General features: G+C 43.3%; 7 protein-coding genes across 11 annotated transcripts; 6 read left to right on the plus strand and 1 right to left on the minus strand.

Moving 5' to 3' along the window:
• The first annotated feature begins 3030 nt into the window (after positions 1-3030).
• Positions 3031-6870, plus strand: foxj1b (forkhead box J1b). Its single transcript, XM_036955995.1, has 2 exons — positions 3031-3951; positions 4758-6870. The coding sequence occupies exons 1-2, from the start codon at positions 3361-3363 to the stop codon at positions 5613-5615; spliced, it is 1449 nt and encodes a 482-aa protein (XP_036811890.1). The 5' UTR covers positions 3031-3360; the 3' UTR covers positions 5616-6870.
• Positions 6871-32528: 25658 nt separating this feature from the next.
• On the minus strand, positions 32529-79493 carry rhbdf1b (rhomboid 5 homolog 1b (Drosophila)). Of its 5 annotated transcripts, none has more exons than XM_036955998.1 (18): positions 79115-79493; positions 61315-61467; positions 59756-59895; positions 59335-59481; positions 44757-44988; positions 44089-44295; positions 42341-42469; positions 42018-42187; positions 41525-41782; positions 40871-40982; positions 40634-40708; positions 38744-38905; positions 38523-38623; positions 38340-38414; positions 36742-36918; positions 34815-34968; positions 34342-34565; positions 32529-33927 (listed from the first exon to the last, which is right to left on the minus strand). In XM_036955998.1, the coding sequence occupies exons 2-18, from the start codon at positions 61429-61431 to the stop codon at positions 33732-33734; spliced, it is 2676 nt and encodes an 891-aa protein (XP_036811893.1). In that variant the 5' UTR covers positions 61432-61467; positions 79115-79493; the 3' UTR covers positions 32529-33731. The 5 variants fall into 5 exon arrangements, with proteins under 5 accessions (XP_036811893.1, XP_036811891.1, XP_036811892.1 ...); XM_036955996.1 differs by having other exon boundaries at positions 38256-38414; positions 79115-79487; XM_036955997.1 differs by lacking the exon at positions 79115-79493 and adding an exon at positions 66885-66979 and having other exon boundaries at positions 38256-38414.
• Positions 79494-103239: 23746 nt separating this feature from the next.
• zgc:163057 (Hemoglobin subunit alpha-D) lies at positions 103240-104671 on the plus strand. The gene is given in 3 exon segments (NM_001160522.2): positions 103240-103569; positions 103951-104155; positions 104450-104671. Coding segments are annotated over 3 exon segments (426 nt in total). The 5' UTR covers positions 103240-103477; the 3' UTR covers positions 104579-104671.
• An 8846-nt stretch (positions 104672-113517) lies between these two features.
• LOC110499167 (hemoglobin subunit beta-2) lies at positions 113518-114383 on the plus strand. The gene is made up of 3 exons (XM_021576119.1): positions 113518-113723; positions 113840-114062; positions 114164-114383. The coding sequence occupies exons 1-3, from the start codon at positions 113632-113634 to the stop codon at positions 114290-114292; spliced, it is 444 nt and encodes a 147-aa protein (XP_021431794.1). The 5' UTR covers positions 113518-113631; the 3' UTR covers positions 114293-114383.
• A 1949-nt stretch (positions 114384-116332) lies between these two features.
• Positions 116333-117204, plus strand: LOC110499592 (hemoglobin subunit alpha-1-like). The gene is made up of 2 exons (XM_036955556.1): positions 116333-116537; positions 116825-117204. The coding sequence occupies exons 1-2, from the start codon at positions 116443-116445 to the stop codon at positions 117033-117035; spliced, it is 306 nt and encodes a 101-aa protein (XP_036811451.1). The 5' UTR covers positions 116333-116442; the 3' UTR covers positions 117036-117204.
• A 7402-nt stretch (positions 117205-124606) lies between these two features.
• Positions 124607-125458, plus strand: LOC118942010 (hemoglobin subunit alpha-1-like). The gene is made up of 2 exons (XM_036955557.1): positions 124607-124787; positions 125075-125458. The coding sequence occupies exons 1-2, from the start codon at positions 124693-124695 to the stop codon at positions 125283-125285; spliced, it is 306 nt and encodes a 101-aa protein (XP_036811452.1). The 5' UTR covers positions 124607-124692; the 3' UTR covers positions 125286-125458.
• A 7435-nt stretch (positions 125459-132893) lies between these two features.
• On the plus strand, positions 132894-133745 carry LOC110499593 (hemoglobin subunit alpha-1-like). The gene is made up of 2 exons (XM_021576722.2): positions 132894-133074; positions 133362-133745. The coding sequence occupies exons 1-2, from the start codon at positions 132980-132982 to the stop codon at positions 133570-133572; spliced, it is 306 nt and encodes a 101-aa protein (XP_021432397.2). The 5' UTR covers positions 132894-132979; the 3' UTR covers positions 133573-133745.
• Positions 133746-141698: the final 7953 nt, after the last annotated feature.

A 141698-nucleotide genomic window follows, 5' to 3' on the forward strand; every position in this document is an offset into this window, starting at 1 on the left:
TGAAACCTTGAACATAGACTGCTGACACCCTGTGGAAACCATAGGAATTGCATCCAGGGAGCTAAATTTCAATATGACCTTTCTCTTGAATTTATAAAAGGTTGGTCTCAAAAACAATAATTCTGGTTGGTTTTTCTTTGGATTTTCTCCTACCATATCTATTGTGTTATATTCTCCTACATTATTTGAACATTTCTACAAACTTCAAAGTGTTTTCTTTCCATTGGTACCAATTATATACATATCCTGGCTTCAGGGCCTGAGCTACAGGCAGTTTACTTTGGGCACGTCATTCAGACAGCAAGTGGAGAAAAAAGGGGCCTAGCCCTAAAGAAGCAAGGCTAAATTTAGATCAAGACATTATTACTGAGGAGCTATCAGATGCTATGGGTTCCCTCCAAAATGGAAAGGCATTGGGATTAGATTGGTTACCTATAGAATTCTATAGGCAATTCTCTGAGTGGTTGATGCCTCTTTTTCTTCCTATGATCAAGGTCTGTCTAGAGTAAAAAACAGCTTTACATGTTGCAGCTATTACTTTACTGAAACAATAAAGATTAAGATCATACATTGGGCTCCTCCCATAGACCAGTCACTTTTCTGTTGATTATAAATTGATTGCTAAAATATTAACTCTGCGCCTACCGTCACATACACACAGACCAAACTGGTTTTCTGCAGGGTCGTCTCTCGTCTGTTCATTTAAGTATATTTTAATTTAAGTCTTTCTTTTTCATGCTAATGATCTTAAGACCCCAAATGTTGCAGTGTCCCTTGAAGCTGAAAAAGCATTTGAGAGTGGAATGGAATTACCTTATGTCTGTATGGTCAAGGTTTAATTTTGATCCAATTTTTATCTCATGGATTCAAAATCTTTATAATTCACCAATGGCAGTACTGTAGTAAAAAAAAACACCCCCCCCCCCCCCCTTCCTGTTGTCTCAAGGGACAAGGCAAGGCTGTCTGGCCAGTGCAGGACTTTTTGCTATGGTCATAGAACCCCTTGCCACCATGTTTAGAGCACATGACCAAATTAAATGAATTACAATTGGAAAAGAATACCATATTGCATCATTATATGCAAATGATGTCTTTCTCTATCTCCAAGACCCCTCATACTAAATTCCAGTCCTCCTGTCATTGCTTGAAGAGTTTGGTAAACTATCTTATTACAAAGCCAATTGTTCCAAGACAGATATTATGTGTAAATCTACCTTCAACCCCAAACCTTTACAAGACCAATTCAAATGGAAATGGTCCTTGATGTATACCCATATACGGTCTGATATACCACAGATTTCAGTCAATTGATTATAAACTGGGTAGTTCAAACCCTGAATGCTGATTGGTTGACAGCCGTGGTATATCGGACCATATACCGTGGGTATGACAAAACATTTATTTTTACTGCTCTAATTATTTTGGTAACCAGTCTACAATAGCAATTAGGCACCTAATGGTTTGTGGTATATAGCCAACATATCACATCTAAGGGCTGTATTCAGGCCTCCGCGTTGTACTGTGCATAAAAACAGCCCTTAGCCATGGTATACTGGCCATTTACCACAACCCTTCAAGCTTTATTGCTTAATCAAATCCTCTGTTCTCATCGAACTGATTAATGAAAATGTTCATATTTGAAGATGGCAAAAAGGCCAGTCTCTTTGGCACATGACATGGAGTACAGGGGGTGGATTAGCTAAAGAGACTGGTACCCAGGGTAACTAACTGCCCTCCATTTTTGAAGACGTTTATTTTCATTGTTAGAGAGGCCACTTGAGTATCTGGTTAATGTCAAGGATAATCTGTCATCACACACGAACACATTTCAGTTATCTCAATTTGCCCATTCGTTGGGGATTACATGTTTACTGTTACCTTGTATTTATATTATCTTTCTTTCTCTCTCCATTGTTGGGAAGGGCTGTAAGTAGGCTAAGCACTTCCCTTTAGTTTACCTGTTGTTTACAAAGCAGGTAACAAATAACATTTGAATTGTACAACTTGAGTCATTTTGGATTTTATTTCAAAACCATTATGTTGTTTGAAGACCAATATTCATGCCATGTAAATTAAATTAAACTAAACAAAAACAATTCATATTCCTATGCTTTATTATAGTTTGATGCACTTGTGTAGGAATTTCTTCTCATATTTCCCTCTGCAGTTGAATGGAGCTATTTGATAGTTTACAGTAAATAAGGGGTTAGTTATTAAATGTGGACTAAATGTATGGAATATTGAGGGTAAAGTGCAGTGCAAGCGCGGGACATGTGGCGCGGCGTTTCAGCGCTCCACGGGAGGACTGTCGCGCCAAATCGCTCTCAACGGGTTATGGATGACGTTTGGGGTCGGGACAACAATAGCCTTTAGGAAAGAAGAACGAGATGGCCAAGTGTTGTTGATTTTGTGGTATTTTTTGTATTCCGAGATTTAACCTAAAAGGGGCAATAATCAATTTAAACTACAAGAAAGCGTTTTCCCCGCCCCTGTTTCGGTAAAAAGCTTGGGCAGAGAAATGAAACCACTCTCAAATTCATAGACAGAGCTATGGATGCAAGGACTGACCATCCATGATATCACAATTATAGTTTTAACCATGTTTTGGGGCTATATAGTGTTTGTTAACATTTACTTTGTTTACCAATATTGGAGTAAAACAAGCTTATATTTCTGGTTCCGAGGGGCTACTACAGTTGAACTAAGCTCATGAGGCATGTATGTATATCATTTTAGAATCCATTGGTAGGCCTACATATCATTTATACGTCCAGAAATTGATATAACAACTTCAGATGATTTCCCCCTTTAACATAGGCTAGCCTACTGTGGATATAATTATTCGTATGCTACATCAATTCCGAGGTTGAATATGCAGTTCAGCGCGCTCCTCATATCCCCATGAACGTCAGCAGTGTCTGACAAGCCAAGTGAAACCTGGAGAGAAAGGAACCAGCCAATCAGAGACGTCCAATACGTTTAAAGGGCTTGTGGGCAGTCTCTCCACCTTTTATTATGAGCATCCAAAAACCTTCCAGCACCCAGACTTTTTCATGTATCATTCCGTAAAGCAACTGGCCGGGAATTAAATAATTAGGATTATGCCAAAACGACTGAAATGGATGAAATAATCTGATGGATTTTTAAATGAACAGCTGGATCCTACTTTGGTGAGCCTTCCCCCTCTACTCTTGTTGCGCAGAGGATAGTGCTTCGCTGAAGTCCTTTGGGAATAGAGCACAGGGACGGATCGACAGACGGTTGCAACAGGTGCAAACTGTTCCCGAGCATCATCGCATTGAACAGTCCTACAAAATTTTCACATTTTTGCGGGTGACGGTTTCGTGCGTCACGCTCAGAATGCCTGTCCTGATGAGTCCGGAGATCGCCTCCAAGTTTAAGGAGAAATGTCTGAAATTACAGCCGGAGAACCAGGACACCGCAGCCGGGTCAGTGCACCTGGACGACAGCCTGACCAGCCTCCACTGGCTTCAGAACTTCTCCATCCTCAGCACTAACTCAGAAAGATCCACCGGCACCGGCTCCGGTTGCCCCTCACAGCACCTGGTCTCCTACCACCAGCGCCTGTACCCCCCGGGCACCGACTCCCCGTCTAGCCCTCCAGCAGGGGACACGGCCGCTACCGGGATGCCTCTCTGCCTCGGGAGCCCCGTTACCTCTGGCAGTAACTCCACCGACGCGCGTTTGCTGAATTATCCACACCACCAAACCACAACCTACCCTCACCTCAACCACCACATCACGCAGATCATCCCACCAGAGGAGATTGACTTTAAAACGAACCCCAAAGTCAAACCGCCTTATTCCTATGCCTCTCTCATCTGTATGGCCATGCAGGCCAGCAAGAAGCCCAAGGTGACTCTTTCCACCATCTATAACTGGATCACAGACAACTTCTGCTACTACAGACATGCTGAGCCCAGCTGGCAGGTAAATGACCCGGCTCTCCTCTGTCTCTCTATTATTGATTAGCTAAATGGTGACAGGGAGAGAAGAGAGGGGGAGAAGGGGGAGCAGAAGGTTTGCCACATGCATATTAAACCTGTTGTTTGTTTGTAAGAATATTAATGCACTTATACAACATACATTTAAAACCCATTTATCCTATTATTTCTCATAATCATCTAGTCTAACAGTAACTTACACTGTATTCTATTATGTATGACACAGCTTGACTAGCCTAGTCATATTCATTTTCATTTACATTTCAAATCACAGAACATCTCTGCAATTTCTACCCTCCAAGAAATCTCTGTCAGGCTTCTTTCTCAGGGGGCCAAGCACAAGTGCTATACTGCTCCAGGGATGTGTGTGTGTGTGTGTGTGTGTGTGTGTGTGTGTGTGTGTGTGTGTGTGTGTGTGTCTGTGTGTGTGTGTGTGTGTGTGTGTGTGTGTGTGTGTGTGTGTGTGTGTGTGTGTGTGTGTGTGTGTGTGTGTGTGTGTGTGTGTGTGTGTGTGTGTGTGTGTGTTAATGAGGATCCCTGTGAGAGCTCCCTTGGCAGCCAAGCACGGCTGATCATGTTTGAACTGCACAGAACTCTACACTAGAAAGCCTCATTAGGTGCATTTGCTTTCCTACACAAACAACAACAATACCTCCTCCGCCTCTACCTTCAATGCCTTTCTCTTTCTACCTCTCTCTATTTGACACACACACCATTCATACATTATATTAAATTAAATACACATTTAACATGGATTTAACATATTTGTTTCTTCTCCCCTCGCCCTCTCAGAACTCTATCCGCCATAACCTCTCGCTCAACAAGTGCTTCATGAAAGTTCCGCGGCAGAAGGATGAACCAGGGAAAGGAGGCTTCTGGCAGATCGACCCTCAGTACGCTGACATGTTCGTCAACGGAGTCTTCAAGAGAAGGAGAATGTCCTCCAGCCACTACAACACCCACAGGCAGAGCAAGCTCCTACACAACCAGGAAACTGGCTACCACAGAGCCACTCAGCAGGGCCAAGATGGCTACCACTACCAAGGAGCTGGAGCCGGCAACAAGCGTAAACAACCTTCTCCAAGGCAAAACAGCAAGATGGCGGGGACACCCAAATCCCCACTGTTAGCCACAGAGGCCCACAGTGCAGATGTAGTTCTGAGGGGAGACTTTGACCTTGCATCTGTGTTTGACGATGTCCTCAGTGGAAACTGCAGTACATTCGAAGACCTGGACATCAACACTGCTCTGAGCTCCCTGGGCTGCGAGCTGGATCTGACCCTGCAGGAGAAGCACTCTGTTGGGCTGGGGAGGTGGTGTGGAGAGGGGGACAACCAGACCCAGAACCAGACCCAGACCCATGACTCTTATGGCTACATGGAGCTGAGTGGCTCAGTGGGATGTAATAGTAGTAACATAGGGAACCTTTACATTCAACAACAGCAGCTGAACCAGGATCAGTTGTTACAGACCCACCTGCACCAGTTTGAGGAGGTGACTCTGTTCCCAGAGCAGCAGGAGGTGCACCCCTGGGAGGAGATGAAGGAGGACGTGCAGGCCATCCCTCAGACTCTGGATCAGGGCTTTGGTCTGTGTGAAGGATTCTTCTCAGAGATACAACCCTGGGAGAGGGCTGAGGCCTACCTGTGACAAACCAACCACTGTTGAACCAATGCTTACGCCACCCCTTAGCCAAGGGATTCAGGCCCTAGCCACGACTTCCTTATAGTAAATGCTGGGACAGGGGATTCAGAAGACTGCTGGTCATTCATGTCCTGTCCATGCAGTTCCTTCAGACTATGGTTAAAGACTGGGTTGTTGTGGTTTGAAGGAGCATGTTGTATTTGTTTCACAAGACAATGAAACACTATTGGGCTTACCTTCTGCTATGTGCTCCACACTCCAAACAGATATGCACTCTATTGGCTTGTGGGGCAGACCTACATACAGATGACTATTTTTCTACATTAGCCTCATGAAATCTTATATACATAAAATGTATTTTTTTCTTGTTTGTTTTTTTGCATTATGTTTTTGAGAGATCTATGCTGTATGTTTATGACTTTATGAAGATCTATACTTCTGGTTTGATCGCTGACTAGGGAAGTCAATGAAGTCAAATGCAGTACTTAGTGTTGGGTCATAGTCAAACCTATTGATCCAATTTCAATGTGTTTTTCAAGTAATCAATTGAATATATATATATATATATATCGATTAGAGTCTACGATAAGAGCCTAGATGGCCATGTGTCGTGTGTCATAGGCTATGGCAAAGCAGAAAGAGGGACGGAAATGAACTGAAATGCCTCAATCAGAATACCCAAGCATATGCACTTTGAGTGACAACAGGTATGTTTGAGGATATAAAATATTTCTGCTGTGCATCAGAATGCTATTTTCCCTTGTTCCATAAAACATGCAATGTCACAGATTCAGCGTGCACACACCATCATTTGACAGCAACACCACAGCCTTCGTAGGCACTGACGGTTTTGTTCAAGTTTTCCATTTTTCTGCCAATCTTACATTTGATTGAACTCTATTAATGACTCTGTTCAGGATATACTGAGGAAATCTGAATTCTCTCACTGGGTGATTGGCTTCCATTTTGTGATAATGATTACTGATTTTTGATTGATTACGTCAAACCACGATAAATATATAAATTAACAACAATGGACTGTTTTTTTGAAAGGATGATTAATTTAAAATGGTATGTTGTTTGGGAAAACGGATGAACCAATGAAAAGGCTTGTGCTCTAGAAAGGTTTGATTTTTTTTGAGTCAATGGTGAAGATCAGATCAACCTTTATACAATGTCTTCAATGTCATTCTGTTGTTTTTATTTGTACTCTTATAAGTTGTTAAAAATGCAATCATGCCTCAATGCAATAAATGTTGTCAATTTAGATGTTTTATCTCATTCGTTTGCCATATTGCATGTGAAAGTCAAAGATGCAATCCATTGGTCAATAAGGGTCAAGAACAGCTTGTTCATAAATGAGAAGATACAGAATATCTCATTCTTGGTCAGGCCCAGACTAGCCTGGTCTCTCAGAATTGCAACATCACATTGAACAAATACCTATAACTCTGTGAGGTCTCTGCCAGTATCGTAGGTCGATGTGATCTGGCCAGGATCAGTGCTAGGCTAGGTTATGAGCTGGTGAATAGAGGTTGAACAGGAAGGAGCATTATGTACAGGTGGAAAGTTTATAGAATATAATGTGAAAGGAAACCTTGCTCTCTCAGTTCAGATGCTAAACATAGAAATCTCTTGCAGTTGGAGCATGACGAAAGGCATATGGGTTATTTTCTATTTCCAGTTGTCTAATTTTGCTGTATTCTTTCATTTGAAAGGTTAATGTTTCTCAGCAGTTATGTCGATCAAGTCTATATCCAGAGAACATTCTCTCAAACCAGGTTGGTTTGAACTAAGAGCAACAGTTTTCAAGGATTTTATGTCTGCGCCACACACACACGGTTTCTCCCTTCAAATCTCTTTTTAATTGAAAAAGGCAAAAAAGGGGAGAAAAATGTGGATTATCCAATCCCATTGGTTCTCCCTCCCTGCAGTTGGAGTTCAGGAGTAAAGATCTTTTGGGATCAGCCAAATAACTCAGATTCCTAGAAACAGCAGGGACTGTGCAAAGAGACAGAATCGTGAGGTTACGTGATTTCACAATTTCCTGAGAGCTGATGATAACTATGCTATATCAGTTACACACCAGCCTGTACCAGTTATTATGTTCCAGTCTCCCAGGAGTCCTGCTTATTCTAATGATAATGATGATGGTGGTGGTGAGGGTGTGTGTGTGCCTTGATGTGTGTCTATGTGTATGTATGTGTGTGTGTGGGGGGGTTTGTAAATGTGTGTGTGTGTGAGGTTTAAATATTGGCCCCCATGTTTGAATAGATAACCTTATCTCTATGGAGGCAGGATTCTGCAGCTCTATTCACCCTGGCTCTGAGACCAGCGCTGCCCAGCACGCGGACGCTGTGACTGCAAGACCAGGAACAAGACTCGCCTGTCACAGTGGGCTAATGCTACGCTACTTTATAGCTTCTCTGGCACTGTGTGTGTGTGTGTGTGTGTGTGTGTGTGTGTGTGTGTGTGTGTGTGTGTGTGTGTGTGTGTGTGTGTGTGTGTGTGTGTGTGTGTGTGTGTGTGTGTGTGTGTGTGTGTGTGTGTGTGTTTTTATAGCCCCGACTGGCAATCCATGGACAAACCCTGATTAGCGGGCTGCATACAGACCCCCCTAACACATACAGGACAGGAGGAGGGAATTTGAAAAGTGGAGGGGAGTGGCTAAGATAGGAAATACACCTCAACGATCTTTCTAATAGGTTTATGTTTATGTATGACATGTAAATTAGGTTCCATTTGACAATATTAGCTCTTTTCATCCATGTGCTTTGCTGTGTTCCTGTGATACAATGATTTACATTATGAAAGACCGTGCACGTACAAGGTCGTTGTGTCCAAAATTGTAGTCCGAGTGTGTGTGTGTGTGTGTGTGTGTGTGTGTGTGTGTGTGTGTGCGTGCATGCGTGCGTGTGTGTGTGCCTACATGTCTACGTGTGTCCATGTGTCTGTCTGTCCAGAACACATTACATGTTAAAGCTCTCAGCAGGCTGTGTTGAATGGGGTTTAGGGATGTTATTGTTAAGCTAAACCCAAAAGCTTTCCTGAAGCAATGAACCCTTCTGTCTATGTGACTATGATTAACAAGGGCTGTGTCTCATAACTTCTTCTTTGGTCAAAGACGACAACCACCCATTCTAAATCGACCCCTAGCTATTCTAGGCACCTGAACTAAAGCATATAGACGATGGAAGCAAAATGGTGAAAAAAACACCAACTAGTATAATAGGGGTCAAGGTGAAACTATTAACACACTATTAACACTATTAACACATTATGAATATACCTATGAAATACTTTCAGGTATCAAGTGCCTAGCAGTTAGGGACTGGGGGTCGATTTGGAATTTGGTGCCACCATTGAACCACTGTATAGTAGTAGTTATGGGGTTATCTATATGCTGCAGAACCGAGAGCTTGAAATGGGAAACAGAGACATGACATTTATTTTCATGAATCTCATGAATAGCTTATAGTGCTCGCTCATTGTAGAAGATCCTCTCTGTCTATCAAATTGTGTAAAGTATCAGTCCAGTCAGGTCTCATAACTGGCCTCTAGTCTGATGAGGTAGTGCAATGGACTGTGGTGTATGATGGAGTTGGTATATGCCATAGTGATGTGTGCATTGGTGGTTTGTGTTTTTTGAGTGTGTGAACTGGTGTTCGCTCAGGAAAAATTGCCACTATTTTCCAGGGAGTCCCCCGGACTGTTTTCCAGAGGGTATTGGTGTGTGTTGCCACTGCCCATGTCAGTGAAAGGCATTCCTTTCTGTTCCCTGTGGTCACTATGATCTTTGGGTACTATGGGACTAAACTGGCTGCTCAGGGGAGAGAAGGGAGGGGGGCCTATGAGACTACAGGCTGCTGGCTTTAGAGAGGAGGCCAGCCAGAGGCCAGCATGTCTGGGGTGGGTAAACTGGGCACAGACGTGGGGGACAAGAGGGACCAGAGGGACTCAGTCCTCCTGGACCTCTGCCACACACACTGCCCCATGCCAAACACACACACTGCCCCATGCCAAGCAGCAGAGCAGAGAACAAGTCTGTGCCCAGACTGTCCCGTATTGTGTCTGCTGTATAGTTTCTTCGTTCTCCACTCCTCAGACATACATCTCCTGGGAGGTTTTCTCTCGCTCGTTGTCCCTCTGGAATTCAGATTCTCAATCTATTCACGGAATGAACTCTGCACTACAAAACTACCAAAGCAACCAACATTCTAAATGAAGGAATAATGTAATACTAAACAGGTAGACCACGAGAACGGATGTAGATGGGCTTTGACTGGAGAGTGTAGCAGTAGCAGACGGGTCAAATCGCCTTTCTTGAGACACTTCTTTTGGCTTTTCACAGAGATACACTGTCAATCATGGTTAGATTGTCATGATGGAGATCGTCATGGTGGAGACTGTCATAGTGGAGACTGTCATAGTAGAGATTGCCATAGTGGAGATTGTCATAGTGGAGAAAGTCATGGTGGAGAAAGTCATGGTGGATATTATCAAGACAATGAAATGAATGCTTGTATAATACTTCTTGAGACTCTTGCAACAACAACAACAAATTCAGTAGAATGTGTGTATGTGTGGGGCTCCCGAGTGGCGCAGCGGTCTAAGGCACTGCATCTCAGTGTAAGAGGCGTCACTGCAGTCCCTGGTTCATATCCAGGCTGCATCACATCTGGCTGTGATTGGGACTCCCATAGGGTGGTGTACAATTGGCCCAGCGTTGTCAGGGGTCGGCCGTCATTCTAAGTAAGAATTTGTTCTTAAATGACTTGCCTAGTTCAATAAAGGTTCAATGTGTGTGCCTGTATTTCTATATACCAACTGTGTTATCCTCTTGAAGGCCCTACACTGAGCCTCTCTCTCCCTGCCATCCACACACACTCCATTCTCTCTCTCAGACTATATACACTGCCTAGGGCTCTTATTTGATTGGCTGGGCTTTGCTTTGTCAAGCCTGGCATCTGGCACACCATGAGAGCTACGGTACACCTTATACTGGGCTCTGCCTACGCACACACATACACATCGCAGGCATGTAACACACATACATACACAATCCATCCCCACCATCATCATCAGTAGCATAAGCAGCGCTGCTAACAAAAAACAGGCCAGTCTAAATCATTTACATCTCTCTGACCCTGATCATGACCTCTATGATCTCACTCCATTGTTGGGAAAGCACCTCTGATTACATAAGGGTGACTGTGTGGTGTGTAACTCTATCTGTCAGGCCTTAGTTAAACTAATCCCCTGCTGGTTAAATATGCATGAACTGACTGGTCACCTGTGTGGGGTGTGATTAGGCCATTATGCCAAACATCAGGTGTCGTCCCTCAACTTGCCTTATAGTGACCACATCAACATGGTCATGGTAGAAGATGTTTTTGAAGAGCTTGTTTGCAGGACTATGGTTTTATGATGACAAACCTGGCTGAGCTGAATTAGATGAGTAAGCTATGACAGGTAGAGCCTGCCTGAGAGAGCACACACAGACACTCATGCACACACACACATTATGTACAAACACACACACGCACGGACACACACACGCATGCACAGACACACACGCACACACACACACACACACACACACACACACACACACACACACACACACACACACACACACACACACACACACACACACACACACACACACACACACACACACACACACACACAAGGGGTTAATTAAAACTGATTGGGTCTTGTGGGACCAAACCTACCCCTGACAGGTAAGGTATCAGTCTCACATGTACTATTGTGTGTGTGCCTGGGTGTGTGTGTGTGTCTGTGTGTGCACATATGTGTAAGCTAAGCAGTGCCTCCCCCTCCCCAAGTGCAGTGCTTCTCAGTGAGACAGGCATGAAGCTGCAGGGAGGCAGGAATTGGTTCCAGAGTGTTCCAGTGTTCCAGAGTGTAGGCCTAATCAGCAGTCGTGCATTAGCATTCTGAAGTGACTCTGAAGAGCATGGTGCACCTCTCTGGATCCTTCTGGGACTGCTGGGGGTAAAGACACAGCATCTAGAGCCCACGAGCACTACATTAGGCCTATCACTCTGCATAAACGCAGACAGGAAGACATACAGAAACACACACACACACACAGACATGAGATGCACACACACGCGTACCCACACATACACAACAAGCGAAATCCATACAGACAAGCAAATTAAGAGCATTGTCTTTTACTGTCTGTGCCAACATAATGGTGTGTTCATATTAGCATGTTATGTTCTGCTCTGTCACAGGCTGGTTAGAGCTACGTGCTGTTTGTTCATGTCAGCTAAGCAAAGCAATGTTCTATAGCAGCAGCATGGCAGGGCCAGGGGACAGCCACTAACACTACACACCTCCCTGTGCTCTGCCAGCAGGCTAGAACAGTCAAATTGGCCCCTAAAGAACAGACAGAGCCATGGTAGAGATCTCCACCGAGGCTGGATGGGAACGCAAGAGAGAGGAGAGCGAGAGAAACAGGGGGGAGAGAGAGGGGGTGAGGAGCCGTAAGAGCTTGTTCGATGAGCAGGGGGAGAGGGATAGGAGAGAGAGAGGAGAGAGATAATGAGATACGAGAGAAGAGATAGAGAAGAGAGAGTGGGAAAAGAGAAAAATATGTTTTGTTGTCACATACACCGGAAGCACATACAGAGGTGCAGTGAAATGTGTTGTTTTACAGGGTCAGCTAATTGTACGGCACCCCACTGTAGCAAATTAGGAGAACCCCCCCCCCCTCAGAAAAATAAAATAACATTTAATTGTATTTTTCTTATAGGAACTCAGCCTGGCTTTAATTACTTTTGAAAGTTTTAATAGTAGAATGCACAAGGTACCATTTTGATTTTGGGTAGTGCAACATCAGTTCCTCTTGTCATGTCAGTCATTGCATACATTAGAGAGCTATTTATAACTTGTCAGAAATGTTCAGATCAAGTAGCCCATGACAGCTAATTTTTGATTTTATTTAGTTGTTTTTTTTTAGGTACAACAAAGATATTGTTGTAATTTTTTAGTCACTGAAATATTACATGAATACACATTAGACATGGCAAAATGTATACTGCAAAAAAATGTTCCTTGCACCCCATGACAAAATGTGTAGAATTGCAGGACATAAGCTTTAAACCTGCTCAATTTTCTCCACCAACAAGAAGGGCGTGAACAGACGTGGCGCAAACATGATTTTTCCCAATACTGGAAGTGGGGCCAGAGTGAAAAATAACCCTTGATCTATAGGACTCCAAAATGACTTTATTCTGATTCAGTATCAAAGACTCCTGTGGTAGTCCAGTCTTTTTGTCAATCTCACAGTGAGTGTCCCTGAGTTTACGCTGACAAAAATAAAAAGCAATGTGTGTGTGTGTGTGTGTGTGTGTCTGTGTGTCTGTGTGTCTGTGTGTGTGTGTGTGTGTGTGTGTGTGTGTGTGTGTGTGTGTGTGTGTGTGTGTGTGTGTGTGTGTGTGTGTGTGTCTGTGTGTGTGTGTCTGTGTGTCTGTGTGTGTGTGTGGTGAGGTGTGGTGTGTGTCTCTCGCTCTCTCTTCCTAGTCCCACTCTTGTATCTCTCTGCCATTTGGATCCACACATTCTCCCATTCAGGCGAAGAGAAGAGAAGAAATAGAAAATGAGATCAAAAGAGAGGAGAGACAAGTGTTTTCTCCCTAATGCCAGACCTGGGCCAGACCCGGGCCAACTCTGCTGTCATAGGGAGCTTATTATGCTAGACCACAGACACCCTGGGTGACACTGCCAATCAACCCAGGCAAACAGAGGAGAGAAGAGTGGGAGGGAGGAGAGATGAGAGCAGAGGAGGGAGGGCATGTGTTTGTTAAGTGCATGTAGTCTGTGGCTTTGTGGGCAATCAATGCTACCTTACTGGACTGTGTGAAAGGATCCTGCTGAACGGGCGTAACTGCGTTTGTGTGTGTGTCCAGTTTGGCCAGTAGGGCTGTGTTTTCGGTGCAGACATGTACCATTGATTTGGTCCCTTTCTGTGTATCAGTGATTGGTCCAGTGCACATTGGGGTGAGGGGTGTGAATTCATTAGCGGTGGTAATTACAGGATCCCTCTCTACAGTAATAATGTGTCATTAAACCCCCTCAGCCTCCCACATTGCCAATTAAGATCAGGGGAAGAGGTTAAATACCAACCCACAACCTACGAACTGTGTGTATTCGTGCATGTGTGTGGTGTGTGTGGTGTGTGTGTGTGTGTGTGTGTGTGTGTGTGTGTGTGTGTGTGTGTGTGTGTGTGTGTGTGTGTGTGTGTGTGTGTGTGTGTTCGTGTCATTGAAGACTCCTCAGAGGAGGAAGGGGAGGACAATCCTCCTCATGGAATTTCATTTTTTATTTAAATAGTGTAACATTAAAAAAGTAATCATAAAACTATACTAAGCATATTCACATGTCACCAAATAATTGATTAAAACAAACTGTGTTGCGATGGTCTACAGTAGCCTCAACAGCACTCTGTAGGGTAGCACCAGGGTGTAGCTGGAGAACAGCCAGTTTCTGAGTACATTGACTTTGACACAAAACCTAGGAGGCTCGTGGTTCTCACCCCCTTCCATAGAAATAAAATAAAATCCAATCAAATGTTATTGGTCACATACACATGGTTAGCAGATGTTAATGTGAGTGTAGTGAAATGCTTGTGCTTCTAGTTCTGACAGTGCAGTAATATCTAACAATTCCCCAACAACTACCTAATGCACACAAATCTAAAAGGGTGAATGAGAATATGTACATATAAGTATATGGATGAGCGATGGCCGAGCGGCATAGGCAAGGTGCAATAGATGGTATAAATGCAGTATATACATGTGGTGTAAGATATGCAAACATTATTAAAGTGCCGTTATTTAGTGGCATTGTATAAAGTAACTAGTGATCTGTTTATTAAAGTGGCCAGTGATTGGGTCTCAATGTTGGCAGCAGCCTCTCTGAGTTAGTAATTGCTGTTTAGCAGTCTGATGGCCTTGAGATAGAAGCTGTTTTTCAATATCTCGGTCCCAGCTTTGATGCACCTGTACTGACCTCGCCTTCTGGATGATAGCGGTGTGAACAGGCGGGTGGTTGATGTCCTAGACACAACATCCAGAGGACGTCCTCCAACCTATCAGAGCTCTTGCAGCATGAACTGACATGTTGTCCACCCAATCAGAGAATGAATCAATCAGAGAATGAATCCAGTACTCATCTACAACTAGCCAGCACTGCAGTGCATAAAATATGGTGAGTAGTTGACTCAAAGAGAGAGAAAGACAATAGTTGAACAGTTTTTAACAAATTAATTTATTCCGAAATGAAGGAGAAGCAAGAGAGAGAGATATATTTTGTTGCATTTTTATTTAACTAGCAAATGCAGCTAGCTAGTTTAGCCTAGTCAAACACCGGGCTCAAACATAGAGGGATGCTATGTTAGCTAGCTGACTATGGCTATCCAACACTGGAACTCTTCCAAGTCAAGGTAAGTTTTGTTCATTTATTTCCTCCGGGGCCCGCCGGAGTAACTGCTAAAGTGCTTGCTGCTGACTGTATACTGTACTGCATGATCGTAGTTTACTAACACATTAGTTCTAGTAGCTATGATGACTATGACGTTAATATGGTGACAACGATGAAGGCTGTGTGTAGTGGCTAGCGGTTATGATATGAAGGTTTGGCTTGGAAAGTTTTTGTTCACCTGGTCACAGAAAGCTGATGTGTTTTGCACTGAAGTCCACATGCAAAGGAAAAGGTGAGAGGAGAGAGCATAGATGCGAGAAGGAATACAACAATCAAAGGGATCATGCTTTTTGTATGTGGCAGTATGAAAGTGAACTGTGCTTGCATATGATCAGGGGTGTATTAATTATGTTGAACAACTTTTCTTAAACGGAAGCAAACGGAACAAAACGGGGATAAACATACCTTAATTTGTGCAATAGAAATGTTCATTTGCAACTGTTGGACTAATGATTACACCCTAGATCACCTAGATGCAGGCAAGAGTGGACTAATGATTACACCCCAGATCAGCTAGATGCAGGCAAGAGTGGACTAATGATTACACCCCAGATCAGCTAGATGCAGGCAAGAGTGGACTAATGATTACACCCCAGATCAGCTAGATGCAGGCAAGAGAGGACTAATGATTACACCCCAGATCAGCTAGATGCAGGCAAGAGAGGACTACTGATTACACCCCAGATCAGCTAGATGCAGGCAAGAGTGGACTAATGATTACACCCCAGATCAGCTAGATGCAGGCAAGAGTGGACTAATGATTACACCCCAGATCAGCTAGATGCAGGCAAGAGAGGACTAATGATTACACCCCAGATCAGCTAGATGCAGGCAAGAGTGGACTACTGATTACACCCCAGATCAGCTAGATGCAGGCAAGAGTGGACTAATGATTACACCCCAGATCAGCTAGATGCAGGCAAGAGTGGACTAATGATTACACCCCAGATCAGCTAGATGCAGGCAAGAGTGGAATAATGATTACACCCCAGATCAGCTAGATGCAGGCAAGAGTGGACTAATGATTACACCCCAGATCAGCTAGATGCAGGCAAGAGTGGACTAATGATTACACCCCAGATCAGCTAGATGCAGGCAAGAGTGGACTAATGATTACACCCCAGATCAGCTAGATGCAGGCAAGATTGTGCAAGGCGTTATTGAATGTGTCTCTGTCACCTTGATTACTCAAATGTCTCTCGACCTGTGCACCTACGTTGTAAACTTTCATTCATAGGTTGTTGCAACCTCATGATGGGTATAGGGAAAATTAGAGAGGCCTAGACCTATCGATGATACTTTGAGCTGGGTGAATGGAATATCATCCAATATGCTGTAATATAAATAAGACCATGCTCATTAAAAATAATCTTCATCCCTCATCTGAAACGATACCGACCATCACTGGTGTGTGTGTGTCCCAACTAAACTACCCCAAAGTCAGGGCTGTGTTTGAATAGACATTTGATCTCTCATTCGGGCTTATGTCACAATGACAAATGTCAAGCTTTTACTTGATGAAAAGCTGAAATGAAATAGACAATAAACTTGACAAAAATGGTCACATTATGATCCATGAGATGCATACAGTATGTGACCTATAGCATTTCAATTATTTACGAGAGGGTAGAGGATACAAAGAGACTACTGGTGTCATCTGGAAATGTTAGGGGATCATAAAAGTTCACACTTGTGATTTGCGTTTCTATCCATATTCCTATTTTTGGACACTGTGCTCTTTATTTGACTTTGGATGAATAAACAGGATATAATGTCCGTGACTCAAAATCCAACAGCAAATGATGAATATTCAAAAGGCTGTAGACAAAGGATTTCATTTTCAGAATATGAAGTATATGTTCAGAGTACATAGATTGAAGGACATCTCCTAGGAGCTACCGCTTTGTCTAGCAAACCGAGCGGATAAGACACAACCTCCTTTTAAATCCACACGATATACACTGAGTGTACAGGACATTGAATTCATGCCAATACTTGACATTGTTGGACATAAAAGTGTGTGTGTGCTTCTGTGCCTTCATGCGTGTGAGTGATCACTGTGTGTTTGTGTGACTACCAGTAAAACAAGAAGAGATGCCAAACACACAAGGTGGTCTTCCAAAGACCCTTACAGCCCTGAGAGACAAAGAACAAGCAAATAAAGGGATACAAGAGAGGAGAGAAAAGAAAGGCTACAGGGATGAAAAGAGAGAAAGGTCATGTCAAGGTCATGTCAGTGAGCCTTGAATCTGACTTCTAGTAAACATGTCAAATCAAATCAAATTTGATTGGTCGCATACACATATTCTTCAGATGTCGCAGGTGCAGCAAAATGCTTTTTATTTTTAGCTCCAACAGTGCACTAATTCCTAACAATACAAAACAATACACACAAATCCCACAAATTTAAAGAAAGAAATGAAGAAATATCAGAACAAGCAATGTCAGAGTCCACATGTATGTGTGTGTCGAGGGTTGGGGTCACCAGATGACCCCACAGTGTGTGCCGGGGAAGAGCAGGACACTGGTGATAATGTATTTCTTATTGCGTTGAAGTAGTACTGAGAGAAACGGCGGACAGGAAGAGTCTGTTTCCTCTTACCCTCTCAGTGCTGTGAGTACACACCAGGGGAGAACGACTGCCCCCTCTCATTTAGGCCACAGAAGTTCAAGGCCGACAACGGTACTGCGGGCGTTGTTAGCAGAAAAAGGATCCCTCATTATATTGAATGGAAAAATGGCAGAAGACAATCATGGTACCAATAATTTATTCTAATATACCAGATGTATGTCCTTGAACGGATTTATAAAAAAATTGCACACAGAAGAAGTTATAAGGATAATTTAGTTGCTAATGGCAGCCTGCAGTACCCAGTTGGTATTCAACTTTAGTTCCTCAATGAGAGTGGGCAGCACTGAGCTAGCCTGCAACGTCACTTTCAGGATTAGCTCAAAATGCGCATGTTATGTCTCCATGAGATGCCATCTTAACTGACTTCATTTGGTTTCAATGCAATATTGAGTCTTCGCATAGGAATGAATGGTGTCATGTGATCGATGGCTTTGTCCATTCATACATACAATCATCCGTACACACAGGCCCGCTACGCTACCCTCAACCCCACATACACAAACTTTTACTGATTATCTCACAAAAGTCAAGCTTCTCTGAGGGGTTTAAAGTGGAACTGACAGTATTTTAACTACTTTGCAGGCAAAAAGACAATCCTAATATCAATCAAAAATATCAACTTTTCAGTATATGCTTCAAAACCAACTTCATAAGAGGTTTCAGATTCAGATTCAGAGATTCAGAGATGTAGATTCAGAAAATGTTGTCTTGTCATTTTTTTAAAAAGTCCTCCGAAACATGACCCGCCAAACCGCACTTCTTAACTCCCGCCCGCTTAACCTGGAAGCCAGTTGCACCAATGTGTCTGAGGAAACACCATTCACCTGACGACCGAGGTCAGCCTGCAGGCACTCGGCCCACCACAAGGAGTACTAGCGCGAGATGAGCCAAGAAAAGCCCCTCTGGCCAAACCCTCCACTAACCCGAACGACGCTGGGCCAATTGTGCGCCGCCCTATAGGACTCCCGATCACGGCCAGTTGTGATATCGATCACGGCCAGTCGTGAACAAACCAGGGTCTGTAGTGAAGCCTCTCCTCTAGCGCTGGGATCCAGTGCCTTAGACCGCTGCGCCACTCGGGAGCGCCTAGCTTCGGTGGCTACAGCTAGAGATGCAGGTGTCATTTGGTTACCTAGCAGGAAATGTGAATCGCTGAGGAAACACAATTCAGCCTGCAGGCGCCCGGTCTTAACGTCAACAGTGAAGAGGCGACTCCAGGATGCTGGCCTTCTAGGCAGAGTGTTCTTTTGCCCATCTTAATCATTTATTTTTATTGGCCAGTCTGAGATATGGATTTTTCTTTGCAACTCTGCCTAGAAGGCCAGCATCCCGGAGTCGCCTCTTCACTGTTGACGTTGAGACTGGTGTTTTGCGGGTACTATTTAATGAAGCTGCCAGTTGAGGACTTGTGAGGTGTCTGTTTCTCAAACTAGACACTCTAATGTACTTGTCCTCTTGCTCAGTTGTGCACCGGGGCCTCCCACTCCTCTTTCTATTCTGGTTAGAGCCAGTTTGCGCTGTTCTGTGAAGGGAGTAGTACACAGCATGGTATGAGGTCTTCAGTTTCTTGGCAGTTTCTCACATGAAATAGCCTTCATTTCTCAGAACAAGAATAGACTGACGAGTTTCAGAAGATAGGTCTTTGTTTCTAGCCATTTTGAGCCTGTAATTGAACCCACAAATGCTGATGCTCCAGATACTCAACTAGTCTAAAGAAGGCCAGTTTTATTGCTTCTTTAATCAGGACAACAGTTTTCAGCTGTGCTGACATAATTGCAAAAGGTTTTTTAAATTATAAATTAGCCTTTTAAAATGATAAACGTTGATTAGCTAACACAACGTGCCATTGGAACACAGGAGTGATGGTTGCTGATAATGGGCCTCTGTACACCTATGTATTGTATATCCCATAAAAAAATCTGCTGTTTCCAGCTACAATAGTCATTTACAACATTAACAATGTTTGCACTGTATTTCTGATCAATTCGATGTTATTTTAATGGACAAAAATGTGCTTTTCTTTCATAAACAAGGACATTTCTAAGTGACGCCAAACATTTGAACGGCAGTGTATGTCAGATACTTTCAAATATGCATGATGAAGGTAACTGAGGTGCTATTGGAGTTTGCTATTTTTGAACTATTCCATTGGTTCCATTGCACTGGGCAGAACTAACCAAGCACAGCTCAAGTATCTGAAAGTATTTTTACGTTATGCATTTCACCCAGGTTTGGTAGATATATAATGACTATGACGTGGGGTTTGTGTACTTGCTCTGATAATGCATGACTAGGGAAACATTATCCTAGCTAGCGCTGCCACCGTCCTTCAACTCTGACAGGGTTTGTGACATCACCAAGGCAAGCTCAGGCTTGCTCAGCCAGCCCTCCCAAGGTCTGAGGCATGAGGACACAAACACACACACACAGACTCCTCTAATCACAGACAGACCCTGTCGATGCCCGGCGACAAAATTACAACTTGCTTGATTTGGATGGAGTGTGGCTCTTCAGACTAAGCAATCATGTATTGCCTCCATCAGCTACTAAAGAGGTCTAAACTCTCAAACCAGTCTGACTGACCTCCAAAACCCCACCAAGGAGTCACTTCTAACCCCTTTGTCTCAACTCCCCCACACAACTCAACATTATACTGTATTCACGTTTCCCATTCATGCCATTAGCATTAGCACACTGAGTCAGTACCCTAGTGGTGAGAGAGAGAGAGAGAGAGAGAGAGACCAACAACATTGGACACTCTATGGAACAAAAAGCCTTCACTATATTATCCTGGAATATCCAAGGCCTGAGGTCATCTGCCTTTGGCCTAAAGAGCAGAAACCCGGACTTCACCAAAGAAATCGGTAATACAGACATTGTCATCCTGCAAGAAACCTGGTATAGAGGAGACGGACCCACTGGTTGCGCTCTAGGTTACAGAGAGCTGGTAGTCCCATCCACCAAACTACCAGGTGTGAAACAGGGAAGGGACTCAGGGGGTATGCTAATTTGGTATAGAGCAGACCTAACTCACTCCATTAAATTAATCAAAACAGGAACATTTTACATTTGGCTAGAAATTCAAAAGGAAATTATCCTAACAGAGAAAAATGTCCTCCTGTGTGCTACCTATATCCCCCCACTAGAATCCCCATATTTTAATGAAGACAGCTTCTCCATCCTGGAGGGGGATATCAATCATTTCCAGGCCCAGGGACATGTACTAGTCTGTGGCGACCTAAATGCCAGAACCGGACAAGAACCTGACACCCTCAGCACACAGGGGGACAAACACCTGCCTGGAGGTGACAGCATTCCCTCCCACATATGCCCCCCTAGGCACAACTATGACAACATAACCAACAAAAACGGGTCACAACTCCTGCAGCTCTGTCGCACGCTGGGTATGTACATAGTCAACGGTAGGCTTCGAGGGGACTCCTATGGTAGGTACACCTATAGCTCATCTCTTGGCAGTAGTACTGTAGACTACTTTATCACTGACCTCAACCCAGAGTCTCTCAGAGTGTTCACAGTCAGCCCACTGACACCCCTATCAGACCACAGCAAAATCACAGTCTACTTAAACAGAGCAATAATCAATCATGAGGCATCAAAGCCAAAGGAACTGAGTAACATTAAGAAATGCTATAGATGGAAGGAATGCAGTTTGGAAACCTACCAAAAAACAATTAGGCAACAACAAATTCAATCCCTTTTAGACAATTTCCTGGGTAAAACGTTCCGCTGTAATAGTGAAGGTGTAAACTTGGCAGTAGAAAATCTTAACAGTATATTTGACCTCTCAGTTTCCCTATCAAATCTAAAAATCTCAAATAGAAAACCGAAGAAAATTAACAATAATGACAAATGGTTTGATGAAGAATGCAAAAATCTAAGAAAGAAATTGAGAAACCTGTCCAACCAAAAACATAGAGACCCGGAAAACCTGAGTCTACGCCTTCACTATGGTGAATCACTAAAACAATACAGAAATACACTACGGAAAAAGAAGGAACAGCATGTCAGAAATCAGCTCAATGCAATTGAAGAATCCATAGACTCTAACCACTTCTGGGAAAATTCGAAAACACTAAACAAACAACAACAACAAGAATTATCTATCCAAAATGGAGATGTATGGGTAAACCACTTCTCCAATATTTTTGGCTCTATAACAAAGAATAAAGAGCAAAAACATATACATGATCAAATACAGATCTTAGAATCATCTATTAAAGACTACCAGAACCCACTGGATTCTCCAATTACATTGAATGAGTTACAGGACAAAATAAAAACCCTCCAACCCAAAAAGGCCTGTGGTGTTGATGGTATCCTCAATGAAATGATCAAATATACAGACAACAAATTCCAATTGGCTATACTAAAACTCTTTAACATCATACTTAGCTCTGGCATCTTCCCCAATATTTGGAACCAAGGACTGATCACCCTAATCCATAAAAGTGGAGACAAATTTGACCCCAATAACTACCGTGGAATATGTGTCAACAGTAACCTTGGGAAAATCCTCTGCATTATTATTAACAGCAGACTCGTACATTTCCTCAATGAAAACAATGTACTGAGCAAATGTCAAATTGGCTTTTTACCAAATTACCGTACAACAGACCATGTATTCACCCTGCACACCCTAATTGACAACCAAACAAACCAAAACAAAGGCAAAGTCTTCTCATGCTTTGTTAATTTCAAAAAAGCCTTCGACTCAATCTGGCATGAGGGTCTGCTATACAAACTGATGGAAAGTGGTGTTGGGGGTAAAACATACGACATTATAAAATCCATGTACACAAACAACAAGTGTGCGGTTAAAATTGGCAAAAAACACACACATTTCTTCACACAGGGTCGTGGGGTTAGACAGGGATGCAGCTTAAGCCCCACCCTCTTCAACATATATATCAACGAATTGGCGCGGGCACTAGAAAAGTCTGCAGCACCCGGCCTCCCCCTGCTAGAATCCGAAGTCAAATGTCTGCTGTTTGCTGATGATCTGGTGCTTCTGTCACCAACCAAGGAGGGCCTACAGCAGCACCTAGATCTTATGCACAGATTCTGTCAGACCTGGGCCCTGACAGTAAATCTCAGTAAGACCAAAATAATGGTGTTCCAAAAAAGGTCCAGTCACCAGGACCACAAATACAAATTCCATCTAGACACTGTTGCCCTAGAGCACACAAAAAACTATACAGACCTTGGCCTAAACATCAGCGCCACAGGTAACTTCCACAAAGCTGCGAACGATCTGAGAGACAAGGCAAAAAGGGCATTCTATGCCATCAAAAGAAACATAAATTTCAACGTACCAATTAGGATTTGGCTAAAAATACTTGAATCAGTCATAGAGCCCATTGCCCTTTATGGTTGTGAGGTCTGGGGTCCGCTCACCAACCAAGACTTCACAAAATGGGACAAACACCAAATTGAGACTCTGCACGCAGAATTCTGCAAAAATATCCTCCGTGTACAACGTAGAACACCAAATAATGCATGCAGAGCAGAATTAGGCCGATACCCACTAATTATCAAAATCCAGAAAAGAGCCGTTAAATTCTACAACCACCTAAAAGGAAGTGATTCACAAAACTTCCATAACAAAGCCATCACCTACAGAGAGATGAACCTGGAGAAGAGTCCCCTAAGCAAGCTGGTCCTGGGGCTCTGTTCACAAACACAAACACACCCTACAGAGCCCCAGGACAACAGCACAATTAGACCCAACCAAATCATGAGAAAACAAAAAGATAATTACTTGACACATTGGAAAGAATTAACAAAAAAACAGAGCAAACTAGAATGCTATTTGGCCCTAAACAGAGAGTACACAGCGGCAGAATACCTGACCACTGTGACTGACCCAAAATTAAGGAAAGCTTTGACTATGTACAGACTCAGTGAGCATAGCCTTGCTATTGAGAAAGGCCGCCGTAGGCAGACATGGCTCTCAAGAGAAGACAGGCTATGTGCTCACTGCCCACAAAGTGAGGTGGAAACTGAGCTGCACTTCCTAACCTCCTGCCCAATGTATGACCATATTAGAGAGACATATTTCCCTCAGATTACACAGATCCACAAAGAATTCGAAAACAAATCCAAATTTGAAAAACTCCCATATCTACTGGGTGAAATTCCACAGTGTGCCATCACAGCAGCAAGATTTGTGACCTGTTGCCACGAGAAAAGGGCAACCAGTGAAGAACACACACCATTGTAAATACAACCCATATTTATGCTTATTTATTTTATCTTGTGTCCTTTAACCATTTGTACATTGTTAAAACACTGTATATATATATAATATGACATTTGTAATGTCTTTACTGTTTTGAAACCTCTGTATGTGTAATGTTTACTGTTAATTTTTGTTGTTTTTCACTTTATATATTCACTTTGTATGTTGTCTACCTCACTTGCTTTGGCAATGTTAACACATGTTTCCCATGCCAATAAAGCCCTTGAATTGAATTGAATTGAATTGAGAGAGAGAGAGAGAGAGAGAGAGAGAGAGAGAGAGAGAGAGAGAGAGAGAGAGAGAGAGAGAGAGAGAGAGAGAGAGAGAGAGAGAGAGATTCTAACGTAACCATTATTCACTTCAGACAAAGAAATCTGTTGGCAGATTTGAAAAGATAGGAAAGGTTGTCTGAAACCTGATGCATGGCGGAACTGCAACTACAACAGTCCTAGTTACTCAGTACCAAAACCAGTTGTTTTCCCAATGGTTATAATACCGAAACTAAGTACAACAATTGGAACAACATTGCACCATACGTGGCAATTTCTTCTTCCATTGTCTATTTCAAATTTAACTCTGCACAATTGCAGTCCAACAGCTTTCCTGTCCATTCAAGAGTGCACCTTCCGCACAGTCAGCACATAAAACCAATAGCAGCACCATCCTGTCCCAAACCGTCCCGGTCCTCCATTTTACATCCACCAGACACAACAAGCGTGGTCTGAATCTTTACTATGGGGCCCTATACATTCAACCCAGACATCCACCACCCCTTTACAGCTCACAATGGATTGGCCCAGTGAATGAAGCTGCCAGGAGCCCACAGCGGCCTGGGCTATAGCTGGGTAGAGGGTCTCCCCGGGCGGCCATTGTGATGGTAAGTGAGGCCTGAATGGAATGGGGACGAGCAGGACACATATAAAACAGAGGAAATATAAAGGGTAAGAGAAGAGCGGGAGGTGAGACAACAAACAACCACCGCAGAGATAGATCGGATAGAACACAGAGTCCCCTTGACCTAATAACAAGGGTTCTGTTCTTGTGGTTTTGGGGGTTAGGGAAGTGATCTTGGTTGGGTGGCAGGTAGCCTAGCAGTTAGAGAGTTGGGCCAGTCATTGAATTGTTGCTGGTTCAAATACCTGAGCTGAACAATCTGTCCATGTGGCCTTGAGAAAGACCCTGCAAAACAACACATTTCACTGCACCCCATCCGGTGTATGTGACATTAAAAAACCATCTTGAGGTAAATACAGGTTTATTGATTGATTTTATTTCCCAGTTAAAAAAAAACACGTTTTTAAAATGTATGCACAGTTTTAAAAACATGACAGGTATATCACAAAAAAGTCAGATTTATTTCCATTGTGGTCCCTATTACAATGTTTTGGACGGTTTGTGTAAAAAAAGAGACAGAAAGAGTGTGCCTGCTCTTTTAGCTGCACTGAAAGGACAAAGACAGTGAGACAAAGACAATAAACACAAGGCTTGTCAAGGCATCAGGAAGTAAAGGGTTGAAACCGGCTCTATAATCCTCAACCGTTAAGGTTCCAAACACATGTCATTTTCTTAACCCATTTAATGACTTAATAACAGCATAGGTTTCAAGCATCATGCTAGCTAGTCTTGGATGTTAGCCTGAGAGAAGTTACTGGAGAGACGAGTAATACAACGTAAACTGATGATATAAAATGTAAAATTGTTTAAGCACAGGCCATTGTCTCCTGTAGTTCATATTGCCTTTATAATGTTAGCAAAATATCAAAAAGTGACTGAATGTTTGAAAATTATACATGACATCATTAGAATTATGCCTTAATTAATTGACTTGATGGATCAGCTTCTGACAAACTTTTATCAACAGGTTAGTGGTTAAAAATATATATCTTTATGACAGTGGAGGCTTCTCTGAGGAGGAAGGGGAGGACTGTCCTTCTCAGTGAATTTCATACAAATTAAAACATTAAAAAAGTTATCCTTTTTGGATAAAACTATACTAAATATAATCACACGTCACCAAATAATTTATTATAACACACTATTTTGCAAAGAAGGTCTACAGTAGCCTCAACAGCACTATGTTTGTTAGCACCATGGTGTAGCCGGAGGACAGCTAGCTTCCGTCCTCTGAGTACATTGACTTCAATACAAAACTTAGTTCTCACTAGGTTCTCACCATCGTTCTCACCCACTTCTGTAGATTTACACAGTAATTATGACAACTTCCGGAGGACGTCCTCCAACCTATCAGAGCTCTTGCAGCATGAACTGACATGCTGTCCACCCAATCAAAGGTTCAGATAATTAATCGACTACAGAAAGCATAAGCTAGCTAGCACTGCAGTGCATAAAATGAGGTGAGTAGCTGACTCAAAGAGAGAGAAAGAAAATAGTTGAACAGTTTTTAACAAATTAATTTCTTCCTAAATGAAGCAGAAATAGAGAGAGAGATTTCTTTGTTTTTCTACTTTCAGTGGTGGGGACTGGCTGATCCTGGCCTTCCACATTCAATATAGTGATGTAGGGTGATTTTCCACAGTTCAAAAGATTTTGAGAGAAATAATAATAATATGAGCATTCATCCAAATCTACAGCAGCTTTCCTGCGTGTGTGCACCCGTTCGTGTATGCGTGCCTGCATAAATGTGAATGCATGTGTTTGTGTGTTTGTTCTGTTCCCAGTGCTGAGTCAGAAGGGGACAATATATTAAGCCTGACCAGGGATACGGACCGCTCCTCAGTCCAGGCAGATCTCTACCTGCCCTGTTCACTGATGGTTTTACACAGGACACATAATATAACAATTGGGTGCCTGCTTCTTCACAACTATTGACCCAACACACAGTACAGTCAGTGGAACACAGCCCAGGTGGACAAGACGTTCTAGTTCTTTAGAACAGGAGCTCAAGTGGACATTCCATTCTGGAGTGACGTCATACACCATGATGGATGGAAATATTTCTACTTCCTCTAACCGGGTTAAACAGAGATGTGCTGAATCATCTGTGTGTTTGAAAGGATGTGAATACATTACTACACTGATTCCCTCTCTTCTCCTCGCCTCTGCTCTCATCTTTTGAAAATAAACTATTAGATAAATAAGGTCCGCTGTACTCTCTGACCTTACCCATAATGCATCTGTCCTATAAAGGGCACCCAAATCCCTCTCTGTGTGTGTGATTGGAAACAGAGGACCAGAGAGAAGGGGCTTAGGGGATCAGGGCCAAGGCCGGGGGGGACATCTGTAGGGTTGCTGGGGGACACAGGGACTTGGCAGGACGGGTTCTGGAGCTGACAGGTGAGGGGTGAAGGAAAGGAGGGGGACAGCAGGACAGGAGGGTGTTTTTTGAATGTGCACCCTTTTAAGAGCAGATGTAGATTCTTAGTACACACACTCTCCTCTCCGTGTGTCTCCTCTCTGCCAGAGGGAAGGGGGACAGTCAGTCACACAAGAACAACAAACCGAGAAAAGAGAACCAGTATGGATACGCTTAGCTCAGTGTTGTCTTAGTGCTTAAACTCCCTCCTCTCTCTCTTCCAGGGGGAAGTAGGCCAGTCAGTCACAGCCCAGGTGGCAGATAGGCCAAGTGTGATTCAGGCTATTATTATTCACAATAATACTGGGTCATTGGAGGGGGTGGAGGTGGGCTCAGACAGGTGCACTGTGGACCCTCTACCACCCCCCTCACCTCCCACCCCTCTCACCTGGGCTAAGAGCCTGGGGGCCTGGTGTGTGTGTGTGTGTCTGTGTGTGTGTGTTGCTCCAGGCACAATGAAGAGAGAGAGCCTGTCAGTGACCACCTGCTGAGCAGCTGTCAGGGTCCAGTTTCAGGGTCGGCTTTCCAGCCAGGGAGGCAGTAGCACACCCACCTACCTACCTGCCTGCCCATATATCCATCTATCTATTCATTTATCAATCCATCCATTTATCCATCCCTTCATCCATCCATGTCTTTTCACGCTTGCTACGGTAGGTTAGTTTAACCCTAACCTTAAACTGAATGAAAATATATGTTGTTCTTGAATAAAAGCTGAACAGTTGAGGTCAATTTATTTCTTCCACCACTAAATGGTTGGCAAATATCATCATGAATCTAATGTTCTTTCCAGAATAATGTCACTGCATGTTTAATTCTCTGTTGATCACCTGCATTCTTACAATATGCCACAAAGATCAAATCAGGCAAAGTTATGTTTGGAACGTTGACATGGTTAAAAGGTGGATACTGTTGAAATTCAGTTTTATCTCCTAAATTGTAGCAATTTGACTAAATTATCATGCAGAGACTTGATTGTAGAATTTTTGCGAAGTAGTTCTGATTGCATCGATTTCCCAATAACCTTAATGAATCGATATAGCCAAAGTTGTGCTTTCTAGTATAACAAGAGTTTACTGGGCAATGGGCACCAGTGGGTGGAGAGACTAGCCGGTGTGACAAACAGGGAAAGACCGTTTCTGATTGCAGTAAATGTCTTCCGCAGGTTATTTCATTGATACAGTTTCAATTCATTCAGCAGGTCAAGTTCAAATTAGAACATTGACATGGATAAAAAGAGATACAGTTCAAATTCCCTTTCATAAGAGATCAAATATTTACTTTATTTGTCTATACGGGACGGAAATGTATTTTCAATCCCTCCGATATGCACACACACACACAATAAGTTAGAGAGGCTGGAGCAGTTGCAATTGTAGCAGTTTAACTAAATGAACTACCCATACAATGGTTCGCTAAGTCCCAACAACTTGAGTCCAAATTGAGTCCAAAGTCCCTAACGTTTGAGTCAGTCCTATAGAGTCCCAAGTCCCTAGTGTTTGAGTCAGAGTCCTATAGAGTCCCAAGTAGAGTCGCGAGTCCCTTGATAGGCTAAAAGCTGCGGTCTAGCAATCTTTGAAGTTCCATTTAATAATGTGGAAAGCTAGCTGACTTACGGTGCTGAACATTAGTAGGGATAGCTAGCTAATACAGTAGCTACTGCAGTGAATTGAGCAAGGGAGAAAGATTTGCTGACAACATCAAGTCTGAGTTCTGGACTCAAGTACTACAACACTGCATTGCACAACCTGATGTAAGACAATGGCTTAGGATTGGAAAGACAGAAATAACATTTTCACAATGGTTATTCTATGGAAGGCGGGATTAATAACGTAGGTGGCAGGTAGCCTAGTGGTTAGAGCGTTGGACTAGTAACCAGCAGGTAGCCTAGTGGTTAGAGTGTTGGACTAGTAACCAGCAGGTAGCCTAGTGGTTAGAGCGTTGGACTAGTAACCAGCAGGTAGCCTAGTGGTTAGAGCGTTGGACTAGTAACCAGCAGGTAGCCTAGTGGTTAGAGCGTTGGACTAGTAACCAGCAGGTAGCCTAGTGGTTAGAGCGTTGGACTAGTAACCAGCAGGTAGCCTAGTGGTTAGAGCGTTGGACTAGTAACCAGCAGGTAGCCTAGTGGTTAGAGCGTTGGACTAGTAACCAGCAGGTAGCCTAGTGGTTAGAGCGTTGGACTAGTAACCAGCAGGTAGCCTAGTGCTTAGAGCGTTGGACTAGTAACCAGCAGGTAGCCTAGTGGTTAGAGCGTTGGACTAGTAACCAGCAGGTAGCCTAGTGGTTAGAGCGTTGGACTAGTAACCAACAGGTAGCCTAGTGGTTAGAGCGTTGGACTAGTAACCAACAGGTAGCCTAGTGGTTAGAGCGTTGTACTAGTAACCAACAGGTAGCCTAGTGGTTAGAGCGTTGGACTAGTAACCAGCAGGTAGCCTAGTGGTTAGAGCGTTGGACTAGTAACCAGCAGGTAGCCTAGTGGTTAGAGCGTTGGACTAGTAACCAACAGGTAGCCTAGTGGTTAGATCGTTGGACTAGTAACCAGCAGGTAGCCTAGTGGTTAGAGCGTTGGACTAGTAACCAGCAAGTAGCCTAGTGGTTAGAGCGTTGGACTAGTAACCAGCAGGTAGCCTAGTGGTTAGAGCGTTGGACTAGTAACCAGCAGGTAGCCTAGTGGTTAGAGTGTTGGACTAGTAACCAGCAGGTAGCCTAGTGGTTAGATCGTTGGACTAGTAACCAGCAGGTAGCCTAGTGGTTAGAGCATTGGACTAGTAACCAGCAAGTAGCCTAGTGGTTAGAGCGTTGGACTAGTAACCAGCAGGTAGCCTAGTGGTTAGAGCGTTGGACTAGTAACCAGCAGGTAGCCTAGTGCTTAGAGCGTTGGACTAGTAACCAGCAGGTAGCCTAGTGGTTAGAGCGTTGGACTAGTAACCAGCAGGTAGCCTAGTGGTTAGAGCGTTGGACTAGTAACCAACAGGTAGCCTAGTGGTTAGAGCGTTGGACTAGTAACCAACAGGTAGCCTAGTGGTTAGAGCGTTGTACTAGTAACCAACAGGTAGCCTAGTGGTTAGAGCGTTGGACTAGTAACCAGCAGGTAGCCTAGTGGTTAGAGCGTTGGACTAGTAACCAGCAGGTAGCCTAGTGGTTAGAGCGTTGGACTAGTAACCAACAGGTAGCCTAGTGGTTAGATCGTTGGACTAGTAACCAGCAGGTAGCCTAGTGGTTAGAGCGTTGGACTAGTAACCAGCAAGTAGCCTAGTGGTTAGAGCGTTGGACTAGTAACCAGCAGGTAGCCTAGTGGTTAGAGCGTTGGACTAGTAACCAGCAGGTAGCCTAGTGGTTAGAGTGTTGGACTAGTAACCAGCAGGTAGCCTAGTGGTTAGATCGTTGGACTAGTAACCAGCAGGTAGCCTAGTGGTTAGAGCGTTGGACTAGTAACCAGCAAGTAGCCTAGTGGTTAGAGCGTTGGACTAGTAACCAGCAGGTAGCCTAGTGGTTAGAGCGTTGGACTAGTAACCAGCAGGTAGCCTAGTGGTTAGAGTGTTGGACTAGTAACCAGCAGGTAGCCTAGTGGTTAGAGCGTTGTACTAGTAACCAGCAGGTAGCCTAGTGGTTAGAGCGTTGGACTAGTAACCAGCAGGTAGCCTAGTGGTTAGAGCGTTGGACTAGTAACCAGCAGGTAGCCTAGTGGTTAGAGCGTTGGACTAGTAACCAGCAGGTAGCCTAGTGGTTAGAGCGCTGGACTAGTAATCTGAAAGGTTGCAAGATCAAATCCTCGAGCTGACAAATCTGTCCTTCTGAACGAGGCAGTTAACCCACTGTTCCTAGGCCATCATTGAAAATAATAATTTGTTCTTAAATGACTTGCCTAGTTAAATTAAAGTGGGTATGTATTGTAAAGGGTGACCAATGACTAAAGTCCAAATAAGACACAGAAAATGAATAAAACATTTACTTAACTAGAGTGGATAGAGTGAGAGAAAGAGGTAAAAAGGCTAGACAGCATGTCCCCTTCTCTTTGATCCATATGACCCAGTGCAGTTTGCTAATCAGACAGAGGTCATCTAGTCGGCTGATGTGGAGAGGGAAAGGAAGGGGTATTGCCCACTTAAAATCAAATTAGCATCTCCATAGGGCCATGGATGGAGGAGAGGAAGGGGATGGTGGGGAGGATAGGATGGGAAGAGAGAGGCTGGGTGAGTTTAACAGCACTGTGTGCCCGCCTCAGCTGTTCAGCTGTCTTAGAGAGAGAATGGGAGAAAAACAAAGAGAGCGAGAGAGACGTTTTTAGGGGGAGAGGTATACGGTAGAAAATGCATTCAGTTGAGAGGAGAAAGTGAGCCTAAACTAGTCCCATCTAAAAGGGCTGGATGGGTGAAAGTAGTATGGCATTCAGTCTACAGGCAGAGAAGCATCTGTAAGGTGGGATTCATGGAATAGCTCCTAAACATACTACCTAGCTATTATACCTTGGCTGCAAATAAGGGTTTGTCATATTCAGCTTTCTATCGACAGGAGGCTTGAGTGGAGTCGACGCACTGATTAACTTTGAATTACAGACTCAGTGTGTGTGTGTGTGTGTGTGTGTGTGTGTAAGGGCTGGTGACTCAAGGAGAGGGGGGTGGAAGAGAGAATTAGTCAACGGCAAAAGAGAGAGGACTTGAAGTGCACCATAAATTACAGACTGTGTGTGTGTGTGTGTGTGTGTGTGTGTGTGTGTGTGTGTGTGTGTGTGCGTGGGAAGAGGCTGGCGACTCAAGGAGAGGCAGAGAGAATTAGTCAGCGACAAAAGCAATGTCTTGAAGTGCACCATTAAGAGTTGTGTGGGATAAACATATCACATTTAAATCACGAGGCCAGAGCCACGGAACAACATAGGTCTGTAGTCGACATTAGCCTACAAATCCCCTAGCAGAGACAATGTGGATAACACAGAGTACTAGAAATGTTTCTATGCACTCAATGTGTGCATTATATATCTTACTTTAAGAGCCATTCAGACTAAGTTTGTTTAAGGGTATATGAGGACATCAGACATGCATCTTGTGTATGTTACATGTTCCTGATGGCAGCCATTTACTCAAAGCAACTCTGCCATCTACTGGGGGAAGCAAGCATGTGCAACAAGGCATAAGACAGTTTCAGATCCCTCACACACACACACATTCACACAACAGAAATAAATTGGACACACAGACAGAAAGCGTCAGTTTGTGTTGCTGTATTGGCAGGTACAGATAAGCAGGTAGCTAAAACGCTACCCTCCAAACACTCACCACCACTTAGACAGCAGTACACATGTTAACCTACAAGTGTTTTGTCTAGTGTAATATAGGGCACACATGACACACTATTCCCTATATAGTTCACTGTACAGAGCAGTGGTTACCCAAGGGGGGGGTGAGGGGTCGGCAGCCCCCCCCCCAAACAAAAAACACTTGTAATTTGTAATAGTTGAATGCAAAAGGTGCATTTTCGATATTGGGTAGTGCATCATTAGTTTCTCTTGTCATGTCAGTCATTGCATACATTAGAGAGCTATTTCTAACCTATTTATAACTAACCCATGTCAGCTAATGTTTTTTAGCCCATAGATTTTGTTGTAATTTTTTAGTTACTCAAATATCACATGAATACACATTAGGCTCTGCAAAATGTCTATAATTGCAGGAAATAAGCGTTTACAACTCTCTGCCAACAAGAGGGGTGTGAACACTTGGTGTCATGAACAATGCTTGTGCCATTGTGAGATGTTCTCCAACGCTGGAAGGGGGCCTGAGTGAAAAAGTTTGGGAACCTCTGGTATAGAGAATAGTGTGCCATTTGAGACTTGGACCTAGATATGGCAGTAATAACCAAGGCACCAGAGGCAGTCATCGTACAGTACTACAGGAATCCCTTTTCTTTCCTGTGAGATAGTTCCCTGTCTGAGGTCATCCAATAAACCAATACAACTTTTCGTCAGCTTTATGACGTGTGTAGAAAAATACAAAACAAAATCCCTCCACAGCTGTATGTGGTCTGACGGCCACAAGGTGGTGCTGTTGTGTCTGTTTTTAATAAGAGCAGCGGCAAGGCAACAGTCACATTTAACCCCCCCTTCTGTCTTTAAGTCTTTATGCTTTGAAAGTGACAGGTCACTCGCTAGCAATGTCCATATAAACAAAATCAAATGGAGACAGATCAACAGTTATTAAGATCAACAGTTATTTTTCCAAGATTGGCAATCTTCACATCCAATGTCCTGAATACTACAACAAATATGGCCGCCGGTCTGGTCCATGCCGTGACGTTGCTTAGAGTCTTGTTCACCAGCCGACCCTTTTGTCCTGCTATCCTGGCGCGTGAGGCTATAGTTCTTTGAGATTGTCCATTCTAGTCATTGCAATTGTACAGTCAAAGGCCTGGTCAGTGGAGGTGGGCGTTGAGGTCGTACTTGTCACAGAACTTGTCAGTGAGGGGAATACAGGTGAGGTACTCACACCACTCACACTTGACCGGGTGTATGTAGAACAGTACAGCCAGTCCTGAGAAGAGACCCAGGAACACCAACAGGAACACACAGATCTGGACACGCTTACGGTACATGTCCGAACGGCCAAAACTGGAAATAATAAGGAGAATAAGATCATAAAATCAATATTAGTGTTTTAAGTGTATTAAAGGGTATAGCATAACCTTGAGGACATATTTAATTTCAATGTAATTATAAAATATATACAAATTTTACCCAAAGTAACTTAAAGTTACAGTAAAACCTAATATATTCAGGTATATGAGGCCGCAAACCCAGAACCACCTGAGCCATTTACATCTGAGCCATTTAGATCTGAGCCATTTACATCTGAGCCATTTACATCTGAGCCATTTAGATCTGAGCCATTTAGATCTGAGCCATTTACATCTGAGCCATTTACATCTGAGCCACATTATTATTATTTTTTTAAGTAGTTCAAAGCGCTTTACATTACATACACAAAAAATCCCCCAAATATTACTAAATCAAACCAGCTCTCACCTGATGTATGGCAGAAAGGCGAAGGAGAGGAAGAGTCCAGAGATGAATCCGGAGATGTGGGCGAAGTTGTCTATCCAGGGCAGCATGCCAAAGGAGAAGAGAAAGATGACGACACACAACAGCTTGGTGAAAGCCCTCCACGGACGCTCCAGGATCTGCCAGCTCTGGAACAGCTCAACAAAGAGACAGGCCAGGATACCAAACTGAGAGCCAGCTGGACCCACCTGGGGAGGAAGGGGGAGAGGGAGCAGGAGAACAGAAAGAGAGACACACACATTGTGTCATATTGGCAGTTAAATACTTGGCCTCCTGCCACCTAAGGGACAGCCAGTGGAATGACAACAAAACAAAATAAATGACATTTGAGATTCTTGTTTAGTATGGCTTCATAGCATCATAAACAAACATATATCCCATAATTACACCAGTGATATCACTAGACCTATATGATCAGTGAATCTACAGTACTGTACCTCTGCTCTGTAGGGTAGGAAGATGGCGCTGGCCAGGTTGCCAGTGATGCCAGAGACGATGTAGATGATAGAGATCCTCAGCCAGCCGGCCAGCTTCTCTAAGTCCCTCAGGATGGTCATCTGGAAGAGCACCGACACCAGGCAGTGCAGGATCCTACAGGGATACAAATGAGCAAATAAATAAAGACATGGAGAGTCTCAGCAGGTTACAAACAACATTATTTTCCAATAGGGTCTGGCTCCAGCAGATGCATTTTCACGATACAGACACTGTGAGACATACAACATGAGACAGGAGGTTGGTGCCAGAGACGATGGTGCGTTACCGCCCCCAACAGCACGGGTGGTGAAATGACATGTATAATTAGAAGCTACCGAGCCTAGCTAGTATGTACTCACTAGCTGCACAAGTAACAGTGGTTAACAGAGCTAGTGTGTCGACTGGTATGTGTGAAGCACACTAACGCCCTGGAACAAAGCTGACTCGCAATACACAAGACAAACAAACGTCTACAGGTTGCGCATTCACAGAACATTTGAGACGCAAAAATACGATTTTCTGCCCAAATACAGTAGCTTCCTAATTTATTCATGATGTTTGACACATCATGCAGGACATTGTGCAGGACAAAGTTTAAACATATTGAACACAACTTGTCTAATACCATTTACTATTTTACATATATACAGTACCAGTCAAAAGTTTGGACATACCTACTCATTCAAGAGTTTTTCTTTATTTGTACAAAGAAAAACCCTGGAATGAGTAGATGTGTCCAAACTTTTTACTGGTATTATATATATCTTAGTTCCCCCCCCCCCTTTTTTTAAACTTTAAAAACAAACTCACACACAAACAATGACTACATCTCATCTGCCCAGACCCGCATGCTTACACCCCAATCGCTAGTGCCTGCATTATTGTTTGCCACTTGGCCTTAAATTTTACCACGGTCGCTCATGCTATTTCAATAATAAATAATTGTATTTTTCCATTGTGTCAATGATGGCGGATTGATTGACTTCCAAGTATTTAGTATACGTTTTTTCAAGATGAGTGATGAGAAGAGAATCATCCAGCTCACCAGGTATCTCACTACACCCCCATATTCCATGTCTTCAAATATGCAGACAAACGGATCAAAAGTAAGTTTACATTGTAGTACTTCCTGTAATACAGCCAACTTTCTAGCCCCGCCCACAACTTCCAGACTTTATAGCATTCCCAGAAAGCATGGATTATTGAGTCATTATTAGTTTTACACTTGAGACATCGACTCTGAAATGTGTGAATTTTATCTCTTGTATAATAAATGCTATGCATTCGTTTATACTGGATTGAGCATACGTTTTTTGTCATTTCTTTAATTATGCTCCAACTTTCCCTCCATCTTGTGACAACATCAGTTCTTTTGAAAAAAACATTCTAAGAGATTGTCATTTGGATATGCTCTACGCAAGGTTTTGTATATCTTTCCTATCAAATGAACATACCTTTCTGACTCAAATAAGATTCCCACAATGTTGCTCTGATGTCTTAAAGATTTAAAACTGACATTTTGTGATATGTAACTTTTAAGTTGGATGTATTTGAAACGATCTATACTGGTCAGTCCAAAATGACTTTTTTAATTCTGTCATGGAAATAAATGTATTTCCTGTTACCAAGTCATTTACGGATTCTATGCCTTTAGTTTTCCATGTGGACCAATTTATCTGGTAATTTCTGAAAAGCTATCCAAGGATTGTTCCATAGGGTTGTGTTTTTAGGGAGTCATATTGGTTCTTGTAGAATACGTTTCATTTTCTTCCATATTGTTGTAGTGTTCTTAACTATGAAGTTGTTAAATGTTCTTAGTTTAACCCTTTAAAAATAGACACATAAAAATATTCTAATGAATATTCTTTACAGAGAAACACTACTCACCCTGCATGGAGGAATAGAGAGAGCCAGAGTCTGTAGAACTGGTCTGGGATCTCGGGGTTGAGGAAAGGAAGCAGGCCACACACATCATCCATACAGGCCACCTGGGAGCAGAGAGTAGCGTCCTCGTGGAAGTAGCCCTTCATAAAGTCACAGTACTCTCTGGACGTGATCTCACACCTGAATAGTGAACACACAAGACAAGCCATTACAACATCAACTACCTATGTCTGTGAAGACTCAGGGAACTGAACAGCATAAAGTACAGGCTCCTCAGCAACACACTTTCAAAACATAGTTCATTGTTTCATATAACAGGGATCATGAACTAGATATTTTCTTGAGCGGATGCTCAGGAGGCCAGAACATAATTACAAATCATTTATAGACCGCAGATTGACCACAAGAAGCCCAAACAGATGACTAAAACATAATCACTATATAATCACATATACAGCTTTGGAAAAAATTATCCTCACAGTGGGTGCGAGACCTGGAGAGGCCTACAAGCCACAGTGTCTCGCACCCACTGTGAAATTTGGTGGAGGATCGGTGATGATCTGGGGGTTCTTCAGCAAGGCTGGAATCGGACAGATTTGTCTTTGTGAAGGACACATGAATCAAGCCACATACAAGGTTGTCCTGGAAGAGAACTTGCTTCCTTCTGCTCTGACAATGTTCCCCAACTCTGAGGATTGGTTTTTCAAGCAGGAGAATGCTCCATGCCACACAGCCAGGTCAATCAAGGTGTGGATGGATGACCATCAAATCAAGACCCTGTCATGGCCTGCCCAATCTCCAGACCTGAACCCCATTGAAAACCTCTGGAATGTGATTAAGAGGAAGATGGATGGTCACACGCCATCAAACAAAGCCTAGCTGCTTGAATGTTTGCACCAGGAGTGGCATAAAGTCACCCAACATCAATGTGAAAGACTGGTGTAGAGCATGCCAAGACGCATGAAAGCTGTGATTGAAAATCAGGGTTATTCCTCCAAATATTGATTTCTGAACTCTTCCTAAGTTAAAACATTAGTATTGTGTTGTTTAGAAATGAATACGAACGTATTCTGGCAACACGGTCTGGCAACACTGCATATTTTTTTGTTATTTTGACCAGTTGCAAATAAATGCTCTAAATTACAATATTTTTATTTGGAATTTGGGAGAAATATTGTCAGTAGTTTACAGAATAAATTATTTTTTAATTTTTTTTACCTAAACAAATACGTATAAATAGTAAAATCAGAGAAACGGATACTTTTGCAGTGGTCTCTTAATTTTTTCTAGAGCTGTATCTTTATATTATGCGTAAAAATACTTTGGAATAGATTTCCAAAATGTTAATCACTTGGAGCTGATTTTCCAACCCTTTTCCTGTATTTTATGTCCAACAATAATTATTAAAAAAAAAGTTTATTTTTTTTCAAATCAGAATAATTGAGGGGCCTGTTGAGGAAACTCATATAGTATTCACCACTACCGTGCAGTTTGTGGAGGGTACTGTCTGTCCTCACCTCCCTTTGGTCCCAATGCAGCATGGCCGTCCGGTGATGGCACAGTCTATGTGGGGGAGGTTAGTGTGGTTGCCTGGGTTGTACCTGGTACACACTGGCCACTTGGTGATGTCATCAGGCCACTCATGAGGCGACACAGAGGCTGGCTCCAGGCATATTCTGAAAAGAGAGGAACAGAGGAAAGAACATATAATGTATAGAGGGAAGAGGAGATAAAGAAGAAGAGAGGGAGATGGATGAAGAGGAGAGAGAGAAGCAGTTTATTACCTGGGGTCCTGGTGGCAGACTGAGCCGTGCTGACGGACCTTCCCCTCCAGGAGAGGAGCACTGGGGTGATGAGGCCACTTCACCCACACTGCTAGAGTAGACTGGAGAGGGAGAACAGGAGGAGAGAGAGACAGGGGTGAATTGCTGCAGATTGTAGGATATATAATATAATATATAATATAATATGACTGTAACAGTAGTGGAACACCAGGGTAACTCACAGAGCACTCCTCCTGTGAGGTCTGAAGACAGCCGGAGCGGTCGTTCCTCACACAGCAGGCTGACTCCCGCTCTCTTCCTCTCTTCTCCTGGATCAGGTCATGGACCTGCTGGTCCTGACGCATGCAGGGGGAGAACTTAGCCCCCAGGTGGATTAGCGCCTCCTGCAGGTCAGGGGGAGGGTGTACAGTCAGAACACAGACAAGGGGCTCTATTTTCGGCTGGCGCTACGGCAGCACAAGTGCCAAACGCAAGTTCGTTTTGACATTACAGCATGTAAAAACAGATACTCCGGCATTTTGCACCACATGCGCCAGGTTCAGCAATTTACCTGTCTCATATCAATTTACCTGTCTCATATCAATTTACCTGTCTCATATCAATTTACCTGTCTAATATCAATTTACCTGTCTAATATCAATTTACCTGTCTAATATCAATTTACCTATCTAATATCAATTTACCTGTCTAATATCAATTTACCTATCTAATATCAATTTACCTGTCTAATATCAATTTACCTGTCTAATATCAATTTACCTGTCTAATATCAATTTACCTGTCTAATATCAATTTACCTGTCTAATATCAATTTACCTATCTAATATCAATTTACCTGTCTAATATCAATTTACCTGTCTAATATCAATTTACCTGTCTAATATCAATTTACCTGTCTAATATCAATTTACCTGTCTAATATCAATTTACCTATCTAATATCAGCTAGCTTGCGCTGAGGTAGGAATATTTGTGGTATGTCCTTGAAAACAAGCGCAAAAGCAGGGGTTGGAATCAATTCAGGGAACAGAACTGAAACAGAAAAGGAACAGAATCAGAACCGGGAACAAAAGTGATCTATACTTTTCCGGGAAACAGAACCATTATTTTAAAAGCATGGGAACCGGTTAATAACATTATTTAACGTTGCAGGCATTTTTTTTTTTGTCCCACAAAAAGCGCAACAACACAGCTATGCAAAGCCCTCCCTCTGTCTCTCAGAAACTTCTTCCAGTGTCTGCCTGCCAGCAGAAAATCTTTGTCAGAGTGCGTGCGTGTTTAGGCTACCTGCCCCTCCCCTCTGAAGCATAGGCTCCTGTAGCCTACTGACATTACAAGCATGATTCAGAATTCTGGTGCCGGTCTGCACACACAAGCTTGTTAGGTCCAACATTAAGCCATTTCTCTGAAGATCAAAGACATTCAAAGTTCCTCCATAGAAGCTGCACCTCCGTAGGTATAATTCTGTGGGCCTAATTCAGATAATGCATGTCAAAACAAGATCCCCAGTGCTTCAAGCCAAACGTCCTTCTCCACCCTCTCTTGCTCTCTCCCCACCCGTAAAATTTTAGTCGCATCTCATGCCCTACACTTTTCTTTCCATCACACATGTAACTATAGACTGCCTGCTCCATAGCAAGCTGCTCTATCCGTACTGATTGGTGAAGTAAATCTGGTCGGAACAGTGGAAAGAACCCCCAGAAAATAATGGTTCTGTTCAAAAAGTATTTTGCTTCCAACCCCTGGAGCGCATATCGAGAGATGTAAGACCAACGAAAAGCAGGTATTAACGGTAACGCGGTTGGTAATGGCATGGATTTTGTGAGCGAAAGCGCAGCCCATCCAGCTGTGACACACAGTTCCCTTATGCTCATGGAACAAGAACGGAGATGTGCTTTTTGTGCCGGAAACCCTCCGTATTAATAAACATCTTAAGCACCAAAGTTGTATTAAAAGATGAAGTTTGGGAGCAGCATAACAGAGAGTTATGCTACCAGCGCTATGACTTACCATCGGGTACGGTTTTTTCAAATACAACACAGAGTCTCATAGCTGACATATCGGTTTAAATGATCAAATGAAGTCCGTTAGCCGAAAAAAAGTTACACTTACAGAATTTGGTCCCACCCAGAAGTTTTCTTGTTGCACAAACTTGACATTTTCATAAACACCTTTATTTCTCAATACCTAAAGAGAGACAAGGGAGAAGCCAGACGTCTTTACGAAGTGACATGCAAAGAATAACACATTGACGCAACGGATCACGTATCACATTGTAGCAAAGACTATACAACCATCACTGTAACATTCATAACGCAAACTACGTTATATAACAGTCACTGTACTGACCGAGTCGACGGTCTCGTGCTGGGAGAAGCCCACAGGGGCGATGCCGTAGAGACAAACAGTCAGGATGGTGATTAACAGGTGGACAAATGTGATCCAGTAGGTAAAGAAAGGCCTGCGCACACACACACACAGAGAGAGAGACAGACACACACACAATATCAAAACGGTATATCACATAGTACAGCAGCTTGCCTCGTCTGTTAGAAAAACTATCTCAGTATGTCAGCGTGGACTTCACACGGACAACAGCTGCATCCACTAGGATAGGAGTTAGTAATGTATGACAACAACTGTGTAAACCATTGTTTCCCACATGGTGTGCTGGGACTCGACCATCTGTTACTGAGTCACACAGTCCTGGTTTGTTTATTAATCTAGAGGCCAGGCCAGTCACAAAAATTAGGTGCTTTCTATTATCCGTGATGACTCATACTGTATCTTATCTGGGGCAACCTCAGACACAGCTCCGACCTCCACTACAGATGTGGCTGAGCTCTTCTCCTGTAGTGTGGTTAAATCTTAGACATGTTTGATGTTACAGTGCGACTATGTGACCATGCCAGAGTTTAAGTCAAATGCATAGCAATGTAGCAAGTTCAGAATTCCACATTGAAATGAAAGAATCTGAAAATCTTCATTGACAATAAAGTGTACCTGTGGTCGTCCATGTCCTCTATCTGCTGCTGGACGAAGCTGTCGATGCGTTTGCGGTAGGTTCTGTTAGTGAGCCGTCCCACCATCCCTAGGCCGTAGGGCCTCTTCTCCTTGGCGAAGAGCTTCTTGACGGGCACTGTGATCCGCTGGCCCCGTCGCTGCCCACTCACACTCACCACCTCCTGGCGCAGACGCACCTTGGGCTGGACCTGAGACAGTCCAGGTTCTTTACCTTTACGCCAGCCCCGCTCCAGGGGCCTGTGGAGTTGAGTGGGAGATAGAGAGAGAGAGAGGGAGAGCGAGAGACGGAGAGCGAGAGACGGAGAGCGAGAGAGAGAGATAGAGAGGGAGAGCGAGAGACGGAGAGCGAGAGAGAGAGAGAGAGAGAGAGAGAGAGAGAGAGAGAGAGAGAGAGGGAGAGATGTGTGTTAAGTGAAACTGGCTACAGTAGCAGCAACAACTTGCGTGTGTGATGTCTGTGTGTTCCACGCACAGCATCAGGTGACTCCTCTCCAGTTCGTTCTTGTCCAAGGCGCCACCTGTGAGGTCACTCTCATCCACTGCTGTGTTAGACTCCTCCTCTTTAATGGCGGCCTCAGACGGAGAATCAAACACATCGTCTGCATAGGTAGACAGCTCCTCATCTCCTCTCCTCAGACCATCCTGCATGGAGGAGGAGAAGGAGGAGAAGGAGCAGGAGGAGGAGGAGGAGCAGGAGGAGGAGGAGAAGGAAAAGAGATGAAGAGGGACAGGAGGAACTGTGCGAGTATGCTATCTGTGCGTGAATGTGTGATGGGATGTGTGTGTGTTACTCACTCTAGCAAAGAAGGAGGTGTCCAGCTCGTCAGGGAAGTCCACTGTGTCGTCCTCCAGGAAACTCACTGGCATGAAGCTCCGCCTGCGACACCGCCGGGCAGCGCCCTCCCTCTCTCTCACCGTACGGCCCTGACACACACCATCATCATCGTCATCATCATCACTGTCATCATCATCACTGTCATCATCATCACGTTGTCATCATCATCACCGTCGTTGTAACCGCTAATAAATACTCTCTGATGCACATTTATTGGATGATATTACATTACTGTTGTGTTTGACAATGAGACCATGACGGGTCAATTCCATTTCAATTCCGTCAGTTCAAGAAGGGAATTCAATTTCAAATAGAAATGGAATTGACCCCAACCCGGGATCAAAAACACATCCGGTAAACAGCATCCCCAAAGCCCCAGACCAGTGTCCTCTCTGACTCCTGACAACCATCTGTGGCCAGTGGCCATGATGATTATGATGCTTTGACCTCTTGAGGCGGGATTAGCCCTGCAGCGTTCAATGTTTCAGTTCCAGAATACACAGTATTCTACTGGCTAACAGAACAGACACACAGCTGAGCATTCTGACTGGAGGACGGGACTGACAGCAGGGTTATCCTAATGCCATCTGTTAATGTATATGTCCCAAATTGCACCCTATTCCCTATTTAGTGCACAACTTTCAACCAAGGTAACCTATTCCCTATTTAGTGCACTACTTTTAACCAGGGCACCCTATTCCCTATTTAGTGCCAGGGCCCTGGTCAAAAGTAGTGCACTAAATAATAGGGAATAGGGTGCCATTTGGGATGCAAACATTGTCTCCCTCCCCAGCCAAGTCATCTACCTATGTGCCCCCCACCACCCTGCCTGACACCACAGGACAGGAGAGAGGAACAGCCTCTGTACTGTACTGTTACACCAAAGTCTAATCCTACAATACAAGCCTGAGCTCAACTTTTACATAACACTGACATTGGTAATCGTCCTATACGATATAAACATACACATACTCTGTGTGTTTGTGCTTGTGTGTGTGTGCGTGTGCGTTTGTGTGTCCATAAGCAGGCAACAGTAAACTGGGGTTGTGTGATTAAGTCTCTCAATAACCATTTTGGGCAAAGAGATCAATGCCTAGAACAAACAACGCAATCCAGTAGGGTTCTGCTGTGTTTAGTTGCGTTTTATTGTGCCACCATTAACAAAGACACAGAGCAGAAACTGTTCAATGACCAGAGTCATATCAGACAGACAGCATCTAAGAGGTACTGACACTACAGAGACTAAGGTGTTTGCATACTTGGCTTGAGATAGTAAATATGTGTCAAGGTGACTCCCAATGATGCATTTAGTTAGATCAAAGCAGTGTCTGTTACTAGAACTGTTTTATCTCAGCTGCTGGAGTATCGGGGATGATTCATCAACAGTACAGTGGTAAACATGCGGGAAACACATCTGCTCCCTGCACACACACACACACACACACACACACACACACACACACACACACACACACACACACTCTGATCTTCATGCACACACACTCACACAAACACACACACAAACACTCTGATCCTCATGCACACACACACACACACACACACACACACACACACACACACACACACACACACACACACACAAACACAAACACACACACAAACACTCTGATCCTCATGCACACACACACACAAACATACACACACACACACTCTGATCCTCACTGTTGACAATGTCTTTGCGACACACCTTAACCAGCGCTGCGGCGGCCTTGAAGCTCATGACGGCGACCGACTCTCGCTTGCGTCGCCGCGGTAACCTGTTGAGTGCGGAGCGTGAGCTGGAAAAGGAGCAGAGAGAGGCGGCACCAGGGGTGATGGGGGTCTGGGGTACGCTGTAACCATCTACCTCCTCCACCATGCGGAATGCACGGCCCCGCGCCAGGGGGTCCACAATCTACACACACAGAGGCAGACACTGTAATGTCCCATGGGCTTGTAAACACCACGGAGCCAAGAATATCCTTTTAGGTTATTTGGTGGTGAACTCACTTGAATAGTTACAACAATGGGGCTCTGCTAAGAGGCTACATGACAGGTCAAGTTCACGGTCATATCAATACACAGGTTACCATAGTGATGGACCTCTAATAGTTGCATTACTCCATGTATTAATACACTCATCAGCTTACATCACAGAAACAAAAACCACAAACAAGCAAAATGTCAATTCTGATATCTATTTGGAATTGTATTGAATAACATCATTGTTCCCAAGGGAGAGACATAGGATTGACATTGGGTAAAAAAAACACAACACATGACATATGCACATATGTATGGCAAGAGACAGAGAAAGAGAGAGATATACAGAGAGTCTAGGAATGTATAGTATGTCTGTGGGCGGCTCTGCCCTACCCGCTGCATGGCATAGGGGTGGTGGGGGTGGTGGTGGTGTGGGGGGAGGTAGAGGGGTGGTGGGGTCTCAGTGCTGGTCAGAGACAGGTTGTCCTGGCTGGACAGCTCCATCTCCCTCATCACCTGGGCCTTGAGGCGGCCGTAGCGCAGGTTGCAGTGCTGCAGGCTCTTCCTCCTCCATCGCTGGGTGCTGTCGTTTTCCTTACTGACCCCGAACCAGTCTGCCGTGCCCCTGAGGGGACAGAGACGGAGATTAGGTCAGGGTGAATCTCAGTTCACTATTGTCCTTGGTAGTAATAGTTGGTAGAAAAAGTTCCAATTTAATTCAAAGAGAAATGGCACGAAACAAACAGGCAGTATTCGGGCTGAGTGTGGGCTCTTTTCTTTGCAGAGAGTGCACAGAAAAGACAGAAACAGATGACAATGACATAGATTAAACAGCCCAGGCAACGTAGTAGGTTTGTAGTTTATTTGTATATGGAGTGTGGCCATTTGATGTCACCATGTGAGTGTGTTTCCCTACTCCTCTCTCCTCAGCTCCACCATTTCAAACCCTACCCCAGTGTAAAGCCTGAGATATTTAGTGACCAGGCCAGGGCATTAGTGTTGTGCGTCACCACTCAGTCAAACAATGACAGAGCACAGCAGGATTACATCACTTCCACTCACACAGAGTGGAAGTCAACTCCAGCTGCAAAATAGGTGCCTTACAGTACCAATGACATGACACTTACACAAAAACATGCTCAGACACACACAATACAGCCCCAATGCATGCACACACACGCATGTACGCAAACACACACACACACACACACACACACACACACACACATCAAACCAAGTGACAAAAAGGACCTGGGAGAATAAAGTCTAAAGATAAGCCCTCTTTCCTCTTTTAGTGGATATATGTATTAGTAGTGTCTGTATTAGTAGTGTCTGTATTAGTAGTGTCTGTATTAGTGTGAGTGTCTGTATTAGTAGTGTCTGTATTAGTAGTGTGTATTAGTGTGAGTGTCTGTATTAGTAGTGTATGTATTAGGAGTGTCTGTATTAGTAGTGTCTGTATTAGTAGTGTCTGTATTAGGAGTGTGTATTAGTGGGAATGTCTGTATTAGGAGTGTCTGTATTAGTAGTGTCTGTATTAGTGTGAGTGAGTGTGTGTGTGTGTGTGTGTGTGTGTGTGTGTATTAGTAGTGTCTGTATTAGGAGTGTCTGTGTTAGTAGTCTCTGTATTAGTAGGGTGTATTAGTGTGAGTGTCTGTATTAGTAGTGTCTGTATTAGGAGTGTCTGTATTGGTAGTGTCTGTATTAGTGTGAGTGTCTGTATTAGTAGTGTCTGTATTAGGAGTGTCTGTATTAGTAGTGTCTGTATTAGGAGTGTCTGTATTAGTGTGAGTGTCTGTATTAGTAGTGTCTGTATTAGTGTGTGTCTGTATTAGTAGTGTCTGTATTAGGAGTGTGTATTAGTGTGAGTGTCTGTATTAGTAGTGTCTGTATTAGTAGTGTCTGTATTAGTGTGAGTGTCTGTATTAGTGTGAGTGAGTGTGTGTGTGTGTGTGTGTGTGTGTGTGTGTGTGTGTGTGTGTGTGTGTGTGTATTAGTAGTGTCTGTATTAGGAGTGTCTGTGTTAGTAGTCTCTGTATTAGTAGGGAGTATTAGTGTGAGTGTCTGTATTAGTAGTGTCTGTATTAGTAGTGTCTGTATTAGTAGTGTCTGTATTAGTGTGAGTGACTGTATTAGTAGTGTCTGTATTAGGAGTGTCTGTGTTAGTAGTCTCTGTATTAGTAGGGTGTATTAGTGTGAGTGTCTGTATTAGTAGTGTCTGTATTAGGAGTGTCTGTATTGGTAGTGTCTGTATTAGTGTGAGTGTCTGTATTAGTAGTGTCTGTATTAGGAGTGTCTGTATTAGTAGTGTCTGTATTAGTAGTGTCTGTATTAGTGTGAGTGTGTGTATTAGTAGTGTCTGTATTAGGAGTGTCTGTGTTAGTAGTCTCTGTATTAGTAGGGTGTATTAGTGTGAGTGTCTGTATTAGTAGTGTCTGTATTAGGAGTGTCTGTATTGGTAGTGTCTGTATTAGTGTGAGTGTCTGTATTAGTAGTGTCTGTATTAGGAGTGTCTGTATTAGTAGTGTCTGTATTAGGAGTGTCTGTATTAGTGTGAGTGTCTGTATTAGTAGTGTCTGTATTAGTGTGTGTCTGTATTAGTAGTGTCTGTATTAGGAGTGTGTATTAGTGTGAGTGTCTGTATTAGTAGTGTCTGTATTAGTAGTGTCTGTATTAGTGTGAGTGTCTGTATTAGTGTGAGTGAGTGTGTGTGTGTGTGTGTGTGTGTGTGTGTGTGTGTGTGTGTGTGTGTGTGTGTATTAGTAGTGTCTGTATTAGGAGTGTCTGTGTTAGTAGTCTCTGTATTAGTAGGGAGTATTAGTGTGAGTGTCTGTATTAGTAGTGTTTGTATTAGGAGTGTCTGTATTAGTAGTGTCTGTATTACTATGAGTGTCTGTATTAGTAGTGTCTGTATTAGTGTGAGTGTCTGTATTAGTGTGTGTCTGTATTACAGTTTTTTACAACCACTTCGGCACTAATTTCAGAACCTTGATGTCATTTTTCAAAACTCTAGACACAAAACTCACAACCAATGATTAAAATGCACATTTTTCAAAACTCTTAATACTTCTTCCAATTGCTTGGATACAATACACATAAAGCTAAGATCATTTGTTCATTGAACTAAAATCACCTGTTCAAAATGACACAACTTGACATCAAAGTATTACCATTTCAAAATGCAATTCACACATTACATCTGAGATGACTGTCTACTCATTTCATTACAATGATCTCACTATCAATTGATACAACTGTTCAAAATGATAAGTAACTGTTGCATTACTCTTAATGCAGTTTTATGGAAACTGACAAACAATATTCCATGTTTAGATCATGAAAGTTTCAGGATAACGAGATCCATTGACACCAATTACCATTTAACATGAACCAATTGGTCTACATTATCTATGGATGTAATATTTCATCATCATTCTTTATCAGACACTGTTTCTATGGTCTCATGTACCACTTTTCCAGACCATGTTTTCAGATTTGACATTACTGTACACTCAACGGCCACTTTATTAGGTACACCTATCTAGTACTGTGTAGGACCCCCTTTTGCCTCCACAAAATCCTGAATTATAATTTAAGAGATGCCATTCTGCACATCACTGTTTTAAACAGCTGTTATTTGACCATTTGTGGCCTTTCTGTTAGCTTGAATGAGTCTGGACATTTTCCTCTGACCCCTCTCATTAACAAGGTGTTTTTGCCCACAGAACTGCCGCCCACTGAATGTGTTTTGTTTATCGCACCATTCTCTGTAAACTCTAGAGATTGTAGTGCGTAAAAATCCCAGGAGGGCAGCTGTTTCTGAGATGCTGGAATCACCATGTTTGGCATCAACAATCATACCACGGTCAAAGTTGCTTAGATTACTCATCTTGTCTGTTCTAATGTTTGGTTGAACAACATCTAAAGCTCTCTAATCTATATACTCTATATATTGAGTTGCAGGCAGCCACATGATTCGCTGTTCGGATGTAACCGTCCTTGATGAGCTAAATCAGGTCTGTAGAGCTGATGGTATGACCTATGTCATTGTGTGGGATAATGTCAGGTTCCACCATGCTCAAATGGTGCAAGCATGGTTTCAGGCCCAACCACAATTTATCACCCTGTACTTACCCCCATACTCTCCTTTCCTTAACCCGATTGAGGAATTTTTCTCCACATGGAGGTGGAAGGTACAGTGGGGCAAAAAAGTATTTAGTCAGCCACCAATTGTGCAAGTTCTCCCACTTAAAAAAATGAGAGAGGCCTGTAATTTTCATCATAGGTACACTTCAACTATGACAGACAAAATGAGGGAAAAAAATCCAGAAAATCACATTGTAGGATTTTTTATGAATTTATATGTAAATTATGTTGGAAAATAAGTATTTGATCACCTACAAACAAGCAAGATTTCTGGCTCTCACAGACCTGTAACTTCTTCTTTAAGAGGCTCCTCTGTCCTCCACTCGTTACCTGTATTAATGGCACCTGTTTGAACTTGTTATCAGTATGAAAGACACCTGTCCACAACCTCAAACAGTCACACTCCAAACTCCACTATGGTCAAGACCAAAGAGCTGTCAAAGGACACCAGAAACAAAATTGTAGACCTGCACCAGGCTGGGAAGACTGAATCTGCAATAGGTAAGCAGCTTGGTTTGAAGAAATCAACTGTGGGAGCAATTATTAGGAAATGGAAGACATACAAGACCACTGATAATCTCCCTCGATCTGGGGCAAGATCTCACCCCCTGGGGTCAAAATGATCACAAGAAAAACAAAAATCCCAGAACCACACCTAGTGAATGACCTGCAGAGAGCTGGGACCAAGTAAAACACTACGCCGCCAGGGACTCAAATCCTGCAGTGCCAGACGTGTCCCCCTGCTTAAGCCAGTACATGTCCAGGGCAATCTGAAGTTTGCTAGAGAGCATTTGGATGATCCAGAAGAAGATTGGGAGAATGTCATATGGTCAGATGAAACCAAAATATAACTTTTTGGTAAAAACTCAACTAGTCGTGTTTGGAGGACAAAGAATGCTTAGTTGCATCCAAAGAACACCATACCTACTGTGAAGCATGGGGGTGGAAACATCATGCTTTGGGGCTGTTTTTCTGCAAAGGGACCAGGACTACTGATCCGTGTAAAGGAAAGAATGAATGGGGCCATGTATCTTGAGATTTTGAGTGAAAACCTCCTTCCATCAGCAAGGGCATTGAAGATGAAATGTGGCTGGGTCTTTCAGCATGACAATGATACCAAACACAGCGCCCGGGCAACGAAGGAGTGGCTTCGTAAGAAGCATTTCAAGGTCCTGGAGTGGCCTAGCCAGTCTCCAGATCTCAACCCCATAGAAAGTCTTTGGAGGGAGTTGAAAGTCTGTGTTGCCCAGCAACAGCCTCAAAACATCACTGCTCTAGAGGAGATATGCATGGAGGAATGGGCCAAAATACCAGCAACAGTGTGTGAAGACATACAGAAAACGCTTGACCTCTGTCATTGCCAACAAAGGGTATATAACAAAGTATTGAGATAAACTTTTGTTATTGACCAAATACTTATTTTCCACCATAATTTGCAAATAAATTCATTAAAAATCCTACAATGTGATTTTCAGGATTTTTTTTCTAATTTTGTCTGTCATAGTTGAAGTGTACCTATGATGAAAATTACAGGCCTCTCTCATCTTTTTAAGTGGGAGAACTTGCACAATTGGTGGCTGACTAAATACTTTTTTGCCCCACTGTATATGATAGGCGCCCTCACGAACAAGCCACCCTTCTCCAGGCCATGGATGATGCATGCAATGACATCACGGCAGACCAGTGTCATGCCTGGATTCGCCCGAAGATTCTTCCCAAGATGTTTGGCTAATGAAAACATCCATTGTGATGTGGATGAGAACCTATGGCCAAATCCACAAGACAGAGTTGAGGGAAATATAGAAGTACGGTAATCAATCCTTTGTTTTGCTTTTAACAGCAAGCCAGATGAGGAACACTGCAGTTGACGTTTTACTGTAGTTTTTTTCTTTTTTTGTAGCTACTATTATTTTTGCTTTGATTCAAAGAAACCTATGTTGTGATTTTATTGTATTTCATCAATGAATTTCATATTTTGTTCAATGATTCCACTGTGTCTGTAGTATTCTCTCTACTAGTCCTTTTACAGTGATGTATTTACGTGTAGTAGCATAACGAAACATGTATCACATATTTTGTACTACAATATTTAATGATTGTACGAACAACTACACACTGAAACTATCGGTATCTTGTGTGTGGGTGATCTAAATGAATGTTCCTATGGTATTTCGTGATAAATTAGTTATTTGAACCAATGATTCTGCAAGTGCAAGGTTTCTTTAAAGATATGAATGTACAATGCAATGTTTTGAACATTGGACAGCTTGTGTTACAAGTGATGACCGTTTTGAGTTTTGTGTCTAGAGTTTTGAAAAATGACCACAAGGTTCTGAAATTAGTGCCAAAGTGACTGTAAAAAAATGTAGTATTAGTGTGTGTGTGTGTGAGTGTATGCATTAGTCATTAGTGTGTGTGTGTGTGTGTGTGTGTGTGTTTATGTATGCATTAGTATTAGTGTGTGTGTGAGTGTATGCATTAGTATTAGTGTGTGTGTGAGTGTATGCATTAGTATTAGTGTGTGTTTGTGTGAGTGTGTGAGTGTATGCATTAGTATTAGTGTGTGTGTGAGTGTATGCATTAGTATTAGTGTGTGTGTGAGTGTGTGAGTGTGTGCATTAGTGTTAGTGTGAGTGTGAGTGTATGCATTAGTATTAGTGTGTGTGTGTGTGTGTGTGTGTGTGTGTGTGTGTGCATTATACTGCATGTGTATGTCTTCCCCTAGTGACCCTCTGTATATGTAGGAGTGTCTCAGAGTGTGTAAATCAGGAGAAGAAGTGTTCTGTGAAGGATGCGGGTCAGAGGGTAGAGGAGTGTTTACAGTAGAGGACATTCAGTAATAACACAGTCTCCATCATTAGAGAGAAACCAGCCAGCTGGGGAAGCCTTTTAAGGCTGCGCACCGTCAGGGGAGAGAGGGAGGGAGATTCCTCCCAGGAGGGAGTAATGTTTTAAGAGGGGTCACAGGTTTAGGTTGGGAGCAATGTTCCCTCAAATTATTTTAGGCACTGAGCAAATTTCAGGTCTGCTGAGTGCAAACTTGAACATTGTGAAAATTCTGTGCAACTTCTGGCACGCACTGAGGCTGTACCCGCTTTAAATTACAATTGAACAGTGTTCAAGTAGGCTAATGTGGCTGTTTGATCATTATGTAGGCCTGCCAGAGTGGCCTACCATCATCCCATAACATTTTAACATTCAGCCTACAGTAGCAGCCAATGTGTGGTGTTCAATGTAGGCCTGCATGCAGAGCATGACATTAACCTGTTTATCCCACTTGGCCTTCAGACAAGGAGGTGACTGAAAATTTGTTGTGTTGTTTGATGCAAGAAAGCACTCTACAACATAAAATGCATCATTATTGGCTGGCTATTGGCTACTTAGCTTATTCAATCCTGTCTCAAAATACAACACTGCCCCTTTAAGACAAAAGAAAAGCTCTTACTATTCAAAGATGGCTAGAAATGCACACATTTTGTGCTCTTGTAGGAAGCAACCACTCCCCCATTGCTAACTACAAATTATCTATAACTGGGCTAATAGCTCAGTAACTAGCAAAGGATATGAAGAAATGTGCACACGTGGCTACATGCAGCTCTCGCTTTGATCTCAAACAATCTACTCATGACTGTTCATGCTGTAAAAACAGTCCAGTTCAAAGTGAATGGCACAGATCCAAATATGGTAATGACCATTTGCATATAGGCCTACTGCAGCTTTGATTGGCTATGGCGCCCCAGTCTGTGTAGAGTACAGGCCTGAGTCGTGCCTGTCAGTGCAATAGAATCCTACTCCAATGCGTTCTGCCTAAAAAAATATATATTTCATGGTTAGTTTCGTTTCGGTATGTTGCACTGAAAGGGGCAAATACTGCGTTGATTCGATCACAATTCCCACAGTAAAGGGAAACATCGATTGTGTTAATTAACGGTGAAAACTCTACAAAGTTGAGTGAAGTTCAATCTCTTACTTCTCTGCCCAGGCTGATATTTCTTCTGCGTGGCAGTCCCTCTAAGCCGCATGGCAGTCCCGTGCACACGAGCAGCTTAGAGGGAATGGTGGTTGAGAGGGTTTAGGAGGGTTGGGGGGGGGGGGGGGGGGGGGGGGGTAGACTGAGTGGTGGTGATTGACAGAGAGAGGCTCTCAGGGTATCAGGATACGTAAACACCACAGAAGAAGAAAACAGAGTGACACATGCAGTCCATCTTTCCAGTTAAACACACTCTGTGAGATGAGGTTCTGGGAAGACTCATTTACTTTGTGGAAGGTTGTTTCTAGGAAAATAAACACCTTGATTCACTAGGTTTGTGCGTGTGTGTATGCACCGGGGTTTCCGTTAGGAAAATGTGGCGCTGGTCATTTGACCGGCAACATTTTAATTTACCGGACATTTGAGAAATCTGCCAGACCCAAATGCATTGGGTTCGTAACCTGATTAGGGCGTCCACCCACGGTGCTCATTGAGTTCGTAACCTGATTAGGGCGTCCACCCACGGTGCTCAGAATAACAGAAATCACATTTAGATGATGGTAATTCATATTAACAGAACATGCAAGTGGAGGATGCAACAATGTGAGGTGCTTCTTACTGAATTCTGATGTTTAATTTGAAGACTGGCCACATTTACTTTTCCTCAGTCAACAAGATGTGTTAGAAACAGCAAAATCACTAGCCTATGTCAATCTACTATCCCCCATAGATTTTTTTTAACCTAATCTATTGGTCAACTTGTCGAGGAATAGCCTATTCCAAACATTCTGGGAGTTGGGGGACGATAGATCCCAAATTCATACAACCAGAAGGCCTAGGCTACATAAAAAAAAATTAAGCAATGAGTCTGATGCAACAGATCAGAATGTTTAGCTTAAAATGTTGATTAACTATTATTTCTTCATAGCAATGCGCACAAGGCAATAGGCTACGTACGGGTGAATGTTCATTCCAAAATGAACACGGTTGTCAAGTGGTTTCATGTGACAGAGATGGAAATACCTGTTAGAAATGTAGAAAGAGAGGAGATATAATAGGCTACTTTGAAGCAAGGTAAGACATGCCTCATAATACGTATTTAAACATTCAGGTTTCAAATAAGGACGTTTTCAAAATGCATAGCCTACTGCCTCCAGCTCATTGGTGTGTGACGCGCTGATGAAGCCTACCTTCAGTTGCCGTTTGAGGTCCTGCAGCAGCAACCTTTGCACTGTCTGACAGATTAACTGTCCACATGCTCTGCAACTCTATGCTGTATGGTGTGATACACTAGAAATACAAAAGTATGTGGACACCCCTTCAAATTAGTGGATTAGGCTATTTCAGCCACACCCGTTGCTGACAGGTGTATAAAATCGAGCATACAGCCATGCAACCTCCATAGAGAAACATTGACAGTAGAATGGCCCTTACTAAAGAGCTCAGTGACTTTCAACGTGGCACCGTCAAAGCTAAAGCTTCCATGGTCAACTGTAAGTGCTGTTATTGTGAGGTGGAAACATTTAGGAGCAACAACGCCTCAACTACGAAGTGGTAAGCCACACAAGCTCCCAGAACGGGATCGCCGAGTTCTGAAGCAAGTAGCACGTAAAAATCGCCTGTCCTCGAACACTCACTACCATGTTCCATACTGCCTCTGGAAGCAACGTCAGCACAAGAACTGTTTGTCGGGAGCTTCATAAAATGGGCATCCATGGCCGAGCAGCCACACACAAGCCTAAGATCACCATGTGCAACACAGGAGGTTGGTGGCAACTTAATTGGGGAGGACAGGCTCGTGGTAATGGCTGGAGCGGAATAGGTGGGATGGTCTCAATTACATCAAACACATGTTTTCCATGGTTTCCATGTGTTTGATGCCACTCCATTTGCTCCATTACGGACATTATTATGAGCCGTCCTCCCCTCAGCAGCCTCCACTGATGCGGCAATGCCTGTAGTGGTGTAAAGCTTGCTGCCAATGGTCTCTGGAGCAGTGGAAACACATTTTCTGGAGTGATGAATCACACTTCACCATCTGGAAAGCAGATGGAGGAATCTGGGTTTGGCGGATGCCAGGAGAACACTACCTGGCCGAATGCATAGTCAACTGTAAAGTTTGGTGTATGACGAATAATGGTCTGGGACTGTTTTTCATGGTTCGGGCAAGGCCCCTTAGTTCCAGTGAAGGGAAATCTTAACGCTACAGCATACAATGACATTCTAAATTCTGTGCTTCCAACTTTGTGGCAACAGTTTGGGGAAGGCCCTTTTGTTTCAGCATGACAATGCCCCCATGCACAAAGCGAGGTTCATAAGGAAATGGTTTGTCGAGATCGGCGTGGAAGAACTTGACTGGCCTGTACAGAGCCATGACCTCAACCCGATCAAACACCTTTGGGATGAATTGGAACACCAACTGTGAGCCAGGCCTAATCGCCAAACACCAGTACCCTACCTCACTAAAGCTCATGGCTAAATGGAAGCAAGTCCCTGCAGCAATGTACCAACATCTAGTAGAAAGCCTTCCTAGAAGAGAGGAGGCTGTTATAGCAGTATAGGGGGGACCAACTCCATATTAATGCCCATGGTTTTGGAATGAGATGTTCAGGTGTCCACATACTTTTGGTCATGTAGTGTAAATAAGATACATAACGAATATACTGTAGCCTTCACACGCGCAAATTTAATTCCACAAAATTATGCAAATCTACCAATAGACCAGTCAAATGTATTGACATCAACTGGTAATTCCATAATGAATAGGCTAAAAGGAATTATTTCGCAATGGGATTTTTTCTTCTTCCCCTGACAATTGGCCGGCGGCAATTTTACTTAACGGCTTTTCTATTTTTTTTATAGGCCAAAAGCTGGCTATTACCGGCTAACGGAAACCCTGGTGTGCACGCTTGCGTGTCGGCATTTGAATGTGCGTGATTGTGTGTGGATGTGTGTGCGTGTCACAGTCACACCCACACTAAATAACACAACAACAACTGGTTCATGAGTACACCAGTCTGCCAAGCGACAACGATTGAAACTACATCACCCTACATCAATAGGCTTTTTGATATCCTAAAGGTAGGGTTGGCTGGTGCACACAGTGTACTATTTCATTCACAATCATTATCTACCTCTGAAGGGGAAGCTTAGCTGACTATTCACACACAAAGCAATAAATCTGCCACTCAAAGAAAGACAAAGATGCCAACAGAAAGTAGTGCCCTATAAGGATAGCCAATGCTACCACTTTCTCCAATCATTCTGAGACCGGCAGAGATCATAACAATCAACAGCTATTGCCAGTAGAGCCAGAAGCTCTTGGTATTATTCCACTACCAGAGATACAGACAAAGGTCATGTGTAGCTTGGGGAGACATTTAGTGAGGGTTGAACATCCTTATTTATGTCACACTGATCCATGCATGTTCTATATTCCTTGTTCTATTACATGTGGGTCACATTGGAGCACCTAACATTGTAGAAACAAGCATCCCTCAACTATGAAAAATCTAAAGATAAACAGTTCCTTTGTAAAACACTGTCAGTGATCCCTGCACAGCTGGAAATCCTCTCCTCTAATCTCCCCTCCCCTTGACCGCTCTTCTTTCCTTCCTCTCCCTCCCTCTCGCTCCCTCTCTTCTTTCCTTCCTATCCCTCCCTCTCGCTCCCTCTCTTCTTTCCTTCCTCTCTCTCCCTCCCTCCCTCTCGCTCCCTCTCTTCTTTCCTTCCTCTCCCTCCTCTCGCTCCCTCTCTTCTTTCCTTCCTCTCCCTCCCTCTCGCTCCCTCTCTTCTTTCCTTCCTCTCCCTCCCTCTCGCTCCCTCTCTTCTTTTCTGTTCCCCAACTCCTTCCCTCCCTCCTGTTTCCCACATGTTCCTCTACCCAGTTCCACACTGTCTTACCTGTCCAGACATTCCCATGCCCCCCCCCCCAAAGTCCTCTTACCTGTCCAGACATTCCCATGTTGCCCACCCCCCCAAGTCCTCTTACCTGTCCAGACATTCCCATGTTGCCCACCCCCCCAAAGTCCTCTTACCTGTCCAGACATTCCCATGTTGCCCCCCCCCCCACCCAAAGTCCTCTTACCTGTCCAGACATTCCCATGTTGTCCCCCCCCCACCCAAAGTCCTCTTACCTGTCCAGACATTCCCATGTTGTCCCCCCCCACCCAAAGTCCTCTTACCTGTCCAGACATTCCCATGTTGTCCCCCCCCACCCAAAGTCCTCTTACCTGTCCAGACATTCCCATGTTGCCCCCCCCCCCCCCCCCCACCCAAAGTCCTCTTACCTGTCCAGTCCATCCCAGTCCCAGGAAGCAGGTAGGGTCATGCCTCTGGCTCACACAGAGCTACAGCAGCCTGGAGCCACAACCACATAATGTCCTGGTCTCACCCCTAACTCCTGTCCAACGTCTGACCCCAAGTCACCCTCTGGTTCACAGCTGGTGAGAATAATTGAAGGTCCGTTGAGGCTGAGAGCTGCTATACATCCACTGGGTGATGATGTGAAATGTACTTCCATTCAGTAGTATGTTCTTCCCAGAGAGGGGGTCAATCAAACGGCCTGGCCAAGTTGATGTTCCTCCGACCAGCGGATCACACTAAGAGAACGTGTCGTCTAGAAGCTGGCTGAACTCCAGTGTGACTCCGAAATAATTGTCTTTCTCCTGCAGCACTATGATCCGTCTACTGTGCTTGGAAATAGAATCCAACAGACTTTTAATTCAACAGAAGATTTGCTCTCTGAACTTGAGACAATCTTGACGCAGTGTGATATTCTAGTCTGTATCTATTACAGGGATTTGCTGTCTTCAGTTCCATAACCTCCAGGCTATGATCTGTGATCCGTCTACTGTGCTTGGAAGAATTGAGTATCCAGTTTTCCTCAAAACGGTCTTCTCTCTCCAGGATTCCTTTTAATTCAACAGAAGATTGTCTCTCTGAACTTGAGGTTGTGAAATCTTTCCGACTGTATCTCCATGAATCCTCTCTAGCTGCCTGATCCTCAGTGGGAATGGACAACGGCTCTACATATCTGCTCTCTGTGAATCTCTGTTCTCACCTCCCTAACACACTTAGTTCTACATGCCTCTCCCTCTTTTTTTCTCTCCCTCTCTCTCTCTCCCTCTCTCTCTCTCTCTCTCTCTCTCTCTCTCAGCCCTCTCTTTCTATTAACCCCTCCTCTCTCCCTTTTTCTCTGCCCCCCCCCCCCCCCCCCCCCCCCTGTTTGGGGAGTTTGTGTAAATTGGCCAACGCTCCCACTAACATACCAGCACTTCCCAGGAAGAGAGAGATTAGAAGGAGAGAAAAAACAAGGTAGGTTGTACATATCAGGCGGTGGAGGGAGTGTGTGGAACCTGTCTCAACAAGAGAGAGAGAGGGAGAGAGGATAAGAGAGACAAAGGGAGAGACAGAGAGAGAGAGAGAGAGAGAGAGAGAGAGAGAGAGAACAGAAGAGGGAGGGAGAGAGAGAGAGAGAGAGAGAGAGAGAGAGAGAGAGAGAGAGAACAGAAGAGGGAGGGAGAGAGAGAGAGAGAGAGAGAGAGTGGGAGGGAGGGAGAGAATGAGGAAGAGAGAGGGGGAGAGAGAGGGAGAGAGAGAATGAGGAAGAGAGAGAGAAAGAATGCACACAAGGTTGACGCAGCAAAGTCATGAACCCCTTGCATGATCATGAGGAAACTACCTTAGTGTGAGGTGTGAAAAAGGTTAACTACTGCCTTTCGCTCAGCAGGCTAACACAGTCTTGTAACAGACACACTGCTAACACGGGGGTTCAAACTCAGTCAGTCACATACTGTATCATCATGTCTATGAATATAACTCCATAGGTGTGACAATAGCTGTCAATAGAAAGTTAGCATTGCTGACATTCCTGTCCCTCTCACAGGCCTTAGCCTGCCAGTACAAGTGCCCCCTCAGTGTGCTACTGTCATGCTATTGATAGAGTCCTACTGGAGCCAACTGGACCACACACACACACCGTGGTTCCACCTTTCGAATGCGAAGGTTCAGGCAGGCCTTTGAAGAGGTAGCTGTCTTTGGTGTTGGCCCACTGTCACACAATGAGCTGAACACACAAGCCAGCTACATGGCGCTCCGATGGATTCACAGCGGCCTTGATGTGGGAGGCCAGGTAGCTACTCTTTATGAGTCATTGTGTGTGTGTGTGAGTGTGTGTCTGCATAAGGGGTGGTGGGTGGAACGTGTGAATGCATCCTCTATGCGTCATGGAACACAGTCAAAAACATGAAAACATAACACACAGCAGATGTGGTCCCTGCGTGTTGCTCTGACGATTCATCCTTAAACACATGATTTGGTGAGCGAATTGCTGGAAGTTTGCGTTATATCATCAGGGGATTCTTACATTGTCGCAGTGAGGATTCTTACATTATCGCAGTGAGGATTCTTACATTGTCGCAGTGAGGATTCTTACATTGTCGTAGTGAGAATTCTTACATTATCGCAGTGAGGATTCTTACATTGTCGTAGTGAGGATTCTTACATTATCGCAGTGAGGATTCTTACATTGTCGTAGTGAGGATACTTACATTGTCGTAGTGAGGATTCTTACATTGTCGTAGTGAGGATTCTTACATTGTCGTAGTGAGGATTCTTACATTGTCGTAGTGAGGATTCTTACATTGTCGCAGTGAGGATTCTTACATTGTCGTAGTGAGGATTCTTACATTGTCGTAGTGAGGATTCTTACATTGTCGTAGTGAGGATTCTTACATTGTCGTATTGACACATTATCTTAATCTGTTCATTCTCTCTCTTCCCTTGTTCCTTCTTTCATCCTTCTCTCTCTTCATATCCCTCCTCATCCCCTCCTCCCCCCTCTCTCACTCTTACTTGATGATTTGTTTGGGGATGGACGAGCGGCGGCGGGTGACCAGTTTGGGGACACAGGAGCGCCTGCGCAGCACAGACACCCGTCGGGGGCCCCTCTGGCCCTTAGGAGGGACCGTGTTGACCCGCTTGAAATGCACCCTCTTCTCACTACACACATACACACACCAGACCGAGGAAAGCCGGGGAGGCAGGTAGGCAGACGGGGAAGGAGAAGGAAGTGACACCAAGAGAAAGGAGAGAGAGTGGGAAATAAAGGAGAGGAGTAAAAAGGGAAATGAAAAGAGTATAAGTTCAGATCAGCTGGAAAAGAGTAAGAGTCAGTTAGTAAAAGTGTTATTTAGAAAAGATATTCAGGGAATGCAGAAGCAAGTAGAGTGGAAGGTGTGTTGTGTGATACACGTGTGCGTGTGTGTGGTCTCACCTCTTGATGGTCTGTGTGATGGAGGGCTGGCGCTGCAAGGGGGGTTGGAGATAGTTGCTGGGGTCAAAGGTTGCGATGCCTGATTGTATGTTCTCGCCAGGCATGCTCACACTGCGCAGGAACCCCTGCCTCTTCACCGGCTGTGACACACACCAGACAACAAGAAGACATTGCACCTCAACAGCTGAGTGGACTTACTGTAGCTGGTCTCTATTGTACGCTTGTATTGAATCTGTATTGAACCTGTGTCTAGGCCAGATTACAGCAACTGTACATGTATGTATGAATGTGTGTGGGGTGTGTGTGTGTGTGTGTGTGTGTGTGTGTGTGTGTGTGTGTGTGTGTGTGTGTGTGTGTGTGTGTGTGTGTGTGTGTGTGTGTGTGTGTGTGTGTGTGTGTGTGTGTGTGTGTGTGTGTGTGTGTGTGTACTTTCCTTGTGGGGACCTGTTGGTAGTAAAACAAGGAAAGCATTCTGCTGGTCCCCAGAAGGAAAAAGGCTTTTTTAGGTTTAGGGTTACAATTAGAGTTAAGGGTTAGAGTTAGGAGTTAGAGTTAGGGGTTAGAGTTAGGAGTTAGGAGTTAGAGTTAGGGGTTAGAGTTAGGAGTTAGAGTTAGGAGTTAGGAGTTAGGAGTTAGAGTTAGGGGTTAGAGTTAGGAGTTAGAGTTAGGGGTTAGAGTTAGGAGTTAGAGTTAGGGGTTAGGGGTTAGAGTTAGGAGTTAGGGGGTAGAGTTAGGAGTTAGAGTTAGGGGTTAGAGTTAGGGGTTAGAGTTAGGGGTTAGAGTTAGGGGTTAGAGTTAGGGGTTAGGAGTTAGGGGTTAGGAGTTAGGGTTAGGAGTTAGGGTTAGGGGTTAGAGTTAGGAGTTAGAGTTAGGGGTTAGAGTTAGGGGTTAGAGTTAGGGGTTAGAGTTAGGGGTTAGAGTTAGGAGTTAGAGTTAGGGGTTAGAGTTAGGGGTTAGAGTTAGGAGTTAGGGGTTAGGAGTTAGGGTTAGGAGTTAGGGTTAGGGGTTAGAGTTAGGAGTTAGGGGTTAGAGTTAGGGGTTAGAGTTAGGGTTTAGAGTTAGGGGTTAGAGTTAGGGGTTAGAGTTAGAGGTTAGAGTTAGGGGTTAGAGTTAGGGATTAGGGTTAGGAGTTAGGGTTAGGGTTTAGGGTTAGGAGTTAGGGTTAGGGTTAGGAGTTAGGGTTAGGGTTTAGGGTTAGGAGTTAGGGTTAGGGTTTAGGGTTAGGAGTTAGGGTTAGTGGTTAGGGTTAGGAGTTAGAGTTAGGGTTAGGAGTTAGAGTTAGGGTTAGGAGTTAGGGGTTAGGTGTTAGGGTTAGGAGTTAGGGGTTAGGGTTAGTTTTAGGGTTTGGTTAAGGGTAAAATAGGGGTTAGGAAAAATGTGATTTTTCTTTTTTTTTTTTTTCTGTGTCCACTGCCCATCTGGGAATCAATTGTTTGGTCCCCACAAGTATAGTAAAACAAACGTGTGTGTGTGTGTGTGTGTGTGTGTGTGTGTGTGTGTGTGTGTGAGTGTGCGTGCGAGAGAGAGAAAGAGAAAGAGAGAGAGATGTGTCATCATACCTGTATGAATGTTGAGGGCTCATCCAGGGACAGCTGTGGGGGGATGTCCACTCTGAGCCATGGAGGTTTCTTCCTCTGCAGACTGCTGCTCTCCTGGGGCTGGCCTGGCTCAGCCATGCTCTCTACCGCCCCCTACCGTGCTACGCCTGCCAGCTGGAGACACAGGGAGAGAAGGAGAGATCTGAGACAGAAGTTCAGAACACACACACACACACATTGCAGCCGTATTACAGAAAAACCCAGTGATCTGACTCAGAGCAGAGCACATGAAGCAGCTTTTTGGAGTAATTTTCATTATTGGATGTTGGCTGATCCTAATGCAGGTGATGCTGCCAGCCAGTCTAACACAAACAGACAACGTGCCCTCCAAACTGGACACACCCTGCCCTGTGTCCACTGTCTGTCTGCCCATCTGGACACAGCCTGCCCTGTGTCCACTGTCTGTCTGCCCATCTGGACACAGCCTGCCCTGTGTCCACTGTCTGTCTGCCCGTCTGGACACAGCCTGCCCTGTGTCCACTGTCTGTCTGCCCATCTGGACACAGCCTGCCCTGTGTCCACTGTCTGTCTGCCCATCTGGACACAGCCTGCCCTGTGTCCACTGTCTGTCTGCCCATCTGGACACAGCCTGCCCTGTGTCCACTGTCTGTCTGCCCGTCTGGACACAGCCTGCCCTGTGTCCACTGTCTGTCTGCCCATCTGGACACAGCCCGCCCTGTGTCCACTGTCTGTCTGCCCATCTGGACACAGCCTGCCCTGTGTCCACTGTCTGTCTGCCCATCTGGACACAGCCTGCCCTGTGTCCACTGTCTGTCTGCCCATCTGGACACAGCCTGCCCTGTGTCCACTGTCTGTCTGCCCGTCTGGACACAGCCCGCCCTGTGTCCACTGTCTGTCTGCCCATCTGGACACAGCCTGCCCTGTGTCCACTGTCTGTCTGCCCATCTGGACACAGCCTGCCCTGTGTCCACTGTCTGTCTGCCCATCTGGACACAGCCTGCCCTGTGTCCACTGTCTGTCTGCCCGTCTGGACACAGCCTGCCCTGTGTCCACTGTCTGTCTGCCCATCTGGACACACCCTGCCCTGTGTCCACTGTCTGTCTGCCCATCTGGACACAGCCTGCCCTGTGTCCACTGTCTGTCTGCCCATCTGGACACAGCCTGCCCTGTGTCCACTGTCTGTCTGCCCATCTGGACACAGCCTGCCCTGTGTCCACTGTCTGTCTGCCCGTCTGGACACAGCCTGCCCTGTGTCCACTGTCTGTCTGCCCATCTGGACACAGCCTGCCCTGTGTCCACTGTCTGTCTGCCCGTCTGGACACAGCCTGCCCTGTGTCCACTGTCTGTCTGCCCGTCTGGACACAGCCTGCCCTGTGTCCACTGTCTGTCTGCCCATCTGGACACAGCCTGCCCTGTGTCCACTGTCTGTCTGCCCATCTGGACACAGCCTGCCCTGTGTCCACTGTCTGTCTGCCCGTCTGGACACAGCCTGCCCTGTGTCCACTGTCTGTCTGCCCATCTGGACACAGCCTGCCCTGTGTCCACTGTCTGTCTGCCCATCTGGACACACCCTGCCCTGTGTCCACTGTCTGTCTGCCCATCTGGACACAGCCTGCCCTGTGTCCACTGTCTGTCTGCCCATCTGGACACAGCCTGCCCTGTGTCCACTGTCTGTCTGCCCATCTGGACACAGCCTGCCCTGTGTCCACTGTCTGTCTGCCCATCTGGACACAGCCTGCCCTGTGTCCACTGTCTGTCTGCCCGTCTGGACACAGCCTGCCCTGTGTCCACTGTCTGTCTGCCCATCTGGACACAGCCTGCCCTGTGTCCACTGTCTGTCTGCCCGTCTGGACACAGCCTGCCCTGTGTCCACTGTCTGTCTGCCCGTCTGGACACAGCCTGCCCTGTGTCCACTGTCTGTCTGCCCATCTGGACACAGCCTGCCCTGTGTCCACTGTCTGTCTGCCCATCTGGACACAGCCTGCCCTGTGTCCACTGTCTGTCTGCCCATCTGGACACAGCCTGCCCTGTGTCCACTGTCTGTCTGCCCATCTGGACACACCCTGCCCTGTGTCCACTGTCTGTCTGCCCATCTGGACACAGCCTGCCCTGTGTCCACTGTCTGTCTGCCCATCTGGACACAGCCTGCCCTGTGTCCACTGTCTGTCTGCCCATCTGGACACAGCCTGCCCTGTGTCCACTGTCTGTCTGCCCGTCTGGACACAGCCTGCCCTGTGTCCACTGTCTGTCTGCCCATCTGGACACACCCTGCCCTGTGTCCACTGTCTGTCTGCCCATCTGGACACAGCCTGCCCTGTGTCCACTGTCTGTCTGCCCATCTGGACACAGCCTGCCCTGTGTCCACTGTCTGTCTGCCCATCTGGACACAGCCTGCCCTGTGTCCACTGCCTGTCTGCCCGTCTGGACACAGCCTGCCCTGTGTCCACTGTCTGTCTGCCCATCTGGACACAGCCTGCCCTGTGTCCACTGTCTGTCTGCCCGTCTGGACACAGCCTGCCCTGTGTCCACTGTCTGCGGGTGTAGCGAAATGCTTATATCAAAGCAGACCTATGATTTCCATGGACTGTGTGTTTAAGACTTTGTACTAGTATATTTTCCCACAAGGGGGCGTTGATTGCCTCAAAAACTTCTCCTCATCCAACCCCACTCAATGTTGTACTTTATTTATTTATTTAAAAAAAAATAAGGCAAGTCAGTTAAGAACAAATTCTTATTTACCATGACGGCCTACCCCGACACAACCCTAACCCGGACGACACTGTACGCCACCCTATGGGACTCCCAATCATGGCCGGTTGTGATACAGCCTGGAATCGAACCAGGGTCTGTAGTGTCATCTCTAGCACCGAGATGCAGTGCCTTAGAGTGCTGCGCCACTCAGGAGCCCCGAGTACTTTGTCTTTGAACTCAGCCACCCCTGAGGATGTTCACACACACACACACACACACACACACACACACACACACACACACACACACACACACACAGCCGTCAGCACCAGAACCCCTGCATCAAAGGATCAGCCTGACTCAATCCCAGTATACTTAGGGGCTCCACTCCACACATACAAACATACACTACTAAGGAATCCTGTGGATAGAAGAACCACAGAGAGTCGTTGATTGGTATACTGTACACATACAGTAGCACACCCACTGAGTCAAACCTAAACCCACACTGTCTCCAGACAAGCAGGGCTTCCTCACTGAAGCAGTTGACTAATAGATTGTTTGCCATGTGTCAAGAGCTAAGATATGATGTAAGCAAACTTGTATCCACATAATCCTTCATCCATTCAGCAGGGTGGTCTTGGCTGATCAACAGCAGGCCGTATTGAGCATTGAGGCTGTCCTATGTCTGTGTGGTGACAATGTGAGATCTAACTATGATCTGGAAAAGAAGTCCTAGAGCCAATGTTAAATAAGAGTTAAACATGAGATGATCATGAAAAGGACATCTGAATGCAGCATCTGTAAGACTGAACAGACAACCACCATTTAAGGAGATATCAGATGTGGATGGTTTTGAGGTCCATTTTGAAATATTTCTCAGAAGGGAAATTACAGTCGTTGGTCTTGCCATGAAATCATTAACAGAACAATCGTCTATTATATCATTGATTCTTGAGGCTTGAGACTCACTGAAGCCAAGTCCAACAAGCGGTGTGCTATTCAATACCAGCAGCGACACACTAGCCAGCCAGGCAGTCAGAGTGGGTGTGTTTCCAAACCCAAGGGAATGGAGTTTACGGTAAGAATTCAGAGAAAAGCAGCACATAAAGAGTTATCCCTCAGCTGGCTGTGTTCTGAAGGTCATTCTGTGGCGGGTTCTAGAACCCTGTGTGCTCCTTCAGAGACAGAGAGAGTAAACACACTCCTACAAATAGCATCTCACCAGAACAATATGACCATATCCTATGGCCGCACACACGCACGCACATACACAAGCACACAAACGCTAACATATGCACACACACAGTTGCATGTACGCACACAAACTGCGGTTAAGGCCTAAGTCAGAAGTTAGCAGTACGAGAGGTAAAATGAAAATAACGAAAACACTCCCTTTTTCTCTCATCCCCTTTTGACGCAAAACAGCAATCAACACACATACACATTGTTTCTATTCCATCATCCCTCTATCCCTCTTCCACCCGGTCAGTTTTTTCCATCTGTGTGTGTGTGTGTGTGTGTGTGTGTGTGTGTGTGTGTGTGTGTGTGTGTGTGTGTGTGTGTGAGACAAGCAGATTAAGGTCCAACGGACAGGCTTTAATCCTGCAGTAGACCACGTGATAATACGCCTCCTCCTGTCCGTCAGCCTGGCAGGAGATCAGGACATGGATTGGACGGGTGAGAAACATAAAGAATGTCCAGGAAGTCACCCTGCACCAGGAGTCAAAAGGAACTGAATGGAAATGAGTTATCACTGAATGAAACTGAATGAAAGTGTTTGAATGGATTTGATCTTGTGTTATGCAAGTGCTGATTTCACTACTTAAAAAAATAATAATAATGAACCTTTATTTAACTAGGCCAGATCAAATTCTCATTTACAATGACGGCCCACAAAATACTGTAAACTACAGTATATGGATGGATTTGGAGAAGCAGCTGCCCAATATCAACTACTTAGGCCTGTTTTGCATTCAGGGACATTTCTTCCAGACACATCTTGCTGAAATTAAACAGAATGTCACATTGCATAAAAGAGTTGTCCAAACATTGTCCTCTCCTACCCTCTTTGCTGTGCTCATGGAAAGAGCTTTGCACCGGACAGTACTGGGGTTGAACTGAGCTCAAGTTACTCCTCATTGTGTCTGTTTCAATAGCCTTGCACTTTCCAAACCAATCTTTCTCCTACTCTCTCTCTCTCTCTCTCTCTCTCTCTCTCTCTTTCTCTCTCCATCTTTCCTTCCTTTTCTCTTCATCTCTTTTTCTACCTCTCTCATTTCAACCTTCCTTGCTCGAGCACAGAAATGCCAAGCTGTATTTGACATTGTAATTGACACTTCCTTCACCGACTGTGTTATGCTGCATCTCAAAATAGCATTTTTTTTTTTTTATGCGAAACAATCGCTCGATTTAGAACTCAGGATAAGGTCAGTGTAACCTTACAGAGCCCAATACCACCTCTTCTCATTTCAGCTTGACAAAGTATTGTAGAGGAGCTCTGCATGTTATGCTTTATGCCCCATGGACAAAGCAATGGGCCTGATATCATCTCAGTTCAAAAAGTGATGATATTTATTCTCTTGTGTCATGTAAATGGACTCGTGTGTTATGAATCTTTGGCTGAAATCAATATTTGATGTGTTGGAAAAATCGAACCCCAGCAAACCCGCCATCTGCTCTTAGATAAGTCCTAGTTATGTCCCCCCCGTGACATCATCAGAGGTCTGTGTAGTGGGTTTGATCTGTGCCAGATGTTACAGTCATATCTCTTTGTGTGTGTGTTCTCCAGCGATGGATGACCTCATTTTGTTGCTTCCTTTCTGCAGAGTGGTGCTGTGTTGTGTTTGTTGTGTTGTGTCCCTCTTCCGGTGCCTTACCCTCGCTTTGTTTGACTGCAGCACACGTTCAGGCCATCTGCAAAAAACACATCTACCTAACAACAGTGAGTATAACAGAGAAAACAGCCACAGAATGAATGCACAATCAACGTATGACCTACAGCAGGGATGGGCTGCTTTGATGGGGGTGGGGGCCACAAAGAAACTGAACTCATTATGAGGGGCAGCAGTGGCTTGTGGGTCTGCGTACCCACAACCATACCCCCTCCCCCCCAACAAAAACACCACTACCTTGTGAGCAAAACATTTTAGCACCCCCCCCCCCCCCCCCCCCCCCAAGTGACAGCGAAAATCATTTTAAAGTTCATCTCCTGCAATTCTACACATTTTGCCATGGGGCGTAGAGAAAATGTTGCCATTTTAAAGCAAGTTTGCTGCAATTCTACACATTTTGCCATGGGGCGGAGAGAAGAGTTAACACATTTCCTGCAATTCTATATACATTTTGTCACAGGGTGGAGGCAAATGTTCGTCATTTTTAATATGATAGCTGATGATCAATGGACCCCGCCCCGTTTGGTCATTCGTCCACGCTAACTACAAGTTTAGATAGCTGGCCGCTAGACTCACTGACCAATAGATAAATAGAATAGCTGAAATGGCACCTTGTGTCTTCTACTATTCTAACTCTCAACAGTAAGTTGAGACCCTGATTTAATTGGTCCGCGGGAATACAAAAGGGTTGCCGCGGGCCGCAGGCGGCCAGTTGCCCATCCCTGACCTACAGTAAAGAAGAGGGTACACTCATTGGCACAGAAAGTAGTTCATCTCCTTATCATATTGGAAAGAGAACTTATGGATTTTTTAAGAAGTTCAAACAAGAGGTCACATTTTAGTTTGACTCCACTAAGGTTTACCCACATTTTGGACTAACTGTTCCATAAACCGCCCACACCGTCATCATCCCCAGCAGAACAAAACCAAGCCAAAATATGATCTGATAAAGAGAAAATACAGTCATCTTTTTTGTATTCCAACTCATTCTACTATTGACATATGTCACCAAGTTTAATCTGGTATTACGGGTCCATTCTATTTGTCTCAACCCTCAGACCCAGTGGTCAACCAGGAAACAAGGGGAAGTATAAGCTTTTGACTAAAGACTTCCTCTCTTTTTTCATAAAGCCCAATCCTGACGTAAATGTATATGCATAACTCGAATTTAAAACCAAATCCCATGCACATCAATACAAGATTTATGAGAACGGCTGTTGTGTGCATTCCTCAAGTTAAGATCCGGTCTATAATGCATTATGTATCGCTAGGGAAGTAGAGGTAGAATCAAAGTCCTCTACTGCACAAACCACCACCAAGCTAGCACAGATCATTCTCAACCTTTATTTGACCAGGGTAAGTTAACCATACCAGAAGTCCTGTGGTAGTGGTGCCCTTGATAGTCATGGCGCACCGCCTGGTTGGCTCGACACTCTGTGGTGCACATGCTCGGAAATACCTCACATCCCTCCTGAGAGACCAGGCCGTTCCACCCCATTTCATCCCACTCAGTTCTGTTTCTGGTGAACCGTGATGGTGTGGCATGGCTGTACAGCTACAGAACCAAAACCACTCTGCCAGCCTGATTCAGCCACGAGGCTTTCGGGAAACTCACCCCCTAGGACTCTGTTATTGAGCCATAGCAATGAAAATGCAGGCGAAGCAAAAGACCAGCTGTTTTCACAATAAGAGTTCTCAGTAGTCCAATAGAGAATATTCACACGCATAAATTAAGCCCTCAAACATCAACAGTTTCAGTCATTCATTGTCCTGGGCTGGTTTAATACTGTATGTCAAAATCACAGAAGTGTACAGGCTTGCTATGCTGAACCCCCGAATTCGACAAACCGAAACGGTCTCACTAGTTACAAGGTCGAATCTTTCAAGACCATTTACAGTGAATGCGGGTTTTCCTTCGATCCTAAAAAAAGTGCACACCAGGCATTTATATACAGTAGTAAACACTATTTGTATTCAGGATTGCAGGAGGATTCCAGCCCTGCTGGAGCTCCGAATGTCACTCTGACAGCATGTGTAAGAGGCTGGTTATCAGCCAAGCTCTCAGTCCCTCAGGGGATCACCGTGGAAAAGGAAGGAGAGGAAGGAGGAGAGGAGAGAACATGAACAGGAGGAGAAGACATACAAAGGGGGTGGGGTGGAGAAAAACACAGGACGTATTGAAGAAGAAGAAAAGAGAGAAGAAAGAGAAGCATGGTGGTAATTCTACTGGGACCCACCATCCCTCCCTCCAGAGCCCTCGGACTCCCTGGCCATGGGTCTCTTCCCCTGGATAACTCACAGACATCATTTCCATTGCATACGCTATCGTAGCTGTAGACTTCCAGTCATTGCCAGAATATCGCAGTATTCCCCTTAACTCAGTTAGTTTCTGAGTTCAAGTGTCACGACTCTCGTGGGTTGAAGAAGGAGACCAAGGTGCAGCATCGTAGGCGTTCGTGATATTTAATAAACCGAACACCACAACAATGTAGAAAAACGAACGTGCACAGTTCTGTCAGGCAGCTAAACATAAAATAACTACCCACGAAACACAGGTGGGAAAAAGGCTGCCTAAGTATGATTCCCAATCAGAGACAACGGTAGACATCTGTCCCTGATTGAGAACCATACCTGGCCAAAACATAGAAATAAAGAAACTAGAATGCCCACCCTAGTCACACCCTGGCCTAACCAAAATAGAGAATAAAAGCCTCTCTATGGCCAAAGGAAAGCCCACACAAGGCACTGCTTTATTCCTGCACTAACATGATTGTGTCAGGTCTGCTTCTAAATCAAGCTTATTGAGATAACATTCACTCAATTTGCATACCTTAGAAATATAAATGACTGTTCTAAGTTTATGAAGATATCTCAGAAATAATGTAAACAAAAAAAAATATATATAAAAAAAATCCTATAGTGAAAACTCACTGCAGTTCCAACATTTCCAATATCTTATCACAGCATATTTGACTGCCAGGAAACCTTGAAATAAAAAGTTGCAATTCTCCCCAACATCATACCAAGTTACTTCAAAAGCCTGAGCAGAAGGCACAGCAGAAGGCATAGCCTGGTTCCCGTCTGTCAGTTTGTCATTTTTAAACAGTGAGTTGACAACAGAGACCCAGAATGAGAGGGAAAGAGTGAGCGGCAGGGAGGAAATAGCCAGACCTACCACAAAGCGGTCCCTCGGGGGAGAGGAGAGAATACAGACACAGTTAGGAGTCTGAGGGTTGGTCTCTTCTCCAACTGGCACTGAACAAACTGCCTGGGGAAATAAACACTATTCCGCTGTCACCACAACCCACTCCAGTCAGTCGGCAGACTAAGGGCTCAAATGCATGGCACACTTTTCCATATAGTGCACTACCGTGATGTGGCTTCACATATCACAGTCTCAAGCCAACAGTCCTATCACCTGACAACAAAATGTCATCCAATACCATAAAGACCGTGTGGAACAAGCTCAGAATGGATTGGGAGTCGGTATTCCAATTCTGCTTCATTCCATTCCGGAATGGAACTCTGAGAGCTGTTTGCCAATCAGAAACACACCAGAGGTAACGGCCCATAGTGTCCATTAGCAAAGAGGGAATTATGAAGCATTAGCTGCAGTTTCATAGGGGTACACATCCACTGAGAGCACTGTCTCTAAGCTGCTATAAGCTTCATGGAGCCCACTGACTAATGACGGTGTGAATCAATTCTAATCCTACATTACGTTGGTTCGCTATGATGCAGCAGGAAGGATCCACCTGTAACTCAACCTGAAGGAGACACAACTCCACTGACCTTTCACCACTTTATGACATGGTGTCATATTTGTAAAATGACATGGTTCAAATGGACTCCGGCTGCTGCCTGGTCTACCTTCTACACTCACGTTACACTGTAAATGACAGTTACAACGGCGGTCAATCTGCTCCCATCCTCCAGTTCAACAATGCTGTTTTTGATACTGACAGCCAGCGGCTAGTGCTTGACTAATATGCAGTGAGACTGGAGGAGACTTGGGGGCCCAACACACATTTCAGAGGACACGCAGTTGCAGTTTTACGAGTTCAATGAATCTATCACGAACGAATACATCTATTAATGAACTCATAAAAGCCCAACACAGACATTCACCAGGCCATTCCAATGTCACTTTATTTTTTCGCTGGAAAATGTGCCCCATGTGCCATGGATATTTAGCCTGTACACTGTCATTGTGCCAAAGGCACCAACGGCTTTCTGATGTCTGCTGGGAATGTGATAGATGACAGATCTATAGATGACACAGTCCCATAGTTAATAACAAAGACCGAAAGAGGGAGAGGGAGAGGGAGAGAGAGAGAGCCAATCTCTTTATGGAAGACTCCTTTGTCTCAGCTAGCTGGTGGAAGTGAAGACCATTGTCACAGTCAATGTGTGGCCTTTAGTCTGCTCTGATGAATAGAGCTCTTATGGACCATCCACATGCTGTGACTTAGACATAACAGCTTCCTCTGTTGGCTCGCACTGGATAAAAACATCTAATGGTAATTGCGCACAGATGCTGCATTGGAGAAAAGAGGGTGGAGAGGGAGAAAACTGACACTGAAAAGAATATTTAGAGAGGAGAATGAAGAATGTCATAATTGTGGCTGCTTTGAAATGGAGCACTCAGTCTGGAGTCACCATGAATAACTTTGGCCTTTGTGACAGCACTGACATCATCCATGTTAATTGACATCAATGAAAGAAGTGACTAGACTTTGGTGAAGCATTTTCCATTCAACCACTCAAGTTTGGTGAGATTTTTATGGGGGATTCTAGCCTCCATTACACACCTACATTTACATGTATTTTCTCTCTGCAAAATCCACATCTTAGCCAAAATATAACCCTATCCCCAACCTACAGCAATCTCCCTAAATGAAATGTATCTATCTATCTATCTATCTACTCTTCCCACACCACTGTTGCCCCCAGCCTCCATAGCAGTAGATCCCAGATCATTACTGAGGATCATCTCAGATCACATCCCAGATCATCATCACTGAGGATCATCTCAGATCACATCTTGGAGGACCATCTCAGATCACATCTTGGTCATGTCATACTGTGGGAAGCCCACACAAACAGCAACCACCACAAATGGTTCTACAGCAACAATCCCAGTAAATGCCAGTGCTGTCATATTCCTATGATCTGATGGAAAAGCCAATCTCCCTTCACAGAGGGAAGGGTGTAAGAAGTTCGTACCTCTGGGTGTAATGGCTAAGGTGTTGGTAACCCGGCCGGGTTACCAATTCACTGAAATATCCTAGCAACACTTTCCTTGAACCTTCTAATACAAAGCATACTACATAATGGTGTTATGATAATGTCAACATAAAGTCCTGCCAGCAGGGATGGGGTCGACTCCATTTCAAATCATTCCCAACCAAAAATACGAATAGGAAAAATGATCTTTAAAATGTGTGCTTTTTCAATCTCCTGAATTGACAGGATTAAAATGGAACTGACCCTAACCAGTATCGTCACATGGAGCCAGGTGAGATGACAATACAGGTGAGGAAACAGTAAACTGATATTGACTTACTACTACTACTACTGAAAGGTCACTGGTTCGAATCCCAGGGCAGACAAGGTGAAAAATCTATTGCTGTGCCCTTGAGCAAAGCACTTAACCCCAATTGCTCCCTGTCCGTGTCTTAGGGGAAGTTGGAATATGCAAAAAAAACACATTTCTATGGACAAATATAAGCACCGCCCAAATTACTACTGGCTACTACTAATGCTGCTACTACAGCAGCAGCTTCGCTGGTGACAGGTCAGGATAGCACAACAGCATCAGCCCTGATATAAGCATGATAAATACCATCACTGATTTGATTTACTGCCTACTGTGCCTAGCAGAAAACATGCCCAGACACGCTTCCCATGGCTGCTGTGTGTGTGTAGGGGGATTGAAGTTGACGCTGTAATTAGAAAAGGGGACACACCAATATGTAACAGAGCAAAGAAAAGGTTAGATGGATATCTACTCTCTCTCTCTATCTACTCTCTCTCTCCCCCCATCTCTTTCTTCTCCATCACGCTACCTCTCTCTCTCTCTGTAGTATAATAAACAACATGTGAGCATGTTTCACGACCAAGCCACACCCTTCATAATGCGTTAACACTTTGCATAACTGATTCCAAAGTACTGCTGCTGTAAAGAGGAATTCGGAAGCTGTTGTGTCATTCACTGGAATTTCCCTCCAGGGAACCATTGGATTTCATGCCCTTCAATCTGTTGGTGCATGCAGGATAGGCCCTAGTCCAGTGTAAGACCAGTGTGTTATGTTTCAGGCTAAGTATCGTGTTGGAAAAAAAGGCATATCCCATCTGTTGTCAACTAATCATGTTGACAACAGAAACAGCATGGGTTTGGGATGTCTCAAACCCCCAGCACTCTATCGACCAGCTTTTATATAGGAACATCGTTGTAATAAGCAATGTAACCATACGTAATGCACCATGTAACACCATACGTAATGCACCATGTAACACCATACGTAATGCACCATGTAACACCATACGTAATGCACCATGTAACACCATACGTAATGCACCATGTAACACCATATGTAATGCACCATGTAACACCATATGTAATGCACCATGTAACACCATATGTAATGCACCATGTAACACCATATGTAATGCACCATGTAACACCATATGTAATGCACCATGTAACACCATATGTAATGCACCATGTAACACCATATGTAATGCACCATGTAACACCATATGTAATGCACCATGTAACACCATACGTAATGCACCATGTAACACCATACGTAATGCACCATGTAACACCATACGTAATGCACCATGTAACACCATACGTAATGCACCATGTAACACCATATGTAATGCACCATGTAACACCATATGTAATGCACCATGTAACACCATATGTAATGCACCATGTAACACCATACGTAATGCACCATGTAACACCATACGTAATGCACCATGTAACACCATACGTAATGCACCATGTAACACCATATGTAATACACCATGTAACACCATATGTAATGCACCATGTAACACCATATGTAATGCACCATGTAACACCATACGTAATACACCATGTAACACCATATGTAATGCACCATGTAACACCATATGTAATGCACCATGTAACACCATACGTAATGCACCATGTAACACCATACGTAATGCACCATGTAACACCATACGTAATGCACCATGTAACACCATATGTAATGCACCATGTAACACCATATGTAATACACCATGTAACACCATATGTAATGCACCATGTAACACCATATGTAATGCACCATGTAACACCATACGTAATGCACCATGTAACACCATACGTAATGCACCATGTAACACCATACGTAATACACCATGTAACACCATATGTAATGCACCATGTAACACCATATGTAATACACCATGTAACACCATATGTAATGCACCATGTAACACCATATGTAATGCACCATGTAACACCATATGTAATGCACCATGTAACACCATACGTAATACACCATGTAACACCATATGTAATGCACCATGTAACACCATATGTAATGCACCATGTAACACCATATGTAATGCACCATGTAACACCATATGTAATGCACCATGTAACACCATATGTAATGCACCATGTAACACCATACGTAATGCACCATGTAACACCATACGTAATGCACCATGTATGCACTCTTAATGAGTGTGACCAAATGATTCAGATGGTTCGATGAGTCAGTCTATGGAAGGACCATAACGACGTCCACTAATAACTACTTTTACAGAGAAGTCTTGAGTCATCAGAAGTCACTTCCTGTCAGACAGGAAAACAAAACAAACAGTTGAGGTTATGGGTCAGTTTATCTCTCCATGGGATACTATCATCCTTCTGCAAGATGGATAAGAGGAAATTGACCCTGTCTCTCACATGTTGTGAGAATGGGGTAAATTCTGTATAGAATTTCGGGATTGTTGTTTGTTATAACACAGGGCACAATTGAAAAATAAATCAAGGTTAAATAAATAATTTATCAGCAAATATTCTACGGGATTGGCTAATACCTGCCTCAAATATATCACCAGCCAGATACTCACATATACAGGTGGGAAAATGAGAATGTTCCAAGTTATTAATGCTCCTGTGCTGGTCACATGTCTCGGCTGTAGCCAGGGAAACATCGATAGCACAAAAATGGATTGGAGGGGGAGGATAGAGAGAGAGAGCGAGGAGAGAGAGGAGAGAGAGAGAGAGAGAGAGAGGGAGAGAGAGAGAGAGAGAGCGAAAGAGAGAGAGAGAAAGAGAGAGAGAGAGCGAAAGAGAGAGAGAGAGAGAGAGAGAGAGAGAGAGAAAGAGAGAGGAGAGAGAGAGAGAGAGAGAGAGAGAGAGAGAGAGAGAGAGAGAGAAGGAGAGAGAGAGAGAGACAGAGAAGGAGAGAGAAGGAGAGAGAGAGAGGTGGCATTCCACCTGTTTCTTTCATTTCAACACTCGGCTCTGGCCTCTGGCTACAGTATGAACAGAACTTCTCTGGCCCCTGGCTACAGTATGAACAGAACTTCTCTGGCCCCTGGCTACAGTATGAACAGAACTTATCTGGCCCCTGGCTACAGTATGAACAGAACTTCTCTGGCGACTGGCTCCCACAGTGGCTGCTATCTAGAACCTAAAAGGATTCTTTGGCTGTCCCCATAGGAGAACCCTTTGAAGAACCCTTTTTGGTACCAGGTAGAACTCTTTTGATTTCCATGTAAAACCCTCTGTGTAAAGGGTTCTACCTGGAACCAAAATACATACATGAGATCATAGTTGACTTCCCTCAGGCAAGTCTGGTGATCCCACCCCAATGACCTGTCTCCTGTGCTGGTCACATGTCTCAGTTGTACCCAGGGAAACATCAATAGCACAAAAATGGATTGGAGGGGGAGGATAGAGAGAGAGAGAGAGAGACAGAGAGAGAGAGAGAGAGCGAGAGAGAGCGAGAGAGAGAGAGAAAGAGAGAAGGTGAGAGAGAGAGAGAGAGAGAGAGAGAGAGCGAGAGAGAGAGAGAGAAAGAGATGGCATTCCACCTGTTTCTTTCATTTCAACACTCGGATCTGGCCCCTGACTACAGTATGAACAGAACTTCTCTGGCCCCTGGCTACAGTATGAACAGAACTTCTCTGGCCCCTGGCTACAGTATGAACAGAACTTCTCTGGCCCCTGGCTACAGTATGAACAGAACTTATCTGGCCCCTGGCTACAGTATGAACAGAACTTCTCTGGCGACTGGCTCCCACAGTGGCTACTATCTAGAACCTAAAAGGGTTCTTCGGCTGTCCCCATCGGATAACTTCTTTTGGTACCAGGTAGAACCATTTTGGGTTCCATGTTAAACCCTCTGTGTAAAGAGTTCTACATGAAACAAAAAAGGGTTTTACCTGGAACCCCAAAGGGTTCTACCTGGAACCAAAAATAGTTATCCTATGGGGACAGACTTTTGGAACCCTTTATTCTAAGAATGTAGAGTTGGCATGACACAGTCTGAAGTGTAATGAGCATATTTAGTTTGGTATTGTGTTGTTTATCTCATAACTCAGTCAGCCACAGTGTGATCTAATCTCAATTGATGATGTAATAAAATTGAGATTATGAAATGGTAGTTTGCAGAAAAGAGGATTATCGGTAATATTATTGGTGCTCTTTTCCAAATCATAATCCAGTGGTCCCTACATCCAAAACTCCCTATCAGACATTCAGTGAGAAGGAATAGAGAATGACAGTAAAAGTAAAGGTAGAGGATATGGAAATCATGTTGCCCTTTCCTGCCTCACAAGACTCAAAATAAATACATGAGATCATAGTTGACTTCCCTCAGGCAAGTCTGGGGATCCCACCCCAATGACCTGTGTGTGTGTGTGTGTGTGTGTGTGTGTGTGTGTGTGTGTGTGTGTGTGTGTGTGTGTGTGTGTGTGTGTGTGTGTGTGTGTGTGTGTGTGTGTGTGTGTGTGTGTGTGTGTGTGTGTGTGTGTGTGTGTGTGTGCGTGTGCGTGCGTGTGTTTGACAGTGATGGGGCAGTAGACAGAAACCTGTCTTAATGTCATGCGTGTTGACGTGCCTGAGGAAATGTCATGCATGTACTTTAAAACAGAAAGCAAACAGGCCTACTTATTGTACACTCTTAGAATTAGTGGTGACTCGAGGAACCACCCTGGAGAACCTCAAGAAACCATTGCTAGTCAATGGTTCATATTTGCACCTTTGACTAGTTGAGGGGTTCTTTGAGGAACCTTTAATGTTTCAATTTAGCAAAGGGTTTCTGGAGGAACCCTGGACTGGAGGTGTGGCTTAGTAGGGGCGTGGCTTTCAGATAGATCTTTTTAGGCCACCTATGGGAGTAAATGTCATTCCTGTTCATCTGTTTTGTTGTATTGTCATCACATGTTAAGGTTGAACACTAACAGTTTTGTAGCTTCAATGAGGCTTATAGAGGTGTATGCAAATTCATGAATCATTCTTTGTTTTTACCCCCGCACCTCACAACTCCAGTTCTTAGACGATGACCCAAAGTGGTCAAAAATGTCAAAACGGAAAAGACCATACAAACAACAGACCAACAACAGACCCGACCAGAAGACCTGTACTGCTTGTTCATTTTGAGGCGCCGTAGCCAGTATACACTTCCTCAAAATAGTCCTAATTAATCTACGATAACTCAAGAAATGTGTCATTAACTGATGTTTTTGCAGAGGAGATCTTAGTCACTCAATTTTACAGCTAACTAAGATGTTTGGTGCAGTGTTTCGCAATTAAGAAATGTGCATGAAAACGAGTCGTCTCTTGTTATAAGACAACAAAGACTTCACTGAAAAATCCCTACTATTGACCTATCACAGATGAAGGGGTGTGGACTCAAGAAAAACAATGTATGCACGAACAACCAAAAAAAAAAACTTACCGAAGTCCAAAACTAACATAATGTTGTTGTAATATATGCACAAACTCTTCCGAACGGTTTTGGCTGGTACTCCCCTGGTCTGGTTCCCTCTCACAAAACCAGACCAGAACCAGGAACCATTCATCACCACACAAGAAGAGGCGCGGAGGAAGGACCAAAACTCTAAACCTACGCCTAAAGCAGGCGACAGGGGAGTACCATCAGCACCAGACCACCAGAAGAGGTGTGGAGAAGGGACCAAACACCAGACCTTCACTCGAAGTGAGCAGCCCACAGGGAAATTACACCATTGACCTGCAGGTCTAGGGCTCCCTTGTGTGTCTGCTTGCTCCTCAGGTTGTCCTTCCTGCCCTCTATAGATGCCAACCCTGCCCCCGTTCCCGGTTCTTGGTTCCCAATTCCTGTTTTTCCTGTTTCTTCCTAGGTCCCCAGTCCCAGCACCAAAACCAGCACCAACCCCTGGTTTCCAGCCCTGGTACCAGCACGATTTCCAACCTGGCCCCAACACCAACCCAGGTTTTCCTGGTCCCAGCCCCAACAGCAGCACCAACCCTGGACACAGCACCGACCAACCACAACTACCACCTCCATCCAGCAACTGTCAGCCCAGACCCTACAGCTTCTCCTCCTCAACACAAAGACACACACCGGCAACCACTCCACCAGACCAACCATGACTAACTGACTAACTAATTGATGGACTGATAATTGACACCTGATTATTCACTGAATATATGTTTTTTTTCTTGTTGTTTTTTATTTTGACCTGTTTAGCTTAAGTTGGTTTGATTACTTATTGTTTGAATTGTTTATTGTTTTGAATTTTAACCAAATTGATTTGACATTTATACTTATAGTGTATTTTGAAAAACTGCACTGACAATTGAAATTAAATACATCTTTACACAGAAGTTCCTCAAAGACCCAAAAGGTTCTTCCGGCCCTGGCTCCTTTACTTCCCAAGCGTGTATGCTACAGCATCACGGATGCAATACTATCGGCTTGTCACCGTGGGCTGTACAGTCGAAATCATGTTTTGAACAATTGAAATGTGTTGGATTGAGGCCAAATGCAATCCTCTCTCATTATTCAAATCCTATTTTCCCTCGAATAGACTATACAATGTGCATCATAACATAGATTTGGCATCTCCAGTAGAAAACTCTAAATGTTAAGTTTGTAATTCTCTGCACTTTTATTTTTTTTTACAGTAGCCTACCAAAGCATGCATGGTCTCATAATTGCCAGAACACCTACCTTACTGAAAATGCTCCGGTCCTCAACAGCTTGCTCCACCTTGTTGGTCGCACTCCGATGGACAATATACCGTGTAAATCAAGTCACTTCATGATTCAATCATGCAACTGCAGGATGACATATACAATATAACCTATTTTATAACTGCATCCGAAAGGAGGGGATTATGTCACTCTCACAAACCGTGTCCTCTTCGTTGCCATAACAGAGACATTCTCCTACCGCTGGCTGTCTCCGAATCGGCTCGGCTAATTCCGCGGGGAATTTCAGTCCGTCTGTACCGTTGACACGCGAGGTTGACTGTGCTGTCCTGGAGAGAAACCGAGCGTTGTCAAACGTCACCGCCAACCGGTGTGCCCGTGCTATAGCAGGCGCGCGTGCGTCTTCTTTATGCGTGAGTAGGAAATAGAATACACCGTTCTACCATAGAGAGCCAGCCATATATGGTTCATGTAGTTGTGAGAGCATGTTATATTTTTCCTTATCCTTTAAAACTCATTGCAGCCCCTCACCTCTGATGGGCCATGGATACCTACAGATACTAGATACCCTAACCAGTGAAGCCAAGAATAACACCACAGAACCCCTCCTGGCAAAACCCTATCCAGGTGGGCTCTTTTCTCCCTCCTACGGCAGGGTGTCCATTCGTGTTCTGTTCTGTCTAACGGTCCTCCTTTACATCTGGGTTACTTTTTCTGTCTAATCAAAAAATCTCAAATCAAATCAAATGTATTCGTCACACGTGTTTAGTAGATGTTATTGAGGGTGTAGTGAAATGCTTGTGTTTCTAGCTCTGACAGTGTAGCAATATCTAACAAGTAATATCTAACAGTTTCACAATTTATACCCAAAATACACGTAAATCTAAGTAAGGAATGGATTAAGAATAAGTACATATTTGTCAGAGTAGCATTGGACTAAGATATAGTGGCTTAGTATAGAATACAGTATATACATGAGATGGGTGATGCAATATTTACACACAATTAAAGTGACTAACATACCGTAGAATAGTGTAGAGTACAGTTTATACATATGAGATGAGTAATGCATGATACGGCTAGTGGCTAGTGTTTAATTTCCCTAAAGTGGCCAGTGATTCCTAATCTACAGTTTAAATCGTAAATTTACACACACTTAGGTTGGAGTCATTAAAATAGTTGTAAAACCACTCCACAAATTTCTTGTTAACAAACTATAGTTTTGGCAAATCGGTTAGGACATCTACTTTGTGTGTGACAAGTCATTTTCCAACAATTGTTTACAGACAGATAATTTCACTTATAATTCACTGTATGACAATTCCAGTGGGTCAGAAGTTTACATACACTAAGTTGACTGTGCCTTCAAACAGCTTGGAAAATTCCAGAAAATGACATAATGGCTTTAGAAGCTTCTAATAGGCTAATTGACATCATTTTTGGTCAATTGGAGGTGTACTTGTGGATGTATTTCAAGGTCTACCTTCAAACGCAGTGCCTCTTTGCTTGACATCATGGGAAAATCTAAAGAAATCAGCCAAGACCTCAGAAAAACAATTGTAGACCTCCACAAGTCTGGTTCATCCTTGGGAGCAATTTCCAAACGCCTGAAGGTACCACTTTCATCTGTACAAACAATAGTACGCAAGTATAAACACCATGGGACCATGCAGCCGTCGTACCGCTCAGGAAGGAGATGTGTTCTGTCTCCTAGAGATGACTGTACTTTGGTACAAAAAGTGCAAATCAATCCTAGAACAACAGCAAAGGACCTTGCAAAGATGCTGGAGGAAACAGGCACAAAAGTATCTATATCCACAGTAAAACGAGTCCTATATCGACATAACTTGAAAGGCCGCTCATCAAGGAAAAAGCCACTGCTCCAAAACCGCCATAAAAAAGCCAGACTACGGTTTGAAACTGCACATGGGGACAAAGATTGTACTTTTTGGAGAAATGTCTTCTGGTCTGATGAAACAAAAATATAACTTTTTGGCCATAATGACTATTGTTATGTTTGGAGGAAAAAGGGGGAGGCTTGCAAGCCAAAGAACACCATCCCAACCATGAAGCACGGGGGTGGCAGCATCATGTTGTGGGGGTGCTTTGCGGCAGGAGGGACTGGGTCTTCCAAACGGACAATGACACCAAGCATACTTCCAAAGTTGTGGCAAAATGGCTTAAGGACAACAAAGTCTAGGTATTGGAGTGGCCATCACAAAGCCCTGACCTCAATACTATAGAAAATTTGTGGGCAGAACTGAAAAAGTGTGTGGCCTACAAACCTGACTCATTTACACCAGCTCTGTCAGGAGTAATGGACCAAACTTCACCCAACCTATTGTGGGAAGCTTGTGGAAAGCTAACCGAAACGTTTGACTCAAGTTAAGCAATTTAAAGGCAATGCTGCCAAATACTAATTGAGTGTATGTAAACTTCTGATCCACTGGGAATGTGATGAAAGAAATAAAAGCTGAAATAAATAATTCTCTATACTATTGTTCTGACATTTCTTATTCTTAAAATAAAGTGGTGATACTAACTGACCTAAAACAGGGATTTTTTACTAGGATTAAATGTCAGGAATAATCAAAAACTGAGTTTAAATGTATTTGGCTAAGGTTTATGTAAACTTCCGACTTCAACTGTATGTCTATAGGCAGCAGCCTCTGATGTGCTGGAGATGGCTGTTTCACAGTCAGTGGTGTAGTATAGAATACAATACAGTATATACTGTATATATGAAATGGGTGATGCAATATGTAAACACAATTTAAAAGTGACTGAGATACCGTAGAATAGTGTGGAGTGCAGTTTATACATATGAGATAAGTAATATTTGATACAGAAACATGTTTAAAGTGGCCAGTGATCCATTTTTAAAAGTGGCCAGTGCTTCCTAATCTATGTCTATAGGCAGCTGCCTCTGGTGTGCTAGTTATTGCTGTTCAGCAGCCTGATGGCCTTGAGATAGAATCTGTTTTTCAGTCTCTCTGTCCCAGCTTTGAGGCACCTGTACTGACCTCGCCTTCTGGATGATATCGGGGTGAACAGGCAGTGGCTCGGGTGGTTGATGTCTTTGATTATCTTTTTGGCCTTCCTATGGCATTGGGTGCTGTAGGTGTCCAGGAGGGCGGGAAGTTTGCTCCCGGTAATCCGTTGGGCAGACTGCATCACCCTCTGGAGATCTTTACGGTTGTGGGCGGTGCAGTTGCCATACCAGGCGGTGATACAGCCCGACAAGATGCTCTCAATCGTGCATCTGTAAAAGTTTGTGAGGATTTTAGGTGTTAAGCCAAATTTCTTTAGCCTCCTGAGGTTGAAGAGGCACCTTCTTCACCACACTGTCTGTATGGGTAGACCATTTTAGTTTGTCAGTGATGTGTACGTCGAGGAACTCAAAGCTTTCCACCTTCTCCACTGCGGTCCCATCGATGTGGATAACACCTGAGAGCAGAATACCACATTTGATCTATTCACCTGATCACTGTTACTCGTCATCATGACCAATCACTGTGTGACTCACTCAAGGGCATCATGCAACCCCAAAATATGAGGTGGTACAAAGTACGTAATGGTCCAGAAGTATAATTTTTAGCATTTTTCCTAAACACTGAAACTTGTTTTTTCTGCAATCTAGAGCCATAATCATTATGCTTAATTCTATGTATGTCACGGCTCTTGTCGGAATGAGTGGACCAAAGGGCAGCGTGGTAAGTGTTCATGATACATGTTTTACTCAAAACACTCAAACAAAATAACAAAGAGGGAAAACCGAAACAGTTCTGTCAGGTGCAGACACTAAACAGAAAACAACTACCCACAAAACCCAAACGAAAAAGGACAACTTATCTATGATCCCCAATCAGAGACAACGATAGACAGTTGCCTCTGATTGGGAACCACACCAACATAGAAATAAAGAAACTAGAATGCCCACCCTAGTCACACCCTGGCCTAACCAAACCTCTCTATGGCCAGGGCGTGACAGTACCCCCCAAAGGTGCCTTCACGGCGGCTGCTCTGGTGCGGACGTAGACCCCCCTTCGCCCACAGATCCCTCCGCTTTGGTGGCGGCCCTGGTGCATGGACCTTCACTGGAGGAACCGGGCCGCTGATTATCGCCGGAGGAACCAGACCACCGATCATAAGTGGAGGCTCCGGACTGGGGACCGTCGCTGGAGGCTTAGTACGTGGCGCCGGAACAGGTCTCACTGGACTGAGGAGACGTACTGGCAGTGGAGCTACCGCAACACATCCTGGCTGGATACTCACTTTAGCTCGGTGAATGTGGAGAGCTGGCACAGGACGCACTGGGCTATGACTGCGCATTGGAGGCATAGAGCCAGCGCAGGACACACTGGACCGTGGAGGCGCACCGAAGGTCTGGAGCGCAACGCTGACACAACTCGTCCTGGCTGGATACCCCCAGTAGCCCGGCACTCTCCTGCAACCCGCCTCACCAATTTATATATTTTTTTAAAGAAAGTATTATTTACCACAAATCTGTAATCCTCCATAGAAGCTAACCAGAAGCTAACCAGAAGCTAGCCAGAAGCTGGCATGAAGCTTACCAGAAGCTAATCAGAAGCTAGCCAGAAGCTAGTTAGCTTCTTTACTGGCTAATCGTTAGCATTCAGCTAACCACGGTTTGTGGTCATCAGCTATCCTTTAGCTCGAAAATCTATCTCCAGTTTTGTATGGCGCGGCTCGGACCGGAACATACCTGACCTATTTTTCTCTCCATGTCCCCGGATTTCAACCGCAAGCTCTGGACATTTAAACCTGGATCTCGCAGCTAGCTAGCTGCTATCCATGTGACTATTAGCTTACGTCGATTCCGGAGCAAACATCAATTATTCCGGAGCTAGCCAGCTGAAGAGTTCCATCAGTCAATCCTGGGCTACAATCACCTATCCGGACCCATTTTACTGCCAACGCGGAGCCCCACCGGGCCTTCACTGGACTACCGACGTTATCTGCCCGAGGGAGTTATCCAGCTGGCTCCTCCGTCGCGACGTTACCTGAACGCCCATCTGCGGTCCGCTAATAGTTAGCTGTCTTATCGGCTGCTATCTGAATAGACCTATCGGACAATTTTTTTCTTTTTTCTTGGGCCTCTATAACTATATCTATTTTTTTTTTGCGAATTGGATTGATCCCCTCTACCACACGGAACCCCAATAATCCTACCGACGGAAACGCACGAGGTGGCTAAAAACAGACCTCCATCCTATGCTAGTTTGCTACCGATGGCCCGGCTAGCTGTCTGAATCACCGTGACCCCAACCAACCTCACTACTCACTGGACCCTTTTGATCACTCGACTAAGCATGCCTCTCCTTAATGTCAATATGCCTTGTCCATTGCTGTTCTGGTTAGTGTTTATTGGCTTATTTCACTGTAGAGTCTCTAGTCCTGCTCACTATACCTTATCCAACCTATTAGTTCCACCACCCACACATGCGATGACATCTCCTGGTTTCAATGGTGTTTCTAGAGACAGTATATCTCTCATCATCACTCAATACCTAGGTTTACCTCCACTGTATTCACATCCTACCATGCCTTTGTCTGTACATTTTACCTTGAAGCTATCACCCCCAGAAACCTCCTTTTACTCTCTGTTCCAGACGTTCTAGACGACCAATTCTCATTGCTTTTTTTTTACCCTTATCCTACTCCTCCTCTTTTCCTCTGGTGATGTAGAGGTGAATCCAGGCCCTGCAGTGCCTAGCTCCACTCCTATTCACCAGGCGCTCTCTTTTGATGACTTCTGTAACCGTAATAGCCTTGGTTTCATGCATGTTAACATTAGAAGCCTCCTCCCTAAGTTTGTTTTTTTCACTGCTTTAGCACACTCTGCCAACCCGGATATTCTAGCTGTGTCTGAATCCTGGCTTAGGAAGACCACCAAAAATTCTGAAATTTTCATCCCAAACTACAACATTTTCAGACAAGAATGAACTGCCAAAGGGGGCGGTGTTGCAATCTACTGCAAAGATAGCCTGCAGAGTTCTGTCCTACTATCCAGGTCTGTACCCAAACAATTTGAACTTCTACTTTTAAAAATCCACCTCTCTAAAAACAAGACTCTCACCGTTGCCGCCTGGTATAGACCACCCTCTGCCCCCAGCTGTGCTCTGGACACCATATGTGAACGGATTGCTCCCCATCTATCTTCAGAGCTCGTGCTGCTAGGCGACCTAAACTGGAACATGCTTAACACCCCAGCCATCCTACAATCTAAGCTTGATGCCCTCAATCTCACACAAATGATCAATGAACCTACCAGGTACCTGCCCAAAGCCGTAAACACAGGCACCCTCATAGATATCATCCTAACCAACTTGCCCTCTAAATACACCTCTGCTGTCTTCAACCAAGATCTCAGCGATCACTGCCTCATTGCCTGCATCCGTAATGGATCAGCGGTCAAACGACCTACACTCATCACTGTCAAACACTCCCTGAAACACTTCAGCGAGCTGACCTTTCTAATCGACCTGGCCGGGGTATCCTGGAAGAATATTGCTCTCATCCCGTCAGTAGAGGATGCCTGGTTATTTTTTAAATGCCTTCCTAACCATCTTAAATAAGCATGCCCCATTCAAGAAATTTAGATCCAGGAACAGATATAGATAGCCCTTGGTTCTCTCCAGACCTGACTGCCCTTAACCAACACAAAAACATCCTATGGCGTTCTGCATTAGCATCGAACAGCCCCCGTGATATGCAGCTTTTCAGGGAAGATAGAAACCATTATACACAGGCAGTTAGAAAAGCCAAGGCTAGTTTTTTCAAGCAGATATTTGCTTCCTGGAACACTAACTCAAAAAAGTTCTGGGACACTGTAAAGTCCATGGAGAATAAGAACACTTCCTCCCAGCTGCCCACTGCACTGAAGATAGGAAACACTGTCACCACTGATAAATCCACTATAATTGAGAATTTCAATAAGCATTTTTCTACGGCTGGCCATGCTTTCCACCTGGCTACCCTTACCCTGGTCAACAGCACTGCACCCCCCACAGCAACTCGCCCAAGCCTTCCCCATTACTCCTTCTCCCAAATCCAGTCAGCTGATGTTCTGAAAGAGCTGCAGAATCTGGACCCCTACAAATCAGCCGGGCTAGACAATCTGGACCCTTTCTTTCTAAAATTATCTGCCGAATTGTTGCCACCCCTATTACTAGCCTGTACAACCTCTCTTTCGTGTCGTCTGAGATTCCCAAAGATTGGAAAGCAGCTGCGGTCATCGCCCTCTTCAAAGGGGGGGGGACACTCTTGACCAAAACTGCTACAGACCTATATCTATCCTACCCTGCCTTTCTAAGGTCTTCAAAAGCCAAGTCAACAAACAGATTACTGACCATTTCGAATCTCACCATACCTTCTCTGCTATGCAATCTGGTTTCAGAGCTGGTCATGGATGCACCTCAGCCACGCTCAAGGTCCTAAACAATATTTTAACCGCCATCGATAAGAAACGTTACTGTGCAGCCGTATTCATTGATCTGGCCAAAGCTTTCGAGTCTGTCAATCACCACATTCTCATCGGCAGACTCGACAGCCTTGGTTTCTCAAATCATTGCCTCACCTGGTTCACCAACTACTTCTCTGATAGAGTTCAGTGTGTCAAATCGGAGGGTCTGCTGTCCGGACCTCTGGCAGTCTCTATGGGGGTGCCACAGGGTTCAATTCTTGGACCGACTCTCTTCTCTGTATACATCAATGATGTCGCTCTTGCTGCTGGTGAGTCTCTGATCCACCTCTATGCAGACGACACCATTCTGTATACTTCTGGCCCTTCTTTGGACACTGTGTTAACAACCCTACAGGCAAGCTTCAATGCCATACAACTCTCCTTCCGTGGCCTCCAATAAAACTAAATGCATGCTCTTCAACCGATCGCTGCCTGCACCTGCCCGCCTGTCCAACATCACTACTCTGAACGGCTCTGACTTAGAATACATGGACAACTACAAATACCTAGGTGTCTGGTTAGACTGTAAACTCTCATTCCAGACCCACATCAAACATCTCCAATCCAAAGTTAAATCTAGAATTGGCTTCCTATTTCGCAACAAAGCATCCTTCACTCATGCTGCCAAACATACCCTTGTAAAACTGACCATCCTACCAATCCTCGACTTCGACGATGTCATTTACAAAATGGCCTCCAATACCCTACTCAACTAATTGGATGCAGTCTATCACAGTGCCATCCGTTTTGTCACCAAAGCCCCATATACTACCCACCATTGCGACCTGTATGCTCTCGTTGGCTGGCCCTCGCTTCATACTCGTCGCCAAACCCACTGGCTCCATGTCATCTCAAGAACCTGCTAGGTAAAGTCCCCCTTATCTCAGCTCGCTGGTCACCATATCATCACCCACCTGTAGCATGTGCTCCAGCAGGTATATCTCTCTGGTCACCCCCAAAACCAATTCTTTCTTTGGCCGCCTCTCCTTCCAGTTCTCTGCTGCCAATAACTGGAACGAACTACAAACATCTCTGAAACTGGAAACACTTACAGTGGGGCAAAAAAGTATTTAGTCAGCCACCAATTGTGCAAGTTCTCCCACTTAAAAAGACGAGAGAGGCCTGTAATTTTCATCATATGTACACTTCAACTATGACAGACAAAATGAGGGAAAAAAATCCAGAAAATCACATTGTAGGATTTTTCAGGAATTTATTTGCAAATTATGGTCGAAAATAAGTATTTGGTCAATAACAAAAGTTTATCTCAATACTTTGTTATTTACCCTTTGTTGGCAATGACAGAGGTCAAACGTTTTCTGTAAGTCTTCACAAGGTTTTCACACACTGTTGCTGGTATTTTTGGCCCATTCCTCCATGCAGATCTCCTCATCTTTTTAAGTGGGAGAATTTGCACAATTGGTGGCTGACTAAATACTTTTTTGCCCCACTGTATCTCCCTCACTAGCTTTAAATACCAGCTGTCAGAGCAGCTCACATATTACTGCACCTGTACATAGCCCACCTATAATTTAGCCCAAACAACTACCTCTTTCCCTACTGTATTTATTTTATTTATTTATTTATTTTGCTCCTTTGCACCCCATTATTTTTATTTCTATTTTGCACATTCTTCCACTGCAAATCTACCATTCCGGTGTTTTACTTGCTATATTGTATTTACTTTGCCATCATGGCCTTTTTTTATTTTTATTTAGCCTTTACCTCCCTTATCTCACCTCATTTACTCACATCGCATATAGACTTGTTTATACTGTATGTTTGTTTTACTCCATGTGTAACTCTGTTGTATGTGTCGAACTGCTTTGCTTTATCTTGGCCAGGTCGCAATTGTAAATGAGAACTTGTTCTCAACTTGCCTACCTGGTTAAATAAAGGTGAAATAAAATAAAAAATAAATAAAATAAAGTGTGGGGAGCTGGAACAGACCAGGGACACCGTGCGTAGAGCTGGTGCAGGATAACCTGGACTGAAGAGACACACCGGAGGCCAGGAGCGCTGAGCCGGCACAATCCGTCCTGGCTGAATGCCCACTCTAGCACGGCCACTGCAGGGAGCTTGCACAGAGCGCACCGGGCTGTGGATGCGCACTGAAGGCATGGTGCTTGACCGGTCACTCGCTCCCCATGGTAAGCATGAGGAGTTGGCTCAGGTCTGAACCCTGACTCTGCCAATCTCCCTGTGTGCCCTCCCCAAAAAAATATTTAGGGGGCTGCCTCTCGTTCCTGCATCGCTGCTCCAACTCCTCGTAACGTTGCCGTTCCGCCTTTGCTGCTTCAATCTCCTCCTTCGGACGGCGATACTCCCCGACCTGCGTCCAGGGTCCTTTTCCGTCCAAGAAAGTGTGATGCATGCCAGCAGTCCCAACATCTTACCACTGCTACACCTGGCTATCAGCGAGCCATGTCTGGTAGCGAAACAGTTCATTCAGCCTTATTTAATGCCTTAAAAAAAACATAGCTGATATGGCTGACTTGCTTAAACAAATGTAGTTTCTAATGATAATTGAGATGTGCAAACTTTTTTTTTCTATAATTGTTTTGGTGCTTGCTGAATGTGGGGCTCAAAACAGGTGGGGCCCTGTCCCCTCCTTCCCTGAATGACGGGCCGCCACTGGCCAGCAAGCATGCCAGCTAAGATAGTGAGACAAGCTTGTGAAAGAAAGAAAGAAAGAAAGAAAGAAAGAAAGAAAGAAAGAAAGAAAGAAAGAAAGAAAGAAAGAAAGAAAGAAAGAAAGAAAGAAAGAAAGAAAGAAAGAAAGGACAGAGGCAAAGCAGGGACTTGATCCAATTAAAAAAATCTGCTTGTGTCCCGGGAAAAAAAAATCTGCTTGTTAAGAATAACATCTGTTTTAATGTCTCTACAGGCCTGTCAGGTACATTGGGTGCATGACTGCTTTTGGAGCAGGTGTCAGAGAATGTTTCTCAGAGAGAAAAATATGGATTTGGCACGGAGAGAGGGAAAATTATAAACATCAGCCAGGGACCGTCTCCAAATGCTCTGTAGCATGATACCATCCTGGCTGCATGGTAACACAAATATTGTATCTTAAAGAGTGGCCGTGTCCAGTATAAATATTTTAATTCTTCACTGTATAAATACTTCAAGAGCCTCTCCAACCATTTCCTTTAACATCCACTGACAGGGTGATACAATCATACAATCGTAATACAGCGCAGACTCATTTCTAGTGAAATGTAAATCACATTGAGCCTCTCAAGCAGTTTGCTCTGACATCTACTGAGACTGTGGGACAGTCAAAGAAAATAATAGTTATAAAGTAAAATACATCTCATAACAGGTTGTTATACTATTACCCTATGAAGACAGGCCCAACCAATCATCAGGTTGACCTTACGAACTTTGTCAGAACCTAAATATAAAGAACCAGGGAGACTTCCAACAAATGATTTAAACCTCTTTACATCCTAGCATCTATACCCCCAGGACTGCTGAGTGTGTGTGTGTGTGTGTGTGTGTGCATTCTACTTCCTCCCTGCAGACCTGTTTTGGGATGCCTGATGTTCGGTAACACACCGCTGTGCGATCGCTTCAAAGCTCCCTTCCTCCTGCCGGAGCTCTGAGGCTCTGGGCAGGAAACAGCTCTGGCAGCACTTCACAGAATACAGGGTCAGAGAGCTGGGGCACTGGGGCTGCTGCAGTGTGGCTACACACATACACCACCACCAACCACTACACATATACACTGAACAAAAAATATAAACGCAACATGTAAAGTGTTGGTCTCATGTTTCATAGGCTGAAATAAAAGATCACAGACATTTTACATACGCACAAAAAGCTTATTTCTCTCAACTTTTGTGCACAAATTTGTTTACATCCCTGTTAGTGAGCATTTCTCCTTTGCTAAGAGAATCCATCCACCTGACAGGTGTGGCATATCAAGAAGAAGATTAAACAGCATGATCATTACACAGGTGCACCTTGTGCTGGGGACAATAAAAGGCCACTCTAAAATGTGCAGTTTTGTCACGTAACACAATGCCACAGATTTCTCAAGTTTTGAGGGAGTGTTCAATTGGCATGTAGACTGCAGGAATGTCCACCAGAGCTGTTGCCAGAGAATTGAATGTTCATTTCTCTACCATAAGCCGCCTCCAACATAATTTTTGAGAATTTGGCAGTACGTCCAACCGGCTTCACAACCGCAGACCACGTACGTATATGGCTTGATGTGGGTAAGCGGTTTGCTGATGTTAACGTTGTGAACAGAGTGCCCCATGGTGTGGATGGGGTTATGGTATGGGCAGGCATAAGCTACAGACAACGAACACAATTGCATTTTTTTCAATGGCAATTTGAATGCACAAAAAAAAACGTGACCAGATCCTGAGGCCCATTGTGAGGCCCATTTTTTAAAGGTGTCTGTGACCAACAGATACATATTTGTATTCCAGTCATGTGAAATCAATATATTAGGGCCTAATGAATTTATTTCAATTGACTGATTTCCTCATATTAACTGTAACTCAGTCAAATCAATGTAATTATTGCATGTTGCGTTTGTATTGTTGTTCAGTATACATACAAATGCACACACAGATACTGTATACACAAACACAGACATGCCATAATTAACCAGAGTAATCCAATGTCTGTGGAATATGTCCTGTTATCATACAATAGATTTACTGGGAACCTCTGCTGCTCAGATAATTGGCCAGAACAGAGAGAGAACTCTAGTTTCTGATGGTTTATGGCACTACGGTGGTTGGAAGGCCACGTCTGGGAAGTACGAGACAGAGCCACTTGGACAGGCCAGTCAGTCCCAGTGGAGCGCAGCTCAACTGGAATAACAAAGACCCACAGAGGTCAGAGAGGGAGCAGAGGGGAGCATTCTCATGCTTTATGGTACCTGTTTCTCAGCCGTTGTCATTGTGTGTGACCCCCACACACACACATGCCAGGGGGTGTCTGGTCTGGTCTTTTGAATAGTGTATGGTCATGTCATCACAAGCAGCCACATTCATGGCCTAACCGTCTACTGTCAGACCCATAAAATACTGGGGCCAGTGGTGACAGAAGGGACGAGATGAAACCAACCAGAAGTCCATGCAAGGGACGACCATAATGTATTCTGCAAGTCAGCTTTTACACAGTCACTTCCATTTATTATTAGATCATTTCAAATACGTTGTGGCCTAACGCTAGCCTAAAACATTTCCTTATTATAAAGTGCGGCTTCAGATGTTAATGAAAAGCCTATGTAAGAGATATTATGGCTCCAGGGTAGATAGTAGCTAGGGTCTGAGAGACTTACCAGACTACATTAAAACCTAACAGAGCAACTACCTTCTCGGCAGAATCCCGCCCTGACTTTTTTATTGAGGAAAAATGTACTTGCTTCAACTGTGATATGTGGTTGTCTTACCGAGGTATCTTACGATGAATGCCCTAACTGTAAGTCGCTCTGGATAAGAGCGTCTGCTAAATTACTCAAATGTAAATGTATTACCCAGAGTCAATAATCCTCAAGGGACACCACCTCGTTTAGTTATTTTTAAAGCTTTTTCCCCACTCTTCTCTCTCTCTTCATCTCTCCATTTCTCTCTCCCTCAACTTCTTTCTTTCTTTCTTTCTCTCTCTCACTCGCTCGCTCTCACTCACTCATTCACTCACTCTCTTTCTTTCTTTCTTTCTCTCTCTCTCTCTCTCTCTCTCTCTCTCTCTCTCTCTCTCTCTCTCTCACTCTCTCACTCATTCTCTTTCTCTCTCTCTGTATAGACACCTTAACTGAGGAAAGAGAGGGACAGTGAGATAGAACGCCAGACAGAGAGAGAGAGAGAGAGAGAGAGAGAGAGAGAGAGAGAGAGAGAGAGAGAGGGAGAGCAAATTTAACCGTGTAATAGCTTTTATAAGGCATGCAGGCCTTTCCCCTCCCTTTTAATTGTTTTGTAGCCTGTGTGAGCCCTAAACTACGTGCAGGAAATTCAGAAAGCCACTTCCCTTTTGAATAAGCTGAATACAATGCACAAGCAGAACAAATGAGCTTTCAGTCCAATATATGTCGGTCAGGATGGAGTGAAGGCTTACAGGATATAGTGGAGAAAAACAGATTGAGATGTTTTTTTCTCTGTAAATTAGAGGAGTATAATTCTTCCATTCTAAAAGTTACTGTACAGAGATACGTTTGCTAAAGCTTTCTAGACACTTCACCTCAGTGCTCCTCCTCAGTATAACAGTTCAAAATAAAGTGTTAATTCAATAAGAAAGGGCTGGACCAAACCACCAAGTATTACAGTTATTTGTTTCAACTAAATTCCTGTTATTTATTTGTGGGTCCCACCTTGCTCTCAAGATCCCAAGGCGTTAACAAGGCATTCTGCCTTATCCCAAGGGTTCTCAGCTATAAGCACAGCTTACCAGTGGGACGATGTGAACTCACAATCACAACGCTCTGTTTTAACGTTTAGAAACTTTAATAATCATCGCTTGTGATACACTTTTCAAATCATATGGAACTATGTTTCATATCAGTGACAAATAATCTTTCAAATAAAAACATGCACTTACTGTAGCAGGTCAGATCCATGCGGCTGTGTGCCTCCAGCCAATGAACTACACTTACGCTACACTTCCTCCCCAGTTACGCTTACACACAGGTGTTAGTAGTTAATAGATAGTTAATTAGCACAGGTGGTCATCTCTGTCTTCTGTCTGTCTTTTGTAAAGAAGTGCTGTAACATGGAGATTTGGCAATGTGGGAACAGTAACCCTAGCCCTGTAATTTAACCTTGAGTTAATTTGGGGGTATTTTTCATTGATATGAAAGATGCGTTTCCAAAAACTTAACAAAACTCCCACGGCCATACAATACCTTCATGAATAGACGCTGAAGGTACTTAGCGTCTATGAATGGGCTAGGTCCCACCTATCTTAACGTTTAAAGTCTATTTTTAGCTTTCAAAGTGGGTTGCGTGGGTTTGTGTTTTCGATGCATAACTAGCACATTTAGTCACTCATGGGTGGACCAGGGGATGAGTCATCACCTGACAGATACTGAGGTCGCCAGGTGACACAGAAAACTAGGTATCCCCTCACCTCTCACTAAAGGAGAGACCAGGCAGGGAACGCAGTTACAGAGAGAGATAATTAGAGAGTGGGAGAGAGGAGAGAAAACAAGATAAAGAGAGAAAGAAGGAGAGAGAGAGAGAGAGAGAGAGAGAGAGAGAGAGAGAGAGAAGGAGAGAGAGAGAGAGAGAGTGAGGGGAGAGAGAGAAGGAGAGGGAGAGAGAGTGAGGAGAGAGAGAGAGAGAGGGAGAGAGAGTGAGGAGAGAGAGAGAGAATGCATTCCACCTGTTTCTTTCATGTCAACACACGGCTCTAGGCCCTGGCTACAGTATGAACAGACCCAACCCATCCAACAGCAACACAATAGTGAGATAGTAATCTTGATTAGGGGAAAAGCTGGATGTTGTTCAGTCCTCCTCCTTCTCCTCCTCCTTCACACTCCCTCTATGATGCAGGAAGAGCTAAGAGAATGCATAGCACGCTCTCACCACTGATTGTGTGTGTGTGTGTGTGTGTGTGTGTGTGTGTGTGTGTGTGTGTGTGTGTGTGTGTGTGTGTGTGTGTGTGTGTGTGTGTGTGTGTGTGTGTGTACATTATTTTCAATTAACTTTTGAGTCCCACTGTACTGGTGTTAAAACAACACATTTGAAAGTGTTAAATATATAACTCTGTTGCAGGGTTCCCCATTTTCCTCTTAAAGTGTTCAAAGGAACTTGATAGTGGTATTTGCATAGCTCTACTGTGGAGTATTACGCAACACCTACAGTGTAAAACATAACACTCAATTTAAATTCAACTGGACTCACTTTTCTTAGTGCTGAAGCTGTTACACTTTCTCAGTGTAGTAAAGGAACACCTGTAATGTTACAGGAAATAATTGTTGAGTGTTGTTTTAACACTGTATGGTGTAAAGCATAATTTATTTTATTTTTGAGTAAATTGTAGAGTTAACACCCATGACTGTTAGTGACAGAGACATTGTTGTTGAATTCTTTCCTTTTAAATACCTGTGGCTTTCATCAAGTGAGTTCCTAGGCAAATGTTATCAATACGTTATACATTACATATATCATAAGGCCTGACATATTGGCCTAACTGATGGATTGGTTTTACCCTAACACAGCTTTGTTAGGAAACTCCTAGTTTGCAAGTCACATTATACTGGCTGGCAAAATGATGTGTAATTCCTATTGGAATCCAGCCAAAGTTAGGATATCCAACAGTCTTTGTATTAAACTGCAACCTGCATTCAGAATGACTGTTAGGGTTAGGAAACTTGATTTAAAAAAACATTTAAACCGGAACAACCATTTCAGTAACGGGTGCAACAAGTCTAACTAACTGATTGGATTAGTTAAGAATGTTATTTATCTTTGTGTAGCATAAGATTAATCAATCAATCAATGTACACATATATTAAAAACAAAGACGATTCAACTTGCAGTAGAGCATGCTGGGAAATATGATAATGATGGGTGTGGTTTTGATGGAACTGTTTTACTCTCCACAGTGTTAAACAATAACTCTGGTTGCTAACACCAACTCGGATGGTTATTTTACATCACAGAGTGTTAATTTCACTCTTACAGAGTGATTTTCACTCCTGAATCAACACTAGAAATGTTACACTGAAATATCACCAATTTGCTGTGCACACTGATTATTCTGTGTCCGACTGCATGACAGAGGTCAGGGTTAACCTCCTATGGATCAGTCACCAACATCCTTCCTGTCTGCTTCTCATTCTGAAAATCTTCACAGATGTCCCATCACTCCCTCTTTCTTTTCTCTGATATTCCACTTGCTGTTTTGTGTTTGCTTACAGCCCCTTGGGAGAGTTAGTTTGTGTTTACGACAGATAGCCATCTCCATTCCTGTAATAAGTCTTATTTACCTGCAACTCTTATACTTAAATTAGACAGATAGAATTATGTAGACGGAGGAGAGAGGACTATTCTCATACACCAGCGATATGCCGAGCAGAGGTCTGTCAAGGACTTGGAAGTCTAACACAATGGTGTCACCTGTTGGACACTCATTGTAACTGCACTTTGTCCTTGCATCCCAAATCGCACCCTATTCACTAAAAAGTGTGCTAATTTTCATGCCTTTAATAAAGGCAGCAAAGCTAGACCTTGACCTGAAAGGTACAACAGAAACCTCCCTCAGCAGAGAAATATTGTGAGACTTTTTTTCTCATGAAAGTGCAGTTTTTTTTAACAACAATATCATGTTGCAGGACTCATCTCATGGCTGTCCTCTTTCTCCATGCAGGTTGATGGGTCAAGTGGGCTCATGACTGTATCCATCTAGGCAGGTTTACGAGCTACAGGCAGGAGCAGGCAGACTCCGCTGCAGGTGATGGCTAACACTGCAACTAAAACAGTGTGGATAAAAATGCTACGACAGAGTGTCAGATGAAACATAGTATTAAACATTAGGATTAGGTAATACAATTATACAATGAAATAAAAAAGGTTGTAGATTGGGCTAAAATAATATTGAGCTAAAATCAAACTAAAAGCTTGAGTGCCAAACAAGAACACCGGCAAACACCAGCCGGATGTGAGTTAGATCACTAGGTATTACTAGCTAACTATTATGAGGCCTAAAACCATGGTTGAATTACAACAATTGAAGCATGCATTTTAAAACATCTAGAAGCTCCTGTATGCATCTGTCTTTATGTGTTTCCGTGAGTTAATTTAGACCGTCTCTGTTCAGTAGCTTGAGATGTGATGAGAAAACAGTGAAGTGAGAGTCTGCGTGAAGGACATCTGTACCATCTGTATAACTCATCTCTGTATTTCATTTATTTATTTCACCAGGGATCTGTCCACTACCTATGAAACACAAAACACACCGTGAATGTAGGTTTGACATGAAGTCTGGGGTTGGCTTTCCGTGCATGGAAAGTACTCTGGAGAGTGTTGGTGGGTGGGGTCTGATTAAACGCAGACAGGGCCAGGCTCAGCTGGGCATTGGTTGGCATGAAATGATGACAGACAGCCAATGTGGAGGGGCTAGATACAATGCTAAAGGCAAAACTAGCTTATAATGGAATTCTCATCTTGACCAGGAACAGCAGCTCATCCAACTTGTAAGGGATTTCTTAACTCAATGTTACAGGAAGAATATGGATTTTTGTCAAGCGATTTGGTCTCTATTCTCATGGATATGGATACTGTGCTTTCAGACTGAGGAAACATTTAAACAGATGACAAACCAGAAACATCTACATATTCTGTCTGACAGCATTGGATATTTAGTCATTATTTTGTTGTTTTTAAGTTGCTATTTAGTCAGGATTATGTCATTATTTTGTAACAACCTTTCATTTAATTTAGAAGTCAATATTGAGTAAATAGAAACATAACAGTATGTTATTGTTTCATCTGGCTCATCCCGTGCTCTGTAGTTAGGGTAGCAGAGAGATCCCTCTTTCTGCTAACTCATGCTTATGCCTGTAAACATATGTAGAAGTTGCCCTAACCACTGATCTAGGATTAGATAATGTTTAAACTCCCTAGGGGTTAGGGTTAGAATTGTAGGTAGGGGTAATCTGATCCTAGATCTGTGTTTTGGGACTTCAACCTTCAACCTACTTCTACACAGTGCGTCACAGCTCCCTGGCCCCCTGCCCCACCCTGAACAGAGCCCCAGTCTGGTGCTGCTGATAGGGGCAGCTGTAGGCCTTTATCAGCCCCCTCCCTCCCTTTCTGAGAAACCTGGGCTGACTTCTCCCATACCTGGGCCATGCCCACTGGAGTTCCAACCATAGATATACAGACAAATGCAAAATAGGTACATCTGGTTTTAACAACAAGTGTGTGGTTCCATAGTAAATAAAGCAATAAATACACACATAAATGTATCTAAGAGCAGCTTATTTGTTGTTTTCTCCATTTATGTCAGTATAAGATCTAACCCTGGGTTGCTGTTGTACCCATCGTATGAGTACAGTATGTAAAGCCTATGTATAGCCTACTGCACACTACTGTAGAATAAAGACTTTGATCCTACAAGATGTTGCAAGCTCTCTTGGATGTTGGTTTTATTGTAATATGTTTTGTTGGTACCCTTGAATTGGACTTATGCAGATGTTAAACATGCTGTGGAACCTTGAAACATGGGCAGGGCAAATATCTTAACCACTAGATGGCGCATTGTTGATCCAGAAGACAAGCAAACCTTTACCACAACCTGGCTCGAGTTGAAGACCGATATAGAGACATGTAGTAAGGCTCATATATAGGTTATTCTACAGAAGGGGTAACAATACAGGGTTGAAAAAAAAATGCTAATTTGTATCCTAATTCTCCCAAATCAGATAGACATATTTACTACTCACACAGTTTGTTTGTATTGCATATATTACATTTTGTCCTGATTCCTTACCACCCCAATAAATGTGTCACTACTGAAACATAGTGTAAAAGTAGCAGTAAAGGGAGAACCATGCACAGTAGGAATCATTTTCATTAACCTTCTATTACAGATTCGTCTTAGACATTGTATTAGCATGCAACATTTATGTGTTGATTTTATTAGTCTGAAACATATTGATTGATTTAATTACTTATGCATCTAATTAATTATGTTGTTAGATGTTCAATTGCCACTTTTCCTATCTTCATTGTAGTAAAATATCAGGTGTTTTAGTAGTGACATTGTTTTGGTTGTGACCTGATGTATACATTCTGAACTTAATTGCTTACTTAATTAACACCATATCGAATGAGGCATGTGATTGACATATTCATGACGATCAATAAAATACACAATTCTTTCTGTCTTTGTCTTTCTGCCTTTTCACTGGTATGATGTTGTCATGGAAACCTGGTTCTGGATGGTGAGTTGTGGATAAAGAAACAAATTCTGGGCTATCTCTGAAAACAAATGTGTGCCCAGTTTTACTCTCAAAATGCACATTTTATTGTATTTTTCTCTGACTATCTGATGTACTTTTCAGCATGTTGGCACCTTATGGATGTCCCTTTCCTTCAACAACTCTACAAATAATCCAAAATACAAATAATGATCTAAGTGTTTAATGTAGATGTCCCTTTCAGATGTTTTTTTTTCCAATAAATGTAAAAAAAATACAGGGGACTAACAGTCAAGTGTCAATCATAGAGATAGATAGAGGACTCTTAATGGATATAACCCATTTTAGTATAGACATTGCAATTGAGGCCTTCCACCATTTTAAAGGATTCATCTGGTTGGGGATTCCTGGGTTAATGATTATAGTTTAGTACAGTACAGTACAGTCAAGTTGAGTATAGTTCAGTAAGTACAATACAGTAGAGGACAGTACAGTAGAGCACAGTACTGTAGAGCACAGTACAGTACATTATATATGTCTATGTTTGTGTAACCGATGTGAAATGGCTAGCTAGTTAGCGGTGGTGCGCGCTTACATTATTAGCTCAGGAAATGTTTTGTGTCATTACATACAGCCGGGGGGAACTATTGGATATTAGAGTGGCGGGAAGTCACCAGAAATTCCAGCATTACGACCAGGAATATGACTTCCCTGCAGCAGATCCTTTGTTCACTCTCCCCAGAGCAATTTAACTTATTCCAGAGGCCGACCCAAAACATCGCCGGCTGAGGAGAGGCACTCGAGGCAGCCTGCTGGCTCGATTTAGAAGGAGCGCACACCACCCACCGCTTCTGAGTATATTACTTGCTAATGTTCAGTCTTTGGATAACAAAGTTGATGAGCTTGGCGTAAGGATTTCTTTCCAGAGAGACATCGGGGCCTGTAACACACTTTGTTTCACAGAAACATGGCTCTCTCGGGATACTCTTTTGGTAAAGCCAGCAGGATTCTCAGTGTCACGCCCTGACCTTAGAAATCCTTTATTCTCTATTTTGGTTAGGTCAGGGTGTGACTAGGGTGGGCATTCTAGTTTCTTTATTTCTAGGTTGGCTTGGTATGGTTCCCAATCAGAGGCAGCTGTCTATCGTTGTCTCTGATTGGGGATCATATTTAGGCAGCCTTTTCCCACCTGTTTGTTGTGGGATCTTGTCTATGTATAGTGGCCTGCAATCACTACATTAGCGGCACGGTTCGTGCTTTATTGTTTTCTGTGTGCTTCACTTCCAAATAAAGAGGATGGAAATATACCACGCCTCATTTTGGTCCGATTCATATTACAACGATCGTGCACTGCCTGCAACTGCAAGGCTCTCCAGAGGGTGGTGAGGTCTGCCCAACACATTACAGGGGGAAAACTACCCGACCTCCAGGACATCTACAGCATCCGATGTCACAGGAAGGAACAAAAAGATCATCAAGGACATCAACCACCCAAGCCACTGCCTGTTCACCCCGCTATCATCCAGAAGGCGAGGTCAGTACAGGTGCATCAAAGCTGGGACCGAGAGACTGAAAAACAGCTTCTATCTCAAGGCCATCAGACTGTTAAACAGCCATCACCAGCACATTAGAGATGGCTGCCTATAGGCATAGAGTAGAAATCACTGGCCACTTAAAGGTATGGAACGCGAGTCAATTTAATAATGTCTGGCATTACTCATCTCATATGTACAGTATATACTGTACTCTATACTATTCTATGGTATCTTAGTCACTTAATAATGTTTACATATCTGGTGTTACTCCTCTCATATGTATATACTGTTTTCTATACTTCTACAGTATTTTAGTCACTTAATGATGTTTACATGTCTTGCATTACTCATCTCATATGTACAGTTGAAGTCGGAAGTTTACATACACTTAGCTTGGAGTCCTTAACTCGTTTTTCAACCACCCCACAAATTTCTTGTTAACAAACTATAGTTTTGGCAAGTCAGTTAGGACATCTACTTTGTGCATGACACAAGTCATTTTCCAACAATTGTTTACAGACAGATGATTTAACTTGTGATTCACTATATCACAATTCCAGTGGGTCAGAAGTTTACATACACTAAATTGACTGTGCTTTTAAACAGCTTGGAAAATTCCAGAAAATGATGTCATGGCTTTAGAAGCTTCTGATAGGCTAATTGACATAATTTTGGGTCAATTGGAGGTGTACCTGTGGATGTATTTCAAGGCCTACCTTCAAACAGTGTCTCTTTGCTTGACATCATGGGGAAATCAAAAGAAATCAGCCAAGACCTCAGAAAAACTTTGTGAAGATGCTGGAGGAAACAGGTACAAAAGTATCTATATCCACAGTAAAACGAGTGCTATATCGACATAACCTGAAAGGCTGCTCAGCAAAGAAGAAGCCACTGCTCCAAAACCCGCCACAAAAAAGCCAGACTACGGTTTGAAACTGCACATGGGGACAAAGATCGTACTTTTTTGGAGAAATGTCCTCTGGTCTGATGAAACAAAAATATAACTGTTTGGCCATAATGACCATTATGTTTGGAGGAAAAAGGGGAGTCTTGCAAGCCGAAGAACACCGTGAAGCATGGGGGTGGCAGCATCACGTTGTTGGGGTGCTTTGCTGCAGGAGGGACGGGTGCGCTTCACAAAATAGATGGCGTGATGAGGCAGGAAAATTATGTGGATATATTGAAGCAACATCTCAAGACATCAGTCAGGAAGTTAAAGCTTGGTCGCAAATGGGTCTTCCAAATGGACAATGACACCAAGCATACTTCCAAAGTTGTGGCAAAATGGCTTAATGACAACAAAGTCTAGGTATTGGAGTGGCCATCACAAAGCCCTGACCTCAATCCTATAGAAAATGTGTGGGCAGAACTGAAAAGGCGTGTGCGAGCAAGGAGGCCTACAAACCTGACTACACCAGCTCTGTCAGGAGGAGTGGGCCAAAATTCACCCAACTTTTTGTGGGAAGCTTGTGGAAGGCTACCCAAAACGTTTGACCCAAGTTAAGCAATTTAAAGGCAATACTGCCAAATACTAATTGAGTGCATGTAAACTTCTGACCCACTGGGAATGTGATGAAAAAAATAAAAGCTGAAATAAATCACTCTATACTATTATTCTGACATTTCACATTCTTAAAATAAAGTGGTGATTTGTGGTGGTAAAGTGGAATTTTTACTAGGATTGAATGTCAGGAATTGTGAAACATTTAAACTCAGACAAATAAACTATGTAAACTTCAGACTTCAACAGTATATACTGTATACTATTCTACTGTATCTTAGTCCATTCTGCTCTGACATCGCTTGTCGACGTGTATATAGTCTTAATTCATTCATACTTAGATTTGTGTGTATTGGGTATATGTTTAATTTGTTAGATATTACTACACTGTTGGAGCTAGACGCACAAGCATTTCGCTACACCCACAATAACATCTTCTAATCACGTGTATGTGACCAATAAAATTGGATTTGAGTTGACATGGTAGTACTCTTGTAGATCAGTTGGTAGTTCATGGCACTTGCAACTTTAAAATAGCACAGGCAGCGCCATTGAGGCTGTCACAGACACCATAATGGCATAGATACAAAGGTGAGTCCTCTGTAAATGTATATGGTGTCAATTGTTTAGGTTGTGACCATTTCGGTTTGGATAATAGCTAGCATATGGCTGGATAGTTTTCATTTGGACAGATGTACATCACAGCAAACATATATATTTTAGTCCCAAAACCATACTTTACGTATTTCATGAAATATTAATGTTCGGTAGTGACACTTCTGAAAAATACATGAAGCTTTACCAACTTGCTCACTTATTTTCTCCAAAATGATTGCAGAAAGACTACTTGCCATGCTGGAGAAGGGTGCAATCCCATCACCTGGTGATATTTGTAGGGGTGTGGCTTAAGGCACATTGATTCTACAGTCAGCTAAAGTCTGTTTCGGTAGTGTCATCAAAAGTTGGGACAGCATTTTTCAGAGAAAGATGTTCAAAAATAAACAAAACACTAATAAGATTTGTATCTTTCAATGTGGTAATAGAACGCCTCAATGTGTTCTATTGAAATAATAGTGTTAAAACAAGTCATGGTTTCAGATTTGTATTTATTTTCAAACATGAAGTTTAAGAGTCGCTGTGGGCCAGCCACTTCGGAATAGAAATAGGTGTATAAACAATGGCTTTGTACTATATTCATTTAACAATGTTTGTTTTCATCATGATATGTTCTAATTAATTCCAAGGCAATAACAATCTACATTTGGACACTTTTTTAAAATGTTTTTTGGGGGGGAAGTGGGACAGCAATTACACCACTTCTGTAGAATCACCCATATACATGAATATATTTACAATATGTGTCACGGCCAAGTCAGTTGCCTGGCCCTGGCTGGTATGTATAGATTACGATAAAGGGACCAGAGATTAGGTCAAAATCAGTAACCACAGCAAGGAATTTCTAAAGGGTAGGGTAACTTTGTGACACACAAACTGCAACATCACACATTCACCCAAACCACTGTATTCGGTGCATTTTAAGTCCATTTTATTACAATGCATTAGGCTTAAGTAGACTTACATTTTACTTCAATACATTATCATTTTCTTATGTTTTTTTATGGTCAAGTTAACTGTGTGTCAAAAGAGGCCCCCAGTAGACCACATGACGCATATCAGAAGATGTTGGGTCTTCTGCGCAACTTGCCCACCCTTAAGTGGTTATCTCTCCTCAGCATTCAGAAGGAAAACAACCCGAAGACAGGAGTAGGCCTACCGCAAACGACCGCTGCAAATGACCATTTATTTTACCAAATTTAGACAATTGTTGTAAATACTGCCAGAAAAAATGCAAGCAAATCACGTTGACGGGTTATACTGGTGCAAAAAAATGGTTGACTAACACCTTTACGCAGACCTGTGCCGTGCGCCCGTCCAGACATTCAACTTCTACGCATAGCACCAGCGCAACGGGTTACAATATGCTCACAGACCACGAAAAAGAGCTGATCGCTAAAATTTGGGACAAAATGATTCCCGTGGCTTCCGACATCGGAGCTGAATGTCTTCTAAGGTAGGCCTAAGTTAATTGTAAATAACATACAAGCAACACACAAATCTGAACTTAACTTCCTTTCTGATAAGATGGCACTTTCGATATGGTAGGCTAAACGGTGTTAAAACGAAGACATTTCGTTGGCAAAAACTGTCTTTGCTTCTGCTATTGGAAAATGTATTTGTGAAACGTGTCATGTATTTGAATGACAACAAAACGTATGTTTTTTTGTTACATTTTTGTTTATTATATGGTTAGCCTGTTACAATAATTTTGCAATTAAATTGGGTTCATGGTCTATTTACCCAAAGTTGGTGGGAATGGAGGCAACAACAGACCTGTTGTCAGTCACAAATATAATGCCCACTTGCAGACCTATACTTTATCACTGTATCACAGGATGATGACGACTTTTCCCGGAACGAAAACATACTTCGCCCACCTGGACATCAGACCCCGGTCCCCACACCTGCGTTCCCACGGGAAGAAGATAGTTCTCGCGATAGCTGAGTGTTCCAAAGACATCAGCTCGATGATGGTCACCCTGGCACCGCTCCAAACACTGCATGCCTACAAACTGAGAATAGACCCCTGCAACTTCAAGGTGCCTTCCCTATTTCTCTTGATTAACTTTTCCATCAGATATTAGCCCTAGAACATCCCTATCCCTACTTATCATCTACTGGAACACACTCATTGTGTCCTAATAATCTTTACTCCTTGAATTGTGCACTCATTCACTACTCCCCACAAATTGGTGTTGGCATAGACTGGGAGTTTCCACCATATTTCTTATACCAATAATTTCATTTCAAATCTATGAAGGAAATTTAACAAGTGCACTTGTGGTTTACTTTATGATTTTTTTCCCTTTGTGTTTTGTTTATTTCCCTCACAGCTTCTTTGTCACTGTATCCTCGTGACTTTGGCCGCTCACATGGGTGATGAGTTCGATCCTGTCGCGCACGCAGCCATGGACAAGTACCTCTCGGCCTTCGCAGCCGTCCTTGCAGAGAAATACAGATAAGGAGCATCATAGCCCCATCATATAAACCAAATGTTGCTGTTCCATTAACTTAGAGTATTTTATTTGTGTGTTTTTCTTTTGTAATAAAACATGACAGAAACACCTGAGTGCTTGTGTCGTTAACTCTATGTAATAAGGAGGAAATCGTTACTTGTTCAGCTGTATTAAGTTCTGTCAGTTAGTTGTGACAGAGTTCCCTTTGGGTATAGAAATGTGTAAACTAAACCATCTGCTGAGGACCATGCATCCCAAGCAGTGGCGACCCGTCATATCTTTTGGGGGGGGGGGGGGGGGGGGGGGGGGGGCTTGTCTGTTTTGCATGTTATTTTGGCATTAATACGTGTCACATATCAGTTAGCAAACAATATTTAATAAAGCCGCATACAAACATGGTCTTGAGTAAGGCAGCTCCAAAATGCAGGTGTTTCAGCCTAACTCAGTGCTTTCTGTGATGGTGTTACGAGGAGTGGAACAGGGGAACCCAAGAGCAGACTCAGACGAGGAGACTGGGATGAAGTAACCAAGGTATTTATTGAAACACGGGGAAGATGAAGTGCAGGTCAGGGGAAGCTCGGGTGGGTTGCTGGAAACTAGGTGCGGAGGCTGAGGCTGGAGCGAGAGGGGTTGAGACAGTGGGTTTAGTGGAGGTTTTGTTCTGGGCACAAATCGAACAGGCTGAGACAAACTCCCAGGCATCTCTCTCCATGGTGGGCCACCAAAAGCGCTGACGCAGGAAGCCAAGGGTCCGGTTCATACCAGGGTGACACGTGAGGTGGGTAGAATGGCCCCACTGAAGAACATCAGAGTGAACACAATCTGGAACATACAGAGCATTACTAGGACCATTACCCGAGGTCAGGCTGGTTCTGCTGAGCCTGGCAGATACGGGACTCGATCTCCCAGGTGACGGTGGCAACGATGCAGGTGGATGGCACAATGGCTTCTGGCTCGGTACCCGTGTTGTCGGTGGTGAACTGGCAAGAGAGGGCATCAGGCTTGGTATTCTTCGAACCGGGGTGATAAGTGAGTGAAATTGAATTGTCACGAATCCCGCTTCCTGAGTCTGTGTTTGCCTGTGTTTCTGTCCTGGAGTGTGTCTCCGGTGTCCTGGAACGCACCCTGTCTGGTTGCCGGGCGAATTAGCTTGTTGGGAGATCGATGTTCACCCGCACCTGTATCCCATCAGTAATCTGCACACCTGTCCTGATCATCACCTCTCCCCTTCAAAAGCTCTGACCTGACATCCATTCCCTGCCGGATCGTTAGCCATGAACAGTATGTTGTGCCATAGTATCAGCCTCAAGTTGGATAGAATTTGTTTTGTTGTTTTTTACGTATTGCTTGCCTTAAACTTACCTCCGTTTGTTCTGTCTTCAGTTACTCACCCGGATCATTTACCCCATTCCCGCCTGGTCGTCGGAGGATTCCGCTACCCCATTGGATCCACCTATTTACTCCCATCAACTCACCACCGCTGCCCGCTACGCCACCTGGATATATCTACCCATTCACATTCACTTGTAAATAAATACTCACCTTCTTCCTACTCTCCTTGTCCTGGTCTGCTTCTGGGTTTGATTTTGAAAGAACTTGACATGAATCTACCAAAGAACAAGGCCCACCTGGATTGCCGGGAGTTCAGATGTTTGGCGGTCTGGATGTAGGACAGGTTTTTATGGTCAGTCCACACGATGAAGGGGAGTACAGAGCCCTACAGCCAGTGACGCAATTCCTCCAGAGCCAGGGTAACTGCCAGGAGTTCCCGGTTTCCGATGTCAAAATTCCTCTCTGCAGGTGAGAGCTTACAGGAAAATAATGCACATGGGTGGACCTGCTGATCAGAGGGGGAACTTTGAGACAGAACAGCACCTACCCCGGTGTCAGAGGCGTCCACCTCTATGATGAACTGGAGTTCTGGGTCGGGCTGAGTAAGGACCGAAGCAGAGGTAAAGAGATGCTTGAGTTCCAGGAATGCTGCCTCTGCCTCAGGAGTCCAGTGGAACAGAGTGGAGGTGGAGGTGAGTGGTGAGAGGTGCTGCCAGATGGCTGTAGTTGCGGATGAAACGTCTGTAAAAATGTGCAAACCCCAGAAAATACTGTAGCTGCTTCAAGTTGGAGGGTGCAGTAGACCTGCAGCCAGAGAATCCTGGATGTACATCTCCATAGCCTCTTGCTCAGGACGAGAGAGGTTAAACAACCGGCTACTGGGGAGAGGAGCTCCAGGTTGGAGGTCAATGGCGCAGTCGTACGGCCGATGAGAAAGCAGCAACAGGGCGTTGTGCTTTCTGAACACAGGAGCTAGATCGTGATCCTCGAGAGGAACTGATGACAGTTCCGGAGGTTCTGGAATGAACTGGGGCACAGACAAGGCAGGGTAGAATGTAAACAATTAGAGTGACAAAATGAACTCCAAGTGGTTACCTTTCCGGCAGTCCAGTCAATCTGTGGGTTGTGTAGCTTTAACCATGGATGGCCAAGAACCAGGGGAGAGTAAAACAGTCGATTATGTGGAAATCAATCTTTTCCTGGTAATTTCCAGAGAGACACAGGGACGGTCCTCTCACAGACACGGGCGAGGAGCTGTCCATTGAGAGCGTTGGCATCGAGGGGTGAATCGAGTGGGACAGTGTCCAGAATCAACTGGGTAATGACACCTCGGTCCAGGAATCTCTCGTCGGCGCCCGAATCGATGAGAGCAGACAGAGGAAAAGCCTGGCTCTGCCACACAAGTTTGCCTTCAAGCAGGGAACTTGGGGAAGATGGGCAGGCGATTTGGTTCAACAGCATATCCCCCACTACTGCCGAGCCCCCTCTTTTGCTGGACGCAGGGAACAAGTGGAGACAAAGTGACCAACCTGGCCACAGTATAGGCAGCTCCTAGCGGCGATTCGTCATTGCCTCTCCTCTGGAGAGAGACAGGCCCGGACGAGCAGCATGGGTTCAGGATCTGGACGAGCCTGGGAATGGGATGCAGTCGGAGAAGGAGGACAAGGCACTGAAGCAGATGTTATGGGACATGCAACCCTACCTACCCTCTCCCTCCAACGCTCACGGAGATGGTTGTCGATGTGGATAGTGAGAGAGATGAGTTCATCAAGTCCATCAGGCTCATCCCTGGACACTAACTCGTCCTTGAGGGACTCAGTAAGCGTGTTCCGGAACACTCCCTGAAGGGCCTCCTCGTTCCAGCCGCTCTCAGAGGCGAGGGTGCGGAACTCACATGCCATCTCAGCAACACTATGGGGGCCTTGACGGAGGGACAGGAGTCGTTTAGCGGCATCCTTACCACAGACCGGGTGGTCAAAGACTTTCTTAATCTCCTCCGTGAATCTGGAGTAGGAGAAGCAGATGGGGGACTGTCTCTCCCACACCACCGTGGCCCAGGAAAGCGCTGCTCCATGGAGGCAGCCAATCAGAAAGGAAAACTTGGCCCATTCGCTAGCATAAGAGTAGGGCTGTTGCTGAAATACTAGTGAACATTAAACCAAAAAGGCTCTGCAAGCTCCGAGTTTGCCATCGTAACGCTCGGGAGTCAGAACAAACGGTCCCGAGTGTAGGAGACCTGGTTGGAGCTCTGGGCGATGGGTCAGCCCTGTAGGTCAGACAGGCTCTGTTAAAACTCCTTGATGTACTCCAGAAGGGTCTTCAAGGCTTGGTCATGTTGCTCGAGTAGGGTGCCTTTAGCCCGACGAGTGTTTGGTGGAGAGTAGCAGAGTCTGCTGGGTTCATCTCTTTGGCCAGATCGTACTGTTACGCGGAGTGGAACAGGGGAACCCAAGAGCAGACTGAGACGAGGAGACTGGGATGAAGTAACCACTCTCACCTCCAGGGACCGGAGTCAGAGTGGGCAGAACTGTAGTGGAGAGGAAAACAGCGTCAGGCAAGGCACAACAGGATAACAGGATCTGAATAGTAACAAATGGCTAGCAACATAGACTGACTGAGCAGAGATTATGATCTGGCAGCGTAGAAGTGGCAGGGCTCAGTATTTGTAGAGGTCTTGATTATGGAACAGGTTGCAGCTGTTGGGGATCTGCTCTGACTCCAGCACACCTGTCTCCGCCCACACAATCACACACACACTGAGAGAGAGGGAGAGAGTACTGGGGGAGTGGTGGCAGGTTAAGGAGACACAGGATGAGCAGTATAGGGCGTTGCAGGAGCAGATGTGACAGGTGGGGCAAACCAGCAGAAAATACGGAGCGTTGCGCTGTGATTGGCTCAGCTTTCTGTCACTCATGGGGACACTACATCACCACCAAGTCTGAGGGTAGAGCTCGACAATTCAAGCCCCTCGGGTGCTGCCATAGAGTTACATTAGAAGTGCACATCCAAGAAGGCTCAAGGTCATTGGTCACAGATAAAATGACGTGAAATCACCTTATATCTACAGTAGCTTTGATTGGACTGATCATGTCAACATCATACTTTCAAAATCTTAGCTAGCAGTCATCATCATGAATCAAGTCGACAATCTACTGACAATTCATTTTTAATCCTTGTCATATTAAGAGAAATAATGAAGAGAAATTAAAGATAAAACGTAGCGGTACTCATCGGCCATTCAACATAAACATTACACAACAAGTTGGAAATTGCAAGTTCACCAATGAGAGATTTGGAAGGAATCAGTGGCTAACTGCAAGCATTGCAAAGCAATCATTAGCCTGATATTCAGTGGCTGTGTGGTCCCAAGTCTAAGATTAAGGGTCTCTTTTCCTAGTTTAAAATTATAAACATTCAACATTGGCCATGCTGTCAATGAAGCATGATTTGTGCTGCACTCAAAACAACTGTTATCTTAGAACTACAAAATCTGACTTTAGTAAATTCAAAATAACTGGGTACTTGGGGAAAACGAGGTATGACTGGGAAAATACGTTTGAACTTTCATCCAACTCGGAATTGTAAATCGGGAACTCGGGCCTCTTTCTAGAGCTATGACCTGAAGATCACTGACGTCATCGTGATTGAATCTTCTTTTTTTCCCCCAGTTGTCTTGAAAGCACCATAAATCCAGAGAATGTCAGACTTTGATGACAAAGTTTGATGACAAAATTTGATGACCTTGCCTCCACAATCACCTGACTTCAACCCAATTGAGATGGTTTGGGACAAGTTGGACCGCAGAGTGAAGGAAAAGCAGCAAACAAGTGCTCAGCATATGTGGGAACTCCTTCAAGACTGTTGGAAAAGCCTTCCAAGTGAAGCTGGTTGAGAGAATGCCAAGAGTGTGCAAAGCTGTCATCTAGACAAAGGGTGGCTACTTTGAAGAATCTCAAATATAAAATATAGTTTGATTTGTTTAAAACATTTTTGGTTACTACATGATTCCATATGTGTTATTTCATAGTTTTGACGTCTTCATTATTATTCTACAATGTAGAAAATAGTAAAAATAAAGAAAAACCCTTGAATGAGTAGGTAGGTGTGTCCAAACTTTTGCCTGGTACTGTATACTGTAGCTAAGAAAGTAATACAAATTGTATATTGCAGTAAACTGTTGGTAGCCCATTTGCCTCACCCTAATAATTTGGTATATTTTCACCTCTTAATTTTGCCTAGTGTTCTGACTTGGTGGTGCACATGTACTGTAGCCTATAACCTGATTTTGAGAAATGTAATCATTGAATATTGTAAGAGCTTTCATTGTCTGCTTATATGCCCCCTTTATTTATCCTATGGTTCTGACTTGGTGTACAGGGAGAAGAACACTGTAAGAACGGCCTATGTTCTGAATTCTGTCATTGTACATTTCAAAAGTGCTGAACAAGTAGTTATATTGACTACTTCCGTCCTAGCTCACTCATTAATGTCTAAATCGAAATTAAGGACTGCCTCTTATCTGCTTGTCGTCACCTTATGCAATAGTTTGTGCATCTCAATTGTCAGTAGAAACCACATTTGTTTAAGCAAGTCAGTAAATGAGGCTGAATTAACTGTTTCGCTGCCAGACAAGGCTCCGCTAGCCAGGTGTAGCAGTGGTATAGTGCAATTAGTGTATTGTTTAGTGTTGTGTTGTGTCGTGGCTTTGCTGGAATGCGTCCCAATTTTTTTTTACATGCTAAAATCGGTACTGATCCCAAGTGTATATAATTTGTTGAAATCACAAGCATAAAGTGTGTTAAAAATACATTTTATTATTGACATGATGATTATGATCATTATTGACATGATTGTGGCACATGGACACTCAATGTCCTTGGCAGAAAGGCAAATTGCATTGTGCTAAATTAAAGGAGATATTTCCACGTGGACTATAATTGCGTAAAGTAATATTTTGATGTTCTTGTAGCTATACAGTTTCGCTTAATATATTGGCACCCTTGCACTTTACAACGGACTGCAATGGAACAGAACGTTCTGGTGGAATGGCTTTTTTTGTAGGCAGCTGCAACTTACTACAGTTGAGATAAATTACAGTGCACATCAAACGAGAATCACCTGACTCCAACCAAATTCATTTGAATTCCGAATAATTTAGTACAGGCCATTTTATTTACTTAAAGTTAAAAATGTTAAAAGTTAAGTTTTTTTCAATGTCATCTTATTGTAGAAGAAACGGTGAATCGTGCAAGGATGCCAATATATTACAGCGCAAATGAGGCGCATAGGGCTTATGTGAGGCCTATGACGTATGTACATCTAAATAATAAATAGCCTTGCTATCATTTGTGTCTCCGTTTGGCAAATGTTGTATTCATCACTGGTTAAAATTGTGACTATTGCCACATTTAATAAATGTAATTATAATTACACGCACGAATGTCAATCATGGCACGAATGACGTTCGAGGTTTTTCCTTTTTGAGCTTCATTTGGAGTCAAAAATGGGAGTGTCCTGCTGTGGGAGATAACACAGATGTTTGCTGTAAATAACAAGTCAGATGATGGGGAAACTTGGTCCCAATGTGAGGATTGTAACTAAACGTTTATTTGTAACTTTTAATTAGGCCTAATGAAATCTCAAACGATGGCATCACGTTGCCCTTGTTATTTAAACTATGGAAGTACACTATCAGGAGGGTGGGTTACAATGAAAACAATGCCATGCCAATGCCATAGCCTACATACTTATTGTGCAATCATAACTAAGGGAGATCTTGACTTATTAATGATTATCAGTGCGAACTCATTCAAATGCAATCAAAATGATTCACAACCACAAAATGATGGCGAAAGTAACGTAGGCCTATATTATTAAATAGGTCAGCCATATGGATACTTTCGATTGTGTTGCATACTGTACCTTCAGAAAGTATTCATACCCCTTGACTTATTCCACATTTTGTTGTGTTACAGCCTAAATTCAAAATCTATAAAAAAAAAAATAATCTAATTTATTACACAAAATACCCCATAATGACAAAGTGAAAACCTGTTTTTAGAATTTTTAGCTCATTTATAAAAATGAAAAACAGAAATATATTCAATTTACATAAGCATTCACACCCGAGTCAATACTTTGTAGAAGCGCATTTGGCGAAGATTACAGCTGTGAGTCTTTTGGGGTAAGTCTCTAAGAGCTTTGCATACCTGGATTGTACAATAACTGCACATTATTATTTTTTAAATTATTCAAAATCTTTCAAGTTGATTGTTGATCATTACTAGACAGCCATTTCAAATTCTTGACATAGATTTTCAAGCCGATTTAAGTCAAAACTGTACGTCGGCCACTCAGGAACATTCAACGTCGTCTTGGTAAGCAATTCCAGTCTAGATTTGGTATTGTGTTTTAGGTTATTGTCCTGTTGAAAGTTGAATTAATCTCTGTATTCAGTTTATTTGTATCCGAGAAAACTCCCTAGACAAGCATATCCATAAGGTAATGCAGCCACCACCATCCCTGAAAATATGAAGAGAGTTACTGAGTGATGCGTGTTGGATTTGCCCCAAACATAATGCTTTGTTTGCAGGACAACAATTTAATTTCAAGTTTGCAGTTTTACTGAAATGTCTTGTTGCAGACAAGATGCATGTTTTTGACTATTTTTATTCTGTACCAGCTTCCTTCTTTTCACTCTGTCATTTAGGTTAATATTGGAGTCAATACAATGTTGTTGATCCATCCTCAGTTTTTTCCTATCCACAGCCATTAAACTATGTAACTGTCTCAAAATCACCATTGACCTCAAGGTGAAATCCCTGAGCAGTTTCCTTCCTCTCTGGCAACTGAGTTATGAAGGACACCTGTATCTTTGTAGTGACTGGGTGTATTGATACACCATTCAAAGTGTAATTAATAACTTCACCATGCTCCAAAGCATATTCAGGATCTGCTTTTTTAATTTGTACCCATATACAGTAGGTGCCCTTCGTTGGGAGACATTGGAAAACCTCCCTGGTCTATGTGATTGAATATGTGAAAATTCACTACTCAATTGAGGGACCCTACAGATAATTGTATGTGTGGGGTACAGATATGGGGTAGTCATTTAAAAATCATGTTAACCACTATTATTAAACACGGAATGAGTCCGAGCAACTTATTATGTCACTTCTTAAGCACATGTTTAATCCTGAACTTATTTATTGTTGCCATAACAAAGGGGTTGAATACTTATTGACTCAATACATTTTAGCCTTTATTTTTATTTGATTTTATTTTTTTTAAGTTCTACAAACAAGATTCCACTTTGACATTATGCGGTAGTGTGGGGAGATCAGTGACACAACATCTCAATGTAATCCATTTTAATTCAGGCTGTAACGCAACAACAAAAAAGCAAATTAAAGCAAAAGGGTGTGCATAATTTCTGAAGGCACTGTATGTATCGGCTATAACCTGAGAGTTACCCTCAGAATCTATATTTGGTTTCCTGAAATGTTTTTTGCTGTTTCACGGAAATCCACCTTAAGGAGGACCTATTCGACAATGTTCAACTATGTATTATCTAAAGCAAGATGGGTTATCTCCAACCAATCATATTACATTTTTCGTTTTGGGGGCGGAGTGCACAAATACCATAAAACTAAAGATATTTCCGATTTTTTTTCATGATTCCTATTCCCTATTCTCACTAGAACCTAAGCTAAATCATCACGAGCAACATGGTTGAGTGGACAGATGAAGAGCGCGCGGCCATCTCCAACATCTTCTCCAAACTAGACTATGACGAAATTGGCCAAAAGTCCCTGTCAAGGTAAGACAAGAAACTTTGGTTTACTTTAACTTTGATTGTTAGTCCCCCTAATTTTCATCTTCTTCGTCATTTTCTGTTGTTGTTCAGCCTCACACTGTTCTCTCCGCTCCCCTCAGGTGTCTGATCGTGTACCCCTGGACCCAGAGGTATTTCGGGGGCTTCGGCAACCTGTACAACGCAGAGGCCATCATGAACAACCCTATGATTGCTAAGCACGGCACCACGGTGCTGCACGGTCTGGACAGAGCTCTGAAGAACATGGACGACATCAAGAACACATACGCCGAGCTGAGCGTTCTGCACTCCGAGAAACTGCACGTGGATCCCGACAACTTTAAGGTAAGATAGGCGACAAAATAACATTGAAGTCCACTCGATCAAGCTACCCAAAAATACATTCTAAACATATCACTTCTGCTGTGGTTTGTTCTCTTTCACAGCTGTTGTCTGACTGTCTGACCATCGTCATCGCTGGGAAGATGGGCAACGCATTCACCCCCGAATATCAGGCATCCTTCCAGAAGTTCTTGTCAGTGGTGGTGTCTGCTCTGGGCAGGCAGTACCACTAGAGTCAGTCTCCATATAGCTGGCCGAGGAGACAGCCTGTGTGCTCATGTGTTTCACTCTTCAATGAATAAATAAAATAAGCATATAAGCATCTGTTTGTTGATCATGTGTGTTTATTTTACGCGTGCGTAATTATATCCATACAAACCTAGACAAATTGCACTTTAAGGATAGCTAATATAATAACACATTTAAAGGTTTCAATGGTTATTTCATATATAGATGTTAGATCTACACATTATAAAAATGTGAATTCAATAATACATTAGACAACACGAACAAGTTGGTGAATGGATGCATATCGCCTACAAGCCTACAGAGTTGGCCAGGCTGAATTGTATTGTTGCTGGCTGTAAAACACGTGGCAAACATTAACATGACTATTTATGCATAAAACATACAAAAACAAAACTGCGAAGGGATACACCTCTATGTCTTGACTGAGAAGTAAAAGAAGGCTATAAACGCACATCACTGCTTCATGTTTACTGTCAAAACAAATAAATTATTGTCGTTTAAGTTTTAACAGTTAATATTAATTTGTCAAAAGTATTTACTTTCAATTTACTTTACTGTAGCTGTTGTCATATTGTTATCCGTCATGAAAAACAGTATAATTCCAGAAACTTTTAATCCCTTGTTCAGGTTGTTTTTCGTTTTGTTTGATATTGACCTCCACTTGTAGGCTACATTTAGGAAAAGCTCGTTTGTTTGGTGCAGGAAACGACCCCATATACATTTTTTTCTTAAAGTTTTGCATATTGGCAAACGTTTTTTATTCACTACTGTATATACGGGGATGAGTTTCAAGATTCCTACACCAGATCCATACATGATCATGCGGCCTGGTTTGCCTAATATAAGCCTAATATATGGTTTATACTTTTACTTTTGATACTTAAGTACATTTCAGCAATTCTATTTAATTTTGATATTTAAGTATATCTAAAACCAAATACTTTTAGACTTTTACTCAAGTAGTATTTTACTGGGTGACTTCCACTTTTACTTAAGTCATTTTCTATTAAGGTATCTTTACTTTTACTCAAGTATGACAATTGAGTACTTTTTCCACCACTGCCCACAGCGACCTGTTCCATGCATACCCCTGCAGCAGCTGGTCGGGCCTGTCCAGCTGTGACCTATGTGAGGTTTTAGAAGATAAGAATGGCAACACCTAGTGTTATCTATAAACACATACAGTAGGCCCGGAGATGATCTGAGAAAGTCTATGAGTGAAAGGCGAATATATGCGTTTTACATTTATTTCATGAAAGCATCCCAATAAAATGTATAAACATGTGTCTCTCCACTGTGGCTATACTGTTCCCAAGTAGAGTATTCCTCATCATCACATAGGCAGGTGTAGAAGGCAGCTGACACATACATACATACCACATACCATCCCCTCAGTATCACGATATCAAGCACTTAATTCCAGAAATTGTTATTTTCGTTGAGAACCTAGCGAATGTTGGTCTTCATTCTGTGTCGTCGTCGTCCCCCCCCCCCCCCCCAATCTGTTAATATCAAGTCACCACTCCTCTGTTAGCAAATCAATCAATTATAAAACGGTCACTTTTCTATCTTCTTAATTGTGCACCATTTTAAGAAAGTAGAAATTGGTGCAAATGATGATCTATTTTCATAAGAACAGATCAATTGTCATACTTGGGTTATTGTCAAATAGCAAGCAGCACTAAGTCTTCATGATCGTTTTATTGTGTAAGATATATTATTGCATTATAACAGATCATATGTGTTTCCTAGTAAGATAACAAAGTCCTTGTTCTATAAAAGGAGGCTATATTTTTAGAGAAGTGTTTCTAGGCTATATTTAGCTCTAATAGATAGGGCGGCAAAGCATAGCGATAAACTTGGTTACTCCAAACGCCTATGTAAAACGCATAGGGATTTTCTGCGTTACCATGTATAGCCTAAAGCGATAAGGCAAGACAACACCCTAAATTCACTCCATCATTTTCCTCAATTATCTCATCATAGCCAATATAAAACGAGTAGAGGTGGGGTTTGGTGACATGTGTGTCTTGGGCCATAAAGTAAGTTTCGGGATCCGTCTAACTCCAGACCCTTCTAAAGCTTAATTCATCCTCTGAATATCTTGTGTGGTACAGCAGAACCTCTTGCCAAAATGAGCCAGTCAGCTAAGGAAAAAGTAATCGTCAAGGACTTCTTTGCGAAAGTCTCCAGCAGGTCGGACGAGATCGGCGCCGAGGCTCTCGCCAGGTAAAGATGGGGATACTTCGTCATCAGTTAGACTCCTCCCCGTTGTAGCCTATCTAAACTCTTTCGATTTATGGAAATTGTATTAGACATTATTGTATTAAACAACTCTAATAGAATATGATCTAACAGGCCTATATTAATGTTTTATAATACAAACAAGTTCCTGAAACTGACTGCATAATTGATAATTCAATGCATCCTTTATCAGAAACAAAATTGTATTGATATGTTCGACAGAGCAATTACCACTTACCCTAACCAATTCTTTCTCTCCTCCCTCCATGCAGGTTGATCGTGGTGTACCCCCAGACCAAGTCTTACTTCGCCCACTGGAAGGACCTGAGCCCCAACGGCGCTCCGGCTAAGAAGCAAGGCAGTACCATCATGGGTGGCTTGTACGAGGCCGTGAGCAAGATCGATGACCTGGCCGGTGGTCTTCTGACCCTGAGCGAGCTGCACGCCTTCGTGCTTAAAGTTGACCCTTACATCGAAATGTAGTAATTCTAGTCCTTATTATGTTTACTTTTGAATAATCTTATAATTAGGTTGGTAAAAATACCATATACAGTGCCTTGCGAAAGTATTCGGCCCCCTTGAACTTTGCGACCTTTTGCCACATTTCAAACATAAAGATATAAAACTGTATTTTTTTTGTGAAGAATCAACAACAAGTGGGACACAATCATGAAGTGGAACGACATTTATTGGATATTTCAAACTTTTTTAACAAATCAAATTTGTAGCGCCACCTTTTGCTCTGATTACAGCTGTAAGTCGCTTGGGGTATGCCTCTATCAGTTTTGGACATCGAGAGACTGAAATTTTTTCCCATTCCTCCTTGCAAACAGCTCGAGCTCAGTGAGGTTGGATGGAGAGCATTTGTGAACAGCAGTTTTCAGTTCTTTCCACAGATTCTCGATTGGATTCAGGTCTGGACTTTGACTTGGCCATTCTAACATCTGGATATGTTTATTTTTGAACCATTCCATTGTAGATTTTGCTTTATGCTTTGGATCATTGTCTTGTTGGAAGACAAATCTCCGTACCAGTCTCAAGTCTTTTGCAGACTCCATCAGGTTTTCTTCCAGAATGGTCCTGTATTTGGCTCCATCCATCTTCCCATCAATTTGAACCATCTTCCCTGTCCCTGCTGAAGAAAAGCAGGCCCAAACCATGATGCTGCCACCACCTTGTTTGACAGTGGGGATGGTGTGTTCAGGGTGATGAGCTGTGTTGCTTTTACGCCAAACATAACGTTTTGCATTGTTGCCAAAAAGTTCAATTTTGGTTTCATCTGACCAGAGCACCTTCTTCCACATGTTTGGTGTGTCTCCCAGGTGGCTTGTGGCAAACTTTAAACAACACTTTTTATGGATATCTTTAAGAAATGGCTTTCTTCTTGCCACTCTTCCATAAAGGCCAGATTTGTGCAATATACGACTGATTGTTGTCCTATGGACAGAGTCTCCCACCTCAGCTGTAGATCGCTGCAGTTCATCCAGAGTGATCATGGGCCTCTTGGCTGCATCTCGGATCAGTCTTCTCCTTGTATGAGCTGAAAGTTTAGAGGGACGGCCAGGTCTTGGTAGATTTGCAGTGGTCTGATACTCCTTCCATTTCAATATTATAACTTGCACAGTGCTCCTTGGGATGTTTAAAGGTTGGGAAATATTTTTGTATACAAATCCGGCTTTAAACTTCTTCACAACAGTATCTCGGACCTGCCTGGTGTGTTCCTTGTTCTTCATGATGCTCTCTGCGCTTTTAACGGACCTCTGAGACTATCACAGTGCAGGTGCATTCATACAGAGACTTGATTACACACAGGTGGATTGTATTTATCATCATTAGTCATTTAGGTCAACATTGGATCATTCAGAGATCCTCACTGAACTTCTGGAGAGAGTTTGCTGCACTGAAAGTAAAGGGGCTGAATAATTTTGCACGCCCAATTTTTCAGTTTTTGATTTGTTAAAAAAAATTGAAATATCCAATAAATGTCGTTCCACTTTATGATTGTGTCCCACTTGTTGTTGATTCTTCACAAAAAATACAGTTTTATATCTTTATGTTTGAAGCCTGAAATGTGGCAAAAGGTCGCAAAGTTCAAGGGGGCCGAATACTTTTGCAAGGCACTGTATCCACTGCACATAATGTAACCAATGACTTGTCACATGATTATTCAAAGCACCTTCAACCATTTATTACATCTTAAAACAGAAAATGTCATGGAATATGTTACAATTCCCCTATTGACACTCAATTGAAATACAAAAGGGGTATTTTTGAAGTTTCCCTGCATTGTATAGCTTCTGCTTCTCTGCTGAACTTAAGTGGGCCATACCTGACAAAATGAACACCGTAGCATTTGGTTATGATACTGTAATAAAACTCAATGCTTTTTTCTAGCATATCTGTAGGAACTGTGATAATAACTTACGTAGACAAAAAGTGCAATGGTGTTAGTGACAATCACTGGTTTTTATCAGCAGCAGCAGTAACAAAAGTGAGGAGCAGTAGCACCAGTGATAGCACCAGTGATAGCACCAGTGATAGCACCAGTGATAGCACCAGTGATAGCACCAGTGATAACACCAGTGATAACACCAGTGATAACACCAGTGAGACATTTGAATGTCATGACTTGACTTTAACATTAATCTGAAGACTTTAATGCATCTGATAAACTAACTATGTTTAATTGTTACCCAATTAAATTAATCATGTAACAATTAAATCATTAGGAACTATAACAGTCTTCAGATTAGTGTTCAAGTCAAGTCACAACATAATGGCGCCCAAGGGAGAGATTGTCTCCAGTGTTGTATACCTGACAGGGGTCAGAGTGTGTAGGGTGAATTATTCATTTCCAGAGCTAGGACAAAAGGCCGGCCGATTAAGGAAATTTGAAAGCATATATTAGATTGTCCCAAGAAAGTATTATCTCGCTGTCTCTCGTGCGTAAGGAGCATGAGTAGACACGACAAGTATTTCTTTATGTGTTCCGGTAACATTGCTAGCAAGAAACACCGATTGGGTTGAACGTGAGACATCATTAGTAAACCCCCATTCCCGAATTGAAGGGGACCTTTTTGTGCTTGAACTGAACATTCTTGCACAAGGACGGCTAGCTTGTATTAGAAGGTAAGCTAACAAACAGAGAGAAGCCATTTTATTTGTTTACAGCGTAAATCCCATGATTTGGGGCGACCGAAGTCCCGCCTTGGCTGGAATTTCCATTTTCAGGGTCAGTGACCCCTTGTGGTGAAGAATCCCAAACTTTACATAATAATAATAATGATGGTGTGCCCCCCATTCCCCCGTTAATAAGTGAACCCTCACCCATGGAAAGATTGATCGCTGACCTCAGTAGCGATGAAAACCCAAACTATGCCGAAGGGCTGAGAACGTTAGATCACAAAGCCATAAGCGAAAAAAACTGCAGAAATTGCAACAGCCAAACAACACTCTGATGTTCTTAGCAGACATAGAGGACGCCTTGGATGGCTACCTGAACACTACGGGTACTGACAGGCTTTATCTGTTGAAGCGAACGTGGAATAGACACATGACAAGGTTAATCCGTCTACAACAGCAAAACGTGCAAAACGACTATGCGAAACTTGCCAAGGCTTTGAAAATAGAATTCAGTGGTTCTGCGATTCGCAAACACGACAGCTCGCTGGCTAACACCGTCAAACAAGCACGGAATGAACACCCTCAAGCACACTCTCATAGGCTTCGTTTAGCTTCCTTTGGCCTACTCACTGAAACAGGAATGGAAGAGCTATTACCATTCAAACAAATGTTTCTGTCAAACATGTATTCCAACTTCATTAACTACTTTGGCTCCTACAGCCCACGTTGGTTTGCCAATCTCAGAACTCAGAAAGCTTGCGAGCACAGCTTTTGAGGCATCAAAAACGAGCAGCGCTAAGAGCCCTAACATCTTGGTTTTCAATATTGAACAGGAGCACTCACTCCAGTTAGATGGTGCGTCATCAGGAATAGGAGCGGTGAGAGATGACACACAAAAACGGTATCTACCACGAAACCACGACACCAACAACCCCCGCGGTCAAAGTAACTATCAAAAACGTCACTAGCAAAACGACTACTGGTACAATCAACCTGATCGCTGCGTTCCTGAACTCAACCCACACAAAGTGCCAGGGCACAAGGGTAACAAATCGTTCAATGACACTAAAAACATAAACCGATACTCTCTAGAAGATCTTCTAAGGTAAGTACAGAAGCGTTAAAAATAGAGTAAGAGGAAAAAGATAAGTCGCCATGACTAGGCGTGGAATTGGCAGAGAACAGATCCGCCAAAATTAACACCTTTAGTGATGACATAAACAGCCAAATAACCCCCACTTTCACTCAAAACCCTAGCGGGTGCCCATCCGATCAAATAATGAACAAACCAACTTTGGTGATTAGCACAGATAAAAAATGTCATAACCCATGAGGTAAACAACATCGCAATAGCCAATTCCACTCAAGCGCCAATAAGTCGATCTGTTTTCACAATGAACACAAATGTCACGCAGTTACGAACAATCACACCACTTTGTGGGGAATATGACCACCTAAACGAAACTCTGAAAGTCGCTACCTGGAAACAGTCCTGGAGGACTGCTTAACCCGTGATGCGCTATTTGATTCATGCTCGACAATATCGCTCATCCCTCAAACATTGTTCAATGATCTCAAAATGGCTGTTGGTTAAAAATTGAGCTATGAGACACTAGACTCAGAGGTTTCACTCAGACTACCTCGCCTCTCACAATGCGACTCATGCTGAAACTACACTTCCAAGATGTATCGCTTGTTCACCCTGTGTATGGTTACCAGCCTCAACACTGAACCACTGCTACTCGGAGCAGACTTGATGGATCGTTTGGTCCCACTGATAGATTTGAAAAACAGCCAATTGTGGTCACATGTAACCATGTCATCTCCACTGACCACACTGTCTTCTCCTAACGCTGGCTGCAACACAGTCATCCACAAGGATTATCTGTCAACAGGACCCCTTGGGGAAAAGACGTTTTGATAACTCTTGGTGCAGAATCTGACTCAAGCAGATATTACGATATCTCAGCACAAACAATCAGCACACCTGATAGACTATTATTTTCATGATTTCCAGCAAGCAGTCTCTGTGAGTGAGCAACTTCCCTCCCCCTTGGGGTCATGTGGTACTGTAGCTAAGATGAAATTCTCTTGTCCTTCAGACACTTCCACAAGCACTGCGGCCATCTCAGGAAAAAAAGCATCAACGTTCAGAGTGGACTCTGCTTCCAATGATACATTTTCCGCTTTGAGGGGGACTGAACTAGATGGTGTAAGACACATTGATTTGTAGTAAAACCACTACAAGTCCCCTTGGCATATGGCTTGAGGTGGGCACTGATTTTTACTGACACACAGTCATTGACATGGAAATTATCTTATGACGTCAGACTCACTCGGCCCAGTTTGCAGCCTACCAGGATAATTGGTTTTCTTGCCCTTGGCATGTGCGTTTCTGCAAGCATAAACGCACATGCACAACATAACATTTAATGAGGATTTATACTAAAACCACTTAAGGGTCTGAGCAAAATACCAGTCTTGGTAAAGTTGTAAATCGACCCTGAAGCTACTTTGACTCTACAGCTACATTAATCCCCAGCTTCTTCCCAGAGGTCCATATATCATCCCTGTAGACTGTCCGAAGCTAGTGCCTTACAGCTGTAGCCTTATCATGTAGTTATCAACTTAGGATAGTGCCCTAAGCAACACACCACTAAGTAGGATCACCTTAGATATCACAGACAAAACAGTCATTTAGCCAAGACCATGGACGTATATAGAATAGAGTCCAATTAGATGATTAAGGTGTGGTAACTATATTTTGTAGATCTTTTTGTTTGTATTTTTATTCTGCCACAAACAAGTTCCCAATACAACCACCAATTAGTGCCACAAAGCCGCTCATTTGGGAAAGAAATGTACTGATGTATTGCATGAGTGTTGTGCATTATTAATTAACGTCTGCCTAAGTTACTGCCTAGATCCATGACTGTCCATGTGAATCCAAATATGTCAGATCAGGTTTGCAATGAATAACTTCAATCAGACCCCCTCTCACCCATAGAGGGTGAAGGAAATAACTAATGGGGATTAACAACTCACATCCTGATGTAAATCAAGAGAGAAGATCCAGGCCTGTGCTCTCCAAATTCACCAAAGGAATGTGCTTTGTCTCAACAGACTTTTCCCCGCTGAAACTCTAACACGTTCAAAAGCGAATACTGGAACAATATTTCTAAAGTAAAATGTGGGGAATGGTCAGAGGCGGTCTATATAACACTAATGTCATTTTGTTTGTTATTTTGTGATGTCATTAAAAACATTAAAGGAAATACTGTAAAGTACACACACTACATAGCTGAAGTTTCCATACAAAGGCTTGTGCATGTACTGTAATATGAAAAATTATTAAAGTGTTTTTGTTAAGAGAGGGATGTGACTTGAGAAGCTATAACAGACAATTGTTTTCCATAACTTTGCACAGTGAGTAATTACCCCCACACACGTGAGGTTAGAGAGCGTGTCTTCCGGCTGGAACCGCCCATTTCGAGCAAAAGGTATACATTATGGGAGAAGACATTAACAAATTGAACCAGAAAAAACGTGATGCGGCAGCTACATGTTTAAAATGGTTTAAACTTTGAATGTCAACCCAAGGTGGAGACGATAAAATCACCTCCTGGACAATCACTGGTACAGCTGATTAGCTGTCTTAATTAAGTTATCTTTGAAAGCGAATTTAAGTAAGACCATCCTGTTGCTCTGTTCAAACTAGCGTATTATGCTACCCTCATCACCCCACTGGGAAAACATCGATACGGCTGGCTAGACCATCTTCAAATAAGCATCTTCAAGAGTGAATGGAAGGAAAATCAACTCTGTAGTTCTGTTCAGGACTACAAGACAAGTCACCGGATACCAGACAACTTACCAGACAACTACGAAGGACAACAGTAGAAGTGTTGTGGAAACCTTTTCGGACATTCAGAGCCTTACAAGCATGCCGCGAAAAGGCCCAACCCAATTTCCAAGGCTGGCCCGTTCATCAAGTGATCCCAGGTGAACCCAGGCATTTCACGTAAAAACATAAACGATTTCTTGCTCAAAGCGGGTTTGTGTGCAAAATATACAGTGCAAGAAAAAGTATGTGAACCCTTTGGAAATACCTGGATTTCTGCATAAATTGGTCATAAAATTTGATCTGATCTTCATCTTAGTCACAATAATAGACAAACACAGTCTGCTTAAACTAATAACACACAAACAATTATACGTTTTCATGTCTTTATTGAACACACCGTGTAAACATTCACAGTGCAGGGTGGGAAAAGTATGTGAACCCTTGGATTTAATAACTGGCTGACCCTCCTTTGGCAGCAATAACCACAACGAAACGTTTTCTGTAGTTGCGGATCAGACTTGCAAAAGTGCCAGGAGGAATTTTGGACCATTCCTCTTTACAAAACTGTTTCAGTTCAGCAATATTCTTGGGATGTCTGGTGTGAACTGCTCTCGAGTTCATGCCACAGCATCTCAATCGGGTTGAGGTTAGGACCGGGAAACTCCAGAAGGTCTATTTTCTTCTGTTGAAGCCATTCAGTTGTTGATTTACTTCTGTGTTTTGGGTCGTTGTCCTGTTGCATCACCCAACTTCTGTTGAGCTTCAATTGGCGGACAAATAGCCTAACATTCTCCTGCAAAATGTCTTGATGAACTTGGGAATACATTTTTCTGTCGATGATAGCAAGCTGTCCAGGCCCTGAGTTAGCAAAGCAGCCCCAAACCATGATGCTCCCTCCACCATACTTTACAGTTGGTATGTTGCTGTGCTGTGCCTTTTTTCTCCACACATAGTGTTGTATGTTCCTTCCAAACAACTCAACTGTAGTTTCAACTGTCCAAAGAATATTTTGCCAGTAGAGATGTGGAACACTCAGGAGCACTTTTGCAAACTTCAGACCTGCAGCGTCTTGGGCCATAAAGTAAGTTTCGGGATCCGTCTAACTCCAGACCCTTCTAAAGCTTAATTCATCCTCTGAATATCTTGTGTGGTACAGCAGAACCTCTTGCCAAAATGAGCCAGTCAGCTAAGGAAAAAGTAATCGTCAAGGACTTCTTTGCGAAAGTCTCCAGCAGGTCGGACGAGATCGGCGCCGAGGCTCTCGCCAGGTAAAGATGGGGATACTTCGTCATCAGTTAGACTCCTCCCCGTTGTAGCCTATCTAAACTCTTTCGATTTATGGAAATTGTATTAGACATTATTGTATTAAACAACTCTAATAGAATATGATCTAACAGGCCTATATTAATTTTTTATAATACAAACAAGTTCCTGAAACTGACTGCATAATTGATAATTCAATGCATCCTTTATCAGAAACAAAATTGTATTGATATGTTCGACAGAGCAATTACCACTTACCCTAACCAATTCTTTCTCTCCTCCCTCCATGCAGGTTGATCGTGGTGTACCCCCAGACCAAGTCTTCCTTCGCCCACTGGAAGGACCTGAGCCCCAACGGCGCTCCGGCTAAGAAGCAAGGCAGTACCATCATGGGTGGCTTGTACGAGGCCGTGAGCAAGATCGATGACCTGGCCGGTGGTCTTCTGACCCTGAGCGAGCTGCACGCCTTCGTGCTTAAAGTTGACCCTTACATCGAAATGTAGTAATTCTAGTCCTTATTATGTTTACTTTTGAATAATCTTATAATTAGGTTGGTAAAAATACCATATACAGTGCCTTGCGAAAGTATTCGGCCCCCTTGAACTTTGCGACCTTTTGCCACATTTCAAACATAAAGATATAAAACTGTATTTTTTTTGTGAAGAATCAACAACAAGTGGGACACAATCATGAAGTGGAACGACATTTATTGGATATTTCAAACTTTTTTAACAAATCAAAAACTGAAAAATTGGGCATGCAAAATTATTCAGCCCCCTTAAGTTAATACTTTGTAGCGCCACCTTTTGCTCTGATTACAGCTGTAAGTCGCTTGGGGTATGCCTCTATCAGTTTTGGACATCGAGAGACTGACATTTTTTCCCATTCCTCCTTGCAAACAGCTCGAGCTCAGTGAGGTTGGATGGAGAGCATTTGTGAACAGCAGTTTTCAGTTCTTTCCACAGATTCTCGATTGGATTCAGGTCTGGACTTTGACTTGGCCATTCTAACATCTGGATATGTTTATTTTTGAACCATTCCATTGTAGATTTTGCTTTATGCTTTGGATCATTGTCTTGTTGGAAGACAAATCTCCGTACCAGTCTCAAGTCTTTTGCAGACTCCATCAGGTTTTCTTCCAGAATGGTCCTGTATTTGGCTCCATCCATCTTCCCATCAATTTGAACCATCTTCCCTGTCCCTGCTGAAGAAAAGCAGGCCCAAACCATGATGCTGCCACCACCTTGTTTGACAGTGGGGATGGTGTGTTCAGGGTGATGAGCTGTGTTGCTTTTACGCCAAACATAACGTTTTGCATTGTTGCCAAAAAGTTCAATTTTGGTTTCATCTGACCAGAGCACCTTCTTCCACATGTTTGGTGTGTCTCCCAGGTGGCTTGTGGCAAACTTTAAACAACACTTTTTATGGATATCTTTAAGAAATGGCTTTCTTCTTGCCACTCTTCCATAAAGGCCAGATTTGTGCAATATACGACTGATTGTTGTCCTATGGACAGAGTCTCCCACCTCAGCTGTAGATCGCTGCAGTTCATCCAGAGTGATCATGGGCCTCTTGGCTGCATCTCGGATCAGTCTTCTCCTTGTATGAGCTGAAAGTTTAGAGGGACGGCCAGGTCTTGGTAGATTTGCAGTGGTCTGATACTCCTTCCATTTCAATATTATAACTTGCACAGTGCTCCTTGGGATGTTTAAAGGTTGGGAAATATTTTTGTATACAAATCCGGCTTTAAACTTCTTCACAACAGTATCTCGGACCTGCCTGGTGTGTTCCTTGTTCTTCATGATGCTCTCTGCGCTTTTAACGGACCTCTGAGACTATCACAGTGCAGGTGCATTCATACAGAGACTTGATTACACACAGGTGGATTGTATTTATCATCATTAGTCATTTAGGTCAACATTGGATCATTCAGAGATCCTCACTGAACTTCTGGAGAGAGTTTGCTGCACTGAAAGTAAAGGGGCTGAATAATTTTGCACGCCCAATTTTTCAGTTTTTGATTTGTTAAAAAAAATTGAAATATCCAATAAATGTCGTTCCACTTTATGATTGTGTCCCACTTGTTGTTGATTCTTCACAAAAAATACAGTTTTATATCTTTATGTTTGAAGCCTGAAATGTGGCAAAAGGTCGCAAAGTTCAAGGGGGCCGAATACTTTTGCAAGGCACTGTATCCACTGCACATAATGTAACCAATGACTTGTCACATGATTATTCAAAGCACCTTCAACCATTTATTACATCTTAAAACAGAAAATGTCATGGAATATGTTACAATTCCCCTATTGACACTCAATTGAAATACAAAAGGGGTATTTTTGAAGTTTCCCTGCATTGTATAGCTTCTGCTTCTCTGCTGAACTTAAGTGGGCCATACCTGACAAAATGAACACCGTAGCATTTGGTTATGATACTGTAATAAAACTCAATGCTTTTTTCTAGCATATCTGTAGGAACTGTGATAATAACTTACGTAGACAAAAAGTGCAATGGTGTTAGTGACAATCACTGGTTTTTATCAGCAGCAGCAGTAACAAAAGTGAGGAGCAGTAGCACCAGTGATAGCACCAGTGATAGCACCAGTGATAGCACCAGTGATAGCACCAGTGATAACACCAGTGATAACACCAGTGATAACACCAGTGAGACATTTGAATGTCATGACTTGACTTTAACATTAATCTGAAGACTTTAATGCATCTGATAAACTAACTATGTTTAATTGTTACCCAATTAAATGAATCATGTAACAATTAAATCATTAGGAACTATAACAGTCTTCAGATTAGTGTTCAAGTCAAGTCACAACATAATGGCGCCCAAGGGAGAGATTGTCTCCAGTGTTGTATACCTGACAGGGGTCAGAGTGTGTAGGGTGAATTATTCATTTCCAGAGCTAGGACAAAAGGCCGGCCGATTAAGGAAATTTGAAAGCATATATTAGATTGTCCCAAGAAAGTATTATCTCGCTGTCTCTCGTGCGTAAGGAGCATGAGTAGACACGACAAGTATTTCTTTATGTGTTCCGGTAACATTGCTAGCAAGAAACACCGATTGGGTTGAACGTGAGACATCATTAGTAAACCCCCATTCCCGAATTGAAGGGGACCTTTTTGTGCTTGAACTGAACATTCTTGCACAAGGACGGCTAGCTTGTATTAGAAGGTAAGCTAACAAACAGAGAGAAGCCATTTTATTTGTTTACAGCGTAAATCCCATGATTTGGGGCGACCGAAGTCCCGCCTTGGCTGGAATTTCCATTTTCAGGGTCAGTGACCCCTTGTGGTGAAGAATCCCAAACTTTACATAATAATAATAATGATGGTGTGCCCCCCATTCCCCCGTTAATAAGTGAACCCTCACCCATGGAAAGATTGATCGCTGACCTCAGTAGCGATGAAAACCCAAACTATGCCGAAGGGCTGAGAACGTTAGATCACAAAGCCATAAGCGAAAAAAACTGCAGAAATTGCAACAGCCAAACAACACTCTGATGTTCTTAGCAGACATAGAGGACGCCTTGGATGGCTACCTGAACACTACGGGTACTGACAGGCTTTATCTGTTGAAGCGAACGTGGAATAGACACATGACAAGGTTAATCCGTCTACAACAGCAAAACGTGCAAAACGACTATGCGAAACTTGCCAAGGCTTTGAAAATAGAATTCAGTGGTTCTGCGATTCGCAAACACGACAGCTCGCTGGCTAACACCGTCAAACAAGCACGGAATGAACACCCTCAAGCACACTCTCATAGGCTTCGTTTAGCTTCCTTTGGCCTACTCACTGAAACAGGAATGGAAGAGCTATTACCATTCAAACAAATGTTTCTGTCAAACATGTATTCCAACTTCATTAACTACTTTGGCTCCTACAGCCCACGTTGGTTTGCCAATCTCAGAACTCAGAAAGCTTGCGAGCACAGCTTTTGAGGCATCAAAAACGAGCAGCGCTAAGAGCCCTAACATCTTGGTTTTCAATATTGAACAGGAGCACTCACTCCAGTTAGATGGTGCGTCATCAGGAATAGGAGCGGTGAGAGATGACACACAAAAACGGTATCTACCACGAAACCACGACACCAACAACCCCCGCGGTCAAAGTAACTATCAAAAACGTCACTAGCAAAACGACTACTGGTACAATCAACCTGATCGCTGCGTTCCTGAACTCAACCCACACAAAGTGCCAGGGCACAAGGGTAACAAATCGTTCAATGACACTAAAAACATAAACCGATACTCTCTAGAAGATCTTCTAAGGTAAGTACAGAAGCGTTAAAAATAGAGTAAGAGGAAAAAGATAAGTCGCCATGACTAGGCGTGGAATTGGCAGAGAACAGATCCGCCAAAATTAACACCTTTAGTGATGACATAAACAGCCAAATAACCCCCACTTTCACTCAAAACCCTAGCGGGTGCCCATCCGATCAAATAATGAACAAACCAACTTTGGTGATTAGCACAGATAAAAAATGTCATAACCCATGAGGTAAACAACATCGCAATAGCCAATTCCACTCAAGCGCCAATAAGTCGATCTGTTTTCACAATGAACACAAATGTCACGCAGTTACGAACAATCACACCACTTTGTGGGGAATATGACCACCTAAACGAAACTCTGAAAGTCGCTACCTGGAAACAGTCCTGGAGGACTGCTTAACCCGTGATGCGCTATTTGATTCATGCTCGACAATATCGCTCATCCCTCAAACATTGTTCAATGATCTCAAAATGGCTGTTGGTTAAAAATTGAGCTATGAGACACTAGACTCAGAGGTTTCACTCAGACTACCTCGCCTCTCACAATGCGACTCATGCTGAAACTACACTTCCAAGATGTATCGCTTGTTCACCCTGTGTATGGTTACCAGCCTCAACACTGAACCACTGCTACTCGGAGCAGACTTGATGGATCGTTTGGTCCCACTGATGGATTTGAAAAACAGCCAATTGTGGTCACATGTAACCATGTCATCTCCACTGACCACACTGTCTTCTCCTAACGCTGGCTGCAACACAGTCATCCACAAGGATTATCTGTCAACAGGACCCCTTGGGGAAAAGACGTTTTGATAACTCTTGGTGCAGAATCTGACTCAAGCAGATATTACGATATCTCAGCACAAACAATCAGCACACCTGATAGACTATTATTTTCATGATTTCCAGCAAGCAGTCTCTGTGAGTGAGCAACTTCCCTCCCCCTTGGGGTCATGTGGTACTGTAGCTAAGATGAAATTCTCTTGTCCTTCAGACACTTCCACAAGCACTGCGGCCATCTCAGGAAAAAAAGCATCAACGTTCAGAGTGGACTCTGCTTCCAATGATACATTTTCCGCTTTGAGGGGGACTGAACTAGATGGTGTAAGACACATTGATTTGTAGTAAAACCACTACAAGTCCCCTTGGCATATGGCTTGAGGTGGGCACTGATTTTTACTGACACACAGTCATTGACATGGAAATTATCTTATGACGTCAGACTCACTCGGCCCAGTTTGCAGCCTACCAGGATAATTGGTTTTCTTGCCCTTGGCATGTGCGTTTCTGCAAGCATAAACGCACATGCACAACATAACATTTAATGAGGATTTATACTAAAACCACTTAAGGGTCTGAGCAAAATACCAGTCTTGGTAAAGTTGTAAATCGACCCTGAAGCTACTTTGACTCTACAGCTACATTAATCCCCAGCTTCTTCCCAGAGGTCCATATATCATCCCTGTAGACTGTCCGAAGCTAGTGCCTTACAGCTGTAGCCTTATCATGTAGTTATCAACTTAGGATAGTGCCCTAAGCAACACACCACTAAGTAGGATCACCTTAGATATCACAGACAAAACAGTCATTTAGCCAAGACCATGGACGTATATAGAATAGAGTCCAATTAGATGATTAAGGTGTGGTAACTATATTTTGTAGATCTTTTTGTTTGTATTTTTATTCTGCCACAAACAAGTTCCCAATACAACCACCAATTAGTGCCACAAAGCCGCTCATTTGGGAAAGAAATGTACTGATGTATTGCATGAGTGTTGTGCATTATTAATTAACGTCTGCCTAAGTTACTGCCTAGATCCATGACTGTCCATGTGAATCCAAATATGTCAGATCAGGTTTGCAATGAATAACTTCAATCAGACCCCCTCTCACCCATAGAGGGTGAAGGAAATAACTAATGGGGATTAACAACTCACATCCTGATGTAAATCAAGAGAGAAGATCCAGGCCTGTGCTCTCCAAATTCACCAAAGGAATGTGCTTTGTCTCAACAGACTTTTCCCCGCTGAAACTCTAACACGTTCAAAAGCGAATACTGGAACAATATTTCTAAAGTAAAATGTGGGGAATGGTCAGAGGCGGTCTATATAACACTAATGTCATTTTGTTTGTTATTTTGTGATGTCATTAAAAACATTAAAGGAAATACTGTAAAGTACACACACTACATAGCTGAAGTTTCCATACAAAGGCTTGTGCATGTACTGTAATATGAAAAATTATTAAAGTGTTTTTGTTAAGAGAGGGATGTGACTTGAGAAGCTATAACAGACAATTGTTTTCCATAACTTTGCACAGTGAGTAATTACCCCCACACACGTGAGGTTAGAGAGCGTGTCTTCCGGCTGGAACCGCCCATTTCGAGCAAAAGGTATACATTATGGGAGAAGACATTAACAAATTGAACCAGAAAAAACGTGATGCGGCAGCTACATGTTTAAAATGGTTTAAACTTTGAATGTCAACCCAAGGTGGAGACGATAAAATCACCTCCTGGACAATCACTGGTACAGCTGATTAGCTGTCTTAATTAAGTTATCTTTGAAAGCGAATTTAAGTAAGACCATCCTGTTGCTCTGTTCAAACTAGCGTATTATGCTACCCTCATCACCCCACTGGGAAAACATCGATACGGCTGGCTAGACCATCTTCAAATAAGCATCTTCAAGAGTGAATGGAAGGAAAATCAACTCTGTAGTTCTGTTCAGGACTACAAGACAAGTCACCGGATACCAGACAACTTACCAGACAACTACGAAGGACAACAGTAGAAGTGTTGTGGAAACCTTTTCGGACATTCAGAGCCTTACAAGCATGCCGCGAAAAGGCCCAACCCAATTTCCAAGGCTGGCCCGTTCATCAAGTGATCCCAGGTGAACCCAGGCATTTCACGTAAAAACATAAACGATTTCTTGCTCAAAGCGGGTTTGTGTGCAAAATATACAGTGCAAGAAAAAGTATGTGAACCCTTTGGAAATACCTGGATTTCTGCATAAATTGGTCATAAAATTTGATCTGATCTTCATCTTAGTCACAATAATAGACAAACACAGTCTGCTTAAACTAATAACACACAAACAATTATACGTTTTCATGTCTTTATTGAACACACCGTGTAAACATTCACAGTGCAGGGTGGGAAAAGTATGTGAACCCTTGGATTTAATAACTGGCTGACCCTCCTTTGGCAGCAATAACCACAACGAAACGTTTTCTGTAGTTGCGGATCAGACTTGCAAAAGTGCCAGGAGGAATTTTGGACCATTCCTCTTTACAAAACTGTTTCAGTTCAGCAATATTCTTGGGATGTCTGGTGTGAACTGCTCTCGAGTTCATGCCACAGCATCTCAATCGGGTTGAGGTTAGGACCGGGAAACTCCAGAAGGTCTATTTTCTTCTGTTGAAGCCATTCAGTTGTTGATTTACTTCTGTGTTTTGGGTCGTTGTCCTGTTGCATCACCCAACTTCTGTTGAGCTTCAATTGGCGGACAAATAGCCTAACATTCTCCTGCAAAATGTCTTGATGAACTTGGGAATACATTTTTCTGTCGATGATAGCAAGCTGTCCAGGCCCTGAGTTAGCAAAGCAGCCCCAAACCATGATGCTCCCTCCACCATACTTTACAGTTGGTATGTTGCTGTGCTGTGCCTTTTTTCTCCACACATAGTGTTGTATGTTCCTTCCAAACAACTCAACTGTAGTTTCAACTGTCCAAAGAATATTTTGCCAGTAGAGATGTGGAACACTCAGGAGCACTTTTGCAAACTTCAGACCTGCAGCGTCTTGGGCCATAAAGTAAGTTTCGGGATCCGTCTAACTCCAGACCCTTCTAAAGCTTAATTCATCCTCTGAATATCTTGTGTGGTACAGCAGAACCTCTTGCCAAAATGAGCCAGTCAGCTAAGGAAAAAGTAATCGTCAAGGACTTCTTTGCGAAAGTCTCCAGCAGGTCGGACGAGATCGGCGCCGAGGCTCTCGCCAGGTAAAGATGGGGATACTTCGTCATCAGTTAGACTCCTCCCCGTTGTAGCCTATCTAAACTCTTTCGATTTATGGAAATTGTATTAGACATTATTGTATTAAACAACTCTAATAGAATATGATCTAACAGGCCTATATTAATTTTTTATAATACAAACAAGTTCCTGAAACTGACTGCATAATTGATAATTCAATGCATCCTTTATCAGAAACAAAATTGTATTGATATGTTCGACAGAGCAATTACCACTTACCCTAACCAATTCTTTCTCTCCTCCCTCCATGCAGGTTGATCGTGGTGTACCCCCAGACCAAGTCTTCCTTCGCCCACTGGAAGGACCTGAGCCCCAACGGCGCTCCGGCTAAGAAGCAAGGCAGTACCATCATGGGTGGCTTGTACGAGGCCGTGAGCAAGATCGATGACCTGGCCGGTGGTCTTCTGACCCTGAGCGAGCTGCACGCCTTCGTGCTTAAAGTTGACCCTTACATCGAAATGTAGTAATTCTAGTCCTTATTATGTTTACTTTTGAATAATCTTATAATTAGGTTGGTAAAAATACCATATACAGTGCCTTGCGAAAGTATTCGGCCCCCTTGAACTTTGCGACCTTTTGCCACATTTCAAACATAAAGATATAAAACTGTATTTTTTTTGTGAAGAATCAACAACAAGTGGGACACAATCATGAAGTGGAACGACATTTATTGGATATTTCAAACTTTTTTAACAAATCAAAAACTGAAAAATTGGGCATGCAAAATTATTCAGCCCCCTTAAGTTAATACTTTGTAGCGCCACCTTTTGCTCTGATTACAGCTGTAAGTCGCTTGGGGTATGCCTCTATCAGTTTTGGACATCGAGAGACTGAAATTTTTTCCCATTCCTCCTTGCAAACAGCTCGAGCTCAGTGAGGTTGGATGGAGAGCATTTGTGAACAGCAGTTTTCAGTTCTTTCCACAGATTCTCGATTGGATTCAGGTCTGGACTTTGACTTGGCCATTCTAACATCTGGATATGTTTATTTTTGAACCATTCCATTGTAGATTTTGCTTTATGCTTTGGATCATTGTCTTGTTGGAAGACAAATCTCCGTACCAGTCTCAAGTCTTTTGCAGACTCCATCAGGTTTTCTTCCAGAATGGTCCTGTATTTGGCTCCATCCATCTTCCCATCAATTTGAACCATCTTCCCTGTCCCTGCTGAAGAAAAGCAGGCCCAAACCATGATGCTGCCACCACCTTGTTTGACAGTGGGGATGGTGTGTTCAGGGTGATGAGCTGTGTTGCTTTTACGCCAAACATAACGTTTTGCATTGTTGCCAAAAAGTTCAATTTTGGTTTCATCTGACCAGAGCACCTTCTTCCACATGTTTGGTGTGTCTCCCAGGTGGCTTGTGGCAAACTTTAAACAACACTTTTTATGGATATCTTTAAGAAATGGCTTTCTTCTTGCCACTCTTCCATAAAGGCCAGATTTGTGCAATATACGACTGATTGTTGTCCTATGGACAGAGTCTCCCACCTCAGCTGTAGATCGCTGCAGTTCATCCAGAGTGATCATGGGCCTCTTGGCTGCATCTCGGATCAGTCTTCTCCTTGTATGAGCTGAAAGTTTAGAGGGACGGCCAGGTCTTGGTAGATTTGCAGTGGTCTGATACTCCTTCCATTCCAATATTATAACTTGCACAGTGCTCCTTGGGATGTTTAAAGCTTGGGAAATATTTTTGTATACAAATCCGGCTTTAAACTTCTTCACAACAGTATCTCGGACCTGCCTGGTGTGTTCCTTGTTCTTCATGATGCTCTCTGCGCTTTTAACGGACCTCTGAGACTATCACAGTGCAGGTGCATTTATACAGAGACTTGATTACACACAGGTGGATTGTATTTATCATCATTAGTCATTTAGGTCAACATTGGATCATTCAGAGATCCTCACTGAACTTCTGGAGAGAGTTTGCTGCACTGAAAGTAAAGGGGCTGAATAATTTTGCACGCCCAATTTTTCAGTTTTTGATTTGTTAAAAAAAATTGAAATATCCAATAAATGTCGTTCCACTTTATGATTGTGTCCCACTTGTTGTTGATTCTTCACAAAAAATACAGTTTTATATCTTTATGTTTGAAGCCTGAAATGTGGCAAAAGGTCGCAAAGTTCAAGGGGGCCGAATACTTTTGCAAGGCACTGTATCCACTGCACATAATGTAACCAATGACTTGTCACATGATTATTCAAAGCACCTTCAACCATTTATTACATCTTAAAACAGAAAATGTCATGGAATATGTTACAATTCCCCTATTGACACTCAATTGAAATACAAAAGGGGTATTTTTGAAGTTTCCCTGCATTGTATAGCTTCTGCTTCTCTGCTGAACTTAAGTGGGCCATACCTGACAAAATGAACACCGTAGCATTTGGTTATGATACTGTAATAAAACTCAATGCTTTTTTCTAGCATATCTGTAGGAACTGTGATAATAACTTACGTAGACAAAAAGTGCAATGGTGTTAGAGACAATCACTGGTTTTTATCAGCAGCAGCAGTAACAAAAGTGAGGAGCAGTAGCACCAGTGATAGCACCAGTGATAGCACCAGTGATAGCACCAGTGATAGCACCAGTGATAGCACCAGTGATAGCACCAGTGATAACACCAGTGATAACACCAGTGATAACACCAGTGAGACATTTGAATGTCATGACTTGACTTTAACATTAATCTGAAGACTTTAATGCATCTGATAAACTAACTATGTTTAATTGTTACCCAATTAAATGAATCATGTAACAATTAAATCATTAGGAACTATAACAGTCTTCAGATTAGTGTTCAAGTCAAGTCACAACATAATGGCGCCCAAGGGAGAGATTGTCTCCAGTGTTGTATACCTGACAGGGGTCAGAGTGTGTAGGGTGAATTATTCATTTCCAGAGCTAGGACAAAAGGCCGGCCGATTAAGGAAATTTGAAAGCATATATTAGATTGTCCCAAGAAAGTATTATCTCGCTGTCTCTCGTGCGTAAGGAGCATGAGTAGACACGACAAGTATTTCTTTATGTGTTCCGGTAACATTGCTAGCAAGAAACACCGATTGGGTTGAACGTGAGACATCATTAGTAAACCCCCATTCCCGAATTGAAGGGGACCTTTTTGTGCTTGAACTGAACATTCTTGCACAAGGACGGCTAGCTTGTATTAGAAGGTAAGCTAACAAACAGAGAGAAGCCATTTTATTTGTTTACAGCGTAAATCCCATGATTTGGGGCGACCGAAGTCCCGCCTTGGCTGGAATTTCCATTTTCAGGGTCAGTGACCCCTTGTGGTGAAGAATCCCAAACTTTACATAATAATAATAATGATGGTGTGCCCCCCATTCCCCCGTTAATAAGTGAACCCTCACCCATGGAAAGATTGATCGCTGACCTCAGTAGCGATGAAAACCCAAACTATGCCGAAGGGCTGAGAACGTTAGATCACAAAGCCATAAGCGAAAAAAACTGCAGAAATTGCAACAGCCAAACAACACTCTGATGTTCTTAGCAGACATAGAGGACGCCTTGGATGGCTACCTGAACACTACGGGTACTGACAGGCTTTATCTGTTGAAGCGAACGTGGAATAGACACATGACAAGGTTAATCCGTCTACAACAGCAAAACGTGCAAAACGACTATGCGAAACTTGCCAAGGCTTTGAAAATAGAATTCAGTGGTTCTGCGATTCGCAAACACGACAGCTCGCTGGCTAACACCGTCAAACAAGCACGGAATGAACACCCTCAAGCACACTCTCATAGGCTTCGTTTAGCTTCCTTTGGCCTACTCACTGAAACAGGAATGGAAGAGCTATTACCATTCAAACAAATGTTTCTGTCAAACATGTATTCCAACTTCATTAACTACTTTGGCTCCTACAGCCCACGTTGGTTTGCCAATCTCAGAACTCAGAAAGCTTGCGAGCACAGCTTTTGAGGCATCAAAAACGAGCAGCGCTAAGAGCCCTAACATCTTGGTTTTCAATATTGAACAGGAGCACTCACTCCAGTTAGATGGTGCGTCATCAGGAATAGGAGCGGTGAGAGATGACACACAAAAACGGTATCTACCACGAAACCACGACACCAACAACCCCCGCGGTCAAAGTAACTATCAAAAACGTCACTAGCAAAACGACTACTGGTACAATCAACCTGATCGCTGCGTTCCTGAACTCAACCCACACAAAGTGCCAGGGCACAAGGGTAACAAATCGTTCAATGACACTAAAAACATAAACCGATACTCTCTAGAAGATCTTCTAAGGTAAGTACAGAAGCGTTAAAAATAGAGTAAGAGGAAAAAGATAAGTCGCCATGACTAGGCGTGGAATTGGCAGAGAACAGATCCGCCAAAATTAACACCTTTAGTGATGACATAAACAGCCAAATAACCCCCACTTTCACTCAAAACCCTAGCGGGTGCCCATCCGATCAAATAATGAACAAACCAACTTTGGTGATTAGCACAGATAAAAAATGTCATAACCCATGAGGTAAACAACATCGCAATAGCCAATTCCACTCAAGCGCCAATAAGTCGATCTGTTTTCACAATGAACACAAATGTCACGCAGTTACGAACAATCACACCACTTTGTGGGGAATATGACCACCTAAACGAAACTCTGAAAGTCGCTACCTGGAAACAGTCCTGGAGGACTGCTTAACCCGTGATGCGCTATTTGATTCATGCTCGACAATATCGCTCATCCCTCAAACATTGTTCAATGATCTCAAAATGGCTGTTGGTTAAAAATTGAGCTATGAGACACTAGACTCAGAGGTTTCACTCAGACTACCTCGCCTCTCACAATGCGACTCATGCTGAAACTACACTTCCAAGGTGTATCGCTTGTTCACCCTGTGTATGGTTACCAGCCTCAACACTGAACCACTGCTACTCGGAGCAGACTTGATGGATCGTTTGGTCCCACTGATGGATTTGAAAAACAGCCAATTGTGGTCACATGTAACCATGTCATCTCCACTGACCACACTGTCTTCTCCTAACGCTGGCTGCAACACAGTCATCCACAAGGATTATCTGTCAACAGGACCCCTTGGGGAAAAGACGTTTTGATAACTCTTGGTGCAGAATCTGACTCAAGCAGATATTACGATATCTCAGCACAAACAATCAGCACACCTGATAGACTATTATTTTCATGATTTCCAGCAAGCAGTCTCTGTGAGTGAGCAACTTCCCTCCCCCTTGGGGTCATGTGGTACTGTAGCTAAGATGAAATTCTCTTGTCCTTCAGACACTTCCACAAGCACTGCGGCCATCTCAGGAAAAAAAGCATCAACGTTCAGAGTGGACTCTGCTTCCAATGATACATTTTCCGCTTTGAGGGGGACTGAACTAGATGGTGTAAGACACATTGATTTGTAGTAAAACCACTACAAGTCCCCTTGGCATATGGCTTGAGGTGGGCACTGATTTTTACTGACACACAGTCATTGACATGGAAATTATCTTATGACGTCAGACTCACTCTGCCCAGTTTGCAGCCTACCAGGATAATTGGTTTTCTTGCCCTTGGCATGTGCGTTTCTGCAAGCATAAACGCACATGCACAACATAACATTTAATGAGGATTTATACTAAAACCACTTAAGGGTCTGAGCAAAATACCAGTAGACTGTCCGAAGCTAGTGCCTTACCAGTAGGCACTACCAGTAGACTGTCCGAAGCTAGTGCCTTACAGCTGTAGCCTTATCATGTAGTTATCAACTTAGGATAGTGCCCCCGCCCAATACATTTTTGGGGCTGCCTCTCGGGCTTCCTACATCATCGTGCCAACTCCATTCGCCGGTCTCCCTCCTCACACTGCTCCAGAGAATCGCAGGCGGGCTCCGGCACTCTCCATGAGTCGACCGACCACCTGTCTATCTCGTCCCAAGTTGTGATATAGTCCAGATCTCGCTCCCATGTCCAGGAGTCCTGCGATCGCTGCTGCTGCTGCCCGTTACCACGCTGCTTGGTCCTTTTGTGGTGGGTGGTTCTGTAACGGCCGTCGTCGGTGGAAGAAGGAGAGGACCAAAACGCAGCGTGGTTAGTGTTCATCTTATTTAATGAAAAAAATTGAACACTGAATAACAAACAAACATCCGAAACAGTTCTGTCTGGTGCAGACACACAAAGACTGAAAATAACCACCCACAAAACACAATTGAAAACAGGCTACCTAAATATGGTTCTCAATCAGGGACAACGATTGACAGCTGCCTCTGATTGAGAACCATACCAGGCCAAAAACAGAAATAGAAAATCATAGAAAAACTAACATAGACAACACACCCAACTCAAGCCCTGACCATACTAAAACAAAGACAAAACAAAGGAACTAAGGTCAGAACGTGACAGTAGTAACCAAAAAAGTGTTAAACAAACTAAAATATATTTTACATTTGAAATTCTTCAATTAGCCACCCCTTGCCTTGATGACAGCTTTGCACACTCTTGGAATTCTCTCAACCAGCTTAACCTGGAATGCTTTTCCAACAGTCTTGACTTGTTGGCTACTTTTCCTTCACTCTGCGGTCCAACTCATCCCAAACCATCTCAATTGGGCTGAGGTCATCTGATGCAGCACTCTCATCATTCTCCGTCTTGGTCAAATAGCCCTTACACAGCCTGGAGGTGTGTTGGGTCATTGTCCTGTTGAAAAACAAATGATAGTCCCACTAAGCCCAAACCAGTTGGGATGGCGTTTCACTGCAGAATGCTTGGTAGCCATGCTGGTTATGTGTGCCTTGAATTCTAAATAAATCACAGACAGCGTCACCAGCAAAGCACACCAGCAAATCACACCCACACCATAACACCTCCTCCTCCATGCTTTAAGGTGGGAAATACACATGCAGAGATCACCCGTTCACCCACACGTGTGGCAGTTGGAACCAAAAATCTCAAATTTGGACTCATCAGACCAAAGGACAAATTTCCACCGGTCTAATGTCCATTGCTCATGCTTCTTGGCCTAAGCAAGTCTCTTCTTATTATTGGTGTCCTTTAGTAGTGGTTTCTTTGCAGCAATTTGACCACGAAGGCCTTATTCAGTCCGTCTCCTCTGAACAGTTGATGTTGAGATGTGTCTGCTACTTGAACTCTGTGACGCATTTATTTGGGCTGTAATTTCGGAGGCTGTTAACTCTGATGAATTTATCCTCTGCAGCAGAGGTGACTCTGGGTCTTCCATTCTGGTAACGTTACGGATTACATTTACAAATTGTTTATATTCCCTTACATGTAACGGATTACTCCCCAACCGTGATTGCATAATACATTTGACATCATGAACAAATTAGCGAATGGATGTCAACATTCTACAGAGTTGTGCAGGCTGTTGCTGGCCATAAAACACGTGACAAACATTAATTTGATTATTAATACATAAAACATACAAAAACAAAACTACGAAGTGATGCACCTATATGTATTTCTTTACTGAGAAGAAACAGTGGGCTATAAAACGCATATCAATGCACCATGGATGGAATGCGCCCAAAAAAAAATGTACTGTCAAAATAAATGCATTGTTGTCTTTTGAGCCATTAACAGTTAATATGCATTTGTCAAAGTTTTTACTTTAAATTGGCATTATTTCACTGTAGTTTTTGTCATATTGATATCCGTCATGCAAAACACCCATAATTCCAGAAATGTTTAATCCCCTGCTAAAATTGTTTTTCGTTTTGTTTGATACAATTGACATCCACTTACGCGTAGGCTACATATAGCAAAAGCTATTCGGTTTGGTGAAGGAAACTGCCCCATATTCATTTTTTAAATACGTTTGACATATTTGCCACAATTTTTAATTGTCCATAAGGGGAAATATTCAAGTTTCTTATACCAGATCCATACATGAGTTATATGATTACGGTAGCCTACATGACGTGATCCACAGCAACCTGTTCCATGCAGGCCCCTGCAGCAGCTGGCCCTGGCCTCTCCAGCTGTGACATACGTAGGGTTTTAGAAGATAAGAATGACAACACGTACAGATGTAGGATCTTATTTTGAACCAGTTTGCTACAGCAGGAAACATTATCCCGCATCAAACAGGAAATATGAATTATTATGTGGATTATAATTCATGGACATTTTTTTAGAGGTTGATACATTTTTCGTAAAGGAAAATCAAGTCTGAAATTCTAAAATTCAGAAGCTTTTTTAAACCTCAAATGCACTACAAGTTTGGCAAAATTATCCGGCAACAGGGTGATCTAATAAAGATCCTACATCTGTAGTGTTATCTTTAAGCACATACAGTAGGCCCACACACGATCTCAGAAGGTCTATGAGTGAAAGGCGAATATATGCGTTTTACATTTATTTCATGAAAGCATCCCAATAAAATGTATAACCATATGTCTCTCCACTGTGGCTATACTGTTCCCAAGCAGAGTATTCCTCATCATCACATAGGCAGGCAAGTGTAGGAGATGGCAGCTGCCACATACATAACACATTCATAAAGACAGTTACATAACATTTCATTTCCTCAGTATCACGATACCAGCCACTTTCATTCTAGAAATCATTATATTCGTTGAGAACCTAGCGAATGTTGGTCTT

Source organism: Oncorhynchus mykiss, chromosome 20 (genome assembly GCF_013265735.2).
Source record: "Oncorhynchus mykiss isolate Arlee chromosome 20, USDA_OmykA_1.1, whole genome shotgun sequence".
In the NCBI taxonomy this organism is placed as follows: domain Eukaryota; kingdom Metazoa; phylum Chordata; class Actinopteri; order Salmoniformes; family Salmonidae; genus Oncorhynchus; species Oncorhynchus mykiss.

Excerpts from the sequence above, each read along its gene's own strand:
- LOC118942010 (XM_036955557.1), top strand. The coding sequence starts at position 124,693 with ATGAGCCAGTCAGCTAAGGAAAAAGTAATCGTCAAGGACTTCTTTGCG. Across the intron at positions 124,788-125,074 it reads GGCGCCGAGGCTCTCGCCAG|GTTGATCGTGGTGTACCCCC; the intron begins GTAAAGATGGGG and ends CCCTCCATGCAG.
- LOC110499167 (XM_021576119.1), top strand. The coding sequence starts at position 113,632 with ATGGTTGAGTGGACAGATGAAGAGCGCGCGGCCATCTCCAACATCTTC. Across the intron at positions 113,724-113,839 it reads GGCCAAAAGTCCCTGTCAAG|GTGTCTGATCGTGTACCCCT; the intron begins GTAAGACAAGAA and ends CGCTCCCCTCAG. Across the intron at positions 114,063-114,163 it reads TGGATCCCGACAACTTTAAG|CTGTTGTCTGACTGTCTGAC; the intron begins GTAAGATAGGCG and ends TCTCTTTCACAG.
- LOC110499592 (XM_036955556.1), top strand. The coding sequence starts at position 116,443 with ATGAGCCAGTCAGCTAAGGAAAAAGTAATCGTCAAGGACTTCTTTGCG. Across the intron at positions 116,538-116,824 it reads GGCGCCGAGGCTCTCGCCAG|GTTGATCGTGGTGTACCCCC; the intron begins GTAAAGATGGGG and ends CCCTCCATGCAG.
- rhbdf1b (XM_036955996.1), bottom strand. The coding sequence starts at position 61,431 with ATGGCTGAGCCAGGCCAGCCCCAGGAGAGCAGCAGTCTGCAGAGGAAG. Across the intron at positions 38,415-38,522 it reads GTCTGCCACCAGGACCCCAG|AATATGCCTGGAGCCAGCCT; the intron begins GTAATAAACTGC and ends CTCTCTTTTCAG. Across the intron at positions 33,928-34,341 it reads GCCTTTCTGCCATACATCAG|TTTTGGCCGTTCGGACATGT; the intron begins GTGAGAGCTGGT and ends TATTATTTCCAG.
- LOC110499593 (XM_021576722.2), top strand. The coding sequence starts at position 132,980 with ATGAGCCAGTCAGCTAAGGAAAAAGTAATCGTCAAGGACTTCTTTGCG. Across the intron at positions 133,075-133,361 it reads GGCGCCGAGGCTCTCGCCAG|GTTGATCGTGGTGTACCCCC; the intron begins GTAAAGATGGGG and ends CCCTCCATGCAG.
- foxj1b (XM_036955995.1), top strand. The coding sequence starts at position 3,361 with ATGCCTGTCCTGATGAGTCCGGAGATCGCCTCCAAGTTTAAGGAGAAA. Across the intron at positions 3,952-4,757 it reads ATGCTGAGCCCAGCTGGCAG|AACTCTATCCGCCATAACCT; the intron begins GTAAATGACCCG and ends TCGCCCTCTCAG.